This window comes from Cyrtonyx montezumae, unplaced genomic scaffold (assembly GCF_038088225.1).
Source record: "Cyrtonyx montezumae isolate F1298 unplaced genomic scaffold, pur_monq_1.0 scaffold_3, whole genome shotgun sequence".
NCBI classification, from domain to species: Eukaryota; Metazoa; Chordata; class Aves; order Galliformes; family Odontophoridae; genus Cyrtonyx; species Cyrtonyx montezumae.
Genome location: NW_027072034.1, coordinates 13,169,234 through 13,307,995, shown reverse-complemented (window position 1 = coordinate 13,307,995; position 138,762 = coordinate 13,169,234). Strand labels below are relative to the sequence as shown.

The 138,762-nt window shown below is 40.4% G+C and overlaps 2 protein-coding genes across 4 annotated transcripts; both read left to right on the top strand.

Moving 5' to 3' along the window:
• Positions 1-9,211: 9,211 nt before the first annotated feature.
• On the top strand, positions 9,212-15,045 carry COMMD6 (COMM domain containing 6). The gene is made up of 7 exons (XM_065744045.1): positions 9,212-9,295; positions 9,891-9,949; positions 10,527-10,592; positions 10,768-10,844; positions 11,692-11,860; positions 12,751-12,903; positions 13,763-15,045. The coding sequence occupies exons 1-7, from the start codon at positions 9,247-9,249 to the stop codon at positions 13,811-13,813; spliced, it is 624 nt and encodes a 207-aa protein (XP_065600117.1). The 5' UTR covers positions 9,212-9,246; the 3' UTR covers positions 13,814-15,045.
• A 10,102-nt stretch (positions 15,046-25,147) lies between these two features.
• Positions 25,148-123,589, top strand: TBC1D4 (TBC1 domain family member 4). Of its 3 annotated transcripts, XM_065744071.1 has the most exons (20): positions 25,148-25,721; positions 79,605-80,207; positions 81,550-81,639; positions 85,144-85,248; positions 87,053-87,185; positions 88,704-88,795; positions 89,593-89,703; positions 90,307-90,426; positions 94,253-94,327; positions 95,293-95,519; positions 96,927-97,076; positions 106,321-106,481; positions 106,814-107,023; positions 110,770-110,928; positions 112,260-112,418; positions 112,865-113,109; positions 115,333-115,492; positions 117,819-117,988; positions 121,525-121,701; positions 123,326-123,589. In XM_065744071.1, the coding sequence occupies exons 1-20, from the start codon at positions 25,251-25,253 to the stop codon at positions 123,542-123,544; spliced, it is 3,837 nt and encodes a 1,278-aa protein (XP_065600143.1). In that variant the 5' UTR covers positions 25,148-25,250; the 3' UTR covers positions 123,545-123,589. The 3 variants fall into 3 exon arrangements, with proteins under 3 accessions (XP_065600143.1, XP_065600144.1, XP_065600145.1); XM_065744072.1 differs by lacking the exon at positions 96,927-97,076 and having other exon boundaries at positions 25,150-25,721; XM_065744073.1 differs by lacking the exons at positions 25,148-25,721; positions 79,605-80,207; positions 81,550-81,639; ... (7 more) ...; positions 96,927-97,076; positions 106,321-106,481 and adding an exon at positions 109,016-109,049 and having other exon boundaries at positions 106,903-107,023.
• Positions 123,590-138,762: the final 15,173 nt, after the last annotated feature.

Sequence of the window (138,762 nt, the reverse complement as noted above, 5' to 3'; positions counted from 1 at the left end):
GTAACATGCATTGAAGTAGTCAAAAATTAAGTAATAATCACAGGTCTTCAAGTAGTTCTGTTGCTTCCTTAGAACTTGTGAACAGAGACTAAGTCAAAAGCTCTCCTATCATCTTTCCTGTACTACAGCTAGGTATCAAAATACAAAAAACATATGGACGTGTTACCTAATACAGTGCTACTTAAGAAGGAAAGAAAGAGCAACTATAACATCTATTAAACTTGGACAACCATAACCTAACACCTGAGTGCTTGAATTTTTTAATGAGATATTCCCAGCTCTCTGGGCAGCCTGTGCCAGTGCTCCATCACCCACACAGCACCGAAGAGCTTCTCAGTGCTCAGAAAGAAACCCTCATGCTCCTTTAAAAGCTTCATCATCCTTCCCAACCAATGTTATTTGGAGAAACCTCTTTATTGATACACCTGCACTGAAGAAGTTTAAGAAGCCTGAAAGAGGCGCAGATGACTTGGATTGGCTTTTCCCTCTCTTATTTCTGTAATTAACCCAGTAAGCAGATTGACATACGTGAGAATTAACTAACATTCCACAATTAAATAGATTCATATTAACATAGATAAGCCTGCAAGAAATAACACAAGTGACTATTTTTCGAAACAAAATAGAAGAAACGTCTCCTAACAAATATGAAGAGAACACTTTGTTTCAATCAGCAATACCAGAGTATCTTCTACCAGGGAGGCAACGTGATAGAAAATATTCCTACCAGTAATTTCACTATGGAAATGTAACTGCAGTCTATAGCCAGTATTTAAAGGGATTAATTACACCTCACAATTTTAAACGTATTCTTCTCTCTCCCCTCCTTGAAGTGTGAGGCATGAAATCAAAACAAAGCATCTAAAGGCAATTTAAGTTTGAGCGAAAAAGTTTAAAGAGAATCTTGGAGAACTGAATGTCTTTCCATGTACCTATAGTTCTGAGCTACACAGTTCAAAGAGCAACTTCAGTATTTGACTCTCTGTGCACTGCAAAATATCAAGATTTTCTTCTCATATGCAAATGTAAACTTCACTTCTTTTTTCCTGCACTCCCATAAATTCATCTATTTTAACCCTCCAGATCACGAGGATCATTATCTCTTTGTGAACAACAGTCAGTCAATCAATCAGACGGGGAAGAGAACGCGTGTATTTCTATTAAAGAATTATTTGTACTTCTAGGACTTTTCTTACGAAGACAATGACAAATCTTTCCATAATCTTCACTGTTGCTATTCAGAACTGTGGGAACTGTGCAACTGAGAAAACACTGTTTATTATTTAGCAAGATTACTCGAAAGAAGAATGCAAAAGCCCAACAAAACAAAAAGATAGCTACCTAGAAATATAAAATCAACAGAAAAAAAACTTAAAATTTATATGAGCCTACAATTAGCACGTTGTACTTAAATAAGTAGCCTATTCTTGTTAAACTAATCTGTGTGACAAATACTGAGTCATTAATATTGTGTGACACACAATAGTTTGCTTTCAATTCTTCAGCGTCTAACTTCTGGAGATACTCTGTAATAAACTGCTTGTGTTAGAAATCAGCACTGTATTGTTTAGGTGTTCTAAGAATGTATTTCTTAATTCTTTCACTGTGACATTTATGGAGTTTAAATGAAAAGATGATTTTTCAACACAGTTTAAACATCCTCTAGATTGTTAATCCAAGTGAAGGGACAATATACAAACAGCTGCAGAAACTTAAGTTCCATACTGCAGGTCAAAAGTACATACACAGCTATAACTCGTAGGAAGTGCTTTACCCTTCTTTACCAACATTTCTCATCTACAGCAGCCACAACATGGTCTTTGTGGAGCAACAGGTGCCCCACTATAATAAACTTCCTTGGGAAGTTCATTGCAAGTTCTTTAAAACATTTCAGGACCTCACAATAACTCAAGTTATATGGCTCAATTATAATGACATTTCTTTTTAAATTTCATTTTTTTATTATTTAAATCTATAGTGAGAAAAAAAACCAACAAAAAACTTCATTTAAAACGTGATACGACTTACATCCAGGAAATTCTTCTCACAATTCTGTTTCTTCAGCATGTTTAAGAAAGCTGTGCTGACTCACAGTTAGAGTTCTTCGTCTTCACAATAAAAGTTACATACTTCCAATGCAATCCACCCAACAGTTTTGAAACTTTGCACTCACTATGACCAGGTACTGCTGTGCCTTTGAACCAGGACCAGATGAACACACAGACAGCAATTCAATGCATAACATGGTAAGCAGATGACTTGGCTTTCCTCTGAAACCACTCTTAGTAAGCAAAAGCTTCAGAAACCACCATCAATGCACTTCAGGAACTGCAGGCACTGCCTTTCCAGCAATTTGAGTTAGCACAATTTTCATTTAGAAAAGCTTGTGTGAGAGTTGCAAACACAGCTCATAAAATGGAAGACCCTCTACGAAGATTAAAGTTCATTTCCTAAGATAATTAACTAATCTCTGATTATGGATTGCAAGACAAACTGAAATGGAGAAATCAGCTTATGTCTGATCTTTTTGCTTACAAACTTTGTGAGTGGTCTGGCTTGGTTTTGCGGGTAGAAGAAACTGAGAAGATATGCAGACATCATCTGACAAGCAGTGGGTAAATAAAGCCATTTTCTTGCATTCTCTCTCCCATTAGCAGGAGTTTCAGGAGAGGTTCATGAACTTGCAGCCCCATGACTTCACCGTTCACCAGTTGGAGCTTAGCAAAAGCTGAATGATTAACTCTTTCTACATTGAAGGTGGAGTGACAAAGAGGATATTGTGACAAATCAGTGCTCCATTATGAATCTTCTCTTAAGATCACTACAGACACTACACTTGATCTTATCCAGATGGTCAAAAAGCAGCAATCCCGGATCCTCAGATACATGTGCAGACTGGGAGAAGAACTCATCAAGAGCAGCCTCAAGGAAAAGGATTTGGAGCTTCTGGTGGCCAGCAGAGTGAGAGATGATTGTCCTTCTCTACTCCGATTTCATGAGGCCCCATATGGAGTACTGTGTTCAGGTCTAGGGCCCCCAACACAAGAAGGACACAGAGCTGTTGAAGCAAGTCCAGGGAAGGGCCAAAAGGATGACGAGAGGCCTGAACCTCACCTTTGAAGAGATTGGGACTGTTCAGCCTGGAAAAGAGAAGGCTCCAGGGAAACCTCACCTGAGCTGGTGACAGGCAGCTCTGCCCACAGCAAGGGGGTTGAAAGCAAATTATCAAGATCTCCTCTATACCAAGCCATTCTGTGAGATAGGTGGCAGTATATTCTGAATGAGTCACTGCCATTGGAAATCTTTAAAGCTTAAAGATTATCCATGTTTATTCTTACCAGCCAATTTCTACATCTTTACCTAATTCCAATGCATTTGCACAAAGAAGGCCCTACTTACTAAGGAGTTCTGATCACAATATAAAACTTGAGAATCCACATGTTATGGTTGTGGAATTTTGTTTAAGAATTCAGTATCACACCTAACAGCAGTATCAATATTAACATGAGCAGATGTGCCAAAGACAATCTAATACTCAAGTAAAATAAATAAAATCACATTGAAAATCCAAAACACACAAGTAAACAAGCAGAAGAAAACCCCACAAAGAAGCACATGGCTAAAGGTCCACAGAAGATGTGTGTACTGACCTACTTCCAGACACACAAACAACAGCCATAAGAAATACATCATATTATCTTCATCCTTAAGAATTCAGTACAAAGTGACACACATCACAACCCCCAAAAAACAAACAGAATCTGTCCTTGCAATTAACAGGATTATTTCAAGATGTGCTTGTAACTTCATCTGAACGTCAAATTACTATCATTATTGTTTTAAACACAGGCAGGATATGAATAACTGGTGACTAACAGTTCTGTTGTTATTTTTATATTGTTAAACTGTATGAGATTAAAAAACAATTACTAATAATGCAAGGTGTATACTCTCATTTAATTCAGACCTTGAGTTTTTCTCTTTTTTGTTTCATTTCTTCCCAGTAAAAGAAGATATGCCTCTGTCTAAAATTCTAACTACAACCGTTGCTCAGTTAAGGCTGGAAAAATACATTAAGAGAGAGAATTTAACTTATCTTAAGAGGCAGCCCTTTCCATAATTAATAGCAAGAAAATCCTCGTGAAGTGAAATTCACATATCCACAACCCTCCACAATGAACTGTCATCATCTAACATGGATGCAAAGCCTATGAGGAAATGAGGCTTTGAAAAAAAGAAAAAGAAGCTTTTTTAACATTCTTGTAGGTTTTTTTCCATACAGCAACGAGACAACTACATAAGATTTGGAAAAAAGTTACCTGCTCTTTCATCTTGATTTCTAATGTACAGCTGAAAAGACTTTATTCCTACCACGATTAACTCACCCCAGCATCTGGAAGGTGAGAATAAAGAACAGCAGAACTGCAATTTCTCCAGCACTTACTCATATTATTTTCTTCCAAACTGGAATTTAACCTCAGAACTTCAATATTTCCTAAAAAAAGCTGATACAAAGAAAGTAAAGCTCACAGCAAAGGTCGCTCATTTTAACTCAAGGCTGGGATTAAAAACTTTTTAAGCTACTCCCCAGCAGCAACAATATAAGAACTACTATAAAATTAATTCTAAGAGCGTCACCTTAGTGCTGGAAGCTTCATGATCTTTTGACTCAAATACATCCACAGCAAAATCAATAAGCCTGTTGGGATCAACATCTGACCTCTCGTGCTTGTTAAAGATATTCAGAATTACAGCTGAGCACAATGCAGAACTGCACTAAGGGTATTCTTCCTTCACATGGTTTATCCAGCACTCAGGTAACATAGAAAGAGCCATGCTAGCCCACAAAATCATCACGTACATATCCAAAATTGGTACATAGATCTATAATGATGTAATCAAGAAAAAAATAAAGCCAAACCCATCCTTCAAGCACATCAGGGATTGCCTTACGTTAACAGCCCGACCACCTCCCCACTGCACAACACACACACGTGCTCTCCGTTGGTTTTACCAAGCATCCTTACTCCGCTCCGCGCACACACAGAGGCGTCCCAGGAGCTTCCCGCAGGCCCGGCACCAGAAGGCAGAGCCTACAGCCGCAGGAGGAGGCCGTCCTCTCGTTGCGGGAGCCTCCGCTACGCGAAAACGAAAGGGCCTGAGCCACAGCGGGACCGCGCTACCTCAGAGGGAAACCGCTTACCTGGTTGGTGACCTGAAGAAAAGAAGCAGAAATGGAGAAGGGTTACGAACGCAGCGGAGCCTGAGAGCTGGCGCCCAGCCACCAGCATCCCACCCCAACCCCAAGCCTTCCCGCGGGGCTCACGTCGGGGTTGGCCTCCAGCGGCAGCCAGCGAGGCGGCTCCATGGCGGCGGGCAGCACGACGCTGACAGCGCCCGGAACTGCCTGGCCTCAGCGCCGACCCAGGGCCGGGCCACACCGGCGGGGGGGGGGGGGGGAAACCGCGGGGAAAAGCGGCCCTCCCGTACCCCCACGCACAGCTCGCCCGCTCTGCCGAGCGGCGAAACAGGACGCCGCACGATCTGCCGAAAGCCTCCGCCCCCGGGTGCCGCCGCACGACGACGGTCCGAAGGATTCCCCGTGCCTGCCGCTCGGCTCCCCCCGCCAATGGACTCTCCCAGCGGGTCGCAGGGCGCTGCCTCAACCGGCCCGCCCCGCGCTCCCTCCCGCTGGAGCCTTGCGCGGTGAGCGGCAGCCGCGAGGGGGCGCCCTAACGGCCCCGCGCCCCAACGGCCGCTCCCTGTGCCCATAGCGCCCGGAGCCGGGCGGCTGCGGGTCTGCGGTCCGTTCCGCGGTACCGCGCCCATCAGCACGGCAAAGCCCAGCGGTGCGGGGCTGTGAAGAACAGTGAAGAACGGGGCTACGAGATGTTGTTACCTGCCCTGTGTGCACGCAACCTATAAATACCATTGTGTATCTCTTTAGCAATCCAGCTTATTGCTGGCTCATGAGATTTGACTGTTTCTATACACAGTGTCTCGTCATATTAAGCTCTCAGCTCTAGCTAGGAGATGGGCCTCTACTCTCAAATTGCAATCACAGCCATTACCTATCTTCCTCTGTCACACAAAGCTTCAGAAATTTTCCTTCAGATGGCAGAGCTGTCTAAAGACAACTTAATACTGTGGATGGACTGACTACCTGAAATCATTAAATACTTAACCACCCACTTCTCCAGATTCAAAGAACTGCGTGTATGTTTGCAGACAATGCTGAATTAGAGGAGCTGTTGACTCCCTGGAGTGCAGAGAGGACTCACAGAGCAATCCTGACCAATTGGAGGGCTGGGCAATCACCAGGTGCATGTAGTTCAACAAGAGCGAGTGCTAGATTTTGCAGCAGGATGTACATGCAGACTGGTGCAGAAAGGGATCTGGGTGTGCTGGTTGACAGCAACTTGAATGTGAGTCAGCAGTGTGCCCTGGCAGTCGAAAGGGACAGCCATACTCTGGAGTGCATCAGGCCCAGCACTGCCACCAGGAGAGGAAAGGCATTGTCCTACTCTGCTCTGTGCTGATGTGGCCTCACTTGCAGGTGAGGCTCTAAGATACAGTGAAGGTTTGGGCACAACAAGGATGTAAAGCTATTAGAGAGCATCCAAAGGAGGGCTACAAAGATGGTGGAGGGTCCAAAGGACAAGATGTGTGAGGAGCAGCTGAGGTCTGTTCAGGCTCCCGGAGCAGAGGAAGCTGAGGGGAGGACTCACAGCAGCCTACAGAATGGCATGGAGCTGCATCGGGGGGGTCAGGGTGGGTGCAAGGAAAAGGTTCTGCACCAGAGGCTGCTCAGGCACTGGAACAGGCTACCCAGGGCAGTGGTCATGGCACCGAGCTGACAGAGTTCAAGGAGCACTTGAACAATGCTCTCACACATAGGGTTTGGATTTTAAGTGGTCCTCTGTAGAGCCAGGAGTTGGATTTGGTGATCCTTGTGGGTCCTTTCCAAATGAGGGCATTACATGATTCTCTATCTATGAAAATAACCTCAAAACATAGCAAAATTTCAGCAAACGATTTGGAATGTTTCTATAATTACCAAACCACCAGCACATTCAACTTCACATTATCTCCACATCTTGGAAAATGAATGAAAAATAACAAATATTAGTCATATTGCTAAAGGCAGTGGTGAGACACTTGATGGAGTTGCAATATAAATAGTGCATAAACTTCAGTAGATAAAGTAGAAAAGTACTTAATAGTTACCTAAGTTAAGAACAAAAAGGTTGTTAAGTCATGTCCCTGCTATCACAGGCAGATCTTACCTGTATGTACATTGCAAGTGCTTTGACAGTCATGAGGTCATAAAAACACATATTACTCAAAAATATTTGCTCACTCTAATTAGATGCTTTAAAAGGGAGAGGCTACGTACCACAATCTATAAAGTTCATAAACACACATATCACATTGCACAATAGTTTCCTTTTGCTTGTAAATATATTCTCAATTATTTCAATTCAATTTACTGGAAATAGATAACTTTAAACTAGGCAGCAATACTGTGATGTTTTACTCATTAGTCACAGTCTTACAGTGGGTCTATCAAAACTGTAGCATTATAACATAGGAAAAAAAAAGCTAAAAGTATAACTGATTACTAGAAGAAAAAAAAAAGATTATTTACTATTTTTAAAAGTTGAGACTGATGAAGGATCAGTGTTGGTTTAGGATTTCAGACACACCCTAAACTTACTGCATTCCTTGGGGAAGCATTGCTGAAGATGGCTCTAGCTGCAGTTTTATAATAAGTGGCTCTATTCCCAATGAGCTGAAGGCCCAGTTGACCTATGCAAATCGTTCATGGACTGCAGTTTACTCGCAGGTGAACTGATTCAGTGATCCACCTACACAAAGTGTAGTTGCTTGGTGTATCCCAGTACACTCTGTGCTCAGCACACACACCCAATGATTAATGTACCCAATACCTGGAGAACACCTACAAAACCCAATACAGGTTAACAGCAAACTGAATGGAAATAACAGACTCCTGCACCATCCACGTGTGATTTGTGCAGAAATTGCCTCACCAATCTGTTCTGGGAAGACCATGGAAGAGAACCTCGTGGAATACATGTTAAGGCACATAGGAGACAAACAGGTGATCCAAAACAGCTAGCATGGCATCTCCAAGGGCCTCACCAATCTGGTCAGCCTCTATGATGCGCTGACAATATTGGTGGACCATAGAAGGGCAAATGATGTTATCTACTTGTAAATGCGCAAGGCTTTTGAAGTGGTCCCACACCACATCCTTATCTCTAAAGTAGAGACATACTGATTGAAACAGTGGACTGTTCAGTGGATAAGGAATTGGCTGGGAGGTAGCAGCCAGAGGGTTGTGGTAAAGGGCTCTGTGTTCAGATGGAGGCCAGTGACAAGTGGTGTCCACCAGGAGTCCGTCTTGGGACCCTTTGGGATCTTTGTCAGTGACATAGATGATGGGATTGAGTGCACACCCAGCACAGTTTGCTGATGATACCAAGCTGAGTGATGCAGCTGACACAACAGAAGGATGGGTTGCCATCCAGAAGGACACTGACAAGCTTGGAAAGTGGGCTAATGAGGTGAAAGACTTAACATGAGCCAGCAGTGTGCACTTGCAGACTGAAAGGCCAGCAGTATCCTGGGCTGTATCAAAAGATGGGTGGCCAGCAGGGAGAGGGATTGTCCTTCTTTACTCAGCCCTTTGTGAGTCTCCATCTGGAGTACTGCGTCCAGGTCTGGGGCACCCAACACAAGAAGGACATCAAGCTGTAGGAGAAGGTCCAGGGGAAGGCTGCAAAGATAATCAGAGGGCTGGAGCACCTCTCCTACAAAGACAGGCTGACGGAGCTGAAGTCTGGGAAAACCTCACTGTGAAGTGCTGGAACAAGCTGCCCTGAGGAGCTGGGATGATGACGCCCCATCCCTATGACACCGAGGGACACCGGTTAGTGGGCATGGTGATGACGGGCTGACGGTTGGACTAGATGTCTCTTTTGCAGTGCTCTTTTGCAACCTTAACAATTCCATGATTCTCGGAGGACCCCGGGCTCCCTCGCCCCGCCCGTCCCGAGCCAATGGGCGGCGCTAAAAAAGCGAACACAATCGCCTTCCCGCCGAGAAAACAGCGCATGCGCCCTGCTCAGCCGCCCGCCCCGCTGCGCCCCCGTCTCGCTCGGAGCCAATCAGAGCGCCGAGCGCTGAGTGGCGGAAGTGGGCTCTCGTCGGGAGCGCGGTGCTATGGCTGCCGGCCCCGTGGTGTCGTTGGCGCGGGCTTTGGAGGCGCTGGGTGAGGGGATGGGGGTTGATGGGAGGAGGGAGGGGGACCACCCCTGTGTTAGCGGGGTGTTAGCGGGGTGTTAGCGGGGTGTTAGCGGGGTGTTAGCGGGGTGTTAGCGGGGTGTTAGCGGGGAGGTCGGGGGAGTTCCTAGTTCTCCGCGGGCCGCGCCGATGGGAGCCTCTTGCCTCTTTACCTCACGTAGCGCTGCGGCCCGGATCTGGCCCTGCCGCTTGGATGAGGTCTGGCCCGTCCCGTGGCTGTGGTGAGCTTAGCTTGTGGGCAGCAGCCTCTTGCTGCTAGGCCTCAGAGCCGGAGGGCAGCTCTGGGCTTGCCCAGCTTTTAGGGAAGCTAGGGGACTTCTTGTTGGACAGCAGGATTGACAAACTGTACAGCTGTTTGGGGCTGTGAGGTACCTGTCACTCCCATTCCTGATCTGTTAATGTAATTCAGAACAAAGTCTCTTAAAGAAATCTCTGTCCCTTAAAGAAACCTCTGTTCTCGAGGTAAGTAAAAACCATGCATGTCTATGACTTTCACAGGGATCATTCATTACCAATAAAGTTTAAAGGACTTGCTTTTGATCACTACTGCTTGTGTTTTTCAGATGTCGGTGGTGCAGCAGATAAGATTAATTTGATACCTCAAGACTTCTTTGCAGAACTAGTAAGTAGGGCAGTAAGTGGGAAAAGGAAGATCTTCAGTCACTGCAAACCTTCACTTCAGATATCTGCAAATGTCTTTAAGCTCTCCGCTTTCTGTGTGTTGCAGAGTGAGGGTTATGTATACGTGGTGTAGGTTTATGTGAAAAGACCAGGCTTGCCAGAGCAGAGGGATGGCTTAAAGCTTGTTTTTATTAATGGAGATTTTTAAGGTTCTGCTTTTGTCTGTTGTCTTAATGAGATAGCTAGTCCAGAAAAAAATCAGCTTCTCTGTATCATAAAGCACTGTGCACTTGAACAAGACGGCTATTCATTAGTATGAAAACAGAGTGTTAAGAAACAAAATGTGAGGTAATACTGAAAAAGTTTTGAATGAGTAGTTTTTTCTTTGATTTGATAAAACTTTGATTTCAGTAGCTTACATGATTTTATTTTTCATTCTCCATTTGAAACCTCATCCAATTGTCCATTTTTGTATCAATCGGTTTTCATTGATGTTGTAATCTCCAAGTATTCATACTTGTTCATCTTGTTTATTAAAGCACGCTTTAAAAATATTTTCAAATTTATTTTCTTTGCAGTGTGAGCAGATAATTCAACATCTGAACCATAAGGTCCCAGGTATAAATACGGTAGAACTGTGTCAGGTAAGTTTGGATATTAGCACTTAGAAGCAAACATAACAGAAGTATGTGTTGTAAAATGTACATTCTTCAAACCAGATTATTTGTATGTTTATATATATATTTTTTTTTAAACAGCAACACTTTTGGAATGCAAAAGATGTTATCACATAAAATTATTTGATTATCCTGTCTTTAGAGACTGCAAACATCCGGGATTGAGGTTAATGTTGGTGACCTGGCAAAAATAACTAACATTGTTTCCTTTTTGTTTAGGTAAGCACAGAAAAATTTGTTTTCCTCATCTCTTTCATTTTTTTTCCCTCCATGCTAACCTGATAGCAATATTACAAAGTAACATCCAGACTGTGTACAAAATAAAACGATCTCAGAACAGGGCTTAGTTTGTGTTCATAAGGTTAAAGTGTAGTACCTGCATATGTAGACTCAATCACTAAAAAAATAAGAGAGGAAATTGTTGTTCTTAGAACCCGTTTGCAAGCTTTGAAACCACTGGTCTTTTTTTCATTTTTTTTTTCTTTTGATGTTTTCATGGAGTAAATTGAGTAGTACATTTTGTAGCTCTTCCTCTAGACTCACTGCCTTTTTATTTGGGGTTTTGTTGCATCATTTGAGTCCTGTTAGTACACATTTTACCACTGCGTGGAGGTCCTTAAGTACCTCTCGGTGTTATTTATATTTCTGCTCCTAAATGTTTAATTAAACTGCTGTGTTTCAAAGTTAATCACGCTGTCTAATAATCTTAACTGCCCTATGCATATCTTTCACTGTGTTGTGCTTTTCTTCTCATTTTAAAGAACACTTAGGTTTTTATATGTTGTGCAGGGCCAGCAAAGGTTGGTTTCTGCATTTTAAGACACATTAAAAGTCAAGTTGTCATTCTTTACATGAGTTTAAGTTGCCTTTCTCGAGGAGTGAAATATTCTGCATTTAAAAAAGAATAAATCACAAGATGCCTGATTATTGTAAAGTGCATAGCAACACAAATCAGAAGTTAAAAAAAATAATAATAATTTAAAAAGCCCGTATGTGTTTAAGAGAGAAACTTTATTAAATTCTTGGAGAACTGAATAGATACAGTGTTCTTTGGATTTTCCTATAGCACAGCAGCCAGGAGCAGTCTCTCTACAGAGGAGCTCAGCGCTGCCTTGGGCAGCACCGTCAACACGCTGCCTAAGCATGCAGTGCAAGTTATTCGTCACGTATGGAGTGAGCAGGGCAAATCTGTTGCTGTGTCAGAAAATCAAAGAAGTATGACCACAGTGGGCCAGGTAACTAAATACCACAATGCATGTGAACTAATGATTTTAACTGAACTGGCAGTGCTTCGCTGTGCCTGTTGTATTGTCAAGCACAAGGTGGTATCTGGATTACCCAGAGCTCTGCTGTATGGATGTTGCCAGACTTCTGACCAGATAGGGAAGTATGAACAATAAAGGACCTAGGAACTGTCTGTCTTTGTCTCCTGAAGTTTGAGTTTTAATTTAAATATACCTTCTGTCAATTCCAGCATTTCTCTTATTTGTTGAAAGAATAAGTGTTCATCTGCATTTTGAGATTTTTCTTAACACCAGCAGTAAAGAGCCCAGAATTAGAAGACAAAGGTGGGAAAAAAAAGTATGTCTGAAGCTGGGTAGTAAGCTTCTGAATGCTCATCTTCTTTTTTCAGTATTTCTGCCTATAATGAAAGGGTGAAAACGATAACTCAGTCTGAAATGTGTTTTCAGCGTTCTTTATATAAAAGTTAATAGCTTCTCTTTTTTTAATTTATTGCTTCTGTAAAATTTTTTTGTACTCTGAGGTTTCTCCTCACGTTTCCATTTGGTTTAGAAGCTTCTAAAGAGAACATATAAAAAACACAAATGATAGACAAGGCAAGTGAACTCTGTGGCTAAAGCTTCTATTCCTAGAACTTCTTGAATATTGTCAGTGTTTTACTAAGTAAAACTGATTAAGTGAAGTAAATTACTATTTTTCTTTCTACTACTGAAGGGGACAGCAGGTGACTGTATTCAGAATATCTGTGAATGTATATATTTGTTTCCTATTTGCATATGGGCTCTGAATGTCCTGTTTTGTCTGTCAAAATATCTAAAACAGTAGCAACAGTAGGCTAGATTTCTTCCTTAAGTACTGTTTCCAATAATTTACTTCTCTGCAGTTTGTAGATATTAAATGGAAACTGGGAGTTGCAATGAGCTCTGACACCTGCAGGTCTCTGAAGTATCCTTACGTCGCAGTGACTCTGAAAGTAGCGGACCCTTCAGGACAAATAACCAACAAATGTTTTGAAATGACAGTCCCACAGTTCAAGGTATGTAATCCTGGGTCATCCTTTGTCATTTGATTCAGTCTCTTTGGTCACATAGTTGTGAAACTTTACATACGTTTGTGACTGTGATTAGTATCAACTAATATGGTTATTGAAAGACTAAACATTAAATAATAGTTTAAAATACTGAAGTAGCTGCTTTGGAGCATTTAGTTCTGCACCACTTAGCCTAAGATGTTAATTTTGCAGTAACTAATCTGTTCTCTTACAATTTGCCTTAGCAGAAAAGGCAGATCTAAAAGTTTTTGTGTCCTCAGTTCCGTCCCTCTGCCTTACCAAAACTTGGACTGTTCTGAGTCTGTGGAATTGCTCCTCAGGTTAAGTCCTGGGAGTTGGGCAGAAAGGAATTTAAGGAAGGTATTATGAATTCTGGAGTTAATTTTGAAAATTGAATTTTGAAATCCTGAATTCCATCTGGTTGAAACCTATTTCATAGTTTGCTGTTCAGCTAGTATGAGAAAGGGATGGATGCTCTATGGAGGAAGTATGGATTATTTCAACTGGGAGTAGAAGTGCTTTCCTGAGAAGTTTTTAGGTTTTGTTGTTTTGTTTTGTTTTTCTTCTGTGGTTTAGCAGATATTTTGAGTGTTTTCTCCTATCAGTAAGCAAAGCCATACAAATAATTCATCATATGTACAGTTGAATAGTTAATGTGTTCAGGTTCCAACCATCTCACAAAAATAAACATGCAGGCTTCCAGTTCAGCATCCAAATTGTAACTGGAAGAAAGAAGGAATGTGAGATACATAGATGAAGTGATTTTTGCCTGATGTGCTAGTATGAACTTAAGTTCAGGCTTTTGTTTGTGCAACTAAAATTTATATTAACTCTTACTTTTCAGAACTTCTTCAGACAGTTCAAGGAAATGGCAGCAGTTCTTGAAACAGTTTGAACAGAGGTGTTATTTATACTGAAATTTCTGACAGACTTAAGTAAACTTTCTGTTCTGCACAGGGAATATAGTGCAATTGTTCAGCAAGGTATGTATCCTTATCCTTTTGATAGGTATTTGTCACAGTTATCCTTACATAGCTGTGAAGATTTCTTCACTTTTGAATACTTGAAGCCAATTCAGTTTGTAAAGGTGGTCAGCTTTGCTCATCCTGATGAGCAAAAGATCAGGATCTGAACAGAAATATGTCACTGTGAGCTTTATACTCTCCAAGAATGGAAAAACTACATTTAAGAAACTACCCATTTAGCTCCAAAATACAGAAAGGTGTGAAAATGTTATTTTGACTGAGGAGATGCTAAGAGAAGCAGTTTGCTCTATGAAAGTGAGATGTGTTTGGAGTCAACAGGAATATTAACTGTATGGAGTACATGTAGTTACACACAGCAAGCATATGATAATTCTCGAGGAACAGCTGTGCAAAGAAGTTAGCTGCAGGTATTTGCAGACCAGGCTTCCCCTTTTCTTTTAAATGGATTATGCACTTCTATTTAAGTCCTGATGGCTTCATCATTTTGAATACTTATTTCTCACCACCCAGACTTCTGAAAATTGAGGTTAATGCATTACATTTCTCTGGAGGTCTATCTTTTCTTCTCTGAAATAAAGACTGGAGGTTAGTTTTAAACTACAGGAAGAAAGTTGAATTAAATTCTGGGATATTTTAATGTGTGTTTCCCTTTGTGTATAATCCAATTTCAACCTGTGACACTCTGCTTCGTGTTTTCCTTAGCAGTCTACTTTCTAATTACATTAAAATATTGATGAAGCTGCCTCACTCTGTGCTCTGAACTAGAAAAACTGGGAAGAGGCTTAAAAGTTCAGGCTAGTGCATTAGTCAGTACACATCAGAGAAATGACCATACTAAAAGTCAGCAAGACGTGTTTGGTTGTTGTGGTGTTTGGCAGGAGTCTGGTCGACTGAGAGTGAGGAAGCAGCACAGAAAATGTCCTAACCAGTAAAATTTTGACATCGGTTCTGAAGGCGAATGGGAACGTTTTCAAAGGGAGAGTGATAAGAGTGTTTCACCTTAAAAACTAGAAATACAGTAGGGTGTTTATAAAACACTGCTGTTGCGTTTCAAGACTTGCTGGTGATGTAGTAAGGCAGATAAATCTGATCAGAGACAATTCACACTGATAAGCAGCTGTGGCTTCAGAATAGTGGAGAGTTAAGACTCTGTCCCAACAACACTGCTTCTTAGGTAAGAAAATCTACCTTTCTAATGCACATAGTTTATTAACTTTTCTTAGAAAACAGCTGAAAGTCAGTGATGCAAATTTTGCTTGCCTTTGTTTCATGAAAATGTACTGCAGCACAGAGCAGATTGCAGTCCTGCCTGTAGATACGCCTTCACTCTAAGCATTATGGGTAGTAACTAAAAACAGCACTTGGAGTTACTTGGAACTCAAAGAAATGAAACACTGTTGTCTTTAACAAAAGACAGCAGATGTTTTGGCTATCAATCCTTCCTTTGTGCTGCAGAAGTCAAAGGTGTTTACTGACCCTGGCAGTAGAGTGCTGCAGGATGGCAAACTGGAGGAGGTCTTTTTCCTGAGACCTTTTCACTTACCTGATTACAAGTTTTGAATCTAGTGCAAAAAATCATCTCTGCGTACAGGAAAGTGATGTGAGCAGTTGATATTTTTCAATGTTTACTTTCTTTTTATGAAGTTGAAATGTAGGGCTTCTGTAACCAGAAAATATTGTCGTGCTGTGGCCTGGTGAATTGATTGGTTTTGATCGCTGTAAGAATTCCAGAACTTTTAGTTGTTTGATTTGTTTATTTGGTAAAGCTGGAGCATTACAAGTACTTTGTTCTAGAGCACTTGAGCTTTTCATACAGCTGGAAGTATTTGTGCCTCTGAAGAGTGTAACTTACATTTTTTTCAAATTGTATGTTCCAGAAGTACTAATGAATGTTTCTGAAGCATGGCTGTATTCTTATCAAGTTGTAGGGCTGGGTGCAAGTTGCCTAGACATGTGTGGTATATCAACACAACTGTCTGAGAATTTTGAGGTGTTTATGGGCACCCAGGAGATGTGATTAAAAGCTGGCTCTGTACTCAAACTTTGAGGTTTGTCCTGATCAGTATCAGTAGGAATTCCTATAGTGAGTAATGGAAGAACTACATACTTTATTGTAAAAAACTAACACTTTGCAGGGTGGCAACATGAACGTGTTCAAACAAGCTCTTGAATTGTTTGTTGATACGTGCAGGAGCCAGATCTTTCTAAAGAGAACCTGATGTTACTGATGTATTCCTAATTCTACTTGTTGATTGATACAGAATTGTTTAATGCAAATATTTTTGTAAGTTCACAAACGATCAGTAAACGTGTAGGTAATAAAAATAAAAAATGGTCTTTTTGTTTTGTTTTAAGCCTACTGTGTGGAATTCTGTCTCATAAATGCTGCCATGGGTAAAGTCAAGGAGCAGACTATGCCTGAGCTTCTTTCCCAATTAAATAGGATAAGGTTCAGACAACTGCAGTCGTTCTGTCAGAAAGTGGTAACGCTGCAGAGGGATATCAGCAGGCTATAAGGAATATTTCTATCAGTTGCAGCTACTCAAGTGCTATATTGATTGCATGCAAGTGGGTTACTTTCCTTATGTTCATTTAGGACAGAAACATATAGTTTTTCTTAACAGTCTTTGGACAGGATAAAAGGAAGGAAAATAGAGAGAAGAAAGGTTATTACACAGTAAACAAAGCCAAGGGAGGGAATAGTGAAGGAATCTCTTGGCAACAGCCCTATATCTTCAGTGTGTGGCACTTCCTTTTTTTTTTTTTTCTGCATTATTTTCAAACACACCAGTCCCCTTGGTATTTTGTATACAAATGGAAAAAGGCTCACAGAAAGAATACATAAATGACTCCAATCATTTCTGTGCACTCGTAGTGTATATATTTAGCTGCAAGTCATGGGCATTGGAAAAACTATGTCCACGTTACTTTGTTCCTGCTTCCAGTGAACTGTGCTGCCTTTCTTTAACCACGTTTCAGAGGTAGGTTTGCAGCTGAGGGATCTGAAAATTCAGCAGCCTCTATCCCATCCAGTACTCTGCTTGACTTTTTCTATTGTGGCACTAATTTCAAAAATTGGATATGACTTGGTGGGTTTAGGAATTTGGGTCCATGCAGCAGGTCAGCATGTGATGTTCAAAGTGCCTCAAGCTGTGCTTAGTGCTGGTGGTATGTTGCTTCATTGCTCCCTTCCTAAGGCCTGTAGGAGGCTCAGTCACAATGTAACCAATTTTATTATCACGTCGGTCCGCATCCATCCACCTTTTCTCACAGCACTGGAGTTGTCTATGGGATGATGTAGGCATTGGTCTGCCCAGTCCTGGGTTCTTGGGAAGGATGACTGTTTTAGAGGCTTTCCTCCAGGAAAGTGGAGAAGCAACTGCCATTTGAACTGAGTTATCAGGGCACAGCTCTTACTTATGACCTTGTGTTATTGAGAAAGTAATGGAGCTGAGGCTGCTGATCTTCTCACAGATGGCTGAATTGATTCTTCTCTGCCCCAATCTTCTGAAGTGATATATTACATTTCTTCTGCTTTAACTGTGAGAATCGTTTCTGTCCATTGCATATAGGTGCCAGCTTCAAAATACTGTTAGCGTTTACATTGCAAAATAGCCTTATTAGTTGGGTATTTCAGTTTCAGTTTTGTGCTTCACATACTTAGCATTAAAACAGTGAGCTTAATACGTATGTAAAACAAAGGGAGAATTCTAGCAATGTGGTCATACGGTGTCATACAGTGTTTTGCTTTCTTTATTTAATTTGTCGTAGCATTTGTCACAAGGTGGCACTGCTACATACGGTTTTGCTAGACAGTAATCCTTAGGGAGTGTACCTGTCAAGGGGGTAAGGAATTCTTGTTCTCTTCTCTGCTTGTAACTACATATTCTACTCACATGCTACTTCTTACATTTCATGGAAATACTGTATCCCTTGTGTTAATTAAAAGCAAAACAACCACAGATTTCCAACAAGGCAAAGAAAATTTAGCTTCTTAATATTAACAGAGCTACATACCATACTGTATTTGCAGTAGCTCAGGACAATAATTTTTAGTTATACTAGCACTTCTACATTATGACTTACTCTTGAAATAGTATCATGTTACATTTTTACTGAGATCTACTATGGTTTCATTTTTTTTCCCTGGATATTTGTCTCTCAGATTTTTCTAGATCAGTATCTTGCTCATAGAATGAGCATTGGCATTTATCTATTCAAAGTCTTCATGCATTTTAACCACCTGTGATGCTTGAAGGGATGGAGAGTACTGTAATAATAGCAAGGTTGCAAAGTCTTTGGCTACAGCAGATGAGAATGAGCCCAAATGGAGCAGCCACAGAAATGAAGAGCTGTTTATCTTTGGAAGGCCTCAGGTAGGCAGGGATCTCCAGCAAGGCATACCTTAACAGTGCTAAAAGTTTACATTTAAAATGAGGAATGGAATTGTGTTGTTTCTTGTTTTTTTGGCAGCTACATTGACATTGTTCTTGGTATCGTGTTGGGACTACAGGTGTCCTGTATTTCACAGTAAGCTTTGTCTTATCTCACAAGACATACAGTTGAGTCACCAAGTAAGATTTTATCACTGGTAGTGTTGAAGTAACAGGGGCATTTGCATTTTCCCCTTGAACAAATAAAATTAGTGACATTTGATGTTGAATTGCTCTTGCCTTCAAAAGCATCTCTTCCTTATTGTTTCTGTACTACATCACAGATTTGTTATCTTCTCTGTCCTGTGATTTATCCTTCATGTGGAATAATCTCAAGACAAAAATAGAAATGACAGTCTTACTTTCTATCTCTGGTGAGCTGAACGTAATAAGCATTTTTTCCAACCCATAAAAAGAGGGCTAGAGGGTACTGTCAGGAAGTCAGCTCCACCAGCAGCAGTGGTGCTCTCTTATTCCTCATTTTTCCCTCTTTAATCATATTTATTCTTTAGGCACATATATATGTATATATGTGTTGGTCACAGAATAGTAGGGAAGTAAACATATCCTTTACATAAAAAGATGACTGGAAGTTCCCGTTGCAGAAGTTGTTTCTGCCTAGAACAACTAAATAGGAACTAGAACTTACTTGTTCTGTATTGCATATAGAAATGGCAGAGTCCACAGAAATTCACTATAATAAGTATGCTATACTTTAAAGACTACATAAACTCTTCTTCAAACAAAATGTAATATTCCTTTTTACTGGATTCAAAGTCTGCTCTGCCTGAAAAAAATGAAGTAATTAAAAAATAAGAATAAGGATTTGTTCCACAATCAAATGCGTCTTTGAAGAGGGCAAATAAAATAATGCATGGTATCTTTGAATCAGTGCAGCAATGAGTATCAGTTACACTGGACAGAGGTAAATGTGGAAGGTTGCTTCAAGTTCTACAGATGCTGATGTTTTTTAGCTAGGGATTATTTTCTTAGGAACTTTACTCATTCCAGTTCCCCTAAATCTATTTCGAAGTGGTTCCTGTTGGCAGAACAAATTATGTCGTTACAATCAAAAAAGATTAGTGCCATTTGAGCAAGAACCCAATCCCTAAAAGAGAATAATTTTTAGTTATTTTTTATCGTGTACAAATTGTAACGAGTGTTTCCTGTTACTGAGTTGTGTTACTGTTTTGGTAGCATGTTTTAAACTATAGCATATATGTATATATCTTGCAAAATAATCGATTTTCATTATTTCTAGTTATGTTTTACACACCAAATAGACAAAGCACGTTTTCTCTAGCAGCTGAAGCTTAAAGCCTTGGTAATACGTCCATCCAGTCTACTGAATTAAATTTCTAACACTGGAATTCTATTTCCAGGAATTAATATATTCTTACCTTCAATAACCTTGGGTGATTTCACAGAATCACAGAGCTGTAGGGGTTGGAAGGGACCTCTAGAGATCATTGAGTCCAACCCCCTGCCAAAGCAGCTCCCTAGCCCAGGTTGCACAGGTAGGTGTCTTGAACGTCTCCAGAGAAGGAGACTCCACCACCTCTCTGTGCAGCTGTGCCAGTGCTCCGTCACTGCACTGTGAAGAAGTTCTCACGCACATCTGTGTGGAACTTCCTATGCTTCAGTGTGTGGCCACTCCCCCTTGTCCTATTGCCACACACTGCTGAGAAGAGTCCAGCCTTGTCCCTTTGCCTCCAGCTCCTTAGATATTTATAGACGTGGATCAGATCCCCTCTGAGTCTTCATTTTCCAAGGCTGAACAGACCCAGGTCTCTCAGCCTTTCCTCATAAGAGAAGTGTTCCGGGCCCTTTACAATCTTTGTAGCCCTTCGCTGGACGCTTTCCACTAGGTCCCTGTCTTTTTTTGTATCTGGAAGCCCAGAACTGGACACAGTACTTCAGGTGAATCCTCACCAGGGCAGAGTAGAGGGGGAGGATGACCTGCTGGCCACGCTCCTTTGAATGCACCCCAGGATCCAATTGGCCTTGGCCACCAGGGCACACTGCTGGCCTATGGCCAGCCTGTTATCTACCAGGACCCCCAGGTCACTCTCCTCAGAGCCCCTCTATTTAAGAGCTCTCCTATTTAAGTTAATAAAATGTTTTCTAAAATAAGGATGTATCTCAAATCTTAGTAAAATTTAAACAAAATTTAAATAATGTCAATACAGTAATGGACTTTGAAATCATAGGGAATTAAGTGCCAGCATTTTTGGAAAAGAGAGTAAGACCCAATTCTAGTTATAAGACATGTTTCTGCAACATTCTACCCTGAGGTGGCTGAAGTTATGTATAAATTATGAGATTGTAAAATAATTGTCTACTCATGTTCTAATAACTTAATATTTTTTTCGCAATTAAAATTGTGTCTGAAAGCTTAAGAAGATGGGTAACTATGGGCAATTAACACTGATCATGTGAGGTGTTGAGGTCTTATCCACTCCTGAAGAAATTACTGAAAATTGTGCCTGCTTTACCATTTTTGCAGTCTAAAACCTTTAACCCTAGCAATGAAGTGATGAACCAGATATGACAGATGAAATGGCTGCTTTAGTGGTGTACAGCAATGATATGAACAAAATTAACAAACAGAAGGAAAGTATGCTTATCTAAAATACCTAAAATTCAGGTTTCCAAAGTAGGGTAAGAGGATATTTTTGTTTTGGTGATCTTACTCCCATTCTCCTGTTTCATAATACTGACATAATAATGCCTAATTAATCTTTATTTGTGGAACTCTATTGGCAAGCATATCAATTCCAAAGTGTTCAGAGGCACAGTTAACTGTGCCCACACTTGTTCACTTCAATAACGTACGTTATTCTGAGAGATTGTGCATCTAATGCTGACTGAATAAGCCACCAGAAGTCAGTGGCAGATTGTCAACAATTCAGAGAGCTGATTGGTGATCTGACCAGAAGAACATGTATTTGCAGCACGTTGTTTGGCAAATGTTTAGAGTAGCAGTTTATCTACTTTAGATCTCACAGCAGAAATTTTACTTTGAATTTTATAATTAGGTTCCAGAAGGTTGGCTAGTAATCAAACAGAAAATGAAAACATTTATGGTGTCTCATCAGAAGCTTTGTATGTCATGTCTCTGCATGGGTACTGCATTTACACTTTCTTCTGTTTGGGATGACATGGAGAGAAACTGTTCTTTTGTCAAGAATGAACGTGATCTGGATGGGCTGAAAAGTTTGGTGAGGAGGAACCCTATGAGATTCAGCAATGGCAAGTATAGAGTCCTGCACCTAGGGAGGAGTAACTGCATGCATCAGTACAGGTTAGTGGCTGACATGCTAGAAGGGAGCTCTGCAGAGAAGGACCTGGGTGTCCTGGTGAATAACAGGTTGGCCATGAGCCTTCAAGGTATTCTTGTGGCCAAGAAGGCCAATGGTATCCAGTGTGCATTAAAAAGAGAGTGGCTTGCAGGTTAAGGAATGTGAGGTCACATCTGTTTCCAGCTCTGGGCTCTGCAGTCCAGGAAAGACAGGGGATTTCTAGAGAGAGTCCAGCGGGGGGCAACAATCATGATGAAGCATCTCCCATATGAGGAAAGAGACCTGGAACACAGGAAGTTTCATCTGGATATAAGGAAGAATTTCACGACTTTGAGAGTGACAGAGCACTGGAACACGCTGCCCAGAGAGGCTGTGCAGTCTTCTTCTCTGAAGATACTCAAAACCCACCTGGATACTTTCCTTTATAACCTACTGTAAGGCACCTGCTTTAGCAGAGCGCTGGACTCGATGGTCCCCAGAGGTCCCTTCCAACTCCTGCAGTTCTGTGATTCTGTGCATTTTCAAAACTGCAGATAAGGGCTATGGAAAGTTGCCTAGTAGTTGGGTAGAGATAGTGATAGGAGGATGGTTGGACTAGATGATCTTATAGGTCCTTTCCAACCTTATGAACTTATGAACTTATGAACTTCTTTTGAGTCCCTAAGTTTCGGGTTCCCACTGACTAAGCTATCAAAATTACACAGGTTAGGCGATCATGTGCGAAGAACTAGAAAATGGTTTTGTTGCCATTTAAGTGTAAACCCTAGGGGAGAAATTATGTGATGAGCATAAAAGGTGAAAAGCCTTGGTCACAGGCAAAGGAATGATGAACATAACATTAATTACAAAGATTAATTTCAAGGTGCACTGAGTCTTACGACTGAAATGAGAAAAAGGGAATAGCTTCAAGAACCACAGTTATGTAACAAGAGGATGGAGTTTCCCATGAAACACTATTAGCAAGATGGAGGGTTAAAGATGTGACCAGATTGAAGGGTAAGAAAGGAGTGACAAAGTAAATCGATAAAAATGGATAAAAATAATGACTAATGGGATTACTATGAAGAATTAATTCAGAAAGACACGCAAAAAAGCTGACACAAGAAGGAAGTATGAAGACTGTTAAGAATAACATCTGAGAACTGTATTTTGGAGGTAAAGTATGATCGATTGAGCTTATAGGGATTCTTTTAATCTTAAAATGAATTTGTATAAAATATTTGATAATAAAAGATCAAAATATCCAGATCTCGAATCACCCAAGTGAAGGAGAAACCAAGGAGCTCTTCCTAATTGGTGTAACTGATGACAACTTAAGAATTTTATTTGCCACATTTTCTTCCTCACAGTTTTCCTTCTGTATGAGAACTGAATCATGGCCTGATCCACTGATAGATGAGGTGAGTACTGAGTCAGCCACAGCAGCACAGGTGAAGGCAATGCACCTGTGTGACTGGAAGGGGTGGAGCCTGACTCCACCTCTCCTAGACCTCATTTAAGGGCAGAGTACCACTGATAAAGGATCTCCTTCTGGAGATTGCTCCCTTTGTAGTTTGTCCATTTCAAGCCTGGGACATGGGTGAACATTCCGTTTTCAATTCCCTTCCACCGTGATAATCTTTCTCATTATACATCTTGACTACCATACTATTTGAACTGCTTATTCTGTTAACTATACATCTGTTAACTATATACCTTCATAAAATAGAAATAATAAAATATGGTGGTATTGTATAAAAGATAGAAATGCCATGTATAATCCTCTCACTGGAATGCCTAAGGGGGTTTCCCTGCAGCTTTAGCACAAATCCAGTGTTTGGTTCACATCCCTGGTAGTTTAAATTGTCACTGCACTCAAATGTCTGCACTGCAGCCTCACGCTGACTCACTGACCCACTGCTCCCCAAAGGAGCAAGCAGCCCTACTGCCCTCCTCACCCCACGCTTCTCTCTCTCTTGTGCCAGCAGCGGCGTGCAAGCGCTGTCACTTGCATTTGGGGCAGCTCGTGGAGCTGAGCTGGCAGGAAGCGAGCAGTTTGTTGCTGCATTAACCATGTACCAGTGAGTAAATGGGTCTTCTCCAGGTGTGCTGCTGGAGCGTGGTGTGTGCTTAGTGCTGGGGCTGCATAGCTGCTCTGCTGCTGCCTCATGGAAAGCACAGAGCCTCCTGGACATTCTGAGCTCTAAGAGGAGCCCAGTTATTACGTAGGTCACTCTGAATGTAATGCCTCCTTTTTATTTCCACGTAAGCTACAACAGTTACAAAGAGCACAATAACACTATTCAATAAAGCAAATTCTCAGCTACCAACACCATTTGTAAAAAAGTCACTACAGTTATCTACGCGTTTCCACCAGTGATGAACAAGAGCCTGGCTGCCACTCTTGTAAAATTCTACACTGCTGGAGGTGACCCACTTCATCATTGCTGACCGACACCACCCACCACCTCACTGTGCTCACATCCACTGTTTGGTCTCCATCAACGTGCTGTAAGGGTCAGCGGGCGCCGTTTTTTCCACATGGAATAATTCAGTGACACCTTCGCTTCAGATGCCATTGTGCCAGACCGCCCCTCTGCTGCCATCTATTGCACAACAACAACATGTAATGGAATACTGGTGGGAAGCTTCACCTTCTACTGACGTACCAGCAACGTCTGCCTGTGACGTTGAAGGCCAACATAGAATCATTGATGTTGGGAAGGATCATCTAGTCCAACCATCACCACCATGCCCCTAAACCACCCCATAACTCGTCAGTAAGTGATATGCACACAGAGTACTGGTGTGTTGAGCAATGTGTTGAGATTATAGAAGCCGAGAAGCTCAGGTGCTCTGGGATGCACCTCTGGATGCCCCAGAGCCTCCTGGCAGCAGTAAGAAGATACTCAAGGCCCAATAACCTCTGGTTCCCCACACCACATGCTGCCTCAAATCAGACCATCTGGAGGGGGCAGCTCTGGCCAGGCCGAACTGATGTCCCAGCCCTCTTGCTGAGTCTGGGGGTGTCTCGGCACTCTAACAAAAAAGAGGGCTGTCACTTTCAGAACAGCACTGGTAGTACTTGTGGCAGATATCAGTGCCGAAAGAGCTTATCACGACGGTGTCAAAAAGGGACTTTAAGACTTACCAAGTCCTACCCCTTCAGCCGTGGGCAGGGCTGCCATCCACTAGATCAGACTGTTCCCATGCAACCTGGCCTTGAAAGCGCAATCCAATAGAAATATAAAACGTAATATGATTTTACACAGAAAAGCCCAGTTACAAGCGGGATGGGGCACAGCCCCTGCAGCCTCCCCACCTCCTTCTCGTCCCCGTGCCCTTCCTCCCGAGGCGCTCCCCTGTGCCGGGCACCCCCGCCCGGGGCAGCTCCGCTCCGCTGCCCGCCGCATCCCGCTCGGGGCGTAGCTTCGGCGCTCCTCCCCGGGGCGGCTCGGAGTGGGCGGACGACTCCGTCGTCCTTCTCCGCCCCGCGGGGCTGACCGCGCTCGGGAAGGCGGTGCGGCGGAGCTCGAGCGGAGCGCGGCGGAATGCGCGCGTAGCGGCAGCCCCGTCTCCGTCCCCCGGCTGAGCGCAGGCCCCGCGGCCGCACCTCCACCGCGGCGTCCGCCATGGAGAAGCCGGCGGAGGGAGAGCCGCTCTCCCACCCGCTGGAGCAGCAGCCCGAACCGCCGCCGGTTGGAGAGAAGCGCTTCAGGCTGTGGTACATGGGCTCGGCGTGCCTGGACCGGCGCACCACGCTGCCCATGCTGCCCTGGCTGATGGCCGAGATCCGGCGGCGCGGGCAGCGGCAGGAGCCCGGCGGCGCGTTGGGCGGCGGCGTGCCGGCCCGCGAGGTGCTGCTGCTGCTCGGATCGCCCACGCTGCGCTGCGTGCCCGCCGGCCCCGCCAGCCCCGGCCCCGGGAGACCCGCCAGCCCCGCGCCCGCCGTCTTCATCTTCGAGCACAAGGCGCAGCACATCGCCCGCTTCATCCACAACAGCCACGACCTCACTTACTTCGCCTACCTGATCAAGGCGCAGCCCGACAACCCCGACTCCCCCATGGCCTGCCACGTTTTCCGGGCCACCGACCCCAACCAGGCGAGTGGGGCTGCGGGGCGCGGGGTGCCGTGGCTGCTGGACGGGAGCTGAGCAGCGGGGTGGTGCTGAGCGCCGGCGGTGCGGGAACTGATTTTGGGGCCCGGAGGGTCACGCTAAGGACACCTGGCCGTGCTCAGGCACACTCCTGCAGCCCCGGGTCTGGGTGGAGGCGGTGCTGGGAAAGTGCCAGCTGGGAGGAAAACGAACAGTAGGGCTCTTTTTCTGCCTCCTGAGCGGGCTTTGGCTCACGCATCGCGTGTGGCAGGAGCAGCTCCTTGCCGCTCCTCGTCTAGAGGTGAGACAGGCGGGTTCAGCCGTCGGTTTTTAGTGTATTTTGATTTGAGCGGAGACACTGCCAGAGCTTGTTGCAGTGGAGGAATTTAGATAGTAGCTGTGGGTTGAACCGTCCTCAGGGCAGGACAGGAGGCATCCCATGCAGAGGTGACTGTGCAGCTTGTTGGCAGCTGCAGCCCTGCTGAGCTCTGCCAGGAGAACAGAATTTGGGGTCAGGAGGGAGCACGCGGAAGGAGCGTGAAACGGTGGCAAGCTTGCAGCCAAGATGTCCTTTTATGAGCGTGACCATAAGGGCTGAAGGAACCGAGACTGCTGGCTGGAGATGTTGGATTTAACATTATTTATTGGGTTGCTGTGATTGGGCGCCGTGACGTGGGACAACACTGTGCTGTGAGATCCTGGCTGTGACTTACCCTTGCACATAGTATTTCTCACGTTCGCATTTATACTTCGGATGCTTGTTTTTGATTAAACCATTTATCTGTATGTCTTTGTTCCTTAGGGTGAACATCCTTATGTGCATAGTATTAGTGCAAATAGATATTATAGGAAAAGACCTCCTATTGAAGGAATGTATTATTCTGACTCCATTCCCTTTTAATGTTCCTATCTTGTTCTGACAGCATAGTCAATATTTTATCAGCAGTATGTGCTTTTTAACCTTTTAACCATTAATAAAGAATAAAAGGCCCTTACACGAGGGTTGCTTGGCACAAGCTCCTAAACAGAGAGCCCTATCGGAGGTAGTAGATGCATAGCCAGCAATGCAATTCATGGGTTTCTAACAGACATTTTTTCAGGTACCAAAAAGGAAATAAAAGTTAGGTTACCAGCTGGAGAAGCTCGGTGGGCTGTCTGTGCAGCACTCTGCCCCGAGTCCCTCCTCAGCCCCAGTTCTGAGTAGATGAAGCCAGGCTGCAAGTTACTAGCACCAAAGATCTTCTTTTAATTTATTATAAAGCAGATGCTGTTCTTGCATGCTTTCAAGTTCTTTACATGCACACTTCTGATTCATCGTGGTTATGTGAGCTTCATGATGCGTATTACTTTAGAAATTATTTTTTACATCTGTTACCTTAAGATGACTTTGTTTTCAGTCTTAGTTCTGTGGTTCCTTCCAGTCAGCACAAGTTGGCACTGCTGCCAACAGAAGGGGTCCTGCCCCCCTCCCCTCAGGCACTCATCCCTTCCTTCTGGCCTTGTCCTTATGCCAGCACAGCGTGCACAGTGAACAGGGAATTTGCTGGGTTGGCTTCAGAACACTTCCTTTGTTTGCTTTCCTGTGCAGCACTTTGTCAGCACAGGTATGCTGGAGGCTTGAGGTAGGAAGGAGCAGCCAAGGGAAGGAAGGGTGGGATGGCCTTTTGGTGGCTGTACTGACGTCAGGCCTTGCCTAAGGTAGCCACAGAGCCATGGTGTTACTAGTGTGGTGGTATCGGTTTCAGAAGCACGCTGGGGTTGCTCCAGATGGAGGAAGGGTGTAGGAGCTGTCCTGTGGTCTGGACAGCTATCCATCATTTTCACTGGCGGATGAAACCATCGAAGTAACATGGTAACAACTGGCTTCCAAGATCATAGTGCTGGTGAAGTAATTCAAGATGCAGCCTGGTAGAAATTTTGTCTTTGAGCCCGTTGCTTTGCCCGCCAGATACATTGCAGCATGTCTAGGATGCGTGTGCATTCACTGCTGCTATGAAATGAGCTGTTAAACACAAAAGAAGCCAATACTTCTTTGCAGTTCCTGCAAATTTCTAAAGTAGTTGGCCAGTCAAAAGCCAATGCAGTATATGCTCTGATAACATCAGGTAGGAAGACAGTGTATTTTAATGTTATTTCCTTTGACTGAAAAAAATATCAGAGTGAGGCTGTACGTCCGTATGTTTTATTTGAAAACCTTCAACTTGAGGGTAGAGCAGAAAAGCAGGAGTCAGTGGGTTCTTGTTTTGGAGCAGTACCTTGGTGTCATACCAGAGCTCAGCTGTCAGCATGGTGGTGAATGCTAAGATACTTCTGTTGGGAGGACCCTTTCTTTTGACTTCGAGGGGAGGATAAGCTCCTAGAGCTCTCTGACTGGCTGGAGTGGGAACAAAAGATTTTTCTTCTTTTCCTTTGGAATTACTGCTGTGTTTGCTGCTCCTGATAACTTTTGTAGGCAGCAGCCAGCTGAAGTGGATGAGGGTAGCTATCTGGCTTAGTGCTGGCTAGCAGCTTCTTAGCAGCAGCCAGGGATGTTTGTTCTGTGCTGCTGTCATTTGAGAATTATGTGGGATGCACACAGTCTGTCTGCAGACTTAAATGACAGCATTGTCTCTTTTTAAAATTGGCTGATTGTCTAAACAACCACAGGAACAAATTGGGTTTTTTTGGTTGTTGTTGTAAAGCAACTTCTAAGGAGAGCAGGCATGCCCTGCTGTCAGCCACCAAGAAAAAGCCCCTCTACAGTAGTGTTTTCAACTTGTCAATTATTTTTTATTTTTTATTTTTTTTATCATGGAACACCAAATTTCTTGTATAAAAACAGATTTTGACTGAGATAGATTTATGTTGTTTGGCAGTTGCCTTGAGTTTCCTGATCTCTGGGAGGAGGAGAAGGACTGATCTGCTTTTACACTTTTTTTCTTCACAGTTTTCTAGTTGCTGCACTCTCTTCTTAATACTTGAGTCCCTCTAATGAGCTGTTGCTTTTGTTTAACTTCAGCTTGCACCTTATATCTAATTATACTGTAACTGATCCTTATCGGTGAAGATGCATAATCATAGCTTCCTCCAGTTAAGCAAAAACTTACTTGATGCATTTTGTGCTTCTTGTAGAAAATGTATAAGAAGTGATCCGTGTATACTGTTACAGGGTTTCAAGACCAGTCTGAACTGGCCTTGAAAGAAAACTGCTGTATTGCACAGACCTCAGTATGGTTTAGCTTTTGTGAGTCTCAGACATATCTGTAGTGTTCTGCTGTAGCCATGAGTTCTTGGGACAAGACTGTTTCAAGGCAAAGTAGAGAGTTTTGCTGACCAAATAAAGCTGTATTATGAGCTGAAGAGGCAGAGGGCTAGAGATGAGAGTGGAAAGCAGCATCCCTGAAGCCCAGATCCATGCTCTGTAGTCGCTGCACAGGCTCATTCAGAATGGTTTGTCTATTGCAAAAAATATTGTAAGATAATATGTTGCAGCGAAGCAAGGCCATAGGACAGCATTGTGTGTTGTGAAAAAGAAGACATCAGTACAAAATCACTAGTTTCCATTGTCTGAAGGAGGTTTATATGATATAATAAAATCACACCCTGAGAAGGCTTGTGATTAGGAAGTGTAAGTTAGAAACATCTGAAGAAGAAGGTTAGTGAACTTCCTATTCAGCTTTGTTTTGTGGTTTAATTTTTATGTGACTTATGAGCATGTGCTGAACCCATGCAAATTCTTGGAATATTAAGTACATAAGTACTTACAGCACTGTTTCAATTAATATTAAAGAGTATTATCATCAGATAAATTATGTTTTGAATAGGAATAACCAACATGATGGAAAAGAATGAGCTTTGAAGATGAGAGAGATGGCACGGCTTGGTTAGGTAGACTTGAACATACTGCATATGGAAGAGGTAACCCTTTTCCATGGGAAAGATTGGTTTTCCCAGTTTTATCAAGAAAACAAGATGTGGAGAGATCAAAACAGATTTTTTCCTAAGATTGTGTGGGTTAGAATTTCTTTCATCAGTTGAGAAACTGACAAGCAATGGCTCAAAACAAAATGGTTGCTAAAGACTTGCAATGAATGCAGAATTGTTCTGCCAGCAGCCTCATTATCGCCAGCCTGCATGGGCTACAAAGGCTGAAAACTCTTGGCTGTGATTGCTTTGGTTTAAAAAAACGTCTGACAAAGTTTAGGAAATGGAACTGAAAGTTGAGAGCTTAAGGTTTCGTTTTTGTTTTCCTTAACATCAGAATCAGCATTTTTTTTTCTCAATGAGTACGTTTCATTTTGGGCTTGTTCATCTATCTTTAATTTCCAGATCTGAAAAAAAACTAATTGTCCATGATAATTTTCTGCTAAGTCTCAAATTGAAGGAATAATAAAACCAAGTTTGTTAACTGTTTCTATGTTCTGCTGTGTAGCCTTTTATCTCTGATTAATGTTCAGAAAAAGAGGAGTGATTGTGAGTGTTCTCTTATCTGCTGAATTTGTATGTGTCATTCATTCATTTTTCCTTTTACAGTTCCTGAAAACCACTCAATGATTTGGAACAGCAGGAATGTTACTGGGGACTTCATTTTCAGAAAGATCAAGTAAAACATAGGATGATAAATATATGAAATGATACAAGCTCACTGAAGGTGGCTGCAGGCAACACACTGATCAGAAAATAAGGCTGTTTGTTGTAAAGAAAGGAGCTTGTGTGTGCACCATATCAAACTTCCTCTTCTGCAGTTGTTTCTGTGTTTTTCTACTCTGTTTCTCAAATTTCAAAAATCATTAAATAGAAAAATAACTGCTACAAAGTTTGGCCAGATTATGTATGTGTTGGCAATAGGGAGAACCTGATTTCTAGGCTAATTTCCAGACCAAAGTTAGTCTTTATGAAAGTGAATGTTAAACACTTTTGATTTCTGTCAGCCATGGTAGAATGGCGGCGTGTCTGACTGCTTCCCATCTCTGCTCTTTCTCCGAGGCTGGTATTGCTTTTGATGTGTACAGTCCACCCATTCTTTGCATTCCCATTTAGCTCGGATCTCTCTGAGCATCTTGAGTTTCTCTGTGCTGCCTAGGCTGTGGGTCATAGAACTTTAAGCAGTGCTGGCTTGGTCCCCTCATGGCACTAGACTTCTGTCCTCTGCCACCTGGTTCTGGTTTTCTTTGGTTTTCTTTTTTTGTGGTTTCACGTACTCTTTCAAATTCGGGAGGGGGGGGGGGGGGAGTTTTTCTGTGTAAAGACTTGCATCATTTGTCTTCACTTTGAATTATGGCATTGCCTACCTCCACTGGCTGCAGTGTTCTGGGGCACCGTTTGAGACTGCAAAGGAGATCATGGGGTACAAAGGCCAGACTTGCTGGAGGTCTTGTAGAAGTCATAAATAATGCAGTGATTGCGGGCAGCTGGACAGCAAAATGAAGGCAGTAGAGTGAAGTAACTTAAATCTGTGATCTTCTGTTTTATAAAAACTGTAATGCCATGCCTACCACCTTACTTTTTGGGGGGCACAAATAGGTACATTCAGATCATATATAATAATGTGTCTTACAAATAAATCAGAGCATCAGTAATCGAAGAAACTGTATGATCACATCATAAACAACTGTGTCTGCTCTGAGGAAGTCTACAAAGTGTAGGAAGACAGTGAGGAGTGTTAGAAAGGAACTGAAAGCTTGCATTGCACAGATGGTGGCATGGAGGCTGCACAAAGGATGCGATTTGTTTTGGTTAGCAGACAATGCACATTGCTTTTATGTATGAATGTGTTCATTGGTGAGTATGCTTCTCCTTTCCAGGTGTTTTAATTAGGTGACAACTGTTTGGTCAGTGAGGTGGGCAAACAGACAGACTTGGCTGTCCTGTCAGTCTGAGAGTAGTCTGGTAATTCAATCTTCCTCTCAGCATTTGTCAGAGGTAAGCCTGTTTGTACCATCGGGGATTAGTCCTAGTAGTATATTTAGGACTACAGGGAAAACAATGTTAAACAAACAAATAAGCCACCAAACAAACACAAGCACATGCAGACATCCCCAAGGGCTCAGTGTAGCCCAAATCACAGTCTCAGCTTTTTAGTCCTTGCCTGCTTTCAAGACTTAAAACATCCAGTCAGTCTTCATTTTGAGCACAGCTGTGCTTTACCAGTACAACATCTACTGGCATCTGAAGCCGTGCTCCCTCCCCTGTATTTCTCTGCCTGAAGTGGTGTGATGTCCTGCTGTTTGAAGCGAGGCCTACTTAAAGCCATCTCTCTTAGGAGTGAAACCACGACTTGGTCCTGCCCTCCCTGCCGCAAGGAATTAGGGCTCCCTATAAGTTAATTGCTGTGTTCTCTGGAATGGTGGTGCTGGTGGGATTACTCAGTTCTCTGGGCAGAGAAGATGCAGCAGAGATGGGGTCTTCTGTCCCTCCTGAAGTGCAGTGCTGTGTGTTGACTTCAGCTGCAGTACTTAAACATATCTCTTCTGTTCTTATACGTGTCTTCAGTTCCTTAAGTCAACTGAATAAAAGCCCAAGGTGTACTTCAAAAGGTGTCGTACCATGAAGGCTGTTCAGACAGTGCAGATTATATATGTAAGTACATGTAGAACATGTCTTAAATTGTGTTTTTCTGTTTAAAGCATCTGAAAGGTGTCACATTAATAAGCAGTTACCTGGATGCATTGCGATTCTGTTCAGCTTGAATAAGACAGGCAAAATATTTCAGTTGATTAACTGCAGAAAAAGAAGTGATATGTTTTGCTTCCTTGGACTCTCAATTGCATTTAGAAGTTCTGCTTATTGCTTCCAAGGAATTCTATCTACTAAACCACATTTCCTGGCTTTATTAGTTACTTGTAACAGTGAGTTATCTTCATGCCTGTTCAAATGGATTGCTTTCTCATGGAATTTTTAGTTATGCTTTCTATCATTCTGTTTCTTTGCACTTACATAATTTTAGAAATGACTTCTGAAAAAGTGGAAGGGTGACATGGTAAGGTTTTTTAGCTCTGCATCTCTGGAACCGCTGACTGTACAGCATTGGGCATGCACTGCACTTTACTGAGGGATTAAATTAATTTTAAATGTAAACATGACAGAGGATCCTTGTTCAGAGTTCAAAGGCTGTATGGAAAGGCTTGTAAAAGCTACTAGATGATGAGATAAAACCAATCCCATACAAGCTTATATTTTTCCCTACTCCCCCATTCTTGTTACTGTGGTTTTCCTGCTGCTGTTGCCACTTACTTTTATTTAAAGTGGGTTTCAGTCACGTAGTTCATTTCTGCACACTGATAAACCTTAACAACAAATCTGTTCAGTTAAAATGACCCGGGTTGCGTTTTAATTCATTACTCCTCTTGGCAAGAACGTGTAGATCTGCACAGTGCTGTTTAGAGATCTGTGATGTATCTGAAAACATGTTGTGGTAAGTAGGAATATTATCCTCTGGGGCATAGCAATGACTGCCTTCCAGACTGTTCACAGTTTTGTTTTTCCTAGCAAGGATAATAAATATTTAATTTTTTGGGATGCTGATGTTAAATATACTTCATGTACTCTGTGACTTCGATATGGGTTTCCTGTTGTGTTCATTTTAAAAAGAAAAAAGCAATGTCCCATGAACATTGTGAGCAGCCAGTGGTCTGTGGGTTCTAAACCAGAGTAAATATTCAGACACAGGACAGTGAATGACTAGGGCATGTGATGTTGTAACTCACTGAAACATTCATATATGCCTTCTCATGGCTTGTTTCTTGCTTTGGCTTGGTTATTCTTAAAACTGGAAATCAAATTACGCTGGAACTTCCAAAGAAAGAAGAAAGAAATAGAAGCAGGATAGCACAACCTAATTGGGTGGCGTTTGCCAGATTGAAAACACGTTGCTTTCTTTAGGACCGCTCTTCTGGAAGTGTAGAAACAAAGAAGCACACACATACTGCTCTGTGCTGAAGGTAAGGAAAACAAATAAACAAGAAAAAAACTGAAATAAGCAGCAAAAGGCAATTTCAGATGCTCTTGTATTTGGTTTGCAAATTCTTTAGGATGTTTGTGTGAGGTTTTTGTGGAACATGCTGCTCTTTCTGTAGCATTTGGTTTAGGCTCACGTACAGGACTTTGTTTTCATAGAATCATAGCATTACCAAGGTTGGAAAAAACCTACAAGATCATCCAGTCCAACCGCCCACCTATCACCAGCAGTTCTTTCTAAACCATGTCCCTCAACACAACGTCTAAACATCCCATTTTTTGTAGAGAAAATTTTTAAACAGTGTGCCTTCTGTAGAAAATACTTGTGGTCTGACATTGTGCTTGCACTCAATGGGGGTCGCTTGATTTTCTGTACAGCAGGACTGCCAGCTTGAGCACTGCAAAGCAGTTTGTAAATAGGAGCTTCTTGTTTTGTAAACCATCTGCAGGCTGGATGGGGCCCCAGGCAGCCTGATTTAGTGATTGGCAGCCCTGCCCGTGGCAGGGGGTTGGAGCTCCATGATCTTTGATATCCCTTCCAACCTAAGCTATATCATCGTTCTATGAGGCACACGCGGCTAGTGCATGGCATGTGTGTGCATGTGCTCAGATTTAGCAGCGGGGAGAATTAGAGTTGGGGAAATGTGCTGACCTGGAGATGAGAGCAGAGTGGGAGCAAGGCAACACGACTAAAGCCAGCTCAGAAGGACAGGGTTTACATCCTGGCATGATGCCTCCTCACGCCTCAGATTCCATCTCTGTTTAGTGCAAGGAAGAACTAAAAATAATACCTGCAGTTCAGTGTGGTGGCATGAAGTTTGCAAAATGAATGCATTTCCTCCACAGTGACCTTCTCTCTTCAAAATCACCACAGAAGAAGGAGGTGGAAAAAACATTACAAAGCAAATCTTGTCCAACCCTATGAGTTCTGTTTCTTTTTTCCTTTTGCTCAATCTGCAGTTGTCCCTAAAAAATACACAGTAACACAGTTGGGTTGTGAGAAATGTGGACACCAACCCAAGGCGCTGAATTAATGTGCTTGGTGTTTCCCTGTGTAACTGAGTATCCGTGTGCTCATCCACTGTTCTGCATTTCAGTTGTTTTCCTTCATACCCTTGCTAATTTTTGTTGTTACTGTATGGGAGTTTTAAAGGTAACTTTCTAAATCCAGTGAATATTATAGGCAGTTCATGTGTGCCTACACAGCCACGTAGACCTAATAAGGTAAAAATGCACTGGTAAAATGCTTATTGCTGTGCTGCATATTTCTGTCATTTTAGGTAACGTTTTGAAGCATGCTCATATCTATATAATGACTTTCATTTGGATTAGATTACAGTTTGCAAGCAGTACTATGTCAAGTGTAAGGTTTAAACTTGGGATCAACTATCTTGACCAAAAGATCAAGCATTACATATGATATTATTCTTTCCATCAATTGTAAGGTGTTCAAGTCTGCTACCTTTACAAGATAGAGAAGATGCTTCATTTTAACTCCCTGCTGGCTAATTCTGTGGGAATGAAGGGCAAGCTCCATGGTGTCCTGATGCTCAAGTACCTTACTTAAGATCCTGTTGCCATGTGGGTGCTCTAGCTGTGTTACAGAGAGCAGGTTACACAAATTCAGTGGATCCTTGCTCCTCGAGGGCTGCTGTTTGTTGGCATCAAGAATCTGCACTAAGCTGTGCAGGATCTGCTTTGTGCTTTCATCCCAGGGGTAGTTATATTAGATTGGTTTCAGAACGCCATTCAGTCAGCAGATTGAATCTGTGTCTTGAGGGCCCTGCTATTAAATCAGGCATCATTTCCAGTAGTCATTCTTCCAGAATTGTGCAGTGTTCGCCAGTAGGGTGACCAGCTGCTGGAAGGTGGTACTGTTTTACTGGTCTGTAGCACATCGCAGGTTTTTGTACAGTTTTAAATATTACCTTACTGTCAAGTACAGCAGTCTCTTGCTGCAACTCAGTCATAAAAATAATAGTCTTGAAATTCTTGTTCCTGCTGGTGCTGGTGCTGTTAAAATGTCAAAATACCTTTCAGCTCCATTTGATAAGCAGGTGAATGAGGATGTGAGACGTTTCCTACTCAGATTCAGTGCATGGTGGCACTGTCGTTTGGAGCCCCGTGGATACCTGGGGAACCATGGCAATTTCTGTTGTCACATGGATTAACTCACCTTGTTTGCAAGCACCAGGAGTGTTCCTCAAAGGGAAAGTGCCTGCTGAGGGGTTGTTTTCTCTAGCTGGTACACATGAATGACCACGGTAAAGTCAGGAGTAGAAACTTCGGCATAAAGATGGGGGAATCTGCTGCAGAAATCAGAGCTGCTCGCAGGAAAGCAGGGAGTGCAGGTTGGCTGCACTCTTGTTACCAACAGTGCATTAGTTTTCAAATTTGCTGCCATCTGCAGTCTTGTTAACATATGGGCATACAAGGCTGCTCTCTGTTATCTTCTTGTGTTATGACTCTTGCTCTTCTGTTGTCTCAAATCCTTGAAGTTTTCCCAATCCAGGATTATAATCTGTTTGTTGATTGAGATTTCAGTACTGCATGCAGTACTGTTAGCTATGAATAGTCACGATTCTGACTCTGAAGGAAAGGGGGAAAGGAAATCCCCTTTTCCCCATAACCCTTCAGGATTCAAATTAAAACCTGAAAGAAAAAAAAAGAAAAAAGCCATTCATTCTTTTGCTTGTACATTGCTGAGAGTTGAGCTTTTCAGATGTAACTGTCAGGAGGATGAAAATTGCTAGGTACTTCATATTGCGTGCATGAGAGCAATTTCAGTTTGAATAGGAGTGTTCTAATGTTTTACTGCCTCAAGGCTCCTTTATGTTTGACGTTTATATTTTAACCTTCACACCCTTTTTGAAAAACAAACAAACAAAAAAACAACAGAAGAACCCACTACCTGGCATATGGTTATTTTTAAGTCAACACCACATGGCTGATAAGAAGCACGAGCTTGTTTCTTTTATGACCACGTCAAGTCGTATCACTTTTTAGAAAGAAGCTATGGGTAACAAAAATAGAAAATAGAAATCAAACACAACAGCCTGCTTTGGAGGAAAGGGATGCTGTGCTGTGTGGTAAAAAGCTGTTGTGTTAGCAGAGCAACTCCTGGAGCATGACATGAACAGCTGAGTCATTTACTGCTGGTACTGAGACAAATTGCTGCTGAAGGATGCTTGTTACTGCTCGGCTGCCCCTGCAGCTGGTGGATGGCCTGGCTGAGAGCAAAGTAAACTTGAGCCTGGTAGGAACTGCTGTGGAAAAAGTAAACTCCAGATAAGTGTAGCCTAATCTCTGGAACATTTAATTGGTTCAGCAACATTCTCTAATGACTGAGCTTTTAAAATGTGCAAATATTCCTGACGTTAAGATAATCACGGATTTCTCATTTATTCTTCGGTATGAATACACAAGTAGTGGTGAAGGAGGACTCTCTTCTTTACTGTTAATGCAGTTACAGTTCATATATCAACTTGTACGGTCCCTGGAATTAGTTCTGTGCATCTTAATGCTGTAAAAGACTGCTATTGTAAATCACTGTCCTGATGTTTTGTATAACTAAGGAGGTTTGAATGTTTGTGGTATGAACCTGAGAGAATGCTTTCCTTGCAACTGAGTTAAAACTAATTATTTCAAAAGCTTACACTCATGTTTTTTGAACATTGTGCCTATTGGAAGATTGTTCTGACAGATTAGTTGTTGACCAGTTATATTTTTAAAGCGTCTGACTCCTAATGATAACTATCTTTATAGTTCTAACCATCAATCAAACGTTTCCATATATAAGGTACCGTTTGAAATTTGATTCAAAGATGAAGTGTGCTTGTACTTTGTTTAACAATGCCTGTGCCCTTCAGCTCTCAGATGTTTTTTTTCTCAAGCAGATGGGCTCAAAATTGAGTGTGAAGAATATCTCATAACCTTCTGCCTCAGTGCACTGAATTTTTCCATGAACCTTCTGTTCTTTTACTGCTCTTCAGGAAATGTGCACGTTCACAAGGAGCTGAAACAGTATATCACAGAATTTCAGAGCACCATTTCTGTTCTATTTCAGAGGCTCTATGGCACGGTAGGTTAAAATCTTGTGGGGAGAGGAAGTGGTTAGGGAACTGTGATGTTTCTGTGCATGTGCTTGATGAATCTTTAGTGTCAGCATGGAGGAAGGGGAAGCTTGTAGTGTTATGCTTGATAATCAGACTCCTGAGTAATTAACCAGTGCCTCTGACAAATACATTTCTTCCAGTTTTTAAGTCATATTACTTCTAAAACCAAGCTCGGTTAGTTGCCTGTTTGCTCACATAGGTAGCACTGCAAATTTGCAGACAAAGTAAAAACTGTCTGTGACTTCTTGTGAATTGTACTTCTCATTAGCTTCAGTAGTTTACTCATGTGAACTACTTATGGACCCTCAAAGACTGAAATACTTTAGAGAGCCAAATCTTTGCCCATGTCTTCTGACCAGTGAGCTCAGAGTACTACAGTAAGTCTTCATCAGACATTTCTTTCTGTTGAGCTGAATGTTCTAGGCCTGTAGTACAGTCCATGACATTATACATCAGTGGATACCTCTTACCCCAGCTAGTATGAACTGAGGAAAGAGAAGATAGTAACTACATCCATAAAACATGTATTTTCTAAAAATGCTTTTGAATGGAAACATATTTGAATGAAGCAAGTATGGAAGTTAGATTCATACAGGTATTATTTCTCCATGGCATTGTGGGCTTTTTGTTTTTTTTTTTAAGTTGGAAATAAATCTAATTAGAGGGGATGCAGTCTGTTAGAGATGAGGACATTTAGAAGAAAGTAGTGATTGTATGTGTACTTTTTTTGTCTACACAAATTCTTATTAGGACTTAAAAAAAAAATCAGGTATTTACAGAAGTAAATAGAGTCACCAATAGTGGTTAATATTCCAGTGTGGTAGGAGTGGCTCTTTAGAGCCTTTGGGGTGATCTAATGGCCCAACATTTCTCTATCTTTTCTGTGGAGAATGATTTTGTCTCTGATAAATTTCTCTGCAGCTTCCACCATTACTGTATTTTCTTAAGTGATTTTTGACTTTCTTCGTTCCGATTCTGAACATGTGACTTTACTTGAAAGAACTGCACCTTCCCATGCACACTCTTGACACAACAGCATAGAACAGGAACGTCCACGCCTTGTAAAAACAAATACACAGGAACATCTAGACCTTGTAAAGTAATTCAAATGCTGTCAGGCATAACTTTAGTGCACAGGGTTGTTCTAGCTGGCTCTGTAGTTTAACATAAAGGAATCTGTAAAGCACAGTACTTATGCTTGCTCTGAACAAATCTAAAGCTCTTGTTTGTAAAACAGATCTTAAAATGTCCAGTTCCCGGTATGTCATGTAAATAGTTCCTTTTCTGGAAGCCAGAAATCTAGAACATGCAGCAGGAATCGTATCTGTGGTTTCTAATAAAGTATTTTACTTCAGGTTATTTCCCAGTTTAGAAACAACCTTCTCTGTGACCTTGCAGTCATGCTGCCTTGTTCAGAGCTGCAGTTCCTGTTTTGACGTGATATGCAGTTACCCTGTGTTACAGCTGGGCTGACTCTACAGATACAGCTATTGTGCAGAGCTCTCCTCTTTTGGCAATATTTAATTCACTTAAATACTTAGGAGTGATGATTCTTTCAAAGCTTATTTCTAAGGGTGCTGACCTTGAGGTGTTCTTGTACAAGTCTGGTTGACTTTAGGGAATTTGCTTGTGTATATAAATTTTCTAGAAATTGGATGGAAGCCTGAGAGTCAACTTGGTTAATCTGAAGAGCGACATAGTTAGGGCTCTTTTCTAAATAAAGTCCATTTGATTTATAAAAGATAGGAAAAATGAACATTTAGTATAGAGTCTTTTAAAATTAATCTATTTTCTGGCTGCTTAGAAATATGTGTGTATCTAGAATTGTACCAGCAAACATACTTCACTTTACTATGAAGTATTAACTTGAAGAAAGTGCAAAAATATTTTAATAAGAAATTATCATTTGATTAGCACAAAGTCAGGTACTCCAGAGCATACTACTGGTTCTTTTTTCTCAATAGTGTGTATGCTTGTCACTCCGAATCTGAGAAGCTTCCAAAGCATTTTGATTACTTTGTCTAGCACTGCAGAAGATCATGGCAGTAGAAGTGATGTCCTCCTTCACTACAGTTTATCTTCTGTAGCTACAGATTTGTCTCCTCTTTCTATTTTCTGTTCCTCAAGCCATGTGAAGCTAACTTGCTTATAACCAGAGCAAGAGGGCTGTCTCCCAATGCAGTTCTGGTTCATCCTCAGATCTTCTCCATTTTTTGTCAGGAATAAGACAGGGTTTTTGTGGGGAGAAAAGAATCTTTAGCCATCAGTCACCACACACAAAGTTCAAAGCTTGTGCAATCTCTAGTTTGATGTTGACTTTTGTTTTTGTACGCATCACTAAGCTTTTAGAAATGTAGAAGGAAAACCACCACCACCACCACCAACAAAAACACCCAAACCATCAAACCTTCATGATGCCTACAAAAAACCCCTAACTATATCCACTGCAGATCTCTGTCCCTTTTGTAGTAATTGGATAACTGATGATAGAAGAAGACTCTCATCCTTCAGAGCTAACAGGGTGTGGAGAAGGAGCTGTTAATTTTTTCCAGATGTTTGATGAAAAAAGCATTTCAGATCATGGAGTGAGAATTCCAGTGTGCACTAGCTTCTCCTTCTCATGTAATACATTCTGCTTCCAGCTTAACTTTGCCTAATTTTGTTCCTTTGCCATCACGCCTCTTCTCTGTTTGCAGGCTGCTGCTAAGCTTGTTTGCACTCTGTATGACTCAAATGTCTCAGATCTTTTTCTGACCTCTGTATTTTTGTCAGTGTTTTTGTATTAGCAGTCCTTTGCCTGTCACAGGTCCTCATCAGTCTCCCAGGCTTGTTTTTCCTTTATTCCTTCTGTGAAGTCTTTAGCTAGTTTTTACTAGCTTCACCTGTAATTCATTTTCTTTTCTCAGTCTTCTTTCCCTTCCCATTCCCAAATCCGTGGGCTTTCAGTATTGCACTAATTGATTTCACTCTCCATGTCTCTTTACCCCTCTTGCAAGTTTTCTTTTTTTCCTCTCTTTAGCCATACCTCTTTTCCCCATATCTCTACATATTTGGTTCAAATCCCATCCCTGCAGAGCTCAAATCAGATGCATTCTTACAGAAGTAGCATTGCTAGAAGTACTTTTTTTTACAGAAGTACTTTCAGGGTCTGGTGAGTATCCAGGGAATCTGCCCACTTACACGTATTTATTTATTATCAAACATCTGTTAGCTTGCCAAACTGAAGAGTCTGAGTATCCAGATGCCTTGGAGGAGTTGCTTGGAGTGAGTTCTTAATAGGAAAAAACCCAAAAGAAATGTGTATTTCTTTCTTAGTAGTGATTGAACTATTTTGAAGACACTGGTCCTGAAAGATGGATGAAACTGTGGTCTAAGTCCACTGCCTTACAGCATGTACTATTGGCTAACCTGAGCATCTTTTCATTCCAGGACATATGCAATCCTGATTTTGAACTATTATTTTGAAACTATTTATTGGGAAAAAATAGTCCAAAGTGATGTTCCCCTGAAGAGAAATGGCCATTATTTAGTTTGCTGAAGATGTCATTTAGTTCTTCATACAGATTGTCTGGGATGTGGGTGCTGTCTCTTCCTCTAATACATTTTCAGCTCAGAAAATCTTTCAATCCCATGAACACAGGCTTAATAGAGTTAGAATTTCATCTAATTCTAGAAGCTGGATGCTAAATGTCATAGAATCACAGAATCATAAAGGTTGGAGAAGATTTCTCATGTCATGTAATCCAACCATCATCCCATCAGCATCACTTAACCATCACATCTATGAGTTTCTTGAACACCTCTGGGGATGGGGTCAAATGGATCTATACAAAGAGTTGAACAAATGAAAAGATAAGCAGCTTATTTCTCTGGCCTCTTGTCAGAGTCCAGGTTTCATGTCAGAGGAGAGTGACAATTCATAAGGATTAGGTGTATTTTCTCAGGTGTGGGAAAGAAGTGTGTGTACTCATTTGAATGACCATTGTTAGGTATGGCAGGATGGCTCCCTAAGTGTGGAAATGAGATAGAGAGAGGAAATGACAAAAAAAAAACAACATTATTTTCTCACTTAAAAGACAACACTGAAATCCACAGATGCCACGAGTGTTTGGAAACCAGCAGACTGAAAACAGAAATTTTTCTTTAGTATTTGAGCTCATCAGAGCTCCGCACCTTTGTGGTGTAGCAGCCACAGATTTGGTGGATGACTGACTTTGTTATATGGGTCTTAGTGGCTTCTCAAATGCTGAGATTTCTAGTACTGCAGAAATTTAATTTAGAAGTATCATTTCCTTTCATATTTTACAAGAATAATGTCCTTTCTGATTCTGAGCAGTAATTGCATGTATGGTGTTAAACTGGAGAACTGTAGGTCCCCTTCATGTGGACTAGCAAACCAGTGAGAGAAACTAGGAAGGCACTAGAATTTTAATTGGTACACGAGGCTCTAGAAACAGATTTCTCTGTGAGATCACCTTCAGGAGGGACAGAAGATGGTGATGCAGTTAGCTGATCCTTTCACCGGCTGTCTCCTAACTTCATTTCTGAACTAATGCCAACTAGCAGAGCGTCTTCCTGGTGTGGCTGTGTGAGGACTACAGAGAAGTGAAGGTCAGCAGAGCAGATCTCATCTCTTTTGCCTTTGGAGTAGACATTGAAGACAGAGTATTGGGGCTATGTATTATATGCAGCCTGGTGAGCTACTGAAGCCCATGTATGTAAAGTCTAGTGCTGAGCCTTCTCTTAAAACCAGAGTTCTTCTAAAGAGCTGCTTTTTAGGTCAGAGGAAAACAAGGAGGTAACTGCAAGGCTTTAGCCATGAACCAAACACAAATTATTTATTTAGAGCATGATGCAAATTCTCTTGATTTGTGGGAAAGAGGAAAATCTTTTTTTTTTTTTTCCATAATATTTCAAAACAGCGAAACTGATAAAATAGAGGTGGTGGGAGATACTAGAGCTATTCAATTCAGTAAATGTAATTTTGTTTTTAAAAAAAAAGTATTCTGATAGCATTAGAAGTGTTTTCATGTGTATTTTAAATGATTTCAGTCATGCTTCTTTAGTAAAAAGCTATTTTAGTCTGTACAAATTTCTCTTAGCTGCATTCCCTGAAGCCCAGGTCCACCTGAGCATTCAGAGGGTGTCGTGGATTGAGCCCACCTGGCAGGTTTATTACTGCTGTGTTGTCGTGATTTGTCATGTGTTACAGAAAATAATCAGGATCTGCCTTGGGAAACCAGGCATACATAAATCCGTCTTCCTCAAAAATCAAGCTTGTTTTCTGATCAGAATATTTTTCATCTACTCTGCCTGTTTTTGGAAGCAGATGTTTGGCAACCAGCTGCTCCCAGATTCCCAGTGTGGGAAGATCCAAGCCACGTCCCGTGTCAGTGATGCTGATTCCCAAGCTCCAGTCTTGTCTTCAGAGCAGTGAGTCAGAGTAGAACTCCTCATGTCCATATCCTTTGGCTATCACTCATATCTTATGATTGAGCAAAAGAAACCCCCAGAACACCAAAATACTTCTGTGGAACATAACCTCCAAGCACCCTGAACAAATATATGTGTATATATATATATTTATGCAAAAACTATTCCTGATGTCTTTAAGATTAATGTCTGTGTAGACATTTAATTGGGAATAAACATCCTGTGGTGCTGGAGTAAAAATTCCTCTCCATTTAATAATAATCACTTGTATTTTTAAGTGTTCCCCAAATAGCTCTAAAATTTGATATTTAGCTGGATGTTGTCCCATGGAGTAGTCAGAGAATAACTTGATCCTGTTCTAAAAGCTCTGAATTTTCATCAAGGAAATTTGTTCACTTGCTTTTCTGTTGTACTTTCAGTGGTAAGGGCAATTAATTATTCAGGCTGATGAAAGTACTGATTAATCTCAGAAATATTAACATAATTGAACTAGCAAATATTTATTGAAGAAAGCATAAGTTTGCCCCAGAGCTGCTAAAAGAAAAAATATGCTTTAGTTTTGATGTCGATGCCGTAAGGTATGAACTGTGCGCTCCTGTTTCTCAGTGCACGTAGCACACTTCATTTCAGGCTGTTTATTTTAAGGCAAAGCATAGATTTGGATAATGAGTTTCAGTACTGACACAAATTACTTGCTGTGCAGTAGTAGCTGTAGTACTGGTGGTCTAGGATAAAAAAAACAAAACAAAAAATCCACCGCCATGATGTTTGCACATACAAGGTAGGTTGTTCCAGTCATGCTGTGTCAGAAAGGATGATTCTTCTGGATAGACACAGAAAATGTCAAGAATATTTTTTGCTTTTTAAATTAAAAACATTGAACAAGACAAAATAGTAAGGAAAAAAGTAATATATCCATATGAGTGAATTCATACATCCAAATTTTAAGGGAAAATATACCCTGAAATCCAAGGTAACATTGGCAGTAATTAATTTTCTTGGGCATCTCGAGCACGGTACAACCTGAGAAACAAGGTTATTTTTCATTTTGGAATATTAATTTGCATTTTGTAGATCCCCATGAATTTGGGTTCCCGATAAAGTTTACATTAAAAAAACAACCATTAAAATGTTAACCAATAAGGAAGCAGTGACATGAGTAAGAGTGCCAGTGAATCATTCTGAAGGGTCTTCTTTCAGTACAACTTGAGAGTCTGATCATAAGATTATTAATATTTTCAAAAGATTATTAATATTTTTGCAGGCTACTATTTTTGCTTTGGGCTTTGAGCTCCAAGAATCTAATATGTTTTAACCGAAATGAAAAGATCAAATATAATTAGGAAGAGTACAGTGTGGGAGTGCTCAAGTTTGCCAAGCTTTGTCCATTTCAAGTATGTGACACACAGAAGTGATACGTGTGCTTACTTCCCAAATGTGCTCATGCTTTCAGTATCTTTGCCTGCGATTAGCTATTAGAGATTGCACGTTCTTTCATAGTCAGAATAAGCTTCCAGCTCTCAGTAGGGGGATTGAAGCTTGTCAGTTGTACTCCCAAGGTTTCTTTGAAACAACTGCAGGTAAACCATCACATTCACATAAAGGAGGATATTAGCTTTAGCTCAGAATGGTAAGATTTGCATTTTCTCACATACAACAGTCTTGAAATCCAGAAAGTTCTGCATGTTTTGATGACTTCTTTTTTAACATAGCCACTCCCAAGGCAACCTTTTCACTCACCACTTAGCTGTTTTGGATATTATTGGATTATTGCCCTCAGTTGCTTGCCTCATTTGGTTGACAGCAGTCAGAAGGCTTTCAAAACTGGCCAAAGGCAGCATGTCAGCTGAATACATTGGAAGGTAACTTGACATTTTTAAAACCAAAGTTGTATGAAATAAGGATAAACTGTGAAGATGCTTCTGCTACAGTAATTGAGTTGAAGTTATTTATACTTCATCTGCTTCTATATTTGATTATATTGCAATTTAAGTTCCAGTTGGAATACAGTTACAAGCTGACATATGATGCTTTTAAGCAGTAACATAGTGCTGTGCTTTCCTGGAAAAAAAGTATCAGATAAAATATGCCATAGTTGACAGGTAGTATTAATTTTGACAGTAAGTTTTAAAGCTGTGTAGTTAGAAAGAACTCTAGCAGATGTGCACATTTGCTGGAGAATATGGATTTGCAGATTATTGCATGTGTTATGATTTGCAAATTAGATCTGCTTGGAAGCTTCTCCCTTTACTGTGCCTGCAACTGCGTTCTCTGTCTCCATGATCTGAAGAGCTGAGAAAATGCTAACAGAGGAACTCTCAGATGTGTTAGTGAGTTTTGTGATGCAGTTCCATAGCTGTAACTGAGTAATGGCACACTGCAGAAGTGTACATTTTGCTAGTTACCATGCAAAACAACCCACAAATGAAGAAAATATTTGAGAAGGAGAGACAACTGGAGGATTTTTAGGATGTCCATTATAATGTTTTTATTTTAAAATAAATTTGAGAGTTTCTCAGGAAGAGACTGAGCTGTATGGGGAGCAAGCCGGTGCTGAAGATGGCTGGAGGAATGGCAGCATCAAATGACAGAAAACTGAACAGCTCAAGAGGGGAGAACAGCTCAAGGTGAGCTCACGTCCGAGACTGGGTGTCCATTGACCTTGTCACTGTGGCTCCACAAAGCAGTAGATTAAGAGAAGCTTAGACATCTGTTTACAAGAGATGCTGACATTCCCTAAGCTTTCTCGATAGTTTATAGTTTACTGTTTTTTATGACATTATTTCATGCTTTTGTGTTTCTACTGGATTATGTACCATACATAAATAACAGGCTGTCTTCCATCCAAGCTCATTTTTCTGAGATTGAGTTAGCAGGACTATCAACAAGTGAGGAAAAAAAAATAACAACAACAACAAAAGGAGGAAATAAAGGAAGTTGGATTAAATCATAGAATCATAAAGGTTGGAAAAGGCCATTGAGATCATCTAGTTCAACCACCAACCCATCTCCGCCATGCCCATTAACTGTGTCCCTCAGTACCTTGTCTCCACATTTCTTGAGCACCTCCAGGGACAGCATCTCCACTGCCTCCCTGGGCAGCCTGTGCCAGTGTCTCACCACTCCTAAGAAGAAATTTTTCCTGATATCCAACCTGAAAAGGCAGCTAGTCAATGAAGTACACAAAAGGAAACTGCAACTGTTAGCAAGGCCCTTAGATTATCAGGGTATTTTTTTTTATTGACAACAGAAAGTATATAATATACTACTTAGAGGGAAAATTTTAATAGATGCCCATATATAAGTTTGTAAGAGTTGATAAATTAAGCAAGTCTTTCTAATAGATGTGGTATACCATCTTGGGTGAGTAATTAAGTAGAAATATTCTAGCTTAATCAGATTTTTTGTAGGCATTGAAATTTGGTCATTGTAGTTCATGAATTCTGGTAGTACATTGACTATTTGTCAACATGTCAAACAGGGCTGTAGAAATAGTAGTACAGATTTTTTTTTTTTAAGTGAATGAACACTAAGAGTACTTCTAAGAAGTTATTCAGGTTTGTTTCAGAAATTTATATCTTACTGCATATAAGCACTTAGAAGCTCAGAAGTCCAACTGAAGTAAAGGAGAATTGAGTAAAACATATGTTTGGAGTGTAGTCCAAGAGTGTAAGATCAGTTAAACAAACTTAACCAACTTGAAAAAAAATTGAAGTTCATTAGCATTGCTCTGAACAACTGAGGTGCTGAAGTTTTTTCATTGTCACTGTACTAGCAAGACACAGCAACTATAACCCAGAAACTGTAGTCATGAAAACCCATGGGACTGCAAGATAAAATAGACAGTGTTTAGAAACATATGAGTATTATTCAGATTGAGGCTTTAACATTTAAATGAGAAAGCAGAAGTATATTTAATTTCATGATTATTTGAGCTGTTGTTATTGTGTTAAAGATACTCATGCTTCTATTCAGGGATTTGTCAGTAGGCCTTAACATCAGTAAATTTGCAGAGAAACATAAGGAACGTCATTTTCAGGTTAGTTTATAAACCCTCATGTTCTGAAAGTAATTCTGCTCACAGAAATGAATAACTATACCTTTTATAGCCTCTAGATGAGAGAATTAAAATGTCACAATTTCAGAATTTGATACCTAAAAAAATTAAATAAAAATTCTCTGTTCAAGAGGAACAAAAACAACAACAGTGAACTAAGTTCCCAAAGTACTATCTCAAGCAAGTATCACCTGTCTTCTATATCCTTCTATATCCACATCACCTATATCCTATAAGTATGCCTTTGAATGTGGCATCAGGTGTTTTCTGTGTAAAATCTTGGCCCCCACTTCAATGTCATTCGGTTGCTTACCATCCCTGAAGCGTTTGTTAGACTAAGTTAACATGAGTATACTTTTAGGAAAGGAATTTCAGCCATTGATTGCGTATGTATCTGTGATGTCCTTCAGGATGCTAGCAGATATAAAAAAAAAAACAAAACAAAACAGTTTTTGTGAAGGTAAGGGTTTTTTTTTTTTTTTTGTATTTGATTTTTTGTTTATGTTGTTGTTTAGTGTATGCTGTATAAACCTGTGAAAGATATTGAAGTTGTTTAGCACTTTAGTAGTTACTGATATAAATGTCCTTTTCTGGTTTCTGTTTCTTAATATTTCTATATTTTAAGTTTGTTTCATTAGAATACCTCTGGAGCTGACTTGTAGGGCATCTTACTCTTCTCCTCTCTTCCCGCCCTCCGAGTTCTTTACCACTATTAATGCTTCAATGTAATAAAGCATTTATTTCTTACTGTTTTTCTTTTATTTATTTCCCTTGTGATTATGAATCTAATTCCTTCATTTTACATTTTGTTAATTGTAAAAGCTATTGTGAAGAATAAATCCATAAATTTAGTGCTCTTAAGATTTTCTATCTAAATCATTATTATTCCAGTATGGACTGAAGCTACCAAAAAAAATTCCAGAAGTCAAAGTGGGGGTCTGTAGCAGGTGCTTTGCTATATTGGAGCTCTTGTTTTCTCACGTGAACTCTGTCCTTCAGTCATAAAATTATTATTCCTTGTTTTTCTCTATCTGCCTTTGTTTTTTCTACTCATACTGTTGCTGAACTTCCATGATATTGCCCACATAATAAGAGATACCTGTTATTTCTGTGTGGATTTTGTACTGAATAAAAGCTTGTATGGGATGAGGAGAAAGAAAAAAGTTGAAAGTTGTAGCATGTGTATTTCTTTGTTTGTACAGATTTACAAGCTACCTAAATACAGTTTGGTAGGTACCTTGGTGCATTGTGTTAAGGATTCAGCTGACAGAGCTGAGACACCAGGGCAGTGGAACTAGTTCTTCAGGGGTTCATGAAGATGGGGGGAATAAAAGGATGATTGTTTTTTGCACTGTGGTGTTTATCCCAAATGTGGAGGAATCTAAGTTCATGTTTTAAGACTGTTCGTGCTGTAAAGTGAAAATAAAAAGTAGAAATCCTCAATTCAGAGGTCCACAAAATGTTGAACCTTGTCCAAAAGGCTTAATGTTGCAATAATTGCTGAAATTGCAATGCTCTGTAAATGTAAGGGAGTTGATAAAGGTCATTGCTGACCACCAACCCAGTCAGCAGGCTGGGGAATAAAAACAGGGTCCTTTAGTTTGGATGTTCTTGTAGTCCTGGGAGAGGACAGAAACTGAAGCCAAGAAAAAACTTGGCTGTAATGCAGACATAGGCTTTAGTTATTTCTCAGTCTGCTACCTTTTTGGATCCAAAGAGATGGCACTCTGAGACGTTATAGCTTGTATCTCACATTGAGGCATACGTGGAAAATCAGTTGAAAATCCTATTGTTGTGCAGTGCATTTTGCAAAGTGCTACCTTTATAAAATAACAACTTCATCAGTGGTGCATCAGTTCATCAAAAAGGTGTTTTGGTGTTCAGGTAGGTGCAGAACTAAGATATGTTGTGAACCCATTGCTATTTAACTCAATGTGTGACAGGGAGGAGAACAAAGCTGTTATGTGTATTGATATTGAAAAGCATGCAAATTTATCACTCGTTTTAACGTTCTGGGAGGATAATGTTATTATGAACAGCATGTGCCTTGCTGGATGTGATAGTGTTTTGTGTGAAGTACAGTCTTGAGTGATAGATTTAATCTTATTACAACAAAGCTGATAGCATTAACAGCTGAGGACTCTCTTGCACAGCTGAACGGCTAGCGTCAGTGCTGCATTGCAGTGGATGATATGCAAGCATAAATAATAACGTTGGCATCTTTGAATTGATGAACTTCTTGCTGAAGCCATCTAGTCTGGAAAGTTGTTCTTCAGTCCAGCACCAAATAGATCAGAGGCCTGTGTTCAAGCTTTCCTGGCTAGCTCCCTTTAGAAGTTAGAGGCAGTGCCCACCCTGCTATGCATCTGCTTGTGGTTTGGCCTGGGCTTCTTTTAGAGGCACAGGGCCTCCAGGGGTCAGTAGGTACTTTGTGTGCTTCCAGCACGAATTGTTCTGGGTTGAAATGCTATGATCGTATGGTATGAAGCAATTGTATCATGCCCTGAAAATGGACTGTAGGGAGCAAAATGAGTGGTTAAGGGTGAAGAGTAGCAGTTGAGTGTTAGTATTGTGATAGCAGGGTAAAAAAAAGTCAAATCTTCTGCCATCTTACTGTTATCCCTTCTTGTGAAGGAGCTCTGCAGCAGCAGATTATTGTCCCCATAATGCCTTATGTTTGAGGAAGACAATTGGGTACAAATGTGAGAACCAACAGGGAACCTAGGGGTGAGTTTGTATGCGCTGCATGGCTGAGCAAAGATAAAGACTGAGACTGGAACTGGAATCAAGCAGCAAATTGAAAGGCATCAGCCAGCATTTCCAAACGATTTTTGTGGCTGCTGAAATGTTGCGGCCTCGTCTCCAGTATTGGGTGCAGGTTTGGGTGCGCACAGAAGGGTATTAAAGTACTGGAGAGTGACCAAAGGAGGGTTGCAATGATGGTGAGGCTCCAAAGGGCAAGCATTTCAGGCTGAGGGAAGGCCTCATGGCAGCTGCATGGAGCAGGAGGGCAATGCTGAGCTCTGCTCTCTGGTGAATGCAACAGGGCCTGAGGGAGTGGCATGAACAGGCTGCCCAGGGCAGTGGTCACAGCTCTGAGCTGCCTGAACTCAAGATGCATTTGAACAGCTCACTCAGGCATAGGGTTTGGATTTCAGGTGGTGCTGTGTGGATCCAAGAGCTGGACTCAGGTATCCTTGTGGATCTCTTCCAACTCTGCATAGCCTATACAAGAGCTTTCGTCTCTTCAGAGGCTCAGTTCAGGTTACTGAATGAACTAGATGCAGCTGTAGCCACTCAAGACCAGCAGTACGTGGAACAGATGATTGAATTTGTCATGGTAAGGTTTCTGGGTGCTTGGAGAAAGCTTTAGGTGAAGCTGACTGTTGAAACCAATAAAGCATCTGAATGTAACTGAGTCTCCACAGCGATGTAAACAGATTTTACTGGTGAAGAGGCAGCTTCTTTCTCAATGAAGGGAAAGCTCCTATAGAGAACAAATGGGAAATGCTGATCCATTTTCCTCATGATGTGATAAATGTGAGTGTTTTGGCATTCATTTCTGTGGATCATTTCATTTTATGCATGAAGTAGGACACTGAGAAATTGTTCTTTTTTATGATGCAAAATAGAATGTGAATCTGTATTTGGTTAGCAGAATGCTTATTTAGAAATAGTCAATCCATTTTACTTAGTGTTTGTATCCTTTAAGACTAGTTATAACTTATTTCCTGTGTTATGCAAGATATGACAAAAATTCTATGCTCTAAATTACTTGGGCTATTTTTTTTTTTGTCTCAAAAGAAGGAATTGCTTATGTTGATTCATGGCTGAACACCTATACGAGGCTTGGGTTTCACTGCTTTTGCATTTAATTAATGAGAAAAATCAGGAGTCTGAATTTCAGAGCCAATAGTATCAAATAATGTTTTCACAATAGGGCTCTCAAATTGCCTGTTGATTTCAAATGTCATGGCTTAAAAAAAAAAGTAATATTTTTCTGCCAGAATGTGTGAAATTTCAGGCTGCCATTTAATATTAGTAATGAAATCACTTTTATGGCAGACTGCAAAATAAGCCTCTAACAGTGGAGTCACAAGCACAAACCCTTGAGCACAGCTGTGAGATGTGCTTGCTGTGAGTGCTGATGTTCTCTTGTCCAGCGTTGGTTCTCTGATGCTCATTTCTCATAACCTGTGTGAGGAAATGCATGCACCTCACTAATCCTGATGTTACAGCAAATGCAAAATATTAAGGAGATTTTCAGACTTTTCAAAATAAATTGCTTTGTAATAATTCTGGTACTCATTTTCTGCTGTAGTATCTTGGCATTTTGACTTGCCTGCTTTGTCAAAGCACGTACAGAAGTGAGGCTTAGTGTGCTGCAGGAGTAGCAAGGTCAAATCTTGAATTTATGCTGGGGCTTAGAGAGTCTGTTATGCAAATACTAATGTAAAGTACACTTTCCTAACACAGACGTATTAGGAAAATTATGTAGCAATGGAGACTGAAGAGAAGAATCCAATAAAACATGCATTTATATTATTTGCAAAATACGATTCTTTGTCTGCTTTTCTTTGTTAACTCTTATAAATGACATGAGTTTTCCCATTGCTTATTTCTGCACTTGATCTTACTGGACAGCAAAGGTAGTTCGCACCACTCGAGTGGTTAAGGGTCCATGTCATATATGCACAGACAGCCCTGCCTGACATGCGTTTCAGTGCTGTGCCCAGTTGGACACACAGCAGTCACAGTCACCAAATTTTTACAGAGTGGGAATTTTAACCAAATCTGTTTCTGTTCCATTACCTGCACCAATAGACAAATTTCACTCTTCCATCAATTTCCACTTGAATATGAATAGAAGTATTTCATTCACAGTCTTAAAGTGGTTCAGCAGCAAAATTCATGATAAGGTACTTGTACTATGTGCACTAGAAAAATGCTGGAGGTGATGAGGAGGAGAGAAGGATTATTATTGCAGGAAGAACTGAAATAGTCTATTAAAAAAAAACCTCTGTGTCTCAGCATCAGCATGTTTAAAGGGTAATCTTTGCATTCTTCTATATCAGGTAATACATTTGCCAAGAATCAGTCATATTCCCTCCTTTTTTTCTAATTCTTTAAAAACTCATTTTGTCTTTCCGTTGACTTGTAAGGATTGTATCTCGTGAGGCAGGAGATAGAGCTTTCCTGTTTGGCTGTTCTAATATTTCAGTTTCAAACAGTTATGTCTGTTGCTTTGTATTGTTCAGAGTGCCTTAAGCAATGTGCGTACGGTGCCAAACTTCCATGTGCTCCAGTGTTTTTTTATTTTTTAAACTTTAGCATCAAGGGGAACTTCGTGTAGTCACAAATAAATGCTGGAGATGTAAGTCAGCTCTTGTAACACTTAAGTTTTACAGAATGCCTTGAAGTGAAGAGTTTCAGTCTCTGATTACACTACTTCATTTACAAAGGATGATGAGCCCTTGGTTACCTTAGCTGAAACATATTCTTCTCTTGTGCTTTATTTCATGGTCTGTTGGCCTTTGAGAAGCAGCTTGTATTTAGTATTTCACTCCTCAGGGTCCTGCATTTATTGTTAATGCAGCAAGCAGTTAGGTGGGTATATATCACTTAAGTAGAGAAATGCTAGTTCATTCCTGCCTTCCCCCTCTCCCACCTTTCCATTGAGGACAACAGAGCTCCAATCCTGCGCCCTCCCCAGCTGCAGCACCCTCATGCCTCTGCTCCTGTGTAGTGCATCCTGTCCATCTCATCTGTCCATGTCTGTGAGTGTGGAGCTTGTAAGATGCTTCCAGAGCTGTGCAAAAGAGGCCCTCAAGTTGCAGTTCACAAAGGTAAGCTGCAGCTGAGTATCTGCTTAGTAGCTGTTTTTAAAAAGCAAAGCTTTGAAGTGCTTCAAATAACGCAGTGGTATGCGTACCTTTTGATATAAAGGATGTTAGGTACAAATAGGAGAAAATACTGAAATATTAAGATAAGCAGATTTTGCTGTTACAAACAGTGATTCCCAGGGGGAGAGCTGACAGTGATCGAAGTCTACCAAAGCAAAGACCCAGTTCATAATGGTTCAATAAACAAACATCCTTGATTAAAAAGAAAGTGGGCAAAAGCATGCTAGTGGCTTTTGGTGTTATTGCCCGGTTCTGAAGGAGACAAGTAAATTCCAAAGCCTTGGTCTACTCAGTGCCTTGTGCTGAACATCAGTTCATGTGTGCCTGGGTTTTGTTGTATAGACTTTGCTGTCAGTACTCAAGAAATGGTGGGACTAGCTGCAGCTTTTAAAGTGGGTGACCATCTTAACTGTTTTTACTTAAGCTGAGGTTTTTTTCTTCCTCTGGAAAATGAGGTTAGGATTTTGGTTGAGGGGAGTGGTCCATAATGGAGCAGAACTCAGTTCATCTCATGCCAAATACGAACACTTGATATCAATAATCTTTGACTCTAATATTGCTCTTGGGACATCTATCATTTCCATTGTTCTATAACATGTCAGGAAAAACAATATTGAATAATTGTTAGCAGAGAAAGTCTGCAAACACTGGGAGCTGAAACAGCTTGTGAAGCTGTGTAAGAAAACCCCAAAATGTTGGCAGTGTTTTAGACCTGGAAGGGAATTTTTTGATGGTAACTATTGCAGTGGTTTCAGAATGGTGCATGTTGTTCTTTTCACTCTGTGTGTGGTACTGTGTTATGCTGCACATATAAAATATAATCTTTAAAAGCTGTGGTTTTGCCTCTCTTCACTCCAAAGGGAATAACTTGTGGGGAACACAATTGATAAATCCTGACGCTATGAATTTGAATTCCACCTTTGAATGACTGGCAGAGACAACCTGGGTAATGGATTTCTACTCTGCAATCACATGAAAGAGGAGACATGTCAGGTGGCAGCCCTGTCGTTGGACATCATAGGGTGAATAACCCAAAAGAATAGTACCCACAGAAAATAATAGAGGTAGATGGTATATTCTGTATGGCTTATCCAGAATGGTATACAGACAACCAGTAAATAAAGAAAGGCTCACCTGTTGCTGATGGTTGAGACTTGCCCAGAACTCCACAGGGGAGTGACCTCCATCAATAGATCCTTCCCCAGTGGTGGTCAGCCCTTAAATGGAGTCTGGGAGAGGTGGAGCCAGACTCCACCCCTTCCGGTCACACAGGTGCATTGCCTTCACCTGTGCTCCCATAGCTGACTCAGTGCTCACTTCAGGTGATCAATCAGTGGTTCAGGCCGTGATTCATCAGTTCCCATACAGACGTGCATAGGTGGATGCCTAGGATCCTCAGACCTAGCAGATTGGTTCAGCATCACCTTGAGTACAGCTCCTCTTAAACCCAAGCTCTTGTCCGTTAGACAGCACCACCTATTGGGAATGTCTTCAGACCAGCCCTGAGATGGGTACAGGTCGAAGCACAAGACGTATTCCAGCTCTTGTTCAAACCTTTCTGCTTTGCAAGTGCAGGGAAAAGTGCTTGAGTGCTGTCTGCTCTTTAATTACTGTGAAATGTCTGCTGGGCTTAGATAGGCTGACATGGCTGATCACAAGCTGCAAAAATGTCAGTTGCTGAAAAACTGTGCATTGAAGATGCATAGTCTGATTTCTGTTTGATCATTAAGACACTTAAATATTTTAAGCCTTCCATTAAGTGTCTTTGATAATATAGTTTGATTCAGAGAGGCGGGATTAGAGCTGGAGTTCTTTATTAGGAATTGATATCATGTCCAGTATATATGGTATTTTCTAATGTGATCTTGTGAAATGACTTCAACTTAGTCATTTATTCCATAAGTTATTTCCCTTCTTTTAAATTGGTTTCATGCTTCCTTTCAGATGCTTAGATTCATCTGTGGGATATACCAAAGAATTTTAATAGGATCCTCTGAATAGTGACATATTACTCTGACTTGATTGTTCCAACTTCTGAGATTTAGGCTAGTTGTTCACCTGAATGTTGTCAATGAATATAGGTACTGCACCTGAAAGAATAAACTTGTCTTCTCTCAATCTATTTGAAAACGTTTCTGTTTTGGGTGCATTCAGCTAGTTCATGTTTTATAATAGAGGTACTGTGTTAATTACCTTTATCAGAACATCTGTTTGGTGTGGAAGACCTCTCAAGTTTATGCTGATGATTTTGAAGTTTCTGCTATACTGAATCGCTGGTGTAGTGTAATATTCGATGACACTGTGAGGTAGTTATTTCCTTGACTTGTTACCATTTTCAAGAACAAAGTCCAGGTAGGTAGTTCTGTGCTGCCAGATAGTATTGCTGCTGTACCAGTAGCAGCAATGCTATTCTAGCAGAGCTAGTGGATGGGAGAAAATCATGGCACCTTTTGGAATACTTAAGGGCATAATAGTTGGCTTCTGAGACTGCACTAAATGGGTTTTCTGTTGTAGATAGTACAGTTGACTGGGTGTGTTCTTATCTGTTTTATTGGTGGTTTTATGTAGGTGCATGGCAGGAAGAAAAGTGGGGAAACCTCCTGAAGTTAGTACAGGTGATGTTATACTTAATGAAATACTTTGGTAACGATGCTTAGGGGCAAAGAATTAACTACTATAGCTGAGTTTGTGGGATATTAACAATACCTTATTTCCCAGGTGATTACAATGGATGGTGTTTAGATGTTTCCTTCACAGCACTGTGGAACTTCCATCAAACAGGGTTTCTTCTACAGGTTACTTCATTGTCATCACTTGCAAATGACTCTCTCAGACCTTTCTTAGATCATATGTCCCCTACCTCCAAACATTTTTCTGTTAGAAGTCAAATTGCAGAGGTGATCTTCCCTACAAGCTAATAAAAACAGAGTCTTTTGTATGATTTGAACTCAAATGTAGATTTTTTTTCTTAAGCCCTGACTGATGGAATCAATTGGAGGAGTTGTATTTGGCAAGGATTTGTCTTACGTGAAACTCTCAGGTCTCACTAAAAGTCTGTCTATTTTTGTCTTATTTTGTCACTAAAAGACAAAATAGGAAGTTCTGAAGTAATGGAAATAGAATTCTATATAAATGTCACACCTGTAGCAGGAGTGCTGAACTGAAAAAAATTACTCTGGTGTGCAGTAATGGCTGCTTTGTAGGCATAACTTCATTGTGACTATTAACCACATTGAAATTAACTCTTTCTCCAAATTTATAGGGTGATATATGTAGGCTAAAGGGAAGGAATTCATTGTATGTTGACTTTTGTGTAGGGGCAGTTTTTTCTTCTTCTTTTCTTTTTCCACTTAACCCAACTTAGAACCTAATTACTTGTACAGTAACCTGTAAAGACTTTCAGAGAATGCTGTACTTTTCTTGAAAACCGTCTATGCAAGGGAAAGATTTTGGTGAAGGGGATCTACTGAAGAATGTCTGTTAAGTTCAATCTTTAGCAGGGTCTTTTTTTATTGTTCTTTTTCATAATTAGTGTTATGTGCAAATGGTAAACTTAGGATGATAGCAGGACCACCTTCCACACAAGGGGGAGCATGTAATCAAGATCAAGATTTTGAAATAGCTTTCTGTGAGCAAGTGGCATCAAACATGTGTTGACTAATGTCTAAAACATGAGCAAGGATTTCTTGGAAGCTATGGGCTCCCTGATACAGGAGAAGGGATTTTTCCCAGACCCATCGAAGTACGATGAGTTGTTCCGTAAACGTGTGCGAGGTGATACTGTAGTGGCTCATTAGAGCTTTGTGGTGGATTCCCTGAGAATCCCAGCCTTCCTAGACCCAACTTAGCTCAAGCCTCCCTAGGATTTATCCTGCTAAACATAAATTCTGATTGAGAGGGATCCAGAGCTGATAGCAAGGGGACTGCTCCTTTGGAAATGGCTGCTGCTTCTTCTTTAAATCAGCTTCCTCATTAAGAAGGGAACTAGCTCCTAATAACTACATAAAAGTATGGCAGGACTAGTAGGGCAGAAGGTTGTTATGCCTACTGTAGTATAGATGCATGACCCTCTTTCTATTAGAGTGTGCTTATTATCAGGGACTGAAGTGGGAAGCCTTTGAAATGCCGCTGCCGGGTGTGTAGAATACAACAGGAAGAGCTGTGCCTTCTCTGATGTTTGTCCTCTGGCTGATAACAGTACTATAAAAGTACTGCTTTGTTAGCAGCTCAAATGGCAGTTGATCATTTAGCTACACTAGAGAGTTAACCACCTTCTGGATAATACTGCAATATAAGGGAAAGATGTGAAGGTTTTTAATTTTGTTTCATTTATATATACATATATAAGTACACAGAAAAATTTTATTGTAATTATTTATATGCTAAATTTCATCTTTCCTGGGGAAGAATGCTAAATTCAAGCTACAAACCAAAACTGAAGTGCGGGAATTCTCATAATTAAATAGGAGGGCAGTAAGAAATGCCCCTGTTACCTTAAGGCATTTTTAATGGTGTAACTAAGGGGCTTTATGAAGAATGTGCTTTAAAATGAATGAGTTTCTTAAAAATAGGAATTAATTCCAAACTTACATGTGGCAGAAAGGCAAAGGTAATAAAAATAACTAGGAAAGAATTGTAATAATCAAGATGAAGATCAAAAAGCTGTTGTCTTCTCATCATCACTTGAGATGAAAAATTGAATTCAGTGAACTTGGTTCTGGTGTGATACTCTGCTCATTTAAAAATGAGTCTTTACAGTGACCTCAGTGGAAGCTAGATTGCTCTTGATTTTTTTTAATTTTATTTTTATTAATAAATGGACTACTGTAGGCAATAGAAGAAGATAAGCTGAATGCTTTTATCTTCAAAGAGACTTTTGCTTAGCTTGAGGATAGTAACCTTGGGGTTGGTTCATGTGGATTTTTGCTCTATTGTTGATTCACAGTCCTGAATTTATTTACCCATAGGTACCCAAAACTGTGCTTAACAGAAAAGTTCAAGTTGCTGTTGTATTTTGGTGACAGCCTAGCAAATTAAGCCTGTGGAATGGTTGTCCCTGAGCAAAGGTTGGCATGATGAAGGGCATTCTGATATCTATGTTCCTCTTGTTTGTACTGGGAATTCAGATTCTTCCATCAGAAGGACTCAGTGCAGGAAAAAGATACTGTGGGGGAGAGGAGAGCATGACAGAGTGTAATCAGCTGCAGATTCAAGTTCCATTTTACTCATCAGATGATTAGTACACATGAATAAATTATGATAATATTCCTTGCCATCTTTTATTTACCACCCGCTAAATTATTAATCTAGTCTCGTTATTACTGGGTATTACTCATAATAAGTAGTCATGTCTAAAGCACGAGAAGTCATGTTTTGATTGACAGTGTCAGAACTATTACATTTGTGAACTGCTTTATCAAAAATATGAGACTTAGACTAAAATTTTAAAATGTTACATGGCTGTCTTGGATTTGAAGATCTCTGACTAGATGTGGTGGTGCTGCTATTGACCTAAGGAGGAGTAGGAAGGGAAGACTTGCACTTGCAAAGCCCAGTAGTGACTGTCACTGCATTGGTGTTTGTGTGAAACTCATTGCCCAGCTTCTCATGGGATAATAAGGAAAGCCTACATTGGTGCAAGCTAATACTTCTGCCATTTCAGGAGGCATGGACTTTCTCATTTTGATCCACTTCTGTGTTTTTTAAAGAGATAATAAAGTTGTATTGTAATCTTCCAGATACTTCAGAAGGTTCTGTTAGGCCTTTGGTATTTCTTAGGAAATGAATGTGGAATGTGGTGAGATGAAGTAAAAGTAAGAGGGAAGGAAAAACACAAATAAAATGCACAGTAGCAATTAATTTCATGTAAAGCAATTCAGTGAGGTGTCGTATGTCCTTATCTACTTGCTGGACAAGGAACTGTGTTATGCAGCTGACATTTGCTCCAAAACCCTGCTACAAACATATGACCAATTTTAAGGCAGTGAGGTAAGTCGAATTCTGTGGGAGACTGAGCACTGCATGCTTATGAGGCTGGAGAAGACTAGAAGGAACTGATGGTGCAATTTCAGAAACACAGATTGGATTGCACTCTTCATGCTACATATATACTGGATAATATAAATTTAATAGTGAGTGAGAAATCTGGAATCTCATTTTTTGAGGCATAAACAAACAGAACTTGATGTCTAAAAATGAGCTTGAATATAAATTGAGTGTGACTTGAGAAAACTGGGACTTCTGAGACGTTTTTATGCTGTTCTGACTCAGTCCTCGAAAGTGCTTTGTTGGTGCTTTCAGCTGTTGCCAGACAGAATTTAGTGCTCTCTAGAATTTAGTTCATCTGGAAGTTGCGTGGTCGTAGTGTTTTCAATTGTTTGGTGCGCTGTAAAGGTTGTAAAAGCAAAGAGACCAACGTGAACACAGAGGTGTTACAAAAGAAGGAAATTGTATCCACATCCGTCTCTGAAGATCTAGGCTCACAGGGAAGGAACTCCAAAAGGAGGGATCTCCAGCAAGAGATCCTTCCTCAGTGTCAGTCCCTAAATGAGGTCTAAGCCCTTCTGGTCAAGCAGGTGAATTGCCTTTGCCTGTGCTCCCAGGTCTGACCAGTTTTTGCCTTCAGGTGCTCATTCAGTGGTACAAGCTGTGACTCAGCAGTTCCCATACAGTGCACGAACACTCAGTCCTGTATTTACAAAAATGATAAGTATTTGATGGTGGCCTTTCCAAATTGCTGCAATCTGAGAGGTAGCATCACCCAAACTGTACCACGCTCCTCAAATGTGTGGGTAAAATGGTGTAAGTATGAGTGAATTCAGAAAGTCTAATAAAGATATTAAGTGGATGCTAATAGCTCACCTTTTTTGAGCTATTATTGGCTGGCTCAGATTTGTCTGTTACAGGAAATGTCAGCGTGCAGTTGAATGTGTAAATGACATCGGTGAAACGGGGCAGCCTTCTGTCTTCTCTTGGAAAAGATGGCCTCTGTTCTTTGGTTTAGGTTTTGGAAGTAATGTGTAGGAACGTAGGAGGAACAGTATGCAGATTTAGCTTGTCCATTATAAGCTAAAAGTACTAATTAAGGCTTAGGCTTTATTTAAGGGGGGAGGGAAATGAGATGCAAGTAGAGAAGCTTTTGAACTTAGACTTATAATAAACTCATAAATACTCTTACTCCATTTTTGTTTCACATTATGGCAGCAATTTTTTTTTTTGTTTAAACAGTAAAGTAGTGGAATGGCAGCATTTGAGCAAACGTATTTGATTGCTCCTTCCCTCCACTGTTACTAAATGAAATGAAGAACAATTTATCTCTAGCTTCCTAGTCAAACAAGGACAGCAGCAGAACAGAGAAACCTCTTTCTTCCGAGGAAACAAACAAGCTGTGTCTGCTGTCAGGGGTTAGGTAAAGTGATTCACTTAGAAAACAACAAAACAAAAATTCATCCATCACCCACCCAAGAGCCTTTGGACAATATTAGCTAGGCTAATTTTGCTTGAAATTTTTGATACAGAAAGTTGCAGCACAAGTTGTAGTAATTCTCATACGATGTTTTTTCTTTTTTCTGTTGCATGGCATTCGCAGTTACGGTATGGAAATCATACTGCTGTACGCTGATGTGTATCAGACCTAAGGCATTGCATGTTAAGTGCATAAAATGTTAATCTTGAGGCCGAATTTGAGACCATTCTAGAAAGCAGATGATCTGGACTCTTCTGGACATGGATGTGAAAGGAGACAGCTTAAAGCCTGTATCTTTACAATGCAGAAGCATTGGTGGGACAGGGGGCAGTAGTTTACTGCCAGAAAAAGCAGTGGTTTCCATTTTTCATCTTGAACATCTCTAGAAAGTGAGTTCTTTTTCCTCCAAGCAGATAGACTCTAATGAATTCAGTATTGTAACCTTCACCTTTTATTGGCAACCTTGCTATGCAGATGGGCTAAGTAAAACAACTTGTGAGTATAATGGATCCAGTTGTAAACAAGTTCACTTTTTGCACTTCATAATATGGTGAGGAATACTTTTCAGTTTCCTCTTTGAAAATTAAACACGCTTGCACAGGGTCCTCAATGAACTCTGAGAAAGCAGCAGAACAATAGGAACAAGGCTGGGCATGGCAGCCGCTCAGCCACACCTCTGTTCCTTTGCCAAGTGTTCTGAAGCCCACTGTGCATGCTGCAAGGTTTATTTACTGCTCCTTTGCATGTGGCTGGGTGTTTCTTGCTCTCTTCCTTGCTGACCTCAAAATAAAATGCTGCTGTCCAGTTCTCGTCTGTCTGCGTGGGAAACTGGTAGCTGATAACACTCAGCTGAATGACTGCTGTGTAAAAACATAAAGGTCAAGGTGTAAAAGGCTCCTTTCTGTTGGAGTAAAGCACTGCTGGTGCCTTGAGGCTTAAGAACGGCCCTACAAGTAAGCTACTGCTTCAAAGCAGCAGGCGTGGAGGCAGCAGTTAGTGGTTGCCACATGATCATTTGCTGCATTAAAGTTAGAAGTCTCCCCTAACAGTGCATCTTTCAGTTGGTCCCTGGTAGCAAAGGCATGCAATAGGATCTGTGTTGTCCTTTCAGTTCAGGGACTGCTGCTACGTTGGAACAGTGTGATTAAATACAGGTAAAAATAGGCTGTTAGAAGAAGATGAGAGATCTATTTAACAATATGTGGATAGTAATGACAGTGGGAAGCATCTCTTTTTTAACCATCTGTGATGGGTCAACCTTGTCCAGCAGACAGGCGTGCACCCAGGCACTCACTCATCCCCTCCTATTGGGAAGGAGGAGAAAATGAGGAGAAATGCATAAGTTGATCTGAAGAGAGATCATTTACCAGTTACCATCACAGCTCAGAGAGAATTAGATTTTTGCCGATTGAAATCAGTTTAAATGTTGAGAAACAGACAAAAACAAACATCTTTCCTCTCCTCCTCTTCTCAACTTCACTCACTCCTGCCATTCTCCAGCAGTGCGGGGCAACAAGGAATCCAGGTCCTTGTCAGTCCATAACTGCTCTCTTCTGCTCCTGCCTCCCTATGCTTTACCTCTGCTTTGGTATGGATCCTTTTCATAGGCTATGGGAGAATCCCTGCTCCAGTATCTGAAGCACCTTCTCCTTTCCTTTCTCTGCCACGTAGGTGTTTGCAGAACTGTTTCTTGCACTTCTTTCAACACTGCTTGTGTGGAGTTTTGCTCTTTACATACAGTTTCCCTAAGGCACCACCAGCAACCATGCCCAGCATTTTTACTCAGGAAAGATTGAACTTTAACCAAGCATTGGATACCTAATTCCTTTTAGAGCTCTCTGCTGTCATCACGTGTTTGTCCTCCTTTAACTATCACTGCAGTGCCTGTAATGGGGCTCAGTACACTTGCTCCAGGCCTGTGGAAGTGTAATAGTGCCTCAGTGCAGTGTTTTGTCATAAAAGGACAATATATGTTTTGCTAGATAATGGAGGGCAGTGTTCAGATAAGCAGTGAAGTAATATAAATAGAGCTTTGTTATTAAAGTGAATAAGGGATATACTGTATTAGAAAGAGCAGCTCCTTCTCCTGCTCAATCTCTTAGATATTTTAAGTGACCTGTGGACTTCAGAGCTCTGAAACTCCATTTTTAGCCAGTTTTTGAACAGCAGCTGCTATGAAGAATCTCATAGCCATAGGTTTTTACCAGTATTCAGGGAAGACTTGCTCACAGCTCCTATGAAAGTGCTGGGTAGTGTTTGTATGGGAGAACTTATGATACTTAAAAATGAACATTTGGAATTTTTTTACCTTTTATGGGCATAAGCTTCTAAGTAGACCCTGAAAAAAAAAAAAAAAAAAAAAGCAAAACACCACTGTGATGTTGCAATCTTATTTATTTACAGCTTTAAGGCTGCAGGGAGACCTGATAGCAGCCTTTCAGTATCTAAAGGGGAGCAATACAAAAGAAGGGAACAAACTCTGTAGTAGGGTCCTTTGTGATAGGCACAGAAAATTAGTTTCCAAGTAAAATGGGAGATTTAGGCTTGATGTTGGGAAAAAGTTTTCTTGTAATGAGGGTGATGGAGCACTGGAACAGGTTCCCCAGGGAGGTGATGGATCCTCTGTCCCTGGTGACATTCAGGGTCAGACTGAACGGGGCTCTGAGCAACCTGACCGAGCTGTAGGTATCCCTGTTCCCTGCAGGGGAGCTGGACTAGATAGACTTAAGAGTCTCTTCCAACTCAAAAGACTGTATGATTCTATGAAGGACAAATGTTGTAACAAGCATCGTTAATGTGGTATCCTGAGAAAATACTAGAGGAATTCTTCAGCATCACAGCTTCCAGGTGTGTCTGTTCCTTGTTGGCTGCATGTTTAGTGCCAGCTGTTGAGGAGGGTTCCCACCTGGCAGTAGTTACACCTGCCCTCTCATCACTACTCATGCAGTTATTTGAGTCAATTCGAGGCTTTCCACTTGTGCTCTCTGTAATCAGGGTGAAAAATACAGTTAAACTTTTTATCCACTGACGTTTCGATAAGTGCCTGGAGAGTGTGTGTGTGCTTTTAGCAGCTGGAGTTGCTTTGCTCTTTCATCTCTTCCCCTAACTTATTTCAGCCCTTATAATATCAGGTCTTGCTCTGAAGGCAGATTTCTGCTTGTTTTGAGTGGATTGGTACTATGTCAGTAATTATGTGCTTTTTCTTCTTACACTGGTATTAGTGAGCTGTTAGCTGCATGAGCCACGATTTCGGCTTCCTGTCAGGTTCCTTCTGAGAACTGCAGAGCACAAAGTGTTGTGTTCTTCCATGTTTTAACATAATATGGGATTTGTAAAAGCTTAACTACTCGTATACTTTGTTCTTACGAGACTACAAAGTCTTGAGATTTGACTGCTTTAGTAGCTGCATGTCCTCTTTCCTCCCCTAAAAACCATAAGTGAATCAAACCCTGAAAACGAAATCATAGAACGTGAATTAGAAGCAGTGGATAGCTTTCTCCATCGAGTGTCCTCTGTTTTCTGAAGCTTTTTTCAATTTAAAGACTTTAATCTTCTGAAAGAAGAAGTAGTAGAAAGTAGAAAAGCTTGCCACAGAGAAAGTAAGGCTGTAGAAGAAATTATAAAATAAAGGATGTTCTTTTTAAGTCCTTTTGTAGTACATAAGTATTCTTCCAAATATCTGTATGGCTTTTTGTTTGCTGGATTAAATAGTTGAGTTTTCCATAATTCAGGTAAAAGATTAGCAAGGTGTTTTTTTTATTTTTATTTTTATTTTTCTTAGAAGAGTGGCAGCTCTTTCCAGATTTCCAGATTATGAAATAAGTGTTAAAGACTGTAGGGGGAAATCCTGATTTTTGAGAGGAAGGTGTGCATCCCTTCAGTTTTATTGAGGCATGGCAATTTGTGAAGCATGAGCGGTTCATAACTGCTTGGGAACCCACAGTTGGTAATTAGTGTAGCTACATGTTAACAGTACAAGACTGCTGGAAAAAAATAATTGTCTGGCAGATGACTTTATTTCTGGTAAAATAATTTTTACAGTTGGCTTATATTACTTTGGTCTTCGTTTCTTGCCTGTATTGATAGGTCCAGGAATAAAACCCAAATGCTAGCACTATTGTTCTTCACCTGTATCTGAATTGTAATCATCTAATATTTATCATTGGAAATAAGTCTTGTAACTCTTACATTTTGTATTGCGCTTTCATGTATTACACCAGGATGTCATTATCAGACATATTTGTTATTATCTAATGTGTCTTAGAAGTTCTGCTGTGAAATTAGCCTCCTGCTTACCTAGTTATCCATCTGAGCCAAGCTGATTTCCAGAAGTGATGAGCAGTCAGTCTTGATGCTTTAGAGAACTTTTTATTTGGAGGACTGTTGTTCTTTGATCTGTGCTTGTACCAAAACCTTTTCAGACATGTCAACCTAACAAGTTATAGTAGAATTTGATCTGTGTTCCTTTAGTTAGCTGAGCTTGAAGGTAACACTTTTTTGTAAGCTCTTCTTTTAGTATGTTCTGAACTGATCTTGAACTGATTTCTAGTGGGTTCTTGAAGTACTTTCCCCTTGTGAAGTTAGTACAAAAAAGGGCACAAGTTTCAATTTGCTGTTGGGTAGTATTTTTTTTTATAACACATGTGAAAATGCTGTTGAGCCTCATGATTTCCTCACAGCAACTCTGTTCTTCTGAATTCCCTATCCGCTGTGGCCAGCCTCAGGCATCATTTCAATTAGGTGAACAGTTATTATGAAGCTGCAACTAATATAAACTGATGCTTTCTCAATCATTACATGCTGGTGAGTGATTTGAATAGCTCTTCATCTGTAGTGCATCTTTGAAGCAGTCACACAGGCTGAGCATAGATTGAGATAAGCAGAAGGATCTTGGCATAGAATAGGTCCTTTCATACTTCTTCACTACTTGGAAAGAGTAAGCATGTGTAAAAATGGAGATTACAGATCAAACAGAGAGAAATGAAATCGCAGCTCTGCACAGCATGTATTGAGATCAGTTGTCTGGTGTAGTAGGGGCAGTAGAAGCTCACTTTCCATCACCTCATATACTCTTCAAAAGGACCATAATAGTTTTACTGTAGCATAAAATTGAACATCCAAGTCTGAGCTAGTCATTCCCTGTGCTCTCATGAAGGGAAACAGGATGTAAAAATCATTTTACAAGAATTGAACTGTCTGAGTGGAGCAGCCTCAGCTGGGCCAGTGTCAACCCTGGCTGGCTCTCATATACCACTTAAAAATGTTTTACATACCAAGCACTTTATTTGGAAGAACGGACGTGTTTGCTTATGTTTTTATATTGCTTTAACTTACAATTTGTTATTGCATTAATGTGCATCATAATCCTTTTATAGTAGCCTCCCTGTACACAAAAAAAAGTAATCCTACTTGTGGCAGCTTGATTCCTCTTTATCTAAACATATGGAGATTTTAATATATTGAGCTTTACTGACTTCTGTTCACGTACCACTTACTAATTCTCCAGAGATATTGAAGGCCTGCTTGGACCTGTGCAGGCTGCTGTAGGGATTCTGTTTTGCAGGGGGGTTGAACTCGAAGATCTCCAGAGGTCCCATCCAACCCCTACAATTCTGTGATTCTGCAAAACCCCTACAAACTCAATTCCATCTTAGTCTATGAATTTAATTGAGCTTCCCAGATGAATTGGACGTTTTTCACGCTTTGCTGGCTAGCTGACTTCACGTGATTTCTGAACGTTTATAGTTCTTATGAAGCTCTCTTGATAAGCAGTGAATCTTTTATTCCTGCTTCACTGTAAAACTCAGTTTTGAAGTAACTAGTTTATGCATGATGTAAATTCTTTCTGTGGTTTTGCTTTCAGAAGACATTGGGCTGTATACTAGGCTAGCTTCAGCTCCCTGAGAGGCCGAGTTCACAGTGTGGCACCTGAGACTATGCTACATATGACAGAATAATACATCTAACTAATGTTGCATGGTTCTGTCGTATTTGGGATAAGCTTCAAAGTGGAGATTGATGAACTACAGAGAGACACAACGTCTACGGTATGGAAAAGTAGGGGATCGTTCTGGAAGCCCTTAGAGGTGACACAGCATACAAAGGAAGGCATGCATGCCAATTCCCCCGACTCAAGAGACTGAAGCTCTGGAAGTAAGATGAAGCTTGTCTTCCTAAATATGATGAACAGATACATTATGAGATGTGCTTACTCTCATTGAGACAAGTGACGTGTGTCCTTGCTGGATTTGCAAAACAAGTTTCATCCTTGACTTCAGGGAGAACAGGGCATCCAGACATGACCAAGAATAAATTCCAATGTAGATAATTCCCAGATAGGAGATACTCCCCTGGGAGAGAGGGTAGATGAGGAGAAGGAGGAGGAATGAAGTTCATTCCTCTAGGGAGCTTATTTTCCTGTTCCCATTAGTAGCCTCATGTTTACTGCTAACTCTCCTCAGCAAATTGAATTGCAGTTGCAGAAATAAGTATTTCATAATCTGAATTATCTTAAGTAATAAAAAAAAATAGATTCAGCTGCAGAACGGTGAAACTGGATAAAATGAGTTTTAAAGTCATCAGTCAAGAGGAAACTGTCTTTTTAGGAAAGAACAACTCTCACTCCTCCTTCTTAAACTTGAAGTTACTTACAGTCCACTCACACTTTGATGACAGCTGACCATGAGAAGTAATATCCTAGCAGAAATGATTTAAGAAACTCCTGTAGTTTTCTGAAGCAAGTGGGATTTCCATTATCCTTTAAAATAACTTGTTGTCATAAGAATTCTGTTGGTTCAGTGGTCCCCCACGTGAGTCCTGAAGCGAGCTTTTAGATTATAGGTTAGAAACAGCTATGTCAAAGCAATTGCCTTGTCATATCTAAATACATTTTCACTAAACCGTATACACTGGGTCTCTGCTGCCCTTCTCCTGTACATACAAGGAATATACCTTTATTACCTTACCCAAGTAAGATGTTCTATTAATACTAGGAAGACGGAGATGTTGCCAGAGGTGGTGAAGCAGTGTGGGCTTTGAGATTCCAGAAATCCTTGGAGTGTTTATGGTCTTACTGCTAGGATGTGATAAAGCCCATGCCACCGTTCTTGCTGTGAATGCTGTTAGCTGCATTAGTTCTGCAAGTTCACAAAATCATAGAATGGCTTTGGTTGTTGGAAGGGACCTCAAAACTCACACAATTCCAATTCCCTGCCATGGGCATGGCTGCTTCCCACCAGCTTAGGCTGCCCAGGGCTCCATCCAGCCTGGCCTTGAACGCTCCCAAGGATGGGGTATTCACAGCTTCTCTGGGCAGCCTGTGCAAGGGCCTCACCACCCTCTCAAGTCAAACATTTTTTCCCAAAATCTAAGCTAAATTTACACTGTTTTAATTTAACACTGTTAAGTTAGTTCCAGCTGACTTCCTTGGCTGACCTGCAGAGACAGGAACTCGCCGCAGGAGCTGGTTCCCTGAATCCTTCACAGTGCTGGATGGACTACCTTACAGTTTATGGTGTCAGGCAATTGCTAGCTTAGAAATAACTACCATGCCTACTGAAGTGAGAAAACAAAGATTAGTTGGGAGCACTAAGACGAGGAGTATCTATCAGCAGCAATTAGTGACACGCTGCAAATGTTATTTTACCTAAGGTAAAGGAAAATGTTTGCTTAAAAACAAGGCTTCCTGCCCCATGGCATGTCTTCAGCTCCCTTCCATCTGTCTTGATTCTCTCTATTGATCAGATGTTGTGTTCTCTGCTTTATATGCTAACTGTCTTCGTGCCCTTTGCCTGCAGCTCTGTAAAAAAGCAAACCAAAACAACTTTCCCATAAGCTTTTTGGGAATATATGCAAATGGTCTCCTGGGTCTCTTTCCCCTTAGATTACTCATCTTGTGTATCAGCGTTGGTGCAGTAATCTTGTTTTACTGTATTTATACTTCTTCGAGCTCTCTGGGAAAGCATCTCCATTTCAATTAACCCTGAGTCCTATGAGCTGTGCTTTATTTATTTATTTATACTATTGATGGCAACTCTGCAGCTATTTTGGAATCCTCTGCATGAAAAATTAAAATAAGTGCTTCCAACTATTAAATCTGAGGTACTCTCATACGTTCAGCTGTCTGTGTGGATTTAATTTTGAATGCCTTATCTAACTGTTTAATTATTTTCACAGCTAATATAAGCAGCTGATGAAATCACACTATCATAACAGCTAGAGATTGACAAGATTAGACTCATGACTCCCTGTGAGCAGTGCTTGGTGTTCTGTGGTGTGCTTGCTACGCCTTCGGGCATGGTGTCAGCAATTTTTCTGTGCCCATCATTCAGGCAAAGCAGTGATTCAACAATTGCATTCAAGGTGCAGTGCTGGAGGAAACCAGGTTAAGTGAATGCTTCCTGCTCTGCCAGGCACCTTGTGCTCCAAGCAGTTGAGAATTCAGCATCTGGCTCAATCCTGAGGCTTTTTCATTCCTTCTATTCATTTTATGGTCATTTGCTGCTTGTTATCTGGGAAAATGTGATTGTATACTGTCTGTTTAGGTGTTTTATAGTCTTGCAAGATAAAGCAATTCTTCTTGTAAGCTGTGTGATTATCATGCAAGCTGGAACTTGTACAGGTGCGTGCTTCTGAACTTACTAGAAAACAGTGAAAATTACTTGACAAGGGTAGAGAAGCTGCTGAAAAGCTGTTGCAGTCCATGTTTTTTCTCCTTTGTGCACACTGGTTGATAAATGTAGGTCTGTCTTTCACAGGTTTTTGGTGAGTGCTCTTCCTAGCTAAGGAGTCTTGAAAAGAAGTTTCAAGAAAACCTTTTGTAAAAGTTTGTAGTCTAAAACCTCTTATTGCTGTATTTAAGACTTGGGAATGCATCAAGTGGGAAAAAATAAAAAAAAACCTAACTGGTTTTTAATGGTCAGACTAGATGTTCTGTCATGTTCCATCCATAGAAGTCAGATACGAGTGGCTTTCAATGAAATGTGGACGCATACTCATTTTAGGACTCATTGTTGTGTGAAACCACCACTGAAACCTTGATCTGTCAACTAGGGGAGAAGCCACTCTGCCAGGGAGTGTTAATTTCATATTATGTTAGTTCATCTTTTGAAAATTAAAATCTTGAGAATTTCTGTCTAAAATTACTGAGTTAAAAAAATCTGCTTCTTCCTCAAACATCATGTATGGAGTAATTACTCGTCTTAGCACTTGCACCTTAAAGGTAGAAGGAAATTCCTTTTGTTCTGATCTACATTTGAGGACTGGCCATAAATGGGCAAAATGCCTCCAAACTGTAGCAGTGTTTTGGTTTTGTTTTTTTTCAGGAAATGCATGTAGGGAATGCATTAATTGTTTGGGAGGTCCATGTGACCACCTTCTCCGGAAAGCTCCTTTAAAAATAGGGTATGTGTTAAAAATGTTGGAGATCTGAAAAACAACATTGCCTTTGGTAAATCTTTCTAGAAAATGAAGTGCCCAGTTAAGTTCAAAACACAGTTTTCAGAAGTGAATTCATGTTTCATGTCTGAATTTGTGCTTTCGTGCTTGAGGAAAACTTGGGATAAAGCAGCGGGGAAGTTTTAGATGTTGCAAGCAAGCGGTAATTTGCTCATTTTTCCCTGGGGCTACATCCTGAACTTGGAAACAAACCTGAGAATACTTGCATATGGTCACACTATATAACCAGTAGCTGAATTGGGATAATATTCATCATACTCTTAGGAAGAACATACAAATCTTCCAGACAGTTGTGCTTATCTGTACCGACACTTCTTTGGATTGCACAGTATTCAAGTAGTGCATATGTGAGCTGTCTCTGAAAGGTGGAAAAGCAAAAGTTTGACTGGCCTAAACATAGGCACAAAATAGCATTTGTGCCTTCCTCACAGAAAGCAGTGTTCCTGTTGCACTGCCACCCGTTATGCTCTTTGCTATACCCTGGTGGAGTGCTAGCATGCAAGTATAAAAAAAGGCATCTGTTGTCTGCTCAGGCATCCGAACAGTCTTGTACTTCTTACTTAACACATTTTTTCCTGTTAAGTAACTTGATCCATCTTCTATCATTATACTGCTTATTTGAATTTGGATACTTGGCACAAGAGCATCTTGTGTGTGTGTAGCACACGCAGTGATCCATGGGTTTCCAGCAGCACGTTAGGTAACGTGGAGGGTTCTCTAAGTGGAAGTTGTGCAACTTCTGTAGGCTTTTCTGCCTGACGACTGCGTTGAGACTAAACAGTGCAAGTAATTCTTGGGTTGATCTCAAATAAGATTAATTTTGACAAATGATTTTTTTTTCTATTTAATTTTTATCTTGTCTATCTAAAAATATCTCTCCTTTCAGGCTGGCATAATCATCTTCAGGTCTGCCTTCAGCAGGAACGTGTGATGTCCCAAAAATGTGGCATGAGTTTGAGTAGCAGAGTAAAACAAGTGCATTGCTCTATAGTAATCCTTCAGAAGCAAACCTGACTGGGTTCTGAATGGAGACTTAAAAAACAGAATAACCCAGGCAAATAGGAGGTGAACTGTGTCTCCTGTAAGCAGAACTTTACTGAGTGAAATCCTGAAAGGGGTTTTTGGCTTTTTCTTTGTGTCTTGCTGTAGGCTTTGGCTGCACTCGTGGACAGCAGAAGCATGGAAACACTGGCTGCCAGAGATGACTGTCAGCTGGAAGCTTTAGAAGCTGCTTCTGCTGGGTCTTTCTTTGCCAGAGCCCATATTCTGGCCTCCGTGCTACTGGCCTTGTTTTATGTTAGCGCAGACTTGCAGCAGAATGATTCAGAGTTGATGCAAGAAGTTTATTACTGCCTGCTGAGAGCCTGACTCAGTGTTCTGTAAGCTGTACGTACACTAAATGCAGATGGGTTGCAGAAAGGCTAAGCAGTCCTGTTATTCTTTTCCTTTGCAATAGCCTTTCTCTTGGCTGCAAATCCTCGTTTCAGTAAAACTGAAGATGTTGGTATTCCTTCAGCACTAAGTCAGCTGAGGGAGACAAATTCTTAACAGAATTTAAATATCTGAGTTATATATCACCAGTTTCTAAATACCTGACATAAACAAAGCTAACAAATCGATTGTGTGACTGCCTACACTGAATCACTCTGAGTTGTTTTTTTTTTATCTCTTTATGAGAAAGATGCATTTTTAATAGCCATCACTTTTGGAGCATTGTCCCCGGTGTGTGATTCAGCAGACTGAAGCAGAGGTGTGTGATCAGTGCCGTGCTGCCTGGATGGCTCTAAAAGCACTTGTATCAGAGAAACAAGCAGTTACAGCAGTTTGATTTCCATCTTTCTGAGTTGAGAGAAGCTATTGATGCATGGGTTTCAGCTGGCATTTGGATGTGTTTTTATGTGAGATAAGAACCTTTCTTTAGTGTCGAATGCCTGATACACAGCAGGATATGATATGTGGCTTATTTTGTCTCTGCTTGTGCTTTACTGCAGTGGCTGGCTTCTCCTCTCCCATCTTGTGGCTGTACAGCTTAACCCTAGCTGAAAACGGAGTCACGTCAGCCTGATTTCTAATCACTAGATATTGAACTTTCAATAACGAGCAAAACAAGGAGATTGGAATTCTGGGATAGCATCTTGCTTCTCTTTGTTCCTCTGGGTTCTGTTTGTTTTCAAATACACACAGATAGATCGTCAGTGGGACTGCAGCTATTGAAATAGAGGCAGCTCCCAGTCCCAGGCCAGGAAGTGCTTGGCCCCTGAAGCATAATGTCTACTGCGCTGCCAGGCTGCGAGCTGAGCAGTAGATGTGCTCAGCGCTGCCAGATGACTGCCGGCCCCTCCTGAGAGGGGATTTTCCCACTCTCACTGATCGCAGGAACCTGCTGCCGAGCGTTTGTGCTATCTGCACCAAGGTTTGGTGACAGCTTTGCCTGAACATGTCTCAGCTCCTGAGCTGGAGCCCACAACGGAAGGTACTGACCACATGCAGGACATTGGTTTGTCTCCCTTCACTGTGTGTTGCAAAGAGCTGATACCACCAGGAGATGGGCAGTGGAGTAAGAAGGGCAGAGTGGCTCTGGTGCTTTACACATAATCTCCTTACTAGAACTGCTGTTATTAGGCAGCCAGAGTTATTAGGCTTATTTGTCGGATTAGCCCTTCGTGCTGATGGCTTTAAGCTTTATGCTAAGAACAGGGGCTCTGCTTTGTTCCTGAATTCCAGTCTGAAATTTGCAGAAATCAGAAACAGGAAAATTTGTGGCATAGTGAGCTCTGTGGCTCTGGATGTGAAACTGTCCAGCAAATGAGTTTTGCTTTTCTTTGCAGTATCCATAGCGTTAAAATGTTATTTTTTGCTTAAAATGGTCAAGTGTTAATTGCTGCTGGGAGCATTTGAATGTTAACTCTCCAGCAAAGAGGGGAGCTCCACTTTTGTTTGGTGAAGGCTGCTGTAAATTCAGAGAAAGTCTGTTTCTCCAGCACTCTGACTTCTGCCACTGCTATTCAAGAAAGCGTGCAGTGTCTCCATGGAGATACTCTGCCTGGAATTGTGACAAAGCACAGAGGAAAGCCACAGCATGCACGATTTAGCAGGCTTGATACACTATATTTTACAACTTTGAGGTATGAGTGGTAAGCACCTAATAATTAAGTTTCTCATTCTTTTTAAAGCAAGGTTGATAAAATTGGACCTTATAGCAAAAAATCACATTGCATGACATGCGAATTTCTAAGAAACTTTCAGTTTGATGTTAACTATTTTCATGTGGTCTTCTCTTGCACAGTTTCTTTTTAATTAAGTCAGATGAAAGAGCTTGCATTAGATCTATCAGTTTAACTGATATTCCCCTCATGAAAGTATCTCTGTATTGAACACTGTTATGCTTCCTGATGTATGGTAGAATGGTTCTTGCTCGTATTGTATTTGTATGCACTTTGTACAGTTTATACTCCTTCTACAACCCAGCAGCAGCTCATCTTCATGCAGCTATATGCTCACTTCCCACCACTGGGATGGAGGAGAGAGTTAGGAAATAGATAAAGCTCATGGGTTGATTGTGAACATGGTTTAATTGGACAGAACAGAGAGGGAAAATAATAGTAATAATGACAATGAAATAGTAACGATAAAAGAATATGCGAAGCAAATGATGCACAATGCAATTACTCACTGCCTGGCAACCAATGCCCAGCCATTCCCCAAGCAATGGCAACCCCCTGAGCCAGCTCCTCCAGTTTTATTGTTCAGCACAGCACCGTGTGGTATAAGATATCCCTTTGGCCAGTTTGGGTCTGCTTTCCTGCTTCTGTCCTCCCCCCCATCTCCTTTCAGCACAAGGATTGGAAAAAGTCCTTGACTTCGTGTAAGCACTGCTTAGCAACAATCAGAATGCTGATGTCTTATCAACATTATTCTCATCTTAAAACGAATAAACAGCACTGTTATCAGCTACTAGGAAGAAAGTAAACTATCTCAGCTGAAACTAGGACATGTAGTCACAAAGGACAGGATTGGATGAAGACTGAACTGCAGGGCTGGAATTAGCAGATCTAGGATATATTAATATACCTTACTTCCTTTTTTTTTTCTTCTTTTTTTTTTTTTTTTTTTTTGTTTCCAGGGTTAAGTGTTGCAGCATTAATCTGAACTAACTGGACAAATAGGTTATGCTTCACAATAGCTCATAATGTCTGTATAACCAAAATCGTGGATTGCCGAGTGCGAATAGAATAGACTGAAGGGTCACGTGGCTAAAATTGTTGCATTTTTTAGTTTCAGCTTTCCAAAGTCCTACAGTCCACAGGAAAGAGTGTAATGCCTATTACATTTTATTCCTAGTGTTCAGTGCTGAATCTTACTGTAAGCAATGCAGAACTCGACTACTGACATCCATTCTGATTTGAGCGCAACTGATGTCCCTTATTGAATCACCACATATTGAATCAGATCTAACTAGGTAAAGGGTGATTCATACAATGCTATGCTACTCAAATATACATAATAACTGATTTAATTTGGATTCCCAAGTGACTGTTTCCTTAATTTGACTTACCAAATATATCATGTTTTCCTAGAGTGAGATGTTATCTCTTTGATGTTGTTACAGAGATATTCTTACTTGACTGTCACCTTATACTTCTTGTTTTTGTGGAACCATGTTTTGGAGGCAATTTTCTTCACATTGAGGGCTTTTGGTATGGGCCCTAAAGAAGGACCTCTGCTCTTTTGAGTTCTCTTGGCTCTTAAACATTGCTGAAGAATTGCTCTCAACTGTTAGCCTTGGATAGCATCTCAGTGCCTTGGATAACATCTCAATAGTTCCACTAAGTTACCGAGATTCAGAAGGAGTAACTATGAGCACTATTTTGAGAGTGTTGAAGTTGAAATACCACTTCAGTCTCCTCATAAATGTGTGCATCTGTCAGTATCCTGGAAGGGAACAAAGCTCACCTGAATCTCACACATTCTTTTTGCGTGGCTGTGCTCAATTCTTTCACCTCCCAACTTGTATTGGTAGTAGGAGTTGACACAGCCCACGTGTAAGACCTTGAGTTTGGCTTTGTTGAGCCTCAAGACATTCTCCCACTGTCGAATATAGGTCTCTCTGGATGGCATCCTGTCCTTCGGGCATGTTGACTGCACCACACAGCTTGGTGTCATCTGCAAACTTGCCAAGGGTGCAACCCAATCCCACTGTTGATGTCATTGATGAGCATTAATCTCAGTAGTGACCCCTTTAGGGATACCGCTTGTCTGGATAGAGGTCAGTGACATTCAGTTACTGACCACCATTCTCTGAGCACGATCTCACAACTTGTTCTTATCTGTTGAATAGCCCACCTATCAAATCCATGTCTTTCCAGTTTGAACAGAAAGATATTATGGAGGACTGTGTCCAAAAGCCTCACTGAAGTCCAGATGGATAATATAGAATTACAGAATGCTTTGAGTTGGAAGGGACCTTTAAAGGCCATCTGGTTGAACACCACCCTGTAATGAACAAGGACACACACAGCTCCCATCAGTGGCTCTTCTCTTGTCTACTGATGTAGCTACATCAACATAGAAAGCCACTTGGTTGGTCAGGCAGGACTTCCCCCTCATGAAACCATACTGGTTGTCCCATATCACCTCCCTCTCCTCTGTGTGCCTTAGCATAGGTTCCAGGAGGATCTGTTCTATGATCTTCCCCAGCTCTGAGGAGAGGCTGACAGTTTGGAAGTTTCCTGGGTCATCCTTTCTACCCTTCATAAAAATGTGTGTGACCGTAAAAATGGGTGTTCATATAACAGTGTGCTACTTTTCAGAAATCTAGGGAAACTTAATGAGTGATAAATATAATTATGTCCTATATTACACTTCTGTTTTCTCATGGTTTGAGAATGACTGTCCCAGAAAAGTGCCATCAAGCTATCAGCTCATACTTCTTCACCTGAGAAGCCCTCTACGTCTCCCTTTGGAATTTAGTCATTCTGCTTTTCTGCTTAGCAGTATTGGGTTATGGGACCTGAGAGAATTAACTCTCCTTGCAGAATTCCAGTACTCTCTCTGCTGGATTTGTTAGGGCTAAAAGTATGCTTCTGCAAATACACTGCCTATCTTCCTCTACCAGTCTCCTTGCTTGAAGTAATTTTCTTCTAAGTTTAATGACAAAATTTCTGAATTCACTAGATAAATCACTTGTTTAAATCGTCTAAGCATCATTTCCTTTGTATATAGGTGAATGCACAAACTAACAAACAAACAACTATATAAAAACTTGCTTAACCTTTTTGCTCTACTGTAACTGACTGCTAGTGGTTTATGACTGGGAAGATGTAAAGTGTCCATTTAAGTGTAAGGAATAAGCATCCCATTTCTCCCCTTTAGCTGCTTAATTTCATAAAGCTACTGTAGGGAAGTACTAGGGCTTTAAAGCACTTCAATAAGTTTTGTGTGTTTCCCTAGCCTGTCTTCTTAATACTACTAAACTGATTTCTAAAAATATTTAAGCTGATTCATCCTGTTGACTGTTTTTAATCTCCATTCTGCTTACTCTTTTGTCTAACTTTGCCCTGCAATTTCAACATGAACAGCTAATAAGCTAATATTCAAATCCAAAAAAAGTTAGGCAACTTTGGTGGTGTAACTTTAATGGTGACTAGGGCTTCTGGTAATAAAGAGAGAATCAAAATATAGTGATAAAAAAAACCAACAACATGATAACCTATGCTAAAGAAATGTGTAAAAAACCATGTTGGCGTGGCTGCCACAATTGATAATTTTTTAAATTTTCCTGTATCTTGCATTTCAGAAAAGCATAGATGCAAACTGTTGTTCAGATTGCACTTGATTAAGGTGTTTTCCCAAAGTCAAACATTATTGGAAAATACTTTAATCTGATAAGGTGTGAAGCTCAAGAAATGGCAGCAGCACTTGGTTCTTGATAGGTAACACGGTTCTGGAAGTGAAAAAGTTCCGTTCTAACAATACAAGCTGGCACATAATCACTGGGATGCAGTTATTCTTTTACTCTGAAGACCAGTAAAATCCATATGTATAACTAAATACCTAGCAGTGTTAGTATCTATCTAGAAGCTGATCTTCATGCTTTGCTATCTAGAGAATACATTAAATAATGAGCAAGCATCTGGAGCTGGTTCTGGACCATGTGATGGATATTGCCTATCCACTGGATAGTATTATGTTGTTTTTCTATTCATATGAACATAAAAAAAATATTCACAACTACAGAGATGAAATGAGTCCTAATTTTTCACCTTGATTTATCACTTCAGTTCCGTGGATAGATGGAAAAAGAAAGGGAATATTGATGAGGACGCACCTTAAAAATATATGGCTTCTTAATAAAGCTACCTGAACTAAACACGGAATAAAGATTGGTCAGGCAGCATGAGCTGAAGCTTCTGCATTAATTCTGTAATCCCTCAATGCTGAAATGAAAATACTGTAGCGTGGTAGGTAGAAGCAAAAGCTATAAAGGGAGTAGGGATCAGAAAATGGCAATTGTGGCTTAAAAACTAGTGATTGAAGAGTATGTGTGATCTGAAAAAGATGGAAATAAAACCAAGCAGTACATAGAAGGATGGTAGAAATTTTTAATTATTATCTTTAGAAGAACTATAACTACATACAATTCCATTGAATATGTGGGAGATTTCCAAGAAGAGGGGGTATTCCTACTATGATACAGTTGAAAATCTCTCATCCTGGACCTGTTTGGAAATCTGTTGGCAGAAGGTTGCGTTAGAAGGCTCTTAGGCTTTTTTTGAAGGACTTCAGAATTTCTTCTCCAGTATTTATTGTGGAAGTTAGGAGTATGTGACAGAGCCCTGTTATTGGAGTGGAAGTTGATGGCATGAAGAGCTGTTATTGCTTAAACCAATCAATTGCATGTAGAATGTCTGCCTTTTGAATATCATGATTATCACTATGCTTGGAATAGAAAATCTAAGTAAATTGACATATAACATATTCTCGATTTTCACAAGGGAAATTTAATTGAGAGAGCTAGCTTGTGAATTTTGCTAACATACAAAGCTAAAAAGAATTTAAGCTTTAGAGCTTGTTTGAGCACAGACCATAGGAAGAGTGAAAATAAAAATGGTCAGTGAGAAAAACTATATCTTGTAAGATGAATCAGCATGGATACTTAGAGAGATGTCCACCTCCAGCTGAGCTAATACAGACTGCGAGGAAGTGCACAATGGGCAATGGTAAAACAGCTTGCCAGTGGGAATGAATGAAGATTAAATACAGCCCATTGTCTGCACTGTATCAAGACTAACTTTTGGCCTCAATGAAAACCAAGATGATGATGATGATGTCTGTAATGACAGAAGCTAAAGGTCAGTAGATCATGGAGCAATTGGATTAGTTTTGCAACAGATGAAGTGGGAGCAGATTCATGTTGAATGCCCAGTGGAGGAGAGGTGTGTAATGGGAGATGGTGGTTGAGGCCAAGTAATTTTCCACCATGAGTTGCAAAAGTGTTGGCACACAAGATCACTGCCTTATTAGCATGTTTTAGATGATATCATGACTGGGATAAAGCAACGCTGTAGGAAGCAAAGTTCATTTTCTGAGTTGTGGTTTCAGAATTACATTTTCTATTTTTCTTCCTTTCATTTGGAAAGAAAATCAAATGTTATACAAGTGGTAAAAAGCTATATGAAATACGGCATTCACTACTGATTAATCGCAATGGATAGGGAAGCACTGAGAACTGATCTCTCTTGCAAGGAAAGTAGTATAGCCTCCCTGCATCTCATTGTAATTCGCATCCTTCTGAACGCATGTACCATGATGCCACTTGTTATCCTGCTGGGAAAGAGAGATGGTGACAGAGAGGCTGGGTTTGTCCAGAGGTAGGTAGTGTTGAAAGAAGTAGAACCACTCTGATCAACTTTTTATAGACTTGCATAAGTCTTAGTTTTCTTCAGTGAAGGCAAAATAAAAAGGAGCTTGTATGTTAAGTGTGCTGATACTGAAGGCAAACATTCTCCAAAGCGATTGGTAAAATGGAGGTAGAACCAGTGTCCATAACAGACTGGGTGTTACAGGGCTGACACAGAACTTCTACTACAAGGATGTGTAGTTTTGCCTTACAGGGATGTAGGAGGAACCTGTAAGTAAAAACAGTGGAGAAAAGAAAGATTTGTGTGTTCTGTGATGACTGAGACAGCAGGAAAGTGAAGTCTTAAAGCTGTGTCATAGGGCTGTAGAAAAGAGACAAGGAAAGTATGAGGGAAAAAAGTAGATACAGACTTCCATCAGTAGACAGTAGCTTATTGCTTTGGTAGTTTAAAACCTTATATTCTGAAAAAGGTTCATATGAAAAATACTAGAAATGATTTGCTTTGCTTCCACTTCAGAAGCAGTCTGTACAGAATATTAAATTTAAAGTTTATTGGTTTTATACTGACAGACAAGAAGTAGTAGCACTCTACTAAGTAATCTGTTTTTTCTTTATCTGTGCTCTCATTTGTGCCTGCTAAAGAGATCTTTTAAACTGTCCCGTAGGTTCCTGATGTCATCAGCAGCATAAGACAAGTCTCCAAAGCAGCACTGAAAGAAGATGCCAAACCAAATAAAGATAGTGAAGATGCCTTCTATAACTCTCAAAAATTTGAGGTCTTGTACTGTGGAAAGGTTACAGTGGCACACAAGAAAGCTCCCTCATCGTTAATTGATGATTGCATTGAGAAATTCAGCCTTCATGAGCGTCAGCGCCTGAAACTGCTTAATGAACAGCGGAATAACGAGTCAAGTTTGGACTTACCCCTATGTGAGGGAAATGCACCAGCGTCTCCATTGGATAGCCCATTTGAGGAGCTTGAAAGTCCAAATACCACCACAGGGCATGCTGTGATGTTTACAATTGGTAGCCAGAGCAACTTAACCAACCTGGCCAACACTCGTAGCTCCTTTCCAGAGCGAATTTTGGAGGACTCTGGCTTTGACGAGCAGCAGGAGTTTCGTTCCCGATGCAGCAGTGTCACTGCAGTTATGCAAAGAAGGGTTCATGATGCAAACCTGAAAATACAGCCACGTAGAAGACATGCAAGTGCACCCAGTCATGTTCAGCCCTCTGATTCTGAGAAGAACAGGACAATGTTGTTTCAGGTGTGTCCTAGGAGTTCTTCTCTTGTCCAGTGTGAAGCTGAGACAAGTTTTGTAAGATAGGTAGCATATATTTGGTGTGGTTTCACGATTTCTCAGAAATATTAATGCACGTGTTCATAAATAGTTGGAATAAAAGTAGCTGAGCTTTAAGAAAGTCAGCACAATTCATGAGCTCGAGCAGATTTTAAGAAACTACTCGTGATCAAGAAAAGCTGAGTTTCTAGGGACAGATTTGAGTATTTCATATGTAATTCTGGTTGAGATCTGATGAGGTGCTGGTGACATCTTGGGCTCAGCTGAAAAAAAAATATTTCATTCAAAAAGATAATCCGTAACAATTTTGTTATGAATGCATCCTTTTTTGTTGTTCAATTGGAAAGAAACTTCTAAGTTTGCAGCCTTGCATTTGAGCCAGCTCTTGATGTTGAACTTGTCTTTCCCAGATGAGTAGTATCTCTGCTTGCACTGAGGGCTTCTTGTTTCCAACCTCACTGTTGTCTTGCCTGAAGTGTATTGGATATCCTCAAAGCTTGTATAGAAAAAACAAAAGGGCACTTAAAGGAGATGACCCATAAAACAAAAGTAAATAAAATTTGAACCTTAAAATATCAGGGAGCTATAAATGCTTGAGTTTTTGCCTTTACATTTGCATTTAAGATCATTCTTGCCTTTTATTGTCTTGGAGAAATGCTAACTGAAGTAGGAATGTATAGTCCTTTGGAAGACCACAACTAACACTAGTAATAAAAAGGATTTAGCTGCAAAACTCCCTAAACTCTAGGGAGAAAGCTCTGTATGCTTGAGAAGAGGTTTGGAAAAGCTGAAAGATAACTTGCTGCAGAACCTGTATTTTCTCACTCATATTTGGTATAAAAACTAAAATAATCACCTTAAGATCAGCACAGTTTTTTCAGTTGATCTACGGAATAGTTATGGTGGTGGCAGTTTTGGGTTTTTAGGGTTTTTTTATTTAAATGTAGTTGTGCTGTTTTCTTTACTGGATCATATCATTTAGCCACATTGCATTAAAGACCTTAATAATCTGCCAAATATCTCATCTTTTGACCAAAATAACTCAAAGTGAAAAAGTCTACTCGCTGCAGCTGACTTCTTTCCAAATCTTTTTCCTATTGAATGGAATATGTTCTTGCTGAGATACTATTACTCAATATAGACTTAATTATGGCACCCTTACTCCTCCTGAGTAGGCTGGTATGCTGAAACTATTTTGTGTGAACAGGAAAGAGGCAGATTTTGACATTTTTGTTGCCATTAGCACTGTGCCTCCAGGGTGGTCATAAACTAGACTTTCTTGTTCTCCTTTTATTTTTTTTTTTTCAAGGTTGGAAGATTTGAAGTTAACCTCATCAGTCCAGACACTAAATCAGTTGTGCTTGAAAAGAATTTTAAAGATATCTCTTCATGTTCTCAGGTAAGCATTAATGGGAAATAATGTATGGGTTATCAGAAGAAAGGGAATTAATTCATTCTTCAGCTTGGTTGCGTTACTAGCTTACAGAAAAATGAAAAAATAAGTTTTTCTCAGCATTCTCCTTTATTCAGTCTCAAAGGCCACTTTAAACAGTTTATCTTGTCTGTCTAAATTATAATTAATAGTAGATTGCTGCTTTATCCCATTTAATCCTTAATTTAAAAATAGGATTTTGAGAAGTTGTGATTAATGTGTATATTAACTCTGCACAGAGTTTGACAGGAAAGCGTCATAGACTTCTTCGGGGAGTACAGCTGAAATAATTGGGTATTAAATTGTGATTGCTTCAAAAGCAGTTGCAGCAGATGAAGTGATTTGCTTTTACAATAGTGAGATCTGTTATTCAAATCAGGGATTACAGTTGTCTGGTAGCAGTTATGAGTAGATACTGCAAAGAACAACAACATTCAGTGTCATTCCTAAAGAGCTTAAATACATATGAGCACAAGCTAATCAGCATGAGCTGCAGAGGTGGTAACAGTCATCATTGGTCAGAAAGCCAAATATGAACTGTTCTGCTTTGGAAGAGCATTGGATTTAATTTTGGATGCAGCTTAATCTCCATTCAGAGTGCTCTGAGAAAGCTGATCTTCTGAAAGCCCCTGGAGTGAAAGGAGGAACGCATCAGATCAGCTCTCTAGAAAAATTAGAATCATAGAATCACTGAGGTTGGAAAAGACCATGGAGTCCAATGCATCATGTTGCATTTACCTGCATCGTTTCTTCTAGAGAATATGGTAATAGGTTAAGCTAGCTTTGTCCAGCTAATAAATGTGTCTTATGAAAAGTGAAATATCCAGGCTGAGGGATTTGTCTTCCCATCTTGCTGTCGTTCAACAGCTGTTACTTGTGACATTTGGTGTTCTGAGATCTTGTTTTATTAACTTCTGCCATCCCCCATGCACATGCATCATTTCAGGCTGCCTTAAACATTATTATTGTAGTTGAAAGTATACTTCCTGACATACTGCAAACCTGCATTTCACCCCCCAAGTGCTTTCATTTTAATGCTAAGTAGAAATCTGCTCTTGTATGGCTGTGCTAATAATAATAGTGGTGTGCTGAGCTGAATAAAAGTGATGGCTGTTACGTACTGGATTCTGGTGTTGCATGTGAATACTTAAAATGGGAGAATTCAAACTGTCCTAGACGTGGACAGCCTTTGTTCTGCTAACTTCAAAGTGTCATACTTGGCACTGAGGGACATGGTTAGAGGCCATGGTGGTGTGATGGGTTGATGGTTGGACTAAATGATCTTAGTGATCTTTTCCAACCTTAATGACTCTGTGATGGAGACCAGCAAGAGCACTACAGACCTTTGACACAGCTTTTCCTTTAGTAAAATAATTGTATACAGTCAGTATTGTCAGGTGGTGCTGCATGTTGGGCTTTGGGAGTGGAGAATTTTGCTGTCATTTGGAGAAACGTTTTTTCTCATTTTGCATGGCTGAATAACTTACACACTGACAATACTGTGACTTTTCATTTAATGCAGAAACACTTCAGAGAAGTCGGGTTTTTTTGTTTGTTTGTTTTCCCTATGTTTAGTAGAAATGAAACATAACTTGTTCAAGACTAAGAATTTGGTTGCATAAAACTCATCACTATTTCTTTCAAGAACTCTGGTAGCCAGAGGGCTTCTCTGTTGTGGATTTGTAGGGACATGATTTACTATGTATTGTTTGACTGCAGCTTAGCGGTGTTTGTTCTCTGGAGTTTTAGAAACTCTGAAAAAGATGTTATTTTCAGCTTGCTTTCTGGATTCTTTTCATCTGATCTAATAAAGGTGTTTTTATTCTGTAGCTTCAATATGGTTGATTGGCTGTATTCAGTTCGTTATCCCCACTTTACATAATTGTCAAAGCAGCAGATATAGCGGACAAGAGACCCCTGTGTGTACACCATCAGGCAGCTGAAGAAGTTTCCTTGTTTCAGCCTTGCTGGCCTTGAGAGAACTGAGAAAAATGAGAAAGGTGTGTGTGCTTTTGGCATTTTGAGTCAGACCACACTCTTGGAGAAAAGTGGTGGAAGAACATAGCGTACTGTTTACGCTTTGGTGGTGAACGTGTCACATCCTTCTCCCCCATGCACGTTCTCTTGCAGATCCTGGCAAATCTGACAGCAGTAGGCTTGTCCAGGCACTGTCAGCAGTGAGGGAACTGGCATCTCTCTGATCCACCTTAAGTAAACACAATTTCCTTGCAAAACGAGGCAACTCGTCACTGTTATATTGATTAAAATATGTATATCCATCTGGTTTATTATTATTATTATTATTATTATTACTACTACTATTACTATTACTATTCTTTCAAAGACTGCATGTTATGAGAAGATGGGTTCGATTAAGTCAGAACTGGTGTGGACTGTGGTAAAATAACAGCAATTGTGCACTCTTAGAATGTCTCTGCACTTAAGTGTCCCTTAAACAGCACAGATATAACCTCTGGAATTTTGTTTTTAGTTTTAAAATCTGCTGGAAGTAACAACAATATGTTCAGTCTGTCACGTAGTGTGTTATCACTTTTGTCTGGAGTGTTCTCTGTAGGCACAGACAAGTTGTTTTGTCTCCTCCCCTCTTCTATGATATAGGTGTTTTCTTTGGAGATGGATCCAAGCAACCAAGTTCTGCTTTCTGATGTATTTGAACTTGAGGGATTAGGCTTTCTTCTAGAGAGAATCTGCTATTACTGTGCCTAGATGATAAAAACATTGGCAAGAGCTTTAACAATAGTGAGTCATGTTCCATGAATTGAGACTGGGAATATCATGCTTCTTAGGAAGCAGCTGTCTTTGATCTTCTCAGTGCTGTTTTTAGCAAGACAGCGTTCCTTCTTGAGAATAGTATCTTCAAATACTACATCAGTAGTAATGTGTAGGAATTCATGAAACTTCCAGTATGTAAGCTCAGTCTAAAACCAAGAGAATTTAAGAATCCAGTTGGAATTCTACATGCCACTGCATATTCCCTGCTCCTTTTGGTGTCGTTCAGGCTTTCCTTACAGGTAAGAAAAGATCTGTTGCTACTTCGATGCTTCTCCAGTCCCATATTCTAGTGTGGGCTCAGTGCCTCCAGCCTTCACTGCAGGGACTGTTCCAAACACAGCCTCCAACTGCTTTGTTGAGTGCCCTGAATATCTGTTTTCCTCATGGAAGACATTCAGGTACAAATCTGTTCCCGTGTAACTGTTTTTCCAATTGTGTAAAGAGCTTTATGTAATTTCTTATTAAAAAAAAAGTAAATAAACTGTTGAGGTTTTATAATAGATCATTAGAAGGATGTATTTATAGTTTCTCAAATTTTTGTGCTGAGAAATGTTGGAATCTGGTGCCTGGTTTTAGTTTTACTTTGGAAACTAGACATGTTTTAAAAATAGTCCACTAATGCTGCTTTTGAACTATTTTAAGCTCTTTGTTTTTAAATAAAAAACTCTTTTTTTGTAGGGTATAAAACACGTTGATCACTTTGGCTTCATTTGCCGGGAGTCTGCTGAACCTGCGTTAAGCCAGTATGTTTGCTATGTGTTCCAGTGTGCAAGTGAGTCTCTGGTGAGTACTAATAAGTGATCCATCCCAACGTTTCCATCAGATTGTGTCTAAAGCACTTCCTAAACCATGGAAATTTCTGTTCTGCTCTGTGAGCTGAGCCTCAGTGGTCACATGTTCATAGGTGTGAGACCTCCGTTGTGAACTTGAAACTAAGAAATAGGGAACACATACGTTCTGTCCTTCTGTAGACTTATCTAAGAAATTCAATAATGATTTCATAAAGGATATATTTGTCAGCTGAATTATGGTGCCAGTGATTTACCTGATAGAGGTGCCCGCTTGATGTGAGACTTTTGAGATCAATGGAATATTTGTACTGACATGAAATACTACACTGATTGATAAATCTGACCATGCACGATTTGGTTCAAAGACATTTAAATGTTGCTCTGTGAGGTAACAAAACATCTCTGAATCCCTTTACGTGATCCAGTACTGGTTTGCATGGGAATGTCCACATTGCAATACAAAGTGAACATCCCTGAACTACCTTGAGATGCCAAGCCCTTGGACCTCAGCACCAGTTTGACTTTGGCAGTGTAGAACTGAAAAGCCTGGTGTTTTCCAAATTCTGTGTTGTCAGGTAGGCTGTGTTAGTAGGCTTTTCTGCATTGGCCCTAAGAGGTTCTAGTGTTTTCAGAATCTGTATGCTTAGCACTGTTTTGTTTGTCTTTCATTGGAGTTACCTTTTCTAGCTTATTCTTAACTTATATATTGGTATTATGAGACAGACGTTCATTTTTCAGCAGCCTGTTATTGCCAAAAAGAGCACCTAGGATCTGCTGGCCATGATGAAAGAAGTAAATGAATACAACCTAAAGTATTGTCTTCAATCTCACCTCCTGATGATACAAAGGCATGGGGAAACAGCTTTTAATGATTTCATTACCCTAAAATACAAACAGGGAGACTCCCAGGTGGTGGCCAGTCAAGTGGCCTTTTGATCTGGGGTAAAGTAAATCTGGGGGAAATTCATTTCTGCTAGAAGAGTTAGGTCTGTGGGGTTTTGTGCTAAATGGTGGTTGGTTGTTGGAGGAAAATAATGGAGAGGTACTACATGTAGTTTGCAGGAGAAACTTGAAGCTAAAGAGAAGACATTATTTTTTATGTAGTGAGTAACCTTGAGTTACTGTAGTTTGATATTAAAAGTTACACTTTTAACTGAGTTTCAAGGAGTTTCATCCACACAACTCCTCTTTCAGTGGAGACTAAGGAAATACAGAATCTCAGATAACTCTTTTTTCAGGACAAAAATGTGCTTGCAGTTGAACGGTAGAAACTTGGAAACATAGTTTGAGATCTTTGCACAAGGAGTATATGATAAATTGATGTCCAAAATTGTGATGGTATTGTCGTGTTTACTATTAGTGAAAATTTACTGTACGGCTCTGAAGCTCTTTTCAAATGTACTGCCAGATGAATCTCTAGAAGTATTTAGGTGCCCAAGCACCTAAAGTATGCCCTAGACACAAAGAGAGCTAGATGTGGAGGTTCTTCTAAATACAGACTTCTGTCTTCCACCCTTATGTGCCCATTTAACTTTTGAAATTCTCGACATTGCTAAAGCCTCTGTCAGCAAAGTAGTTGGAGGTTTCAGAAGAACCCAACGTTTAAGTCCCTGTAGCAAACACTGCTTTTGTCTTTGGAGAATGGCCATTAAGCAGGGAATACAACCTTGAACTCTATAAGACAGCAAACAAGTTTTTTTGTGGGAAAGCACCTGCCTCATACAAGTTATGAACCTTATTTGATGTATATGGCATGCATTGTTGTTTACATGTTGTCTTTTCTCTTTCCCCTTTAGGTTGATGAGGTAATGCTTACCTTGAAGCAAGCCTTTAGCACTGCTGCAGCTCTTCAAAGTGCCAAGACACAGGTTAAGCTGTGTGAGGCCTGTCCTATGCATTCCTTGCACAAACTTTGTGAGAGGATTGAAGGTAGCAGCTGAATTCATGCTATAATTTTTTGCCTGAATTATTCTAGAAATATCATACTGTACATGTTAATTTTTTATTGTGTCAGCCATGCACTTTGAGTTTAATTGTTGTGAGATAGGAAAATAATATCTAACGAAGTAAGTCAAAACTACTTAACTTCAAATATGAATCCACAACTCTTTGTTTTCTGTGGAAGTGTGTAGTAGGCCAAAACCCATGCAAAATATCTTATAAGACAGAATTAAAGAATATTAATATCAGGATCCTATTTTTGTAGTCATTCTGATATGTCTTCTTGCAAACTGTCTTAGGCAAAAATAAAGCAAGTATGTTATAATAGTCTTGTATCTGCTGCTCTGGTGATGATAATTGCTACTTACCTCCCTCTGGTGGATGAAAAGCAAACTATGAGATCTTCGAGGAGTAACATTCTGTTGACTGGTAATTTTTGGATTCAGCAATAGATATTCAGAAGTGAAAAATTACTTGGGATCTTCTCTGAATAGAAAACTGTAGAGGTTTCCATCTCAGGCAGCATAATTACCTTGAATAGGTATACTTGCGAGCCTGGGTTAAGCATCTGGTAATCCAAATAAAACCTTTCCTATGATAACAAAATGAATACCATGTTACGTGTTCTTAAACTTTTGTGCTTAGTGACTTAAAGACTTCAGTGCCTGTTCTGCTTTCTTCTTTTTGTAGAATCTACCAATTCTACCATAATCAGATCTTACTTTACCAAAGACAAATCTACCAAATCCAGAACTTCATAACTTGTGAAAATTTTTATCTGCTCTGATTTCATTTCTTTGTTAGAATGATACCTAGCTTTGGTAGAGAAGAATATATTTTTATCTAACCTGGGGCAGTTGTTTTCCCCATGAGTTTTTGTAGGTTCCTAGAATAAGGTCTGAGAAAATGTGGGCTTTTTTGAAAATGAGATTTTTTTTCCGTACTTTCTTACAGCTTTTATGCTGCTTGTGTTTTTAAAGGTGATATCTTCAGTCCTTTGGCATGGGTACACCTTTCCTTGTCTAGAAATTCATCTAAACTTTTCACAGAATCACCGAATCACCAAGGTTGGAAAAGACCTGTAAGATCATCCAGTCCAACCATTCAATTTCAATTAAATGCCTCTGGTAGCTTCTTAGTATCTGGTGCATTGAATATCTTTCAGATCTTATTTGGAGTCTGTTCCTCTCTTCCTCCCCTCCTATTCAAATGTCAGGCTTCCATCTCAGTGATCTCTTGATACTAGGAAGGCAAATATCAGTGGAGCATCACAACATTTTACTCAGGAACCAGAGACTTAGCTGCTGTTAGTTCTATTTTTAGTGCTATCAAAATGAGACAAAATCCTATGATTTAGAGAAACCTAAAGCATCCCCTATCAATTACACTGCAAATATACAAATATAACACATTGAACTTTTATGAACTTAAATGCATGTTCATATTTGTTTCTTCAAGAGATTGTTTGGGAATCTGGAAGCTTTTCATGTTCTTTTCTCTTTGCAGGACTTTATCCACCAAGAGCCAAGCTTGTAATTCAGAGACATCTGTCATCACTAACTGATAATGAGCAAGCAGACATTTTTGAACGTGTTCAGGTAACAAGTTAGAATCGGTTGTCTCAGATTTGAAAAAGCCCCTGACAAAGTGGACTGGATGTTTTTTCTTTTGATTATATGTTTTTCTTTTGTTTTGTTATGTTGTTGGTTTAGAGTTCAGTTGTTCCATCAAAATACTGAAATAGTAGGCTTTAACTTAACCTAATATGTGATATGCTGCTCTCAGACAAGTTTTGGTTCCCAAGTCTGCTTAAACTTTTTTTGTTCTCACCCAGAGGATATTTTAAGTCTGAACTTAATTCTTCATCTGTAAACATTTTTCTCTGCCTGAAAATGATGTGATAATGAGTTGCGAGTGGGTGAGATATACAGGTATCAGACAATTGGTTGGTATTTTCAGAAGCTCTCTTTTGGCTTGAATTCTGAGGCAGAATTCTAGTGTAAGCAAATGTACTCAAGTGGATGACCTATACAGTACTTCATGCTTCCAAAGGCTATGCTGCTGTCTAGCAGCCTCAAGAAGGAAATGTCTGTTTTATTTATATGGGTTCTTTATTCCATTTATAAGCTTAAACAGTAGCAGACAACCTTTGAAAACAGAATGTGTAGTCATAAGGCCTTTTCCCCTCCACATCCTGTAGCATTCTCTGCATGGAATGTTTTGGTCTATTTTTCTTGTGAGTGCAATGGCACACAGATGATGTAATATGACTCATTAATTGTGCATTCTGGCATCTGGAGTGTCAATATATTAACTTCAAGGAATATGTATGTATGGAAGAGAAAATAAGCAAATAATGACTTGAAAGAATAATCTTTTCTTCTGTTTCTAACAGAAAATGAAGCCAGAGAATGACCAGGAGGAAAATGAACTTGTGATCCTACATCTACGCCAACTGTGTGAAGCTAAGCAGAAAACGCATGTTCACATTGGTGAAACTCCATTGGTAAAGCTTGGTTTTGTATGATTCCTTTCTCTCCTCCCCTTCATATTCAAGTATAACCTGGAGTACCAGAAAGGTCTGCTGCTAGAGTTCATCAGGAATAGCTGAAACTGAGCATTGTAATTGAGAGAAGATGGTGGAAGAAGAAATAATTTGATTTAATTTACTGTGGCTTACTTAGGAGTAGGAAAAGAGGGAAAAAGACAACCAAATATTTTTAGGGTTGTTTCTTTACAGCACGAGGTTACCACTTCTTTCCTTCTTTTCCTTCGTCTCAGATTCTCATTCTCAAAAGGTCATTCCTAGAGAGAACAAACTAAGAATGAAGAGAGTGTTGATGTCGATCTAAACTACAACTTTATCTGGCAAAGGAAATGTCAGTATTATTAAATGGATAATAATATCAGTGTTATTAAATGGGTAGGCTTTTTCAGGATAGTCTTTAGAGACATGAATGTCCCTTTAACTTCTTTTTTAATTTATATTTTAAATGAGGAATGGGAGTGTGTTGTCTATTATATAACTTGCTTTAGTACTACTCTTTCGAGGTCTACGATTGCGAAAACAGTTGCCAAAGCTGAATTGTGTCCTTGCTCATATCAACAGACTGCGTCTAACAGTGTGATTCCAGAAAACACCACCAGTGGTGGCAGGTTTAAACTTGACGTTCTGAAAAACAAGGCCAAGAAGTCCTTGACTAGCTCTCTGGAAAATATCTTCTCAAGGGTAAGATTAACAAATCGCTGTCAGCTGTTCTCCCAGATATCCTTGACCGTATAGTTCTATCAGATGTTTTTTTGTCTGCTTGTTCACTTTATGGTCTCAGTCTATTAAATGTGTGATGAAGTTAGATCACCGTACTGAAATCTGAAGGTTCTGGCTGTGGTGATGGTGTCTTAACTGGGCTAGATAGCTTTTGGTAAGGCCACACACACAGAGATAGAAAGCAAATTTCTGAAAAATGAGCATTTGTTGCAAGTGAATTAGATGAGCAACATCAGATATGTTGCTTCAAAATAATAATAAAAAAAGAAATAATCAGAATGGTTATATCCTATACAGGGATATATTGCTTTATCTTTTTTTTTTTAAGTAATTAAATGCACCTACATAAACTGGTGAAATTTTGTTTGTTCTGAGATTAACACTGCTCACATTGGTCATTAACAATCTTCAGAAAGTAGTAGCTAAGGGGTTCTTTTGTAGGAAGACGAAAAAGCAATAATTTATTTAATAAAAGGTGGAGGAAAAATGGGAGAAAAAGGGGAAAAAAGTGAAAAAGAAATGGGGAAAAAGGGAAAAAGAAAATATTGTTCCTCATGTCAGTGTTGTAACCAGGTACAATGTGGATAATTACTGGAAATCTCTTACATTAATTAGCCTGTTAAAGAAAAAGTCTGTATTGCAGGTTTTGCCCCTTGTCTACGAGCAGAGAAAGCGCATATGGAGAAGTAACAGAAGGACGTGTCCTGTATGTCCCTTATAGAGGGGGCAGAGAGCTGTGATACAAATTATGAGATCCAAATATAGTTCAAGTAGTGAAGTTGAACTCCTTCTGCTAATAATTTTAAAAGTATCATACTTCTGTGCCATCAAGGCCTAAGTTGCACTTGTCCTGCTGCTTTATGAACATGTCATACAGTAACCTGCAAACCTGAAATGTCATAGATATTCCATGTTAAGAAATCAAAACATTTGCTAGGCTGAAGCCTTAGAACAGCTTGTACATAAGGTGAAAAGTGAATTTGACCTAGGACTGAGTTACCTGGTCAAGTCTGGGCTATGTTTGGTTGCAAGTTTTACACATTTGGAATTTGGTGTGAATATAAAGCGAGAGCAAAAGAGAGATGATGGTCAAAAGATCTGGAGAATTTCAGCAGTTCAAAATACCATCAGTTGATGACAGCTAGTCATGCCTGTGCTGAGTTTGATTTCTTTCTCATGCCTAAAGGACGTGTGACTGGAAAGTGATCTAACTCTGACAGTGGGGTACTAACTCTGGTTGTTGAAACAGCATACCTCACTGGGAATAGCCCAGTCAATCAGCTTGACCATGTATGGACACAGTATTTGGATTATGTGAAGGAAAAATCTTTTTATGAGAAATGCGCTGCTGAGTGGAAATATCTCAGAAGGGAGATACTCATCAATTGCTATTTCTGATATAGTATGTTCCTTTCTCACCAGTGCTGCTGTGTCATGCTGTGTTCTATAGCACAAAGATCCGCTTTCAGTCTGTGATTTAGTTTAACAGCAGAGAACATACAAACCCATGTTGGGGCCATTTTAAGTTTGCTTGTTTGTGAAAAAGACTTGCTGTTAGGAGGAAGATTGTGACGGCTAGAAATGAGGAACAGCATCATGTTGCAATGAATCATGATGAATGTAGGGGTTCGTAATTGCAGATCCATTTAAAGGTCACACAGTGCAAGAACTAGAAAAACAATGTAAGGAGCAGATCAGCCACTTTTAATTTGGTTAAAGCAGGTAACCTGTGGGTGGTGGAAAACTGGAACAGGCTCCCAGGGCAGTGGTCATGGCCCCAAGCTGACAGTTTTTAGACAGTGCTGTTCGACTTAGGATCTGATTTTTGAGTGGTCCCGTGGGAAGCCAGGGGTTGGAATCAGTGATCCTTATGGGTCCCTTCCAACTGGGGATATTTTATGGTTCTGTGTGTATATGATCATTTCTGTACAGTATCTATGTATGCATTCTGTGTGTGATACATGCATACATGTGTTGTACAGTGGCTGTTAGATAGTTCTTACTCTTCATCAGACTATTATAACAAGTCTAATAGAACACAGTTAATTCCTAAAGGTATTTAGACACCAAATGCCATTAATGTAGTAGATTTTTGTTTTGTTTGGTTTATTTGTTTTTTTCCCCTTAAGCCAGCTACAAGTTACATGGTACTAATGTTATGGAATACAAATTGTACACGACTTAGCATCTTTATTTTAAAGTGTAATTGGTAACAGAGTAGGAAAGAAAATTCTTATAAAATTGGCATTCAGCATCTTATTGCAAATTTAAATATGTATAAATATATAAAAAAGTAGTAAATGTGAGGTGAGACTTAAGCAGCCTCAGTCTTAGCAAATTGGAAAGAAGTATACAGTAGCCAGGTATCTAGGAAGATTTAATAAGCGAATAGCTTCATAGCTAGGATAAATATCATCAAGTGACATTTTAAGTTACTTGAATGAGTAGCTATTCACCACTCACTGCAGGGAAACATGCTGGGTTTTGTGCTCTGACATCTCTTTCTCCCAAAGGAATGCCACTTTTTCACTTGTTTGTTTTGATGGAATTATCTTGTTTTTGTCAGGTTTGAACTGAAAACAGGCTGCAGTTTCCTAACACGATATCTCAGAAAAAATAAATATAACCTCTTTTTGACCTTCCGAACACATTTCTACAGGCCCATGCTGTGCTAACCTTTGTTGTTGTTATTTTTTTCTGAATCAAAAAGCCTTTCTTAGAGTGCCAAAAGCATGTTTTTAAATCTAGCAAGAAACCTCCAAGTTATCCTTTGCTCCTATTTTATTGCAAGGGTCTGAAGAGATTCCTTTTAGAGCATTCATTGGCAGTGAGCTTAAATGGACACTCTTTTCAGTCTTGAAAATGAAAATAAACCTTACCAGGGGAAAGTTGGCTAAATAAACATCGCTAATGTTGACAAAACTTCCCCTCTGAGTTAACAGAAATACTGAGAAGAACTACTGTGCCCCTGTGTCTATCTGTGTTTATTCCTAAAGCCCAGACTTTAGAGGCTTTATTATTATGATGATGATGATTATTATTATTATTATTATCATCATCATCATCATCATCATCATCATCATTATTATATTTTATTTTATTTATTTATTTTGCTTTTTAAAGTGGTGGAAACAACTTAATTCAGCAGTCAGTAATGTCCGACAGCAAATGTTGCCTATGTTTGGTGGGTGTTGAAGATGCATAGAAGGGAGTTGAAAGCACTGCTGATCTATAATCTTTTTCTGTGAAACCAATGACTTTTTGGCCAAGATCTGTTATTGCCAATTTCTGTCAACTTTGCCTCAGTGCTGACCTCACTGCCATTGAAAAGGATTGCTCATATCTGACCTTATCTGGCTGGATTTGCTGCCAAAGAGCGTTTATCTAGTTGTAGAGCTTTCTCTACTTTTGCCCCAGGTAGACTTAATTTGTCTGAGATTTCTAGATGTGGAGCAAGTTATCTGAGATCATAGCATGTTAAGTACATCTGACAGCTGCAGCACAGGTCACTGTACAGAAGTCCGCAGGTTTTCTCAACTTGGCTTTTCAAGCCAGCTCAGCTATTCTGCTTGATGAATATTCAGTTATTTCATACAAGGGCTATAGGGTCAAAACTCTTGTGAGGAAAGAACTGCTTGCAAAATTCAGTACTTGCCCCATTATCTGATGTCTTCTATCAAACATTGCGTGCCTGAACTGTCCTGTATGAGTACCTGTTGCCATCTTTGCTTAATCCTTGGGATCCAAGCAAAAAGCCCAGATTAAATTGTTGTTGTTGTTTTTGCAGGGAGCCAATAGAATGCGAGGCCGCTTGGGAAGCATGGACAGCTTTGAGCGCTGCAACAGCCTTGCTTCTGACAAAGTGCGTAAGGAGCTTGGTTCACATGGGCACACTTTCATGTATGGGTGGTAATGAGGCACAAGCATGCCTCTCTTCTTCAGTTTGAGCAAAGCAGCATAAAGCACGTCAATTTACTAAACTCAAATAAGAGTTTTCATTGGGGAGTGGAGGTTGTAGGAAAGCTGGCGTATATGTGGTCTTGGAGCTTCAGCTTTAATCTATTATTTGATTGCCAGACTGGTGTTGTTTTGGGGTTTCTTTCCTACGTCTCCTTTGCTTTTACAAAAGGCAGGTAATTTTTGGTCAGCTTTGCTGAACCAGTTGTAAATGGTCATATCCCAATGTAAGGAAATGCTCTGAAGGTGAGGAATCCTTTCTGTAACTAACAGTTGCTTTAGGGAAGTTAAAATACTGACCTTAAAACATCTGTTGGGGACGCTCTGTGGGGGTGAGGGGGGAGAATTCTGTTCACTTTCATTTTGTTTCCTGTTTTCAGTCGTTTTCCTCTGACCTCATGTGGGGATTGGTTGCTATTTTTCCCAGGAGATGGAGATTCTGTTATGGTTTTCCTGCCACAGTTACTCACAAACTGGCTGTGTAATAACAGGCTCTCTTCCAGGATATCGCTGTGACGGTACAGGAAGCATGCTCATGATATGTCGAGGAAACTAGCTCACAGCAGTTTCCCCAGCCTTTTCAGTCCCTGTGTTCTCCTGAAAGAGCCCCAAGCCCAGTAGCTGGGATGCTGATCCTATAAGAGAAGGCTTGGAATAATCAGCATGTTTCTGCATTGCATATAAATTTTTATTCCTCCTTCCTCTTTTTGGTGGTTGTAATTTACCAAAGGATGTCTGTTTTGGGTGATAATTAGCATACAATAGGCCATGACCAAGAGGGTGGAGAAGCTCCGGTGCCCCAGCGCTGCGTGCTGCTGGTGCGGCTAGGCGAGCTCTGGCAGGCCTCACTCCTCCAGCACTTCCTTCCAGGACGCTTCTCCGGGTGACTCTCCACCGACAACTCCTCCGGCGTCCCCGGTGTCCTCAGCTTGGCAGCCGTTTCCTGAGGAGGACTCGGATTCCCCCCAGTTCAGGAGACGTGCACACACCTTCAGCCACCCTCCCTCCAGCTCCCGGCGGCGGATAACCTTTCAGAACGGACGGTCCCTGAGTGCCCGCTCCCCGCTGCTGCGGCAGAGCAGCATCGAGCCAACGAGGTGAGTCCCATCTGCAGTGTCAGCACAACAGGTTCTGATGTAAGATGCTTCTGTGCTCCTGTGGGTTCATTACTTTATTTTCAGCTTGTCTTCTTCACCTTTTGAATAGCTTGGTGCAGTAGCTGGCTGATGCCAAAATTAGTGACTCAGGAGAAGCAGCTCAGATCGCCAGGCTGAGTGCTGGTCTGTGTGTTTGCTTATTGCTGTCTCTGAGCTTGAGCCTTTCAGCTGTGCCGCAGGCAGGCCTTCCAGAGAAGAGATCCTCAGCACTTCTAACTGCAGAGGCTGTAGCCTGAGGGTTTACTCTGGGATAAGTGCCGGCAGCTTTTGAGTGCTAGCTGCTGTATTCAGGTTTCTGAAAAGCATGCCCAGATTTAAAACTACCGAATAATCCCACTAAAAGATATAAGGATTGAGCGCCTCTTCTGAACTGTGAGGCATGCAGTTTTGTTGTTTGCCGTTCGCAGGAGTTTCCCTCTGTAACTTCTTTCCCCTTCCCATTTGAAAGCTCTCCAGCTAAATGTCATGTGGGATCCTTCTGCTTCAGGAGTCAGGCAGAGTTCCTTCACTTGGTCAGGAGAGGTCCCCATAGTTCACTGAGGACCTACTCAGATTTGCTTAACTTTCTCTGCCTCCATCCTGCCTACCTTCATCAGTAAGTCACCAGGCAAACTTTAAGAGAATGAAAGGGATGAAGTGTAAGAAACTTTCAAGCAAGGCTTGAAAGAGGCCTTGAAATAACCATGTTATGTTTTGTTTCTGAAGAGACAAATAATGTGTCTGTTTGTTTTTTTTTAACTGGGATAAACTTGGTTGGTTTTTTTTCTTCTTTTTTTTTTTCACTGTCCATGTTATATGCAAACAGGAAACCCTGAAGGACTTGCTGACTTCACTTCTTTGTAATATCTTTCAAGAAGTCACTGATTAATTTGTACCATCAGCATATTTTCAGTCCAAGCTGATTTGTAGCAGCATGGCTCTAGTTTGGGGTTTTCAGTCTCTTTTTTCCTACTCAGGATTAATTAAAACGTTAAGAGAAACTAAATTGATGTAAGCGTCTCGCCAGTACATTTTTCCTCTTTTTAAGTAATATTTAAATGCATGAGAGGACTGTCTTCTTTTATCAAAATAACTCTACAAAAGTTCAAAAATTAATTCCAAAGTATTAAGGTTTTCTGCCTGCTCTGCAATGTCATCAAAATATTTCTTGAAAGAAATCAAACATAACAATAAATCCAATGTCAGTGTGAAAACTGTGCCCTGGTGCACTTGATATGCTTCATTTTCTGCGAAACAAAGTTACTGTAAGTCAAAAGGAGGTACTTGGCCAGTGTTTTTAATTTGGATATTTTGTTGTATCTGATTCCATGCTGACATGTCTGCTATGTTCTCTTATTGCCTGCACAGTCCTATTGTTGGGATTCAGCGCTTTCACAGTGAGAGTGAATCTGCATCACCTGGTCTCCCTTCCTCTCTCTCTGCCCCTTCTTTCCTGAAAACCTTTTACCAGGGCTCAGGAAGGTTGCTCCAGCACTCAGAAAGTGACCTCTCCAAGAGGTGAGAGCATTGTCTCCTGCCTAGTTCTTCACTGCCAACGGCTTAACAACAGGATTCCCAGTGCAATGCAACTTGTGGGAATCCTCCTACTCTGCCTTGTGCTCTTGCATTTCTAACACACTTCCTAAGTACTTGACACTGATTTGCACCAATGAATAGGCTTTTGACCAAAAAAGCCTGTTAAGAATAGAGGTTTGTCTGCTGGCATCTAGGAGCTGCATCCTGTTTCTGTTATGGTGTTGCAAATCAGCTGCTTTGGTTTGTTGTGTGAAATGCAGTGTTTTTTAGAAGAGTGTTACACCAATTGGATGCTTTCTCTGCTGAATGCAAATCAGCATGTGTGGCTGTAATTGAAAGAAGAAAGTGAGAAGAATACAGTACTAATGCAGGATGTATATGGGGAAGGGGGAACATCAATTTAGCTGAATAATTGATAATTGCTGTGATATTTCCACGGAGAGTTGCCAAGTGACTTCCAACTAAAGATGAGTGGGGAAGAAGCTGAGGTACAAGAGAACTTTCTGACATTGGTGTGAATCTGGATAAGTCATACTTTTTAGTGTAAAGAGTAGGCACTCCTTCAGGATGGTGCTTAAGGAAACTGCTTATGGATTTTTCTTCTGAGTAGGCTCATAGTGAATAAGGTGGAACCGTAGTTTGGTACTTCATGATGGTTTTCTGCCAGTTGCTGACCTCTATTTCTCTTCTGTCAGTGACTACTTCAGTCTGAACTGTGGACAGCTGCTGTTCATTTCTGTACAGTGAACTGTTCTCAGGTTTCTGCTACTCATTTATGTCCTCTGTCCATTTCCAGCAGGAACTTCTGGTGCTGTAGGAGATATTCTTGTGACTGTTTCTCCCTGGAAAAGTAACAGTAGATTTCACTCTTAACAGAAATGTTGATGAGACCTTGTTTTTGGATGTGTCAGAACTCTGTTATGTGGAGGTTTCCTTTGTGAGATTGGTATGGAAGTTTTCAGGGGTTCCTAATGGAATTTTTTCACTTTGGTGGAATGCAATTTCATTAAAGTTGCTCACATTAATTTGTCATTTCCATTTTAGGAGAAGCTATAAGAAATTGTGAGGCCCTGCCCATAAGGGGAGGGAAAGGGTGGCCAGATTCATGAATACTCCCGGTCAGATTAAGGTAAAATGATATGTAGAGGTCCACACATAATCATCAATTTCAGTGAAAGTCTGTACGCTACAGTTATCACAAAATATTGACACAGAGTTACCCCCAAAATATTGGCACTGTAATTAATGATTAAGTCTATCTTAGCTGTGTTAAGCTAAATGACTTAATAAGATGGCACTGTAACACCTAGAATCAGTCTTACACTGTGCAGGTAAGCTATACAACCTTAAGAAACCAAAATGTCTCACTATTATTTAACAACTTGACAACAAGATAGGGCATTTAGGAAATGAGAATAGGTCTTGCAATTACTTAATGAATTTAAGAGAGAGTAAGGGCAAAGAGAGAAGTGGAGAAAGAACAAGAGTGGCAGATAGATGGACAGAAGAGAGATCACTGATCCAATTCAAGGAGTTCCAGTGTCAGCCCACAGCACTGGAGATGGGATGGTGGAGGGTGAACGTGTTTGTCCAGAGGTTGCAGTGTCAAACCAGCAAACAGTAACAACAACCCAGGTCCCCTCTCAGGCATCCTTATTATGCCTGCTGGGTCTGCAGGTGCACCATCCCTAAGTCAGGAACAAGTGAGTTTGCAATAACAAGTTTGTCAAAAATAAGTTTGTAGCCAAAACTTTATGTCAAGAGAGGTAGGCCACAGGATCTTGTACCTTGCTGATAATGGCCTTTGGCTGGTTCCAAGCACCAAGCACACCTCAGAAAGTGCTTTTGTTGGTTCTTCAAAGGAATTAAGTAAATGCACTGAATAATGGGAGACACTTGACCTAAACGCGGCCTTAAGGTATGGTTTAAGTTAGTCATCTCTAATAACACACAGACCAGAATAGCAAAATACAAAATATATATCTAACCTTTTTCTTCACTGTATCCGGCCTTAATTTTTCTGACATTTATAATGTGTCTTCCTGGTCTCTTATCTATAACGCTATGAAACAGCATGCAGCCAAAAGCTCATAACATACAGACAGTTATGAAATATGTAGTGGGCAGATTCTACATGTCAAGTCTTTCCAAAAGAGTGAAGTGGTGTGCAAGCACAGTAAGGTGAGACATCCTTACAGAAAGGTTGTGTTGCCTTAATATCAGAACCACTTCCCATTCTCTTCATCACCTTAAGTCCACAGCTTTTAAAGAGTAAATGATAAATTATCTAGATTCTTTGTCTTAATATGGGGATAATATAAACCAATCATTACTTGGGAAGACTTTCCAAAACTAGTCTTAGTAATGTGTCTCATCTTTGAAGATGGAATAACTTTTTAAGTGGCTCTACCTTTCTTCCCAAGAGCAGATGAACAAGGAGTAAGCAGTGTATGCTTTTGCGGTTTGTGAGGAGTTCCAGTCCAACTTTGTTCCTGTGGTCCCTCCAGTTAGCAGACTTATTTTGAGCTGAACCAACTCCTGGATCGGTTTTTGTGGGCAGCCGGATCTATTAAAGTGTTATGAATTTGTGGAATGTAGATGTTGATAAAAATACTTAATGTCAGGTAATGCTATGATGAAATATCTGAAGTACTCCTCTTTTTTTTGTTTTGGCTGTACATGCTGCTAAAGGTATTGGATTTCACAGTAACTGACAACTAGTAAGGTTCATTTTAGTGAAGTGAATATTAAAAATATAGTCAAAGGTACATGCTAAACAAGTAATCCCCATATTGTAAGTGACTGAGGTAATCCACTTCTCATTTTAATTGGATAATGCTTTGAGACTGCATATATGCTATAACTAGCAGCTTAATTACATTGTGTCAGAGTCAGCTGGCGAGTAGGATGATAAAGAGCAACTCTACATATGTTTGTTTTTGTTTGTTTGTTTGTTTTAATTTTTATTTAGATATTGGTCTGCATAAAAGATAATTCTGATCCACGTTCATGTCACATTTGTACACAATCACAGAAACCAATGGTAAAGGAAACTGATACTTTGCTATGCACAGTACAGTGGCTCTTGTTTGACTGTAGAGATCTCCATCTCAGCTAAGCAGTGGAGAGAAGTAAGCATTTCTATGGCACAGTTGCTTTCGCCCCATTGGGACTGTCTTTTATTATTCTGATTTTTACAGAGCTGACCCTGCAGTTATATCTGTCTGCCTTTCTTCCTGAACAGGAATACAGTCAGTTGTGCCAGTCACTGGGAACATCTCCATTTAGAAATGGTGAATCACTACCTGAAATCTCTTTAATTAAAAAGCAAGCCCGAGCTGCCTAGGATTTAAATGGCTATCTAATGGAAGATACATAAAGATGGGAGGAAAAATATATTCTCCAGTGAATTTTGCTGTGGGAATAGTAATCTCTTTTTCCTAGTGTTTGTGGGTAGGAGGAGATTATTATTTTTATTGTATTTCTAATAATCACTGTTATGATGCTTTTTGTGGATGATTTTTTTCTACTTTAATGAGTGAGCGGGACAGTGAAGTTGAACACTAATACAGTATTAATAGGTGCCTTCAAGATGTTTTTGCTTCAGTGTTAACACATTTCTTCAGAGAAAAATCTGGGAGGGAAATGGTGCATGTAATTTTCTAGAGTTTTGACAAGTGTGTTGTGCAGCATTTAATACTGAACATAAGTGCACTCAAGGATTTAAAAAATAACTTTCCTACCATAGGGGTAAACAAACAGAAATTACACAGAATTATAGGAGTTGGAAGGACCTGTAGAGGTCATGGAGTCCAACCCCCCGCCAAAGCAGCTCCCTAGCCCAGGTTGCACAGGTAGGTGTCCAGGCGGGTCTGGAGCGTCTCCAGAGAAGGAGACTCCACCACCTCTCTGTGCAGCTGTGCCACTGCTCCATCACCCTCACAGTGAAGAAGTTCCCACACACATTTGTGCATAAATTCCTGTGCTTCAGTTTGTGCCCATTTTCCCTTGTCCTGTCGCCGCACACTGCTGAGAAGAGTCCAGCCTCATCCCTTTGCCTCCCACTCCTTAGATATTTATAGTCATGGATCAGATCCCCTCTGAGTCTTCTTTTCTCAAGGCTGAGCAGCCCCAGGTCTCTCAGCCTTTCCTCATAAGGGAGGTGTTCCATGCTCTTTATCATCTTTGTAGCCCTCCACTGGACTCTTTCAAGGTTTGACTAGCCCTAGCTATCTCCTGGTCTTTGCATTGTTATGCAATTGATTTATCAAAGTTGGCTCATGGACACTTAAATTTGAACAGGTTGCCTTTTCAAAATGGCATCTTTCTCACGCAGAAAGTAAAATATTTGAGAATATTATTTATACAAAGTAGCTGAAAGTAATTATTCTGATTAAAGATAAATTACAGTTCTGAGAACCAATAGAGAGGTGCAGACTTGTTGGAACCAATTTCCCTTCTTCCCTGAGTGGAGGAATACTCCCTGTGTTAGGCTTACATATAAGGTTCTGTCAGCCAGAGTTCTGGGAATGGAAATACTAGCTGCCATTCTGTACTTGATCTAGGGGATTTTGTACCAACTTAGCCTCCAAATTGCAAAATAGGTTGAGTTGATTTAATTGCTACCTGGAGTGATGAAAAGAGAAATCAAAATTGAAAGTAAACAGGAATAAATGCATACGTTAGCAAGAACAGCTATAGTATTTTATTCTTGAGCAGAGTATGTAGAATATATAGCTTTTCTCTTTTTGTAACATACAAACCAACTGGTGAATTTAGGCTTATGGATGGAGAAGCACTATTCTTCCAACTAAACTGATGCTTTTGGCTTAAGTGTAGAGTACTACATTGCTGCAGTTTTCCAAAGCTTCATGTGGAATGTATATTAAGTGATTAAACAGTAACAGTATAAAAGATAAATTGGAAGATTTTGAAGTAGGTTTTTTTCTGGATATTTTTATTATTACGTGATTCACTGTTTTGTGTTTTTTCCACACATCTTTTTTTTACCAGATTGAAATAATTGGATTTAAAATCTTTATCATAATATAGTTGTTATTTGCTTAAAATAATTCTTGCAAATCATATCCTAGTTTGCAGTTAAAATTCTTAAATATTTCTTCAGAAATTTGTTGAAGTGTCCATCTCTTCTTTTGTGATGCTTTGACTCTGGTTGCATTTAATCTTGGTTCTGGGTAGGTTACACTAGGGTAGTAACTTGCAGAATGTAGTTGAATTGTGTGGTATGTGTTTGTCTGTTTTGTTTTCTTGTTGTTATCAAGAAGTATCCATCTTCTGCCTTGCCCCAGTGTCTAGACTCTACAGTCCATAGTTTATGCAGCAGTTAGAGAATTCTTTGAGTCTTAGGTAGCAGTTTCTCTTAAAGTGGAAAATATCACTGAAAACTGGAATTAATGATTGACTATTTCTGCTAGATAACCTCGCGGAACATGTCCCATGTCGATGTTTAAGCCTGTGTTGTCAAAACAGGGTCTTTATGGTCTCGTCTTAAGTGTTTGATGTTTGATATCAGTGCCCTGACAAGAAAGTTGTGAAAGTCTCCTTTTCCCATATGCTGGGAGGCAGTGAAAACTCTGCTCTGCTTTCAGGTAGCTGTGACTGAACTCGATTTATGTTTTTGTTGCTGTTGTTATTGGTTAGGAGCTGCTTTTGCTTTTAGTCTCTCTGCTGACATTGATAGACCTCTACCTATAGCAGGGAGCAGGTAAAGAATGCTCAGGTAGAACACCCTTGTTTAGAAGTTATTTCTGAGGTGTTGCTGGCCTGTCTGAGCAGAGCATCTACCTGCTTGCCTGAGACTTAAATTCCAATTACCTTAAAACCACAAGTAATGTGATTTCTTTCAAGTTTAGTTGACAGTGAAGCCAGCCTATTAAATTTAGGCGTGGGAGATAGGAAAGTCTAGGGATAAGCATTGTGAAATTCGTGTTTTCAAGGTGGAAAATATGTAATTGAGTTAACTCATTGGTTTCCTGCACCAACCTTCTGAACCATTTCATCACAGGATAGGTGATATAGCCATTTTGTTCTGATTTCTTCCTGCTTTTATTCTGTACTGTTTCACACCTTCAGAACTCATGTTAAGCTAGATCTTTTGTTTTTCTTACTTTCTTTCTCAATAGAAATAAGGAAACTGCTCTTTCTATCTCCTGTTTCTTAAATTTCTTTGTTTTCTCTGCTACCCTTGCCCTGTACTGAATACAAAGTGGGTGCTCTGATCACTCATCAGATGGCTCTTTGAAAAAGGAGGTGGTCAGTATTAGTTGCTCAAAATGTTAGCGGGATTTTGGTAGGTATGATCTAACAGGAAATTAATGGCCTAAGAATTGAATGTGCAAATCATACATAAGGTAGCACATATGACTGACGCATCCAACTGTGAATTCTGGGATTTGAATGTCTTAAACAGCTTTAAACAACTTAGTTCCACAGCCTAAAATAGCCAACATCTTATTCTGACTTTCTTGTAAGTTTTAGTAATGTAAATTGAATGATGTTCCCAAGGCTGCCTGTTTAGGAGCACACTAGACAAACGTAGATTTTTGTTCATGACAATAGAAATTGAGTTATCTTCTTGCATAGCTTCTGCTTAGTAAGCCCTGGAATAACTTAGTTTTTGTGTTCTAACATGTGATACGTAAGATTTGAAATAGTGAGTACCAGTTTTGTTAGTTATTTATAGAAACACAAGTTCTTGTGATTAATATACCCCAACTAAATTCATTTTCAGAGGTCACTGTTCTGAAATATCTTTGAAAACAGCAACTCTAGTTTCAAAATTGTTTTTGTAGTCTGTATTTAGCTAGCACAAAGAGGAGTTCCTCCTGGATTATGTAGGAATTAGCCCAGGAAGATTGTCACTGGGTTTTGTTGCTGTTTTGGTTAGTGCAACATGGGCTCTCACTTGAAACCACCCAGCAGTACAGTAGTGTTAAGCATGGGGAACTAGTGCAATGGATGTAAAAAGTACATCAGGAATGGCAAATAATTTGGATTATCTGTTATCCAGGACTGATGGTCCATAGTGGTGTTTTTTGTGGAAAGCAGAGGTGGTTGACTAAGTGTGGGCAAGTGAACTCGAGAACAGTGATTTCTCTGGCAATGATGTGAAAATTGGGTCTAACGTGTGTGTCTGATAGTGAGCTCAGTTTGCTTGCTGAGGCTTAGGGGCATCAGAAAGCTGTAGATCACTAGCATAGGGACTGCGTTGATCATTGTACAGGTCTGTCCTAGTTGTGTGGATAATCATTCAGCACAGAGTATTCAGTGTGAAATGTGCTACTCAGTATTGTGTAGCTGGTAGACTGGTGTAACTGAAACTTCAAGAAAACATGGTCTTGCTTCCCTTGTGGGTCTCTCCTTTTGTGCAAGCCAAACATGGAGAGCATGGCTGTCAGTGGAAAACTGTAGTCATCTGCAACTAGCTTACCAATAAGAACATAGCAAACACCAACTTGCTGGGCTTTCTTTTCATCTAATTATTTTTCTGGACATTGTTCTGTAACATGTTAGTTCTTAAAAGGATGAAGGTCTGAGTGCTGCTGCTGGTGTGTTGGTAACAGCAGTTTTCCCTGTGATGAAGATAAAGCTGTAGACACACTTCTTCATACATATTTGATGTGATGAAGATAAAGCTGTAGACACACTTCTTCATACATATTTCTTCATACACATACTTCACACATATTTGGTAGAATCTTCCCAAGAAGCTTCTCATTGTGTGTGACATTTAAGGCCAACAAAGAAGCTGTTTCTTTCTGGAAGTGTGGCCGTCTAATCCTCAAATGTCTGCAGTCTAGAGGAAAATATGGTAAAAGGCTGCAGGCTCCCGGAAAGTGTAGAATTAGTTACAGTTAAAAATATAACACCTTCAGGGATGTTGAATTTTCCCTGTGACACCATACCCATTCTTCAGTATAAGTGCAGTCTGTGGGACTTTGCTTCAGCTTAGCTACTTCAAACCACAGTGATACCTTGAGTCCCACTTAACAAAGGGCTCTGTCAAATGTAGGCATCATCAAGTAAAGTTAGACACTTTGGGGGAAATATATTTGCATATATGTTTGTTCCCTCTACTGCATTTAGTCTGTGGTAGATAAGTACTTCTGTTTCTTAGCTCTTTATTATTTTCTAAGAGGTTGGTATGTTCTCTCTGTCCCAGAGTGGTGCTCTTACAGGTGACTTCTGTGTTCATTGAATACTCAGTGAAAAAAAGCAGCTGGTGAGTGAGAGGAGTTGCAGTTATCAGTGTGTCACATTGCTAATGTGTAGAAGGATTTGTGGCAGAGGATCAAGGTATCCATTACTATATTAGATCTGTGTGCGTACTTCACTACTGCAAGTGCAAAATACTGAAGTATTTCTGAAAATGGTTCAAGTACTTATAGAAGCTGAATATCCTTTTCTCCTGTGATAGTCAGCAGAGGGTTGTGCTTGGTGCCCTATTAAACTTCTAGCAGAGCTTCTCTGTAGCCTCTCCTCACTTCTTCGAGCAGCACACGCTGCAATTGAAATTACTGTGTAAGTCTGTTTCTACCTGGTGATTGGAGAGGATATTTTTTCACTGTGGTGGGAACTGAGCCTCCCCCTGCAAAAGTTGTGCTCTGTTAGCTGGAGATGCTAGTAAAGCATGAGGACTTCTGACTCCCTTTCTGCTAGTGGAGCATGCAGTCACTGAAACACAGGTAAGAGAAAGGCACAATGTTGAGTCAATAAAATACTCACTGTGATCTCATCATGCCATTTAAAATGGCACTAAATGAAGCACTGTGCTCTGTTCAAGCAGCATCTGTGCTTTTAGGGGTATTACATCAGATCACACCTGTAAGACTGATTTATGGCAAGGCAAATTTTAACAGCTAAGGATTACCACATTTTTTTCTCCTGCTGAAGTTTTCTTAGCTTTTAACAAACTTAGCTTTTATTCTTAGGTTGCAGTTGAGCACTGTATGAATGTTATGAGTTCTTCCCTGTGGTATTGTTGTGCAAACTTAACAGCACTGTGCTATGAGTTGGATGCTTCTGTATTCACGGTGAGGCTCACGCACAGCACTGCCTTCTAAAGCTTTCCAGCAAATGCTTCTGCAGTTTTTCTTGTACAGTAGGCAGATTTTTTTGTTTGTTTCAATTTTTCTTTTTTAATCCAAAGGTGTCTTGCTTTGATCACCTCACCTGTTGTTTTTTTTCTTTCTTCTTTTTCCTTCAGTGATGGAGAGGGAAAGAAAAGAGCATCAAACATCTGCAGCAGTGAATCTCTAAATGCTGTGGGGGCCACGCTCACGCCTCGCCGCATCTCCTGGCGGCAGAGAATATTCTTGAGAGTAGCTTCACCTATGAACAAATCTGCTTCCAACATGCAGCATCCAGGTTTGTGTGTGCTTTCAAGCAGTTGCTACTGAATAGTTAGTACTACATTGAGCTGCAGTATGTGAAGAAAGGAAAATGGGGATCAGTTTGATGCAGTGTTCATGCTAAAACCGCTCTGGGGAGAAGCTGTGCTTATGTGCTGACATACTATGTGACCCTAATACTTCATTTTAAAATGATTCTGTATTACTGAAGTGGATTTTCTCAGTACTTGGAATCAACATCTCACTGCTGAATGTGAAACTCAGCTATTTTTGTTCTGCTCTGACATAAATTTTCATGATATTTCAAACAATCGGAGTTCCCTGTAATAGCTTTCTGATTCTTTGCAGATAGTCATGACGGAAGTGAATTGTTACCTCTCTCCCCTCTTGCTCCACCCTTGGAGGAAGACCCTCTTCTTTTAGTATTGCAAAATGAGGATGGCACAGATAAAACTGGAGAGAAGAAAAACTCAGAAGAACTACAGAGTCTGTGGAGAAAAGCCATCCATCAACAAATTCTGTTGCTTCGAATGGAAAAAGAGAACCAGAAGCTGGAAGGTTAGCTATTTAGAAAATACCTGTAAAGCTGTTACAGATTCTGCTGCCTAACACTGAAAGTTGTACTGGTGTCAGTTACCTCAAACATTGTGTTTCTGTATCTTCTGGGTTAACAGTACTAGAAAGAAATGTGTTTGCTCAGTTCTGTGTCAGTTTATTTGGATCTCTGTCCATCTTCTAACTCTCCAAGTCACTTCAGTCAAAAGTTATACATTTTTTCCCCTTTTAGTGCATTTTAGACAGTAGTTGCTACAGTCTGGCTGACTTCTGGAACTCTAATGTGGAGTGGAGTCAGGAGAAGGGATGCTATGTGAACATTAAGTACAGTAAATCTTGCCCTCTGTATCTCATTTCAGTTCTTTGCAACGTGACATTTCTGACCAGGCTTTCTGTCCCATGTTAACCACATCATAATGGTAATCTATAAGTATTTGGGTTCAGATATGATTTTTGAGCTCATTACTGACTCATGGGGTATGTCAAAAATGGATCTGAAGTTGGCCATGCTTATTGTTAATAGTCAGAGCTCCTGACTAAGGTATTTTATTATGATACGATAAGACTTACACAAATAAACAACAGGATGCAATGTCTGTCCTAGAATAAAAAAAAGGTTCCTGAAACTAATAGCTTTCAATGCAAGTTAAAAATTTCAAATGTCCTCTCTGCAATTGCTTCCCTCATCCTCCTGTATGGTGTATAACCTCAATATATGATAGCTGGATTCTTCATTCATCATGATCTTTTAAAGGTCAGTTAATTTTCCATTTTTAGTGTTCCTTCTTGAGAACAGAGGGAAACATATGTATATGAAAATATACTCTACACAAGTAGCATGTTATTGTTTTCTCTCTAATGTTTGTCACACTGTGTTGGGACAGACATCTGTGGAAGCTCCTAGATTCCTAGGGATCATCTAGAGAGATGTCTGTTTTAACTTCACCCAAATCATTGTCTGTTATTTTATCAAATGTTCATTCTACTGTTGTGGAGTGGGGAAGTTGGATGCCTGCTGTAGTGACTAATTTCATCTTGATCCCTCTGGTAATATGAGCTTCAGAGAGACAAATTCTTTCCATACCTTCCCCACACAGAAAATTAATTGCTGAAAACAATTAAAATAAGTTCAGTTCCTTAAAGATTCATTTGTAATTTATTTCCATTCTGTAAGTCATGTAGAAAAGAGGTTCTGCCTAATTATAGTGAAGACACGAATGTCATGGAATGGTTTGGATTGGAAGGGACCTTAAAGATCACCTAGTTCCTAACTCCCCTGCTGTGGGCAGGGCTGCCACCCACAAGATCAGGCCTGGGGACCCATCCAACTTGGCCTTGAACGTGTCTGGGGATGGGACATCCTCACTGTGAACAATTTCTTCCTTAGATCCAATTTGAAATCTCACCTCTTTTAGTTTAAATCTTACCCTTGTCCTGTTAGTACATGCCATCAGTATCGGCAGTGAGGACTCCAAACTGGGACCCATCTACTAACTCCAAGAAGCTCTGTTCTTGTATGCAGTATCATAAGTACTGCTAGTGAATCTGGTCCTCTCATAATATGCTCTGGCTAGCCTGAATTCCTCATCTCATTTTCAGAGGGTGAGAAGTGAACTGTTTCAGTGCCTATCTTTAGGCTTCCTGTAGCTGCTGTAACATCATCCATTTTATGGATTATACATATGCAGAACTGATGTGTGCTAAAAAAAAACCACAACAACCCACAGGTTCAGGCAGTAGTAGGAAACTCAACCAACAGTTAAAGGTAGATCTCAGGAATGTAAAACGTGATTAAAAAATGTAGCCATTTCTCTACCAGTAGCCGGGTTCCTAATTGTGAATTTAGAATTTATTCAGTTGTTTATGACTGGTTTTAAACTGGAATTGATGTGGAATGGTTTTCTGTAGTTTTCTGTTTGTTTGTTTATTTTTTATTGTTTTTATTTACAAAATGTTAATAGAACCTTTTTTCCTTTAATTTTTGCTGTCGAGGAGACTTGGATACTATTAGCTCTTTGTTTTTCAGAAGGTAAGTTCTACACGTTGCACCAGCTTGGGTGGTTTTTGTCTTTCCTTTTTTTTCTGAGAAGGTAAAAGCTACTTTTCCTGGTAGATTACTTAGAAATCTAATTGCTGCAAGAAGCAGCAGGACAAATATCTGTGACTAGGAAGGGTATTAACTGGTGGTTACAAGTAACTGGTGGTAACAAGTTACAAGTTGACATGACAGGACAAGTACATTCAACAGGCAAGCTAGCTGACTTTCACAGTGTTAACAGCAGAGCCAAAATACTATAAATGATAACCAGTGCACTCAGTTCTGAAATTCCCTTTTTGCCATACATTACTTTTGTCTTGAATCTGTCACAGACTTGCATACTGCTTGGAAAAATGAGCTCTCTCAGATGAAATCCTAGATCAGTAGGGTAGCTTTTAAAGTTGACCCAGTCAATCAGACTGCAAATACTTTCCATGAGACCATATTCCTGATTTTTGTGGAAGAGTTCTGCACTGTACAGTTGCTTCTGCATGCCCTCTGGAGTCTTCAGTAAATAGAATCTCACTGGTGTAATATACAGCTTTTGGAAATAATTTATCATCTAAATCTTTTGGATCAGTTAGGCAGTGAGCTTACAGATTCATCAGCATTGGTTGTATGTACAGTAAGGTGATTAGGTGAAGGAATGGATTGTGTTGCTTTACAGGTTGCAAAATGATATGAGAGTTTGCTTTAACTTAGAGCTGATGGTTGGGAGCGGGAGTTCATCTGTACAGATGACGGAGTCTCCTGCAAGAGGGAATACTGCACACAGATCAAGGCAAATTTGGGATAAACTGTATTTCAGCTTTCAGATATGGTACAGGGAAATATACAGTTCAGCCAAATGATAATTAAGCCTACCTCTGTATATTAAGACACATTCAGATCTTGACTTCGGTTAGATGCTGGTAGCATATGGAAACAGAATGTTTTACTGTGTACATGTCACATATAACAAAATGACCGCAGTTAGTTTCTTGTTAATAGAAATGGAAGCTACTCCTCCTTGAGATTTCAGAGTAATGCCACTGCTTTATGTCAGAAGCAGAGAATTCTCAAGATAAAATATCTTGCCATAGGTAGTGTTATGCAGTAAAACTGTGAAGTGTGCAGGAAGGTGCATTCTGTGCATTAAGTATAGATGCGTCTTTCTGGATATGATTCTTGTTAGATACTTCATTTTATTTACTTCTTAGTCAGCCTGATGATGCCAGGTAGTGGTGCAAGAAACCCTAATGACCCTCTTAAGGGATGTGTAAAAGCTGGGGCTGGTGTGATAGACTTCAGTTTAGAAGACTTGCCTAACTTGTTGCTTAAATCTCTAATGTGAGCTTTCATATGTTTGGGACTTTCCATACTAAAACCATTCTGATGTTAGGTATAAATGAAAAAAATCATCAGAGGTGTTTTGGCAGTGCATTGTGTAGAGCAGGTTTTTGTTCTTGCCCCAAGCCTTAAAAAACGTTTTCAAGTACATTGTGAGTTACTAATGTTCATGACCTAGTAACAGAAGTTAATTTGCTACCTGGAGCACTTTACAACAGAGGATTGGCCCCATTGCAGCTATTACTGATGGATTGTGAAAAGTTCATTTATCTCTAGTCAGATTATCAGATAGATGTATCCGACTTGATTTTTCATGTCTGGTATAATTATCTGATGCTGCAGTTTTTCCATATACTCTTTTTTTTTATGCTTTGTGCACTAGCAAGCAGAGATGAGCTCCAATCAAGAAAAGTCAAACTGGACTATGATGAAGTTGGTACATGTCAGAAGGATGTTATAAACATTTGGGATAAGAAGTTACTTAACTGCAGAGCCAAAATCCGATGTGATATGGAAGATATTCATGGCATTTTGAAAGAAGGTATTTACATAGGTTGTCTTTTAACTATAAAATCTGAGGGTCTCCTTTGTTGTTGCCTTTTTATGCTGAAGGAAATCCACCAGCAGTAGCAGAAAATCATGAAAAAGATTGCCTTATTTTTGCACATACCTTCACATCCTACTGCTATCAAGCTGAAAGTAGGTGGTGCTGTGTCTGGAAGATGTGGAGCTTGTGGAGAGTCTAGAGGAGGGCCACGAAGATAGGCTGAAGGAACTGGGCTTTTTCAACCTGCAAAAGAGAAATTTGTGGGGAGACCTCAAAGTAGCCTTCCAAAATTTAAAGGAAATTTATAAATAGGAGGGAAATCAACATTTTACACAGGTAGATAGTGGTAGGACAAGGGGGAATGGTTTTAAACCAACAGAGGGAAGATTTAGATAAGGTGTTGGGAAAGTTTTTTACTGAGAGAGTAGTGAGGTGCTATAACAAGTTGCCCAGGGAAGTTGTGAGTGTCCTATCCCTGGGGTCATATCTGATCTAGTACTTGATCTATCAGCTGGCAGCTCTGTCTGCAGAGGTTGAAACTTGCCTTGATGTCACCTTCCAACCCAAGCCATTCTATGTATTGTAGAATTGTAGGGGTTGGAAGGGACCACTAGAGATCATTGATTCCAACCCCCTGCCAAAGCAGCTCCCTAGCCCAGGTTGCACAGGTGGGCGTCCAGGTGGGTCTGGAACATCTCCAGAGAAGGAGACTCCACCACCTCTCTGTGCAGCTGTGCCAGTGCTCCGTTTCCCTCACAGATGAGAAGTTCCCACACATTTGTGCAGAACTTCTTGTGCATCAGTTTGTGGCCGTTTCCCCTTGTCCTTTCACACCACTGAGAGGAGTCCAGCCTCATCCCTTTGCCTCCCACTTCTTAGATATTCATAGACATGGATCAGATCCCCTCTGGGTCTTCTTTTTTCAAGGCTGAACAGCCCCAGGTCTCTCAGCCTTTCCTCTTAAGGGAGATGTTCCATGCCCTTTATCATCTTTGTAGCCCTCCGCTGAACTCTTTCAAGGAGATTCCTGTCTTTTTTTTTTTGTACCAGTAGTCATAGTCCTAAAAATAGCTCTTTATCTTGTTCTGAATGGAGTCGTGCATCTCTTCCTGCTGGAAGCTGACAGCCTGGAGATGGCAACTAAGTGATATCTACCTCAGTTGCCTAATGTAATTGCTCAGTTCAAGATGTAGAATGTAAGGGACATAAGGTGAAGGTGTAAGGGGTACTGGTTAAGATAGGTCTTCATAAAGCAAATTCTTGCATGTTACAGCACAAAAAATCATGCACTGGCATAAGCCTGTTGTGTTTTGACTGACCTGCAGGTGTACCAAAAAGTCGTCGAGGAGAAATTTGGCAATTTTTGGCTGTGCAACATCGAGTCAGACACAGACTGCCAAACAAGCAGCAGCCTCCTGATGTCTCCTACAAAGAACTTCTGAAACAACTGACAGCTCAGCAGCATGCCATTCTTGTAGATCTAGGTAAGTTCATTGGCAGCTCAGAGATTTTTTTGAGATTTTCCATGTGTCTGAGGTATATACACTGGCCTTAATGGAAGCTGTTGTTGGAGATGGATGCTGCTGTACAAGCATATTTTTCTGTACTGTGAGAATATCTTCTACATGTGCCACTTAGTGTCCTCATAGCAGGTCATTTCTTAGAGTTGTGTTATTCTTATCTACACTCTTCTACATCTGTCTGAAAAGAGAAATTGAGCAGTCATTTCTGCAAGTTCCGTGCAGGAAGAGAATATGAAACAAGTTCAGTGGATACAATCTGAAGCCAGTGGTAAAACACTGATTGCTTTTACTCAGATTAACCTGCATATGTAAGCAGAGGGAAAAGGTGTATGGGAAGAAAGGAAAGCTGGGATCTGGGTTTTTTTTAGAGGAATTGAATATCAACTACTCCTCTGTCTTTACATCAGGACGGACATTCCCTACGCATCCCTACTTTTCTACCCAGCTGGGAGCAGGACAGCTATCTCTCTTTAATCTCCTGAAAGCATACTCTTTGCTGGACAAGGAAGTGGGTTACTGTCAAGGTATAAGCTTTGTAGCTGGAGTGCTGCTTCTACATATGAGTGAGGAACAGGCTTTTGAAATGCTGAAGTTCCTCATGTATGACCTTGGCTTCCGTAAACAGTACAGGCCAGACATGATGTCACTACAGGTAAGTCAGACCTTCTTCTAAAGCAAACAGAGTTTTAAATGAGTTCTGAGCTCTCTGACATTGCTACTGTTCTCCAGGGGCTTATGAAACTTCTTAATGCTGTTTTGGAAGTAGTTAGATGCATAAAAATTACTGTGGGAGTCACCATTTGTGACTTTAAATTTGCAAACAATTAAGTCTGAAACTTACAGACTTTTCTTCTCACACATTCCTGGGATCTCTTGTTTGGAAAGTCTGCTTTTCTCTACTTGCATCTTTACAGACAGATCTTAAAGATAAATTTGATTTTGTTTTAATTCGGTTCACGAAGACTTGGGAATTACAGAAAGAATGTCTATGTCAAGTCAATAGTGACACCCAGTGGCCAGTCTGTGTACTCTGCAGGCTATTCTTAACGTGTCGCTGCTCCTTTTCTCTTGTCTCCTCCCCACTCCAAACCCCAGCACAGAGGAGAATCAGACAAATCACGAACCGTTCAGTTTACTTGTGAAACGAGGCGGCTTTTTCAATGTTAGTGTTTACTAACTAACTACAGATACTCAAAATTGCTTAGGAGGGAAATAGGAAATCTTCCAGATCTGCGTAAACTGTTTTTTTTTCCTAGGGAGATGCCCTGTTAATGTTTATATGTTGTGCTATAATAGTAGACTTGAAGATGGTTTGAGAGTAGTCAGATGTTTAGGATTTCATCTTAGGATTTATCTAAGTTTGAAACTTTCTTCATCAGAAACTCCTAGGAAGAAAGGTTTCTAATTTTAAGAAAGTTTACCATGTGTAGTTCTGCTTACCCCTATGGTGATGACGTTTCTTCCCTCACAGTTTGCTCCTAGGTTGTTAAAAGGAAATGGTTGGTCTGCTGAAAGCAAACCATTGAAGATAACTTAAAGAATCTCACTAAAGCCTAATCATTTGTTCTGTTTTTTGTTTGTTTGTTTGTTTTTACCATGATTAGAACGCTTGCAATTACAGCGCCAAAATTATCCAAGCTTACATATAACATTTTATTTCTTTAGGTTAATGAAAACTTCTTGCTTGTCTCATCTTCTCAATTTTCAGGTCTTCATGGAAAAGCAGTAGTCTAGATTGTTATTTCATAACATCCCCACCCTACAACTGGTTTACTGCCTCAGTGATGTTATTTAAAATTTCTCATATAAAAGTGTTTTGTATTGGCACTGTTCAGACTGTTTAATTAGCAGCCATTTAAAGCAAGGATTCAAATTCATGCAGAAATTCAGCAAACTTGTTTAAATGAGAAGCAGTCTATCTGTGGACACTGACTGATAGTTTAAAGTACAGTCAGTTTGTGATGGAGAATAGTTATTACCAGTAAAAGTAGGAAAGCTACTGAGTCCACTAAGTCATTTTCTTCCTGAGGAATAGATCCACATCAAGCACAAGACACCGATGACAGCAAAATTACACCTAACAAGTAATAAATATATTCCTTGCTCCTTATTTTCTGCTTTTTATGAGAAGCATACTGTGAAATATAAATTCAATACAAAATCAAAATTGCAAGGAAATAGTTTGCCACAGAGAGCTATTATTAGCATGGAATAGCAACTTATAACAGGTTTGCTTTGCACCTTTTGAGAGGTTATGTAGCAGCACTTTTTTGCATCAGTATCTTAAATTTCTTGGACTGGTGACACAAGGGAGGTGTGCTGGGAAATACATATCTGGTTCCTCTCTATTGACCCATCTTATCTAAAGTATTGTGTGCATACAGAAGCTGTTCAAAGTGATGAATGCAACATAAGAGTCTTAAGTGCAGCAAAAATATGGCCAAGGTTCAAAGGATAAAAGCTGAAATATATAAATTTAGCCAGAAATTGCTCAACTCTGTAACTGAGTTTTGATGCATTGATGACTTTACATCACTTCTACTTTTGCTGCTCCAATTTGGCAAATTCTAGTTTGTTAATTGAATTTGATTAATATGTTCTCTTCTTACCTGAAGCCTATGAAACTGAACTGAAATGATAATTAATAATGAGGTTCAAACTGTTCATTGTTATTGATGACTGTGTTGGTTTTAATTCACTAGGGCTGGGTTGTTTAGATGTGGGTAGATACCACCTGAGGCCCTAAGCAGCAATTAAACTTCATTTTACAGTGCCATCTGTACTGAAGTTAGTATCTCTTGAGTGAAATATGAATGGTAAAGCTGAACTTGTCTTTCTCCACTTCCCTTTCCCCTGCTCCCCCGATGCACTGTAGATTCAGATGTATCAGCTGTCAAGGCTTCTTCATGATTACCACAGAGACCTCTATAATCATCTTGAAGAAAATGAGATCAGCCCTAGTCTTTATGCTGCACCATGGTTCCTTACGCTGTTTGCATCTCAGTTTCCATTGGGATTTGTAGCCAGAGTATTTGGTAAGAAAAATTATTCTCTTTCAATAATGAGTAGAATGACATTGTTCATTGTGTTTTCAAACTCAAAGGGAATGGTATTCTATGTACTAGTGATGTTTGGGGTGACTGTAGTGGATGGCAAGTAGCAATACTACTCGTACTGGGATGTCAGCTCCTTTTCAAAGAGGAAAACCAAATGTATTCTTTGGAACATCAGACTTGAGTAATCAATTGTTTCTTCCTAGTCAGAATTCTTCCTAGTCAGAATTTGAGTTCTGAAGTGTAAGCAGAAGAAAGCTTGGCACAAATGCATTTTGTGTGCCAAGTCTTTAGTCAAGTCTATAGAAAAGTTTATCTCATGAAACTTGCAAATTGAACTTCAACATGGCAAAGAAGAAGAAGAGAATTTGTTGATTTTCAAGAAAGTATTTCTGAAGAACTTCTGAAGAGTTCTTTCTAGTAAAATTTCAAGTTGACTTAAAGGATGTTTTAAGTATCTGTGTATATTGAAGTATCTTAGTATGCTTGCTGATCTATTTAGATAGTTTTTCACAGTACTTTTCAGATACGTCTAGTACAGAAGTTTAAATATTTTCTCAGTGTCAGCATAATAAGTACTTGGTTTTATATTCTTTAATGTCAGTAAAAACTGCCAGCTTAATCAAATTCCTCCTAATGCAGCATTTTATTATTTGGTTTTATTTCATGTGTAAAACTCAGCATGTTCAAATATGCAACAAATATGCACTTCCTCCCAAACCCAACATCTTTCCATTTGGTTTTCATTTTTCTCTTTTCTTAAGGAATATATGTTGTTTGTATCACGTTTTATTATTGGAAGTTGTTTTTTTCTCTCTTTTTTCTTTTTGCAGCAAACATTTTCTGACTACTTTTTGGGTGAACAACTGATTTCTCTGTATTTTTCAGTGATATTTGTGTTACTGATCCTTTCCAGTAGGATTATCTAATTCCTGAAGACTCAAACTTTATGTGTGTTTTCTTTTTGATTGTTTTTCAAGACTGAAGTGTGGTGGTTTTTAATAGTTGTGGCTGTTGGTTTTTTTTTTTTGTGTTGTTTCATTTTGTTTTTCTCCAATTTCAGTAGGCATGTAATTTGGAAAAACTAATTCTTTAGGGGTGTGAAGGGTCAGTGTTTATTACTCCGTTAAATGAGCTGATCAAGGTATATTTTTATTTCAAAATTGAGAAGCCGATATTTTACGATATTTTACTTCCTAGTGCTTTGGGAACTGTGTTGGAATAGGATGACTCCCCTCAGTGTTGTCCTGATGCTACCCCATGGTGTCAGATTAGGATCAGTGGTGGCCTCAATGCATCATTGTTGGAGGCTGTGATGTTCAGCAGCATAATCCTGCTCTTGGTGGTGTAATAAAACCTAAGAGCTCAGAAGGCTTATTTGAACTGCTCGTGTGTCATGTTCATCTCAATAGCCACTAGTCCACTGCTGATACTGAACTTCCAGTTAGCAATCAGCTTTCTAATTTCTTTGCAGTCTGTCTCCACTGACTTGTGCAGGGCCTGGACTTTCCCCTCACACCATGTAATTATTATGTAATTACCTCAATGTAAAGGTTTGAAGCTTTAATTATAGCTAATGCGATCACTATGATGGATTTTGGGGAAGGTATGGTTGGTAGTGGAAATCTTATGATCATTTTTTAAGGTCTTCTGGGGAGATCTGATAGTGGCCTGTCAGTATTTTAAAGGGTGACTATAAGAAAGAAGGGGACAGACTCTGTAGAAGGGACTGTTGCAACAGGACAAGGGGAATTGGTTTCAGACCAGAACAGAGGAAATTTAGACTGGATATAATGAAGAAGTTCTTCACAGTAAGGATGGCGAGGCACTGGAACAGGTTGTCCAGGGACGTGGTGGATGCCCAATCCCTGTCAGGCTGGATGGGGCTCTGAGCAACCTGGTGTAGGTGTCCCTCTTAATTGCTGGAGAATTGGACTAGATGTCCAACTCAAACAATTCAGTGACTAGCTTCTGTGTGTAGCAAAACATCAATATACTGTGATGTGATCCACTTCCCCATTGTTTTTCTTTCACAGATGCATTTGAAAGCAGTTAGTTGACAGTCTGTAGCTGAATAGATAGTAATGAAATGTTTACTGCAAACAACTATTGTAGACATAAAAAGCATGTCATCTGCAAGATGATAGGAAATACTTGCATTAGTCTTACTTCAGTGTGAGGGTAAAGAACATTGCACTTCTCCTGAACTGAATAAGTCTGCAGTATGTTTGCTTTAAAATAAAATAATGAAAGAAAACACAACAAAAATCACTTATTATCAAGATATTTCAATTATTTTCTTTTTTAGACATCATTTTTCTTCAAGGAACAGAAGTCATATTTAAAGTAGCACTGAGTCTACTTAGCAGTCAAGAGAAAGCTATAATGGGATGTGAGAGTTTTGAGAATATTGTTGATTTTCTTAAAATCACTATTCCAGACATGACTCAGCCTCAAATGGAAAAAATTATTACCCAGGTAAGGTTGTACTTCCTCTTTACTTATTTTTCAATTTAGCATACTTTTAGAAATCTCTGCCTAAGGAGGCCTACAGAGTGTGTAGAAATCTTCTCAGGATGTCCCTTTTGATGTGAAATGCAATGGATTCATCTTCCCAGTAACTTGTATAGAAAAAGGACATCAGGAAGCACTTTACTGTGCGGGTGATAGAGTGTGCTGGCTCAGACTCCCCAGAGAGGTTGTGAAATCTCCTTGGAAGTCTTCAAAAGATGCCTGGACATGGACCTGGACACCCTGCTCCAGGTGGCCCTGCTGGAGCAAGGTTTGGGCCAGATGGCCTCAAGAGGTACCTTCTGACCTCAACCCTTCTGTGTCTGTGTGATGATACAATTTTCAGTGGGTTTTGAACTGCAATTTTAGAAAGACTTTTGTTGCTACATTATTGTTAGTACTAAAGATACAGAAGAGGTTTATCTTTTCCTATCCCAGCTCTTGGGAAATATGACTTTGCTTACACATTTCATCAGCAGAAGGGTAAAAGCAGTGTCATTGCAACTTGGTGTCAAAAGTTGCAAATGGAAGATAGACAAAGAATTACTGGTGTTGATGTAGGAAAGCACCTACAATTTGTTATGAACTACTGTCAGTGCTTGGATCTTCATCTCTTCATATTCTCTTTCTGTGCAATGACAGTGTAAATTGCACATGGATCTCAGGCTAGGACCTGAGCTGGGAATGCGTAAGCAGTTTTCCCCTTTTGTGTGGCAACTCAGATAACAGAAGAGCCCTAGAAAACCATCTCATCTCTTTGTGCAGGAGTTCAGTTAATACTGGTGCATTCCTGTGGCTCAGTTATCTCTGGAATGATTCAAGTGCTGCCAGTGAAGTCACTCGTTGACATCATTTAAATCTTTATTTCCTCTTTGTATTGACTGTGATAGCAGTGCTGAACCTGTGTCAGGCATTTCATTGTCTACCTTCACAACTCAGTAATTCTGGCAGTGGTAGAGATGTTCAATGTTTTTGATACTGTGGAAAATAGGTCTCTGTCCTGAAGTCTGCATGCATTGAATAGTGATGAGAACAGTAGAAGTGGCTTTGTGCAGAGCCATACCTGATCAAGTAAATAAAGTTGACATTGTCTGAGTGGAAATGGATGTGTTTATACATGGCTTAACATAACTCTGAGATGAAGGTCACTTGCTTACCTGTGGTGTGGTCCCATGCTGGTCATCTTTCTGGATCTGCATTCACATGCTCACTGCTTGCATCATATCTCTTCTACCTGTGCTGCTGCAGGTGGAGTCGTTTGGCTGTCGTAATGTCATAATTCCCAGGAAATTTGTTATTTATTGTTATTGCTGATAATTAAAGAATGCAGATAGGCAGGACCATAATGCACATATAAAGAGTTGGCTGGGTAGTCATCAGAGGGAAATGGCATTTTCCCTAGACTAAACACTTTAAAGTTCTGTCTCATTTAAATAAGCTGAAGAATGATGAATGTAGAGCAGAACATGCTGGGGGATCCATGTGTTCTATTTGCGAAATGTGTGTGACTTCTGTAATAAGGAACAGAATTATGTCACAGTAGTCATCCTTCCCAGTATAGAGTATCTGGTATATTTCAGAAGCTGAGACACTGTGGCTAAATGTGCAAACAGTAAGGGGTTGTATGGCCCTGTCAGTGTGAGGTGTTCAGTCCCATAGTATTTATTCACATTGCTTCGGTGTTTTTTGCCAGAATATCTCAACAAGAAGGTAGTATGTCTAGAGCACAGTGAAACTGTGAAGGCTGTCTTATAAATTCTGTATAGGCACTTGGACGTAAGATACCTACTTTGGACTTAAGAGGCTTATACTTTGGACTTAAGAGTGATTATAAAATCTCTCAATTATTCTTCCTCACTGTGAGACCCTATTCCTTTCACAGACAGATGAGCGTTCAGTTTCTTAGAATGGCTTGGGTTGGAAGGGATCTCAAAGATCATTTAGTTCCAATCCTCCTGCCATGGGCAGGGTTGCCACTCACCAGATCAGGCTATCCAGGTACATATCTAACCTGACCTTGAAAGTCTTCTGGAAAGGGCATTCACAACGATTCCGGGCTGCTTGTGCCCATGCCTCACCACCCTCAGTAAAGAATTTTCTCTTAATACCTAATCTGAAATCTCCCATTGTTAAGTCTAAAGCTATTCCACATCGTCCTATCACTCTCAGACCATGTAAAAGGATGGTATCCTCCTGTTTTGAAGCTCTCTTTGAATACTGAAAAGTGACAGTGATGTCTCCCTGGAGCCACTTCTTCTCCAGACTGAGCAAGCCCTACTGACTCAGCCTTTCTTCATAGGAGAGGATCTGCAGCCCTCTGATCATTTTCATAATCCTCCTTTGGACCTGCTCTCACAGCTCCATGTCTTTCTTGCACTGGGACCCCAGACATGCACACAGTACTCCAGCTGGGTCCACATGAGGGCAGAGAAGAGGGTGCGGTCACCTCCCTTGTCCTACTAGTCGCCCCTGTTTTGATGCAGCCCAGCGCAGTGTTGGCCTTCTGGGTTGAAAGCACACACTGCTGGCTCATGTTCAGCTTTTCATTCAACAGTAGGGCTGTTGGCTTCTGTAGGGCTACTCTCAGTGAGTTATTCTCTGTCTGTACACATACCTGTTGTGGACCTGACCCAAGTGCAACACCTTGCCCTTGGCCTTGTTAAATCTCATTAGGTTCACATGGGTTCACTTGTCAGACTTTTGTCCAGGTCCCTTTGGATGACATTCCTTACTTTTGTTGTATCTAGTACACCACTTAGCTTAGTGTCACCTGCAAGTTTACTGAGGGTACCTTTGATCCTGCTGTGTATATCATTGATAATTACGTTAAAGGGCACAGGTCCCAAGATGGACTCCTGGGGGACACCACTTGTCACTGGCCTCCACCTGGGCATATAACCATCTGTAACTCTGTGGCCTCAGTCATCCAGTCAGTCCCTTATCCAAGTTGAATGAATAGTCAACTCTTCAAATCCATCTCTAATTTAGACAGAAGGATGTCATGTGGGACAATGTCAAAGGCCTTTCAGGAAAAGGTAGATAAAATCAGTCAGTATTTCTTTTGTTCACTGATGCTGTCATTCCATTGTAAAGACCACCAGATTGGTCACGTATGATTTACCCTTGATGAAACCACGATTGTTGTCTTGGATTACCTCTTTGTTTTTAATTATAAGACAAAAAAATTCTTCTTCAGCTTACCACTTCTGCACAAAAGATGAGAAGACTTGGCCCTATTGTAACATTCTTGGATTAAATAAGACTTCTCTGCTGATACATCTGATAGCAAGAGGTGATATTTGGCAACATTATAGTGATGAGATTTATTCTAAAGTCAATATGCTAAAATATTCTTGCTTTAAAATAGTAGGTTTTTTTTTTTTGAAAGGTGCAGGATAATAACACTAGAATAATCAAACAAAGTTTCCTCTTAGATAAACTTCCAAATAGAATAAATATGCTGCCTCTCTGATGTAGTTAAAAATTCTTTTATCTCATGGCAGGTATTTGAGATGGATATTTCAAAACAGCTCCATGCCTATGAAGTAGAGTACCATGTTCTGCAGGATGAACTGCAGGAAAATGTGAATCTCTGTGATGACGGTGAACCCCTGGAGAAGCTGGAGAGGGCAAACAATCATTTGAAAAGACAAAACATGGATTTGTTGGAGAAGCTACAGGTAAATGACTTCAGATCACAAACTTGTGCAGAAGTTATTCCTGTGGCTCGGCTGATAGCACTGTGTTTTTTCTTTTCTATCTGTACAAGAAATGTTCTAATTGTAAGACCTCAAGCTGCTAAGCATTACAGTGATTTGCTTCTTGATTACAGCAATTTGCTTCTGTTAGGCATTTTTAGCTTGTTTGTCTTTCCCTATATTATTTGTTCTAGTTTTAGAATTTTTTTCTCAGAATAATTCTACACTTCACATAACAGTTGTTGGTTAAATTTTATGTGTCTTGCCAGAAACAAATAGTTCTGTCCCTTCATCACCTTGCTTCTCTACTGAAATATTTTAAGAAATAATCCATAGTTGAGTAGGCTTGCTTTCTCCAGATCTTTGTAGGCAGCATCTTTCTGTTTCTATCTGATGAAGCTCATAGTCATACTTTTATTTTGGAAGTTGGCCTCTTGTAGTAGACTTGAATACAGCTGTGTGCCCATGAGACCTTGCTTGATTCAGTCATGCTTTAAAAAGATTTCTTTTCCTCCTTCACTCTAAAGCCTTTCTTCAGTACCCTGGCCGAGATTTGTTTCAGGGTTCCCTATATGTATTGTCTTGCCTTCTCTTGAAAGAGCAGTTATCTGGCCATGTATTGGTATAACTGTTACTTCAGCAAGCATTGTGAAATTCTCAGAGAGCACCTTCATCTTAGGAAACCTGAAAATAGGAGCAGGAAAAAAAAAAGTGAAGATCAGGACATTGTTTTTCTGTTTATGGGCTGAGATTGCTGTGTAGTGCTCTTCTGGAGTTGCTGAGAATAAGGATTTCTTTTTCATTATCATTATTTTTACTATATTATCATTATTTCTGATTACTACCTGACCTTTTATCTCTGTTTTGAAAATGTGCCAAAGGCATGGAGTAATTATGAGTTAATAATTTGAAAGGCTCCATATAAAGTTCTTCTGTTCTTCCAGATTACTGGGTCTTTATGTGTCTTCATACATTCCTTACACTCTCTGTCTTTTTGTTTGCATAGTTTTTTCACTGTTGTTCTTTGCTTTGGCCCTCACCTGGGAATAGTCAGAATTTCTTCACTCTTACGTGGGTGCATTTGCTTCTGCTGAGATCCAGGGTTTCTGATTTCTGTTCAGTGTCCTATTCTCAGAAGAAACTGTAAGTCTTTTGTTGGAGGGGAGGAAACACTGTCTGCTTATCAAGTGAACCATTTGAGGTTCACTTCCTCTCTCATTTCTCCATCCTGCTAATTTTATTTCTTAGGGTTCTCATTGTTTCCTCACTGTCAGGTCTGTCTTTTCCAATACTACTCATGGTCCCAGTTTCCTTTTTTCCCCTGTAACTTTAGTTCTCTGTTACTCCCAAGTGTTGTTTACTTGCTGCAGCTTGTGTATCTTGATCCCTCTGTAATGCTTTCAGAAGTCCTTTGGATTAATCTGGCATTTCTGAGGAGATTAAATGCATGGACAGTTGAAATTTCTTGTATTGTCTGCCTGTGTGGATGCCTTTTAGAAACATCTATGTAGCTATGTGGTGTTCTTACCAAACAGCATGTCATAAGAGAAATAAATGTTATTCAGAACATCTTGATTTATTAAAAGGTTAACATTATTGTTTACAGGTTGCTCATGCTAAAATTCAGAGTCTGGAATCCAGCCTGGAAACTATTTTGACTCGAGAGAACAAAATGAAGACTACAATTCAGTCCCTGGAACAGGAGAAGATAACATATCAAAAGACTCTTGAGCAGATAATTAAACATTTGCCTACAGAAGCATTGTCTGACTGTGAACTGCTCCTGAAAGAAGTAAACTACAATCCAAATAATAAAACAAAATAAGGAATAAGCCATAAACCAGGGTATTGTAGGCAGCAGTTCTTCAAATATTAAGGGAAAGAAAAGATGAGTATGCTGCTTTCAAAGGACTTAGCAATAGGCAGTGTTATAATCCAAAACTAGTGCTGGGACACTTATAGCTACAGATGGGCCTTCAGATCTCAGTATGCAAATTCAAGCTATTAATTTTTTTTATAATTATGTAAATAAATCACAAGGGGGAAATAAAGGATTCTCACATGTAATTATGATGAGTAGATGTATATTTAGAGTTGACTTAAAGGAAAAGATAAATTTGAGTACTTAAAGCCAAGATAATGGTGAACTACAATTTCACTCTGGATGTGCTTATCTTGTAGTGAAATGAAGATAGCGTGTCTTTATATATATAAATATATATATATGTTGAATAATACTTGAAGAAGAAGAAAAAAAACAACAAAAAAAAGAATGTAACTTCCCTCCAAAGAGCAGCATGTTTCACATCTTCTGTGGGAAATCTATGTGAACACATGCGTGCCTCTCTTCTAATTCTACTGATGTTTTGCGCATGGACCAGTAATGCAGAATAAGTATCATGGCCTGGTTCGTGCAGGAGGAGCTCCAGTCCCATTTGCTGCCTGGGCTGTATGGGTCAGCAGTGTAATTCCATATGCATGTTGGACCTGAAAAAAAGCATCTCATCACCATCAAGCCTTTGTAACTCAGACTTAAGAAATAGGTATCTATACATAAACGCAGAACCTGTAAAAGCAGTGTTACCTCCTTCCTAGCCTTGTTTCCACCTGGGTCTGGTCAGTGATGATGAGGGAGGGGAGGAGATGAAGTAAAACTGTGGAGCATTATTTATTCTGATGTTAATTTTCCACAGGATACTTACATAGACATGTAAAAGGTTCTTGTTAAACCAAAGAAATTTTGCAAGAAGCCTTGTCTTGTCTTAATGGGAGCCAGAAAACCGTTCTTAAATACAATTTGAAGAGAAAATTGAGGCGGATTGCAGGAAGTAGAGCATTAAATGCACTGAGAAAGGACCAAGCAAGTTTCAAACATGACATACACCTTTCAGTTTTCATATAGTGAATACACATTTCAGAGATGATTCTGAAGTGCAGGTGTGGTTTAATAATGCTTTTCGGGTTTTTCATGTTTTAATCCTGCTTTGTAGTCTCCTTTGAAAAACAACAAAAAAAAAAGTCACTGACTTGTGTGTTCTGAGGAGAAGGTGAGGTAAGCTCTGGTCATTTCAAGGAAGGAAATATCTTTATAACAGTATAAAAAGATGCATTTAGATTTGAAAACGTTTTGGAGTGGAATTTTGGAGAAATCTTAGTTAAATTTGTATAGACACATATTTTGGAGTGCATGTCTGAACTGTTAATGGGGTGTTACTGTGGCTCACGTTAGCTCTTACCATTTATACTGTATTTCAGGAAACACTTAGTTTTTTAAACAAAAACAATGAAGCAAAGTGCCAAATCCAGCAGTGTCTTTATGCATAAGATTGTCCAATTTAGAAAGCGAGTACGTAAGAGGTATTACACTTCTGTGTAATCTCTAACGTGATTAAAAGGAAGGAACAACAGTGCTGATTTGCTGCACACTGCTGCGGAACTAAAGGGTTTGGGGTCTCTTGGTTTTTATTTTATTATCATTATTATTATTATTTTTTACTTCCATGATGTTTTAGTTGATTAAAAATATTGATTTACTTAACGGTCTTTCTTTTCACAGCTGGGGTGCAAGGTCTTAACACTGTGTGTAAATTTATGTGGGATTTGTCTTAAGTATTTCAGGAATGTTGTATTGTACCAGGTGGGAAAATGCCAAGTGAAAAGGCAGTTCTTCTGCTGTTTTGTTCAAAGTGAGTTTTAGCTGGTGTACATACACAAAACCAATCCCAGGAACTGCAGTAGTGTGTATTAGGAAGAGTCAAGGTTATTCAGATGCATCTTTTTTTAAGATGGGCTGAATATGCTTTATCCTTTGTTTTAATTATCAAATTTTTCATGTGATGCCTGGAGAAATTCCAATAAATGTCATTGCTGCATTTCCCACAGCCTCTGGCAAATTCTATTTTCTTTTAGACTTCAGGTACCAATCTTATTGTCAGTAGTACTGTTTATGTGAAAGATGAAAATGATCTGTTTAGTTTCTGGTTGTGACAAAACAGGATTTGTAGAGGGATGTGGGGAGTATGTAAATTCTTCATGGAAAAATATTTTCATTGTTCTTAATAGATTACGAGGTATTTTTCTTCTGTAGTATGTTCAGTGTGTAAACATGTGTTGAGAACGGTAATTTGGTGAACTGTGTACTGTACATCTGACCTTGGAGGAGGAATGCACCATAGCAACAAGTAGGAATAAACTGCAGAATTGAAAATGCAATGAGGTAAGTGTCTCATGACATTAAGACATCTGTTAATACCCTTTGTGTTCTGGACACAAGTGTGGCTTATAGCAGAGTATCTCTGGGGTGTCTAACTTGAATCCTATGGTCATGCAGATATGCTCCAGACTTCCTTCAGATGAAGAGCTAAAAAAATTATTTAAAAGACTGTTAACAAGGTGTGTGTTTCTCTTGATCTCTTCTTTTATCCATCTCGATCTTACAGATGGTTTTACGGGGACTATTGCTTTTCTGGTTGCAGCTGTATTACAGTAGAGAAGGTAATGTAATGTGAAATAGGCCAGAGGGAGGACACAAGAATATATTTACCTGTGCAACCTGGTCTAGGGAGCTGCTTTGGCAGGGGGGTTGAACTCAGTGATCCCTACATGTCCCTTCCAACCCCTTCAATTCTGTGATTCTGTGATATTCTTGGGAGAAGGGGTGGTTCATGAGTTTGGTCACATTGTTTTTTTTTCTTATTTTTTTTTTCCTTTCTGTTGTGGGAAAAAAAAAAGTTTTCAGAGTAAAGCTATTCTGCCTCAGCTAAACACAGCAGAATTCTTTGTCTTTGTAGCCAACTTGCTGAGAACTAACTTAGGAGGAAAAAGTTATCTGTTGTTTTCAGGAGCAGCTAACTGAAATGGGTTTCTGAGGGCATTCTTGAATCCTGGAAGGTCTTGGAAAAGATCCCTCTTTGGAGCTAGCAAGCAACCTTGTAAATGAGGAGTACAGCTTGCTAGGAATACAGTTGAAATATATCAGTCTGGTAAAATAGGCTAACATAGGGAACTCTTGGTACTCCCATCTTTTATGGATTGAAAACTTGGCCAGAAAGGTATTCTTATCCCCTGCTAAGAGATAACGTACATACATAAGGTGCCTTCGAGTTCTCTTCTGTTCACTGTTCTGTAAAAGATGTAACTGAAAAATTATTCTAATAAATGGTATGTTCCAGCTGAAGACCTGGCTTGAAAGCACCATTTGATATGCCCAGCTGTCTGAAGTGGAATGATAATCTCCTATTCAGCATGACACTGCTTTGGTTAATAACATTACTGCAAGAAAGCAGAGCAATTTGCAATTAGAGCAATTAGAACAGTTTATTCTAAGAATTTCACAGGGTGAAAACGATATCCAGGTTAACCGAAACCTGGAAGCATCTATTCTAAAACTGTGTGACATTACTAAGCATCCCGGGGGGGAGCAGAGGCTGTGTGTGGCTCTAGGAGGGCTGGACATCATCTGTTGCATCTTGGGAGCTCTGTGCTCTGTGTGAGGCCTAGTGCACTCTTGTGGATTGGGCACCTTCGTCCCTTGCAGGCTGCATGCTCCCGGAAGGCATCTTCCATTTGTGTTTTACATGCTGAGACAGCACTGATGCAAACCAGATCAGAGTAAGAGGGGACAAGTTGGAGCCCATTGCTAACTAAAATCACAGGACTCAGGCAGGTGCTGTTTTCCAATGTGGCAAAGCACACTTGTAGTAATATTTCAGTGATCAATCTCCTACAAATGAGTGCTTCAGGAGAGACCCGGTATTAAATTTGCACTTGAGCATTGTCCACGAGATGTCACTGTTGCTTCTGTATGTGCATCCCTACACATGTGACAGTTTCACGATGGCACTGCTCCTGTGCCATGCTAAGTATGCAAGGAGCACTCTACAGCTCTGGTTTTAGAGAGGAGAAATAAATGATTCGCCTGTCTTACGCTGCTCTGTTTGCACACTGTTTGTAACAAAATGATAATCTCCTGGTTGAATAGTTTGTTTTAGTAAGAGGACTTGCTGGATGACAGATACAGCCTTCTCAGAAATGGGTGCCTCAGTTGTGATGTTTGGCCTCTCGTTGTGCAAGAGAACTATGGAAACACTTCTACACCCTACAGTGGGCACATTGTGCCCCAGCAATCTGGTCCTGGGTGTCTCAACTGCTCTAGCTGAGCAGGATTTATTTTTGTCTCTAGAAACCATCCCTGAACTGCGTCTACCTGCAGTGTGATTCATTTTTTTCTAAACATGTCTCCTTTGCATTAAGCCTCTCTAATTAATCATATTGTGTTTTCAGCTGTTAGAACATAAATGAAGGACCTTTTTCATAGAATCTTTTCTTGGAGGTGCAGAGAAAACATTACTTGCTATTGTATGCTGCAAATTTTTCCCTCCAACAGAGGTGTCACACTCTGAAATGCAGAGGATGCATTCAGCCAACAAAACACAGCTGTTCCCAAATACATCTGGACAATGTGTGCATGGCGTGTTTACCTACCGAGCAGGGCCTAATGTTCAGCCATACTCAGGTGATTATGGCATCAGCATTTCCTTGGGGACCCCTGGGCATAAACAAAGAGCTCACATCTCTTCTACAAATGTGTTTGCATTTCTAAAAGCACCAAATTATAGATGGGCCTAATGGGTTGAAGGTGTTTAAAGCAGTGCACTTCACGTGCAATATGCCATCATTTGAAAAGCTGTCTCGTTGTGGAAACATCATTCAAGTGCTAATTTAAATAATACCAACATCTAAAATGAAGGCATGCTCTGACATTTATAGGTTTAATGTCTATTTCTGCACTCTACCAAAATAGATGGGTTGTGGGTGGATCTATGATTATTGCTGTGCATTAGCAAGGCAGAAATTGTGTAGGCAGCTGGTATTATGCCTGGGTAAATATAGATGGGGGACAATCTACAGAGTAATTTCTTGATGTCACATATTTACTTAAGAAACCATTAGAAAGTATTATATTCAGCAGTGCTTTGGAGAGCAGTAGAAGGTCTTGACACTGAACAATCACAGAGCCATTGGTGTTGGATGCACTGCCAACTCGTGATCTCAACCAAAATCTGTGGTACTCGTGACTTCTGCCATTGTGGTTGTGTGGAAAAACCTGAGAGAGCTTTGATGGGTCCGAACAAGTATTTGTTGCTGACTCTTAGTGCTGCTGTCATGGAAGGAGCAAAGGTCTTTTTGGACTTTCCAAATAGAACAGCAAAGGGAAGAGAAGTATGCTGAACCACTGAACTGCTCACAGTGACTTTACTGCTTTTATGACATTATGAGCTTGTGCATAATAAATCAGTGAGGTGGTACTTCTAATAAAGACCAATAAGTAAAGTTCTTGACTTGAAAGAATAATAAAAAAATCTTTCTCTTTAGCTCTTTTTGGTTAAAAAAAAAAAATTAGATAAGAGATCCTGCACTCTTACGAAGCCTTTCATAAGAGCTTTAAGCATATGTGTAAAAAGCCTGTTGTACCCTTGTGGAGGGAGGGAAAATGCTTCTGTGTTTGCCAGAGAAGTGGGGCAGTTGCAGAAGAACAGCTGCTGGTTTGTGCTGTTCCCCATTCTTTTCTTTTTTTCTGCCTTTGAATTTATCCAGTCCACAAATATTTCTTGTACCCCTTTTCTGTGCAAGACACACAGCAAACAGCCTTATGGGAGAGACTTGGGTAACTTGGTTATATCTGTGGGTGTGGGAAACTGATAGAGCTGTTCCTAGGCACACAATAAAAAGAAAGTCATCAGGAGCATGGGTTCTCCAGGGGAAGTCATGCTTGATCAGTTTTATAAGCTTTTATGTTGTAATAGGAGGGAGTTGTGGATTTTTCCCATCTTGTCTTTTGTAATATTTTCAATGCTCTCTTCCCCTAAGAACCTCATAAAGAAGCTGGTGAAGTTATGGGCTGGGTGAGCAGACAGTGAGGTGGACTGAAAACTGGTTTTACGGCCCAGGGCCTGTAGGGTGGCGATCAATTGAACAAAGTCAATTTGGAGGCCAATAACAAACAACTTCATTAATGAGCTGTATGGTGGGGTAGAGGATATGCCAGGGGGTCACGTTACTATCTAGAGGGACCAGGACAGGTCAGAGATAGAGGCAGACAGGATCCTCGTGAAGTTCACTGAGGATTGCTAGGACCTGCACCCAGGAGAAATCTCAGACACCAGTATGTGCTGTGCACCACCCAGCTGGAAATTCACCTGCCAGAAAAGATCCTAGTGGTGGTCCTGGTGTACACCGAGTTAAATGTGAGTTAGCAATGTGTTCTTGTTGCTAAGAAGGCTGACAAAATTGGGAGTGTTCAGCTTAGAGAAGAGAAAGCTCAGAGGGGACTTTTATCAGTGTGTATAAATATATAAAGAGATGATGCAAAGACAAAACCAGGCTCGGTTCAGTGAGCCAGTGCCAGGACAAGAGTCAGTGGGCACAAACTGAAACACAGCAGGTTCCCTCTGAACATCATGAAGCATTTCTGTCCTGTATGGGAGACAGTGTACTGACAGAGGTTGCCCAGAGAGGCTGTGAAATTTCCTCTTTGGAGGTCTTCAAAAGCTGCCTGGGCTTAGTCACTCTGCTCCAGATAGCCCTGCTGGAGCCAGGAGGTCGGACCAGATGGCCTCCAGAAGTCCCTGCAAACCTCATCCTTTCTGTGATGCTGTGGAACATGACAGTGCAATGGAGGATAGCCCAGCTCTGATGTTTGCTACCAACTCTTCCTACAGCCTGATTTCAACTGCAGATCAGCACTGATTTTCTCCTCAGAGTAAAAAGCCAAAACCTAATATTAAAGTTGGGAGAGGGGAAGTCCTTTTCCCCCTACTTTGTCTTTTTCTTATTTTTTTCTACTGATCATTTTCCTTTCTTATTTTTTATTTTTTCCTTCTTGATCATCAGCTTCCCACCACCACTTCTTTTTTACTCAGTGATTTGTACCCAAGTGTCCTTGCTTTATCCGTGCTGCTTTTTTTTTTTTTTTTTCCAAATGCCTTCTGCCAACTCCTGCTCTCCTCAACATTTGTTCTTAAACACTCTCTTATTTTGCTGCCTCTGCAGAAAGATGGGATCCTGCTGTGTATCTTGTTTTCCTTTCAGGCCAGCTGGTTCCCACGTGTGCAGCCTTTCCCCTGCTGCTTGCATTCTTCACCAAGGGTGGGACAGTTGACCATTGCCTTGGTTTGTGTGTGGTGTGCTTCTCACCTTTGCCTTCTGGACAAACACAACATCAAAGCTCTGTGGTTTCCCAAGACGCACTTCCATCAGCCAGATGGGTCTTGTGAAAAGGCAGAGCCTTGTATGCCAGTTCCTTGGAGTAAGGACACATGCTTCTGTTACACATAAGCAGTGTGAGAAGATGCTTTATGTGCCTGACGTGGCTAAAAAGGTCCAGAGCCCCAAATTGGATGGGGCCCTGCACAATCTGATCTAGTACTTGATCTGGTTGTTGGCAACCCTACCTGTGGCAGCAGTCGGAATTTGGTGATCCTTGAGTTCCCTTCCAATCCAAGCCTTTCTATGATTCTGTGACTTGGGTGGTTGCAAAACCTGTGGTGTGCAAAGGTGTTGTTTTTATCTGTCTCAGTGTAAACCAACCTGACAGTTAAAAAGACCAGGAGTAATCTGCTTCATTACATAGGGCTGGAAGTGTGAAGTGGTCATGTGTAGGTAGGAAGAAATGGAATTGCAACAGGAAACCATAAAGTGGATGTGGCAGACACTTCTGTCTTTTAGTAGCTTATTTATGCCAAAGCACATGATAATGTGCCAGTTTTTTAAGATTTCTGGCTTCTTGACATACTTACTCTCTACAGAAAAAATTGCCTGTTTTCTAGCACTGCCTGAAATCATCATGGCATCCTAGAGAAATCCTACAAAAAGAGCTAATGCACTGAAATGATGTGAATTTGCTAAGTGGTGAACCTACATTTTGGAAACAATATTTAGTGTTTGTAGTATAACAAAGCCTACAGAGGTGCTGCAACATGAAGCTGGTAAGGCTGCAGAAGATGTACTGCATCCCAAGAGGTTTACCATTAAAGCAATAAGGTGGGAAGGAGGGTGAGTTAAGTTGCTAAGATCAGAGAGGGTGATGATTAGCATCAGTGTGGGGAGACGTGCAACCACATTGTGAGCGCCTGCTGTCAGAAGTAGGGATTCAGTCTTCCTTAGGCTCACAGCTGGCTTTTGTAGGGACACCTCCAAAGAGGAAATCTAGTTCATCTCATTTTGATATCCACCTCTCTCTGGCTCTGGTGCATCCTAAAACTTTCACCTATTCCTCTTCTCTCTCTAGGAAAGGCATCCTAGAAAAAGCGTAAGAAAAGAGAAAGCATGCAACAGTGGCAGCCCACACAGTCTCTGTGTTTGTTATTATACTTGGAGATTCAAATAATGAGTGTGATTAGACCCTCAAAGGCTCTCAATTACCGAATCCCTCTCCTATGGCATACTTTGAGTGAAATTATAATGAACATGCTATTAAACAAAACACGAACCCTCGGGCTATCTGGGATACAGCAGACTTTCTGCTTCTTGGCGTGTGTCTCTCTCCCTGCTCTCTGAGGTGAACCTGAATCCTAGCAGAACCTTTTGCCCTTCTTTGCTCCTAGAGATCCAAGTTGGGATCTCCCTCACCATGTCTAGCTGGGAGGGGCAGGAAAGGGGGAGGAAGGGAAGGTGATGCTCTTAGCATTCATGCTGGCACCTGAGTCACTGCTCTCCTCCAGTCAAGCTTCTCATCTATTCTCTTTTTCTTCCCGTTTTTTCCCCCTCATCCTATGGGACTCAGAATCTGAAGAGAGCCTCAGTGTCAACTTCCAAACACAGAATTGCACTGTAATCCATCCTGTGCGTGATAGGAAGACGAATAGCAGAGAAGCTTTGCCTGGGGCTGCCAGGGATGCAGAAGAAGGATGAGCTGCTGCAGGTGCCTTATGTAGATAGAGAGCATGCTAGAGTTTGGGGCCTAGTTCAGTGCATTTGTCTTGAAATAGATGTACTCTCTCCCACCATCTGTGATGTGTGTGGAACAGTAACCAGCTCCAGACAGTGTCATGGCCAAATGCTGGGCAGGAAAAGGAGAAGCAAAGGGGAAGGAAGGGTCACAAATTGCAGGAGGAAACAATGACCAGGCTTGCACTGGAGATACAGAGACAACTAGATTCCAGTTTTCTTTTGCGTGCTCGAGGTGCCTACCATCATGAAGTCCAGTGTTACAAGTCAGGTCCATGATCTTTCTTTCAAGCCAGCAACTTTCACATAAGCTGTAAATGTTTCAAGGTGTGACTGCCCCCTTCCATCTCTATAGCACAGGAAGGAGGAGGAAGCACCTGCTGCCAAATCCTTTAGCACTGTGAATACAACTCTGCTCCTTCCAGAATACCGAGCTCAGCATCATTTAGACTTTTGAAATCTGGGAAAGGCAGCAATGAGCTTTTGAACCAAGATGCAGTGCCCTGCAAGCCCCCATCCCACCCCATTGACTTTTGAATGGTGGATGAAGAGCAGCTCTTTGTTTCAGAAGAAGCCTAGATACCAAGGTAGGCACACGGCTCCTTGGGGTTGGCTTTGTTGCAGATACAACAGTGTCTGGTTTGTTTGGTGCTTCTCTCTCTGTTTTTAAATGGTAAATTATATGTTGTATCTGTGTAAGTGATAAAACCTGAGTGTAGAGGTCAGATAGCATATTTCTGTGATCTTGCAGGACCAATAAAACTTGTGTGCTGAGAGTGGCTTCTTTTGGGCATCTTCTTAGGAAAGCTGTTAATACTGCTTTTCCTTGCACATGAAAAGTCACACAGTCATGGCTATTATACCACGTAGGATTAACTTTAAGTGTAACACTGATTATGCAAAGGTTTGTGCTGTTGAGCTTTCTGCAAAGTCTGCTACGTAAGTACTGAAGCACTCTTCTCATTTACATAATCTAATTGTTGCAGGCGTTAAAAAATTACACTCTCTTCCAAGTCCTCTATCTGATCTCCACAAGGCAAATTTTGTCAGAGCAATTAAATAGAAGCCCATTAGAAGTAGGCAAGAGGAAAAAAAGGAAAAAGGCAAAAAGATGATCACAGCTTCTCAGCAGAGTTTGTGACTCTCAAACCACAGTGCAGAGCTGGTTCAGATGCTGTTTCTACTTCCTTCTTCAGTTTTGTCCCTAATAACCATGGAAACAAAGGAATGTCAGCAAAAGCAAGTGTTTCACTTGCTTGCTTTCTGACCGCAGTCTGCTCTACAAGCTGTGTTGTTTGATCTCTGCTGTGCATGCTAGAAGGAAAGGAAAATTACTGCTGAAATTGTTGTGTCTAGATGTGGAGTCCTCAGGACAGGAGAGACATGGACCTGTTGGAGTGCATTCAGAGGAGGGCCACAAAAATGATCCTCAGAATGGAACACCTCTCCTACAAGGACATGCTGAGAGAGCTGGGGCTGTTCAGCCTGGAGAAGGGAAGGCTGTGAGGTGACTGATAGTGGCCTTTCAGTATCTAAAGGGGGAGCTGTAAGAAGGAAGGGGACACACTCTCTAGCAGGATGTGTAATGATAGGACAAGGGGAAATGGCTTCAAACTAGAAGATTTAGTCTGGATATAAGGAAGAAGTTTTTTTATGGTAAGAGTGGTGAGACGCTGGAGCAGGTTGCCCAGAGGGATGGTGGATGTCCTGTCCCTGGGGACATTCAAGGTAGAGGGCTCTGAGCAACCTGATGGAGCTATAGGTGTCCCTGTTAATTGCAGGAGTGTTGGACTAGGTGGCCCTTTAGGTTCTTTTCCAACTCATATGGTTCTGTGATTCTGTAAAGGAGAAACAAGGCAGCTCAAAGAAGGCAAAGACTACTCTAGGTGCTGCAGGGTAAAGGGAAACAATGTGCCAAGCTGAGATGGTGATGGTTCGGCCAACTGAGAAGTGATGTAATCTTCAGATAAACTGAGAAACACCTCTGCTCCTTGTGTTTCGGGCTGGAAACCTCTAGTGAGGTGTCATGTTTGGGAGATGGTGGGAAAAATCAGAAGCAGATAACTGCTCAAAGCAGTGAGGACAGTGAAGGCAAAGGTGACAGCAGTTCTGGCTTCCTCTGCTCTCTCACCAGCCTCCTTGTAACCTGCAAGGAAGGATGAGATAGGGCTGGGAAGTTAAGTTGTGAGAAAGGAGAATAAGATCTTTTCTGGAAGAAAAAGGAAGCAAAAAACAGAGTTGGGAAATGTACATGTGGGCTGCAGAGGGGAGGTATCAAACAGGACAACATCAGTGCTTCCTAGATAAAGCCTATGCAGTGCTCAGACTCAAGAGTGAGATATAACAAGCTACTATATACTATAAAAAAATAAAAATGCTGATATTGATATTTATAGACTAAGATGGTCATTTTCTTATGCCATCAGTAGCCAACAGTAGTGCCAGACTATGAATAAGAATATTTGAAGGTGGTAATAAAACTAGCTCCTGCTCCTTTTTGCAAAACTTCACTGTGAGCAAACTTGGTGAAAATAGTGATGCTGTCAGTCACTTTATATTTAGTTTCTACCACCCAATAGGAAAACACCCAAAATTTCAACCTGCAGAATTTTCTTCATCACTCTAACAGAGTTAAGGGTGCTTGCAGCACAGTTTCTGGAGACTAAAAAAAGTAGTCTGAAATCTGGGCTTGTGTAAATTTGCAAAACATACACAATTATAAAATTTTAAAGGGTTTTATTTTAATTCTATGCAGGTGGTGCTACATTGTTTAAGCACAGTGCTATTGGCTGTAGTATCTCATTGTTCTCCTCTTGATTTCAGAGAAATGCTTTCCAGAGATTTCTGCTGAATTAAGACACTGAGGCAAACCTGAATTTGCTGTGTATCTTCAAATTCAGTCTCTGCTGAAGTACTACTGAAGTTATCCACTAGAAGCAGATGACTGGGAGCTGACGTCAGTGAGGGTTATTTTAGAAGGTTGAGACATGAGACAACCTTTAAAAATACAAGGGAGGTTGGGTGCATGTGGAGAATGATTGCTGGTAGAGCAGAAATGAAAGGGAAGGTTTAATGCAACTGCATTAAATATATACATCAATGCCTGATGAAATAATCTATAGAATATATATTTATACATATTGAAATATATGCTGGAAGGGTTAGGCAGGGTTAGAAACCTTGGTTGAATCTTGGATGTCCTTTAAGCCACTACAGAAGAGAAAATCCCATCTCAGTGCTAAGGAAAGGCCGTGTGTTGGAGGGGAGGTATTGTCCAGAGTTATTCCACAACATGCAGCACTAATTAGTGTGTTTCTATGCATTCTCTGCAGGAGGGGAGGAGTGAAAGACCTCCAGAGGATAATCCAGATCTTATGTTAATTTTGAAGTAATTTAGTCTAAGACTGGAATTGCTCTCCGGGGGGGATCTCTCTTGTTTCACTGACTTCTGAGGAAATGTTAAATTAATTAGGTGCACCTGACTTAGTCGGACAAGTCTAGGCCTAAATGATGAGATTTTCACAGAATCATCGAGGCTGGAGAAGACCACTAGGCTCACCAAGTCCATCACCAGCCCATCCCCACCATGCCCACTGGTAATGTCTCCCAGAGCCACATCTACCCTTTTCTTGGATTCCTCCAGGGACAGTGACTTCACTGCCTCCCTGGGCAGCCTGTTCCAGTGCCTCATCACTTCTGAGAAAATTTTTTTCCTAATATCCAATTGGAAAGCTGCACAACCTGATCTAGCTGTGCTGTGCTGTCCCTGTTTGTTGCAGGGGAGTTGGACGAGATGGGCTTCCAACTCTAAGGATTCTACAGTTCTAAGATTTTTGTGTGTGTATGGATGCCATTGGGTCAAATTTGATGGGGGTTTTACCAGTCCCTCTTGTAGCACTGGTTGTGTGCTCTGCCTCCTTTTTCAAAGCCTTCTGGAGTGCTAGGCTGGTTCTCCCTCCTGGTAGTGTGTTTTGGTTTTATGCAGCTTTAACCCAGGGGAAATCAGCAACTCTCACCAAACTTCTTAGATTTCTAAATGAAAGGAAGTGAGTGGGAGAAGGAATAAGTAACAGCAAAAGCTCACTATTCTCAGTTATACCCTGTCCCAGGATTTCCATTCTGCTGCATGGTTCTAAACAGTGGCACTTGCCTGTTCAGTTCAATGGAGCCAGAGACAAAAATATTGCAATAGGGATGAATTCTGGTATGTTCCACATACATTTTTAAGGTGTCTGCTCTATTACTACCAGTTACTTAAACAAGACTTTCTTGTTTCAGAGCCTGAAAGCAGCACAGCAAAATGCTAATGAGTATTTGTTTGTTTGTTTGCTTGCTTGTTGGTAACTTTAATCATCTTTTTGTATTTCGAGTCTGGAATGTAATCATAGAAGTTAACGCAGCTCTTCAGATTGTTCTTTCTGTAAGCACAGCTTCATAATGGAGATTTAGTGGGCTGTAAACAGGATGTCGTATGGTGCTCTCTGTCAAAAATTAATGATGGCAATGAAGATTAAATTATTCTTCCGTGAAAACGCAGCACATATACAGAGATGTTTGCAAGCAGGCTTAAAATAGGCCATTCCCCGGGGACAGCCTGCAGTTTGCTGCCTGCCCCTCGCTCCCATCCCTGGTTTGCCACTGAAGGGAGCTGCATTTAATGCCTGCCAAGGAGGCTTTTGTTCCCTGCCTTCCAGGTAAGGGGAAGCTGTGCATATCCCATCAGGATAACCTGATGCTCAGATACCTGCCGTGCACTCCCAGCGCTCTGATTTGCTCTGCTGGCCGCCTCTGGCCACCCATCCTTGTCAGAGCTGCGAGCTCTTCGGCTGTGGGGATTCGCTGTGAATTCAGCTCTGCGTATTCGGGAGGGGTGGAGGGACTGGGAGGAGGGATTTTTGCAGTTGGAAACTGAAAATCTGCAGCATATCCATAGGGGGAAGACCTCCACTTTATCATTTGCTTTTGCTTCTTTTTCTTCTGGATGCGGTACAGAGGTGTTGGTGTGAGAACATACTGTTTTCTGAGACAGGTTTGTAACTGATGCTGGCTGGTATGGATGGCCCAGTGTGTCAAGCAAAGCTGTTTCATGTGAGGCTTTCTGTACAGCTCCCGGCTGTTCCCTGATTCATGTTTTGGCAGTAGGTGGCTGTCTGCCTCTGCAGAGGCTCAGCCAGGCCCAGTATTCCCCAGGCCACTTGCTTTTCCATTCCTCAGACCTGTTTTCCATATCCTGCTCGGTGAAGGTGTAAATATTAAGGGGAAGATTTCCTGCCTTCCACAAGGGCACTGCTTTCTCAGTGAATTAATTCCTGGTACCAGAGACAAAATGAGGAAAATATCTCTTGGAAGGAAGACGTCATCGTGGCCATTTATTCCCTCATGGGAGAACTGCTACCTGTATCCTGATAACCTTTGTTTTCTCACGGATTCATCAGTTACTATTTAGGATACTGGAAAGCATCAGGTTTGAGGGTTTTACATTCTTGAATATTCTTCTGAGGCTAGTGAGTTGGCTTGATTTTCCTTCCCCCTTGTCATATCCATATCTATATCCATACCCTGTGTGTTTTCTCACGTGAATCCCATTGTGGGGGATCTGTGTAGCTGTATAATCCTGCTAGCAGTCCTTTCTGGCAAAGCACATCTTCCCTCTCTTTTTTTTTTTTTTTTTTTTTTTTTTTTGAAGCCTGATGTCTAAGTTAACTTGTTTCTGTATGCTCAGAATATATGAGCTCACTGAAGTGAAAGGGGAAGAAGGGTGAGTACAGGCATGGTGCTGGACCTTTGACACGTGTGAATTTATAAACCAATGCACACGTGACATTTTAACTCTCCTTGGGAGAATTTGGAGATCCACCACTGTATGGAACTGGAATGTATGTGTAAAATCCATCTCCTCCTGTGCCTTACTCTAAGATTCCTTTTCCTTCAATTACTTGTGTATTTCATGGGGAAAATTGCTACCCTGATACATTTACTCTTTCAGGAAGCAGTGAACATTGCTGTTGTTCCCATCTCAGAAATTAACTGGATAAATTTATTTGGTTAAGTTAATCAAAAGAGCACAGTGTGCAAGCATGTGTCTCCATTTTACCC

Coding starts and splice junctions, on each gene's coding strand:
- COMMD6 (XM_065744045.1), top strand. CDS start 9,247: ATGGCTGCCGGCCCCGTGGTGTCGTTGGCGCGGGCTTTGGAGGCGCTG. Junction 9,950..10,526: donor AAGACTTCTTTGCAGAACTA/GTAAGTAGGGCA, acceptor TTTTCTTTGCAG/TGTGAGCAGATAATTCAACA. Junction 10,593..10,767: donor ATACGGTAGAACTGTGTCAG/GTAAGTTTGGAT, acceptor TCCTGTCTTTAG/AGACTGCAAACATCCGGGAT.
- TBC1D4 (XM_065744071.1), top strand. CDS start 25,251: ATGGAGAAGCCGGCGGAGGGAGAGCCGCTCTCCCACCCGCTGGAGCAG. Junction 88,796..89,592: donor ACATTTTTGAACGTGTTCAG/GTAACAAGTTAG, acceptor TGTTTCTAACAG/AAAATGAAGCCAGAGAATGA. Junction 97,077..106,320: donor GAAAGTGACCTCTCCAAGAG/GTGAGAGCATTG, acceptor TTTTTCCTTCAG/TGATGGAGAGGGAAAGAAAA.